Genomic DNA, 130997 nt, shown 5'->3' on the forward strand with positions numbered 1-130997 from the left:
ATTTTCTTGATCTTCTCCGTGAAATGTTCAAAGAAATGGCTTTTAAACATAAAACCAGATTTTATCTGAAAAAAATACAAAAACAATCAGGATTTTTTTTTCCTGGCTGCTCTCAGTCCAACAACTCAGTCACCTTCTGGATTGCTGCAATCTCTAACTCCACAGCAAGCAACTCCACGCTGACCCAGAGTGTAACAGCTATGGAGAAGATATGGAGCAGCTTTGCTCCCTACTGCCCAGCAGTTATCAGCTGAAATACCGCACAAAAGAAGCTGCAAATGAGTTAATAGATGCCTTTTGTTGCATTTTYCCCCTCTAACATGAATACAAGTGCATTGTCCTCCACCCTGATGCTTGGGACTGCCCACCACACATCCTTAAACATCCTTTAGGGATGAATTGGCATACGTTTTCAGAAAACAGAAGCTTCTGTGACTGCATGAGCTACCTCCTGTTCTTGCCCCTTTGCAACGGTGTTTATACTTCACGTCTTGTGTCTGAAACTCATCAGGGAGCTCAGCTTGGCACACAGTGTAACTGATACCGGATATGTCAGAATATTGGATGACGCTCATGTAAAGACGATAGACTAGCGTATTACTAAGAAGCCCTCAGGAGAAATAGTACAATTTCAGAAGTATTCAAAACCAAAGATGTTCCAAATTAAGCATAAATTCAGGAAAAAAAAACAAAGAAGAAAGCAACATGCGAGACATGTAATCAGAGAACACAGCTTGCTGAAGATGGTAGATTTTCACCTTCCCCACTCTGTGCAAGGCATTTTGCGACCTGTCTTTATTGCTCATCCAGAAATGACTCTGGCATTGAACATCTTGCTTTGCCACTGCATTAACCCTTGCTCTTCTCCTGAACAGTAAATGTCCTGTTTTTGTGTGATGGGCTTAGGAGTTGTATACACTCTGTCTAATTATGCCTGGATAATAGCTTACTACAAGGCATTTTGGGGCTATATTCCATGAAAACGTGAAAGGTTTCAGTATTTCCTACTCAGGGCCTGCCATTGAGTGTACTCTGTCTGATCAAAAAATATGAAGGAGGGATTTTGCTGGATTGCCCGTGACAGTGAAGAAGGCCAGAGATGACATATCAGACTGATTAAAAGGTTATTTTTCTCAGGGCATGACTAATGATGCAGAGCTAGAGTAGTTTGACTCTCATAATTATACTCACTATTGTTATTTGTTTGTACTATGGCAGAGCCTAGAGGTCCCGGTGGAGCCTGGAATCAAGTTGTGCTGGATGCTGCACAAACACGTATCAGATGCAATTTGAGAGGTAGTAACATAAATAGACAAGACAGCCAGAAAGTGGGAGGAGAAACAGAGGCACAGAGATAAGAGCTTCCTTTAGGTCATTCAGGATATCAGCCACGAGCTGAATCCATCTAGGTTTCCAGCTCTGCCTACCCAGGCAGGCAAATGGAGAACATTCCAGCTTTGAAAAAATTGTATTTCTCCTAATTATTTGGTTACAATTCTGTTAAGGCTTGAGGTTTCTTTCCTAATCATTTCTGGAAAACRTGAACATGTTTTATAGCTGTTCTACATCAAAATATCATCTTTATTGTCATGTTTTTATTTCATTGACCTTATACAGAATGGTTTATACCCTTCGCTGGAAGCAATAATGTAGTATACCATGAGGTTGCAAAGACAGCAGAAGACTAAAAACTTTGCAGAAAGCTGAGGAAAATTTTCCCATGCCCCATACCAAGAAGTGTCAAAAAAATTTATTTTTTCAATCATGATATAAAGCCAAACAATTGAGTTTTAGGAYGTCAGCTGTCTTCCAGAGATGATGGCCTGATTTTTAGAAAGGCAAATAGGCAGGAGCAGGCATAATCGTTTCAAATGATGACCATCTGGAGGGACAAAGAAGTTATTTGATTACCAGCCCAAGAGACAACGSCGAGTAAATTCAATACAATCTATTTAAAGTAACAGAGACCTGACACTCTGTGACAATGTGAGAAAGCTCTAACTGCTAGACAAATCTTGAGGTGGTCATACACAGGTCCTGACACGGGTTATGAAAATTTGCAACAAAAGAAGGAAGAAATAAAGGCATTAACGGGATGATAGATTCTGAGAAATCCTGGGGAGGGTGGAAACAAGCAAGGATGGATGTTATAGGATGGGATTGCATATTAGTAAAAAGTAGCGGGTAGGGAAATGAAATGTGGTGACACAGGCAAAASAGAGTGTTTCAGTGCAAATCACAACCAGGAGGGTTGGAAAGTTCAGAGAAAGACACCCTTGCTAGCTCGCTCTGTGTCTCCTGTCTCAAACCTAATAGTGATTACAGTCTCTGTACAATTATCAGACAAATAAGCAATGAAAGGATTTATGGGAGACTTCCCAGAAATAGATTGAAAGATAATTGCCGCTGAAGCTGGCCCAGATATTTTAGGTGATGGATTTCTTCACAAAACAGTGAATAAGACCATTCTAGACCTCGTTCCCATATGGCTTTACATCCAGTAAAATTTGAATGAAGTGTGATTATGAGATGACTTTTCTCACATTAAACTTCAAGATGGACAGAAGTAGGTCTAGAATGAACGTTTTGGAGCTTAGAAAGGCAAACTTTGAAATCTAAGGAAATGAATTATTGAGTTTGACTAAGCAGCTCTGGGATTTGAGTGCAGAGAAGGCGTAGTTACTTAAAATTCAAAATTTAAAAGGGAGAGAGCAGTGAGAGGAGGTATGTTTCAGAGGTTACACGCTGCAAATAGAATGTAAGAATGACTAAAAACCTGGCTGAGCCTGAGCTCACATATGAAATTAAAATGAATAAGAGCAAATGGTACTTAAAATACAGAACCAAGAGGAACAAAGAGAAAATCGGGACAGTTGCACATTTGCAGCAAAAATAGATAAAAGTTAGCTATRTATCCCATCCTGAAAGTACTTTTTTTCCCGCAGCTAACATTATAGATGATGTAGTATCAAGGGCAGTATACCCAGTGAAAATGACCTAGTAGGGTGGTAGATATGACAACAGTTCAGGAGGAATCGAAACCTAACCCAACTAATATGAAAAATATGAGAGAAAGCTATTTTCTACTTAGACGGGCAACAGAATTGGCATGCAGAACACAAGTCAAGTAGGGAAGTTTTATAACAAGCCAGTAAGTTAGGAATAGCTCCTAGAATGGGCTATATATAATGCCTTTGTCCAGGCAAGGGTAAAGAGTGAACCAGGCAAGTACAGGCCTGGTGGTTTGACATCAATACTGTGCAAAGTATTGGAACAACAGAGTAAATACGGYTGGGGMGATAGGTATAAATATGTAAATGACCAGGTCCAATCTSCTGCTCAGAGCAGGGCTAACATCAAAGTTAGAGCTCCTCAATATGTTTGTGGTGACCAAAGCTGAAAAGCTTGGTTATCAGCTTGGAGATTTGCAGGTGGGACAAAGCTGAGAAGTGCTGCCAAGTGTAGTGTAAGAATCTGATGAGCCTGTTGAGTGAAATGGTACAAAAAGAGGTGACATTTGATAGCAAAGAGTAGAATAATGTGCTTAGAAATTCTCAAAAAAGTTTTTTTTAAAATGTTTACTATGAAACAGGGGTTCAGGAGTTAAATAAAAAGAGAGGTGAGCTGCTAGCACAAGGAAGCTGTAAAAAGGTTTAGGTAGTTATAGACTGCATATGGATATGCATTTTTTCAGGTATGACTACACTGGACAAGTCAGCATTGACACTCATTTGGGATGTGATGTGCAGTTCTGCCACTTGTGTTCATGATTACACTAGGTGGAAGTGTTCATATGACAGAAGAAATGAACTGCCTATTTTATGGAAGGGAATTTAAGGAGATCATTCTGCCTAGTCAGATAAAATTTGAGAGGAGAATGTGATGTCTCTTTTTAAATACATTTCCAGTGTAAATATCAAGGAGAAACAAGAATTGTGTAAGTCGGAAATAGGTCTGAAACAATAGCTGCAGGTGGATCATGAGCAAGTTTGAAGTGGAARTTAGGAGCTTTCCTGTTGAAGAGTAAAGTACACCACTGGAGTCAAGCCAGCAGTTACCTAAAGACCTGCGGCCACRACCTCATCATATTCCACAGAGGCCAGCAGAGGACAGACCAAAACAGTGACCAAGATTTTGAGGTCCAGAGTCACAGGGAAGTGCCTAATTCTCCCAGCACTGCCAGCCATAGCCTACGCTGGTAGTAGCCCTCTTACTAGGCTGCATGCTGGTCTAGAAGGAGATGTGATGACCAAATGGCTGATGACTCTCTCCCAGAGGAAAGACAGGCCCGGACACTTCCACCTGCCACACACATGCAATAGGTATACTTATGGTAATAAATTATAKTATTTGTATTATTATAAATTCCATTAGCAGGATCTAAAACACACTCCTTTTYCTAGACAATCAAGCAAATTCTAAGAAAGATTTCTTCTAAAGCAAATAAAACAAATTTCAAAATACTCACTGTTTACTCATTTGCATTTGCTTACAGAAAACTGTGTCTACTGTAAAGAAAGCAAAGCCGTAATTATTTAAATGAGTTTGATAGATGTTTAGTRGTGCTTTGATTAAAATATCAATTTTAGATACCAGTAAGTTTGTCAAAAGCTGAGCGTTTAAATGGTAATGAATTTTTTTTTCAATAAAAAGTTTCATTTCTCATGAATCATTTTGAATAAARGGCCCTTTCCATATAAAAATTCCAAGCATCTTCTCAAACAATAGAGTCCATGCAGAACTGAGCTCAACATGGTGACCCAGATACATCATGATAAGATAGAAAAGGGGCACGCCTCTATCCGATGAAATAATGATGCGTCCACCACCACACCAGAATGTGTTTGTYGTATGGGTGATGCCCAAGTAGCTCCAACATGATTAGATAACTTTCCTGTAGAACCAACAAAACTTKGATCAGGAATGAAGCTGAAGATCATCAACAAAAGGTTATGTCAGCCTAACAAATCTGTGTGAACAACCAACCTCATAGCAAGCCCTGGAGTTCCTCAGTCCAAGGCAGCCTGCAAGCTAGCAAGCCRTCCTTAAATCATAGAAATAGATCTGGAGAGGAAAGCGTGGGATCACCTCGTCCACTCCTCTGTCCCAATACATGAGGAATTACACCTTTAGCGTGCTTGATAATCAAATTAAATTCAGCAGCTTCTACCTGATTTGTAGGGGAAGCCAATGTACAGCCAAATGCGAGCTGCAATAATCGCTGGGAACTGTCTGGAAAGTGTTCTATACCGCAAGTCATTTCCTCAGCTCTTTCATTACTCAGGAGTGAGTAATGTCCCGTCGTTTGATCTTCGGCAACCACTACATTCAGTGTTTCTTTCATTACACAACCAAAAGCAGACTAACTTGCAGTATGCAGTTTCCACCTAATAATAATATAATTGGAGGAAGGGGGGGGGCAACAGATGGATGCCAAAATGAAAATAATTCAGCAAATGCWGCAACAACAGAGGAATGATTCCTTAACAAAACTATTCACATTGCTTGCCACTAGGAACTAGAAATTTTTCCATCAGAGGGGCCTGGCCCAGCTGCTCGTATCTACACGGACGTAACTTCAGCAGTGCAAATTGTCAGTGCTATACTGTTAYGGCAAATGGCATCATGGAAAGTATTAAGGGAATAATCACTAATCGGTATCTTGGAGAACAATTGCCTCTGAGCTTTCCCTAGTGAACRCTGCATACCCTAAAAAGATTTGTGCATGTACTCATACGACTAAATACATTGCCTTTTTCATTTTAGCTGACGTTTGAAAGAAGTCACCAGGTTTTAATGGGCTCATTATAGCCGCTAAAGAGAGGGAAGAGAGTACGGCTGCTCACGTTGGAAAAGACAATATTTTTCATCTTGACCTTCAGCCTCCTTCACTGCTCCACCCTCTGTCCCCGGAAAATTCCCCACCCCACGGTGCCATGTTGTGAATCAGCACCTTTCTCTGGAGCTCTCCAATTAAGATTCAGCAGTGCTTGGAGAGCAGCAGTCGGCCCACACTGGACTAATTAATTTTTCCTGCCTGAGTAATTACAGTCCAGAGGTGACCATGAAAGCCAAGCAAATCAATTTGTGTTTTACTGAGATCCTCATCAGTCACGGAGCACTAACCAAGAAAAAAAAAATGACCAGAGACAGAGCTGGCCCCTGAACAACAAGCCACAAATGTTGCTTTGAAACTGTTAAACTTCCGTTTTGGATCCAGCAAATGCAGTTAGCAAAATCTTCCTTTTGCCCCATCAGCCACTCGCCACAGTCACCTTCCTGAAAATTTATATATTGTCCCCGACACTGGCACTCACATCCCAWGAAACCGATCCGTATCCCAGCCAGGAACACTTCAAAGCTCAGTTTACAAAGATGAGCACAATCATTTTGCAAATGTCTCAGCAAGCGCTGGGAGCGACTTTCCCACTTCCCAAACACAGGCAATCTGCTGCTCTGCTGAACCAGCGCGTTGCTGTCAGCAGCTCAACATATTTTTTAGGAGAAACTTTTCCAAATGTGCCAGGGATCCAAGCAGACAACTGTCTCCGCATACCCACTTGTTGATACATGACTACTCATATAATGTCTTCCTCAGCTCTTGACAGAGAATATCCCAGAGAAATACAGTTTTCTGAAATCCAGACTTTTCTTCCTTCTCCATCTAATATTTCTATGTTTTTCACTCAAAACTAGATAAAGAAACAAGTGGTTTTTGGCTGGTGGCATCATGGAGAAGATCAAGTTTCTCCTCAAGGTCAAAGAACTGGGACACCTGGTTCTCTCAGAAGTGAAAATGAGGGTTTGTGGACAGGAGCTGTGTCAGATAGAAAGGTGCAAGTGGGCTGGATCTCACTCCAGAAGTGCCATGGCRTTGTGCCTAGCTGGAAGTGATTTTCCTGCTCAAGTCAAACCAGGCRCAGTATCTTACCTGGTGTGCTTATGAACTAGCAGGAGCCAAGTCTTGGCCRCATGAGCCAGACCACGTTCATTTTGCTGTGACGTTAGCAACACTGAATGTTTGCACATATTACGACCTCGAAGTTCCTTTAAAAGTACAAAGTTAGAAATGTGTTATCTCTGAACAACCACACAGTCTATTCATACCCAGATAAGAACACTCACAGCAGGGAGAATGGATTAGACAACAACAAGCAAATTTGCCTTCCAAATCAGAACAGCTGTGACAGAAAGATGTGGATGACATTACAGACCGCTCAGTAGAAATCACTATTTAAGGTGCAACAGCAATGGCCAAGGCACATACCCTGGGTCTGGAGCATAGCACTAGCCACAGCCCTCGAAGAAGATCTTATTGGAAAAAAATGTCTGCAGAAGTAAAGAGATTAGAAAAACCACTAGGTCTGAGTAGATGATTAGGATWGTATCTGGTTAGTCAGAAAGAGGAGTGAAAATGGAAGAAGCGATGAACTAGTAAATAGGTATCTGGTACTACGGAATCTGCAGGAATAAAAGGATGGTCAACAGAATGGGCATGAAACCGTTAGAAGTGAGTGGCAGGACAAGGAGATGCTTTGTCACACCAAGGCTGACTATCCCTTTCCATGAGCTGCAAAATGAGGCTTTTTATGAGCAAACAAAGGCTTTGATTTTCACAGGGACGGTGTCACTGCCCACCTGCAGTGCTGTRAAATGAGCTGTCCCAGAGCTGCACCACCCTCTGGGTAAAAACCTTTTCCTAATGCCCAACCTGAACCTTCCAAGATGTGATTTTTATCTGTTGCCCCTTGTTTGTTGCCCCTTGTTACTGATGGTCCAAAAACACTGAGAATTTTGACTCTATCTACTTTATAACTGCCTTCAAGCATCTGCAGCTACTATYAGATCCTCCTTCAAGTCCCTCTTTCCCTGTATAGCCCAATCCAACACCCTCCACATCTCCTTGTAGSGGCCCTTTGTCCCAGGTCTGACCATCTTGGTCACTGTCTGCTGGCCCCACTCCACTTTCTCCATATCTCTCTTGAACTGATCCCAAAATTGGCCACAACACTTTTGAGGTGTCCTCACTAGCACTGACCAGAGAGGAAACTACTTTCCCTCTTTCTGCTTGYCACAGTCTTCCTAAGGTAAGACACAGTTTGTCTTATTTGCAGTGAGAGCAAACTGCTGGCACACATCTGGCCTCATATCCTCAATTACGTCCAGGATGACCTGTGAACTTTCAACACAGCTGAAAACATCTGATGATGTCAGACTAGGGATTAGGGCTGATTCAGCCTATGGCTATAGGATCTTCTGGTGCATGGGTTGGCCTGAACAACCATAGAACACCAGTCAAGTGCACCTCACTAAACCCTTCTCTTTAAAATATTTATGTATGCTTGTGAATACATGCATATTTATATGAATACGCATGAGCACGTGTGCATGTGTGTAGGATGACATGGGGACTCTGAAAGTTTCACTCCCAGCTCCTTGCTGCAGAGGCAGATACTTGTCTCTGCAAGTTAGTTCACGGCTTTGAGGTTCTTCAGAAGGATGSATTAGCCACATCTTCTATTTGAACAAGAAGCTGAGTGGCTGTGGAAATGTTGCACATACACTATGGTGTGGTTTTCGACAGGCGCTTCCCAAGATGCTCCTACCATGTATACAATCCTGCTGCCAGCCATTTCAGTCAGAAGTCATAAATAACCAAGGAAAGGGGCCCAAAGCTGGGATCAGCTAGGAGGAGGAGAAGACGGGGTGAGAAAAGCACTTCTGCCTGACTGTTGACCTCCATCTCCCCTTGGCGAGCAAGCTCTCTACCATGGAAAAGCATCTCCCTGACCAAATGGTGCCATCAGACAAAAACACAGTGCTATGCCCTGAACATGGACTGAATCATGGAGGAAATGCCCTTCTCCGTTGAGGAAAAAGGAGGTTTGTTTACCTTTTCACTTCTGCCGCTGAAATCCTGCAACCTTGCTAAGGAAAGTCTCGGGGTGCCCATCAGTGGTTCTTCGCCCTGTGCTTGAATGACTCARTGCTCCTTTTAGGCCCATAGCCTGCCACTCAGAGAAGCTATTTCCTCTAAAAGCTGTTCTCATTAACAACACCATAGGGTTCCCCTCCTGCTCCCATGCATGGAAGCTGGATAGGTTTTTCTTTGCTGTCTAAAATGATGGCCCTTTTCCAGAACGGACTTTTGTTGCCAGCACATTTATTTTTGGACTTAATTGCCTTTCAAACTCTTCTAGATGAGTGTGCGTTGAAGGCMGTTTGCATTTGGAAAGGCCCAAGCCATGACTTCAGCAAGAATTTGTGGAGAGAGCTGGATTTTTTTTCTTTCCTCTTTCTCCATGTTTCCTTCCCATCATTCCCACTGCTGTCAAATGAAAGACCTTGTCTTTTTGACTCTACCAACCTCAGCGAAGCGGAGATTGAAGGGACCCGGAGGCGCTATTACTGCGATGAATGGTGCGCCAAGAGCTTTTTGTCCTTCAAYGTAAGCAGCTTGCAGCATGGCAAACCCACTCCGTTGGGTCACAGAGGTTAATAAAAACACAACAAATAATTTACCAACATGGTGGTTTGAAAATTAGTGTTGGTGAGAATTATCAAATTTGCATCCTAGAGTAATTATCTTTCGCTCTAAGATAAAACCCTCCCCAAAAATTATTCCGCCCCTCATGCAATGGCGCCAAGAAGATGATTTCTCTTGACGCGCTGAACTTTTGAACCTGATGAAAAAAAAAATGTCTTTTTTTTTTAGTTATACAAGAGAGTCATCGAAAGTTCATTGCCCTTTCTCACATTTGCACCACCAAAGGGACATAAGGAAAAACATCAAGTGTAATATCCGTCAATGTTAGCGAGGCATTCAGAATACATCACCGATGCATAAATAACCCAAATGAAACTTCTGTGGCAGGAGGAGGTTCTGGAAGAACGGAGATACACAACAATATTTAATTATAAATTGCATCAAAATGATTGTCTTCACTCATCAAAGAGCTTCTCACAGTCAATTCTTTGGTTCAGATGTGAGCCTGAAATCCTGGGTACCCCCATCCAAAAGCTTGAGATTTTTCTTGGTTCACTGGTTACTTTTTCCTGCCAAAGCTCATAAAAATCCAGACACCAATTTACTTAACACATGAGGGGTGTGAAATTCCCACTTAGAGAAGGTGAAGTTAATTGGAAAAGAAAAAACATAAATCCAGGCCACTGAGCAGTTTCAACTGGCGAGCTCTTCTGTGACCTTGATTCATTGTTTTTTTTAATCCCCGAAATGTTTTTCCCRACTGAAGTTGGATGGAAAAATTTCTCTGCTGAAATCACTAAGCATTGTCTTTCCTATCCTCTAAATAGAGCAGCGGGTGTTTACATTTTGTGCAGGCAAACGCTGATGGAAAAATCCTTTGATAGGACTAGCAGAAGGAAGCAGGCATCTAGCTTGCTTGGGAAGTCCAGCTGACAGACTCACAGCTGTTGTGCGTTTGCCATTATCAATGCTTATGCAGATAAGCTTCTCTGGAGCACTTTTATTTTTACAAGTAGAAATTCAAATCAAGAATAATCAATGGCATTTGCTATGAGGAARATCAGGATACTGACTCCTAGAGGAAAATGCTGCAGTAGTATGGCCCATGACCATATGGACGTCCCAGCAAGGTGGACATCCCAGATAGCTGAAGCAATGACAGCAAGGCAGAAGAGAGCACAAGCGGATGTAGACCAGGAATGGGTCTCGCACCAGGAAAGAGATGGTCTTACCCTCAAGTCTCAAGTGAGTTTATCTACACAGAAAAGTAAATTTGGATTGTGGGAACTGTTAATCTGAAGCAAAATAGAAGTGTCCAAGATAGTAATGCCTGTAGAGGTTCTATTATTCCTTTCTAATGTATGCTATTGTTTATTTTCTATCCCATTAATTAACCAGAATAAGGCGCTGTCAAATGAAGCACAAAGAAAACTACAATTACTGCATCCGCTCCATTTGGTGCCACTACTTCTCCCTTCAATTACTTGGATGAGGGATCCCTTCACTACTTCTGCTTACTCACTAGCAATATTACCCACCAATAGATTCCACACTCCCCAGAGAAGAAGCACATTTCTTTTTGTGCATAAACTTTCTTCATGTTACCCTGTTTGCAGACGCAGGAGGGATGGAAAGAAACTGTCCCAGCTGGTGAAACCACCCTGTTCTCCCACTGGTGCTGACGTATGCCCTGTTGTCAGACCGAACTCTTAAGTGTTGTCAAAATCCAGCCAGTTGTCAGGGCGATAGGAAATCCATCATGACTGTGGAAATCTTACTCACAAGGTGTGAATCTTCCACTCTTTCTGGAGGCTTTTCAGTAAGGATGATTTTCAGTCTGGATGCTTTTCAACTATTATGGCTTTCAGCGGGGTAGTGTCTGTAAGGGGGACAGCTACAGGTGCTATTCCCTGCAGGAGCATCAGCATGTTAATATGAGAAGTGGCCTGCAATCAGAAATCATGCTGGATCATTAAGAGACTCTCTTTAACTTGAGTGTCRTGTCAGTAATGACAGACCAGGAAGCTAGTACCTATTACAATAATCTCCAGTAATGGAGATACGGAGTAATGGAGATAGGTCTCTTAAATCTGCTTGTGATACCCAGCAAACGTTCTGAGAATCATAATAAAGACAGATAATGATAAAGAGAGAATCAAGAGAGGATCCAAATATAGTAGAAAGAGAGCAGATGTTCAGTGTGGAAAATAGCAACTACTAGAATTATTTCRGAGAGATCTCCAACAAGCATGGGAACCGAGTGGAGATGTTAAAGAGTCCARGGGAGGGACATATGGCACATGACACAGGAGAGGGAAGGGACAGGACACTGATGACACCAAATATTGGCATGCTGTCCACAGAGCAAAGGTCCCAGCAGTCCTTAATGCATTAAATCTGACCGAACAGTGGCAAAGCAATTGAGTAGAAGGTTTCCACGCGAGGAAGCAGTTCTTTTCTGTGGGATATGGAATGAGACAGATTTAGTGCTYCAAGTTTTGAGAAGCTGCAGAGTGAAAGTGAGGAAACAAAAGTCAAAACAGTATCTCCACCACCCATCAGATCAGCAGGAAAGAGCAGGTGAAAATGAATACAAATAACGATTTTGTGTTTTCAGCTTTCTGAACATATTTTTGTTTATTGAAAACCAAGAGCAAATACAAAGTTACTTTCCATGAACTAGTGAAACAAATTAACAAAGGTCACGTCCTCCCAGCAAAGGTAACCAGTTGTCAATCAATCTTTCTTTTCTAGATATTTTTTTTTCCCTGATAAATATTGAAAAGAACCTGTATAAAAGGTTTTTTTCAGGCTTGGTTCATCATCCCACTTTCATTCCACTAGGCTGTGCTGTCCATATATATTTATGGTCATGGTACAGCTCACGGAGATTTACTACTTGTTAGCAATGCTTAGATGCTGAATGTTTTATCCGTAACATTGCACTGTAATTTTCCTAAAATATACCTGGCTTTATGGTATTATGTATTCTCTACAAGTTCACGCTGCTGTTTGCTAAGTGCAATTTTATYCTTTGTCTTCCTCCAATGGTTGCTCAAAATTGCTAACTCTTGGATTTACATTTATTGAGTGCTAATTGCTAGTGGATCTGAGCAAGTATATAAACACATACATATACACACGCTCAAATGCATACATATATATTGAAAAAAATATCAAGAAGAAAAAGCGTTCTGGAAGGACAGAAATAAATCAAAAATTGTGTCGTGTTTGGCAAATCCTTTCCAATCAGAAAGAAGAGGATTTTCTTGAAGACCAGACATTTCTCCTTAGAACTTTGCATAGATAGTCATCTTCAGGGGGAATCAGACTATTTACTTCTCAAATTTTTAAAATGAAACAATCTAACCTTTGGTTGAAAATAATCCCCTTTTATCAGTTATGTTTGTAAAATAAGAAGAAAAAAAGAGAAGACACTTGGTGAGTTTGTGCAACCCACAGAAAAGAAGAAAGTGACATTTTTTAGTCTGATTAAATTCCTATGCGCTTTTTGGTTCCGTTTTGTTTAATAATAAAAATTAAAACCCAAAGTAATCCTGTTTAGATTCGAGCGTACTCCCCCATTTTCTCGGTTTGGCAAATTAACAATTGTTTGTTCTGTTGTAGGAATACCAACACTGCATTTGTTTACTGCTCCTCAAATCTTCCTCCAGCAGCTCAGAGCTCCGTAACTTCCCAAGAGTAATGTCCTCACCAGCATAAATTTGACACTTTCATATATAAATGTCCTGATGTGACTAATCAAGACCCTCAACATCCTAAGATCAATGTCACCTTATCCTAGCTGCTCATATGTATTAGATTGACCCGAAGTAAACTTTTAATTGATTTTTATTAACAACTTCCAGATAGCCACACTTTTATGTTTACTGTGCTTGTAGTCAGCCTAGGTCTTTRCTTAAATAGTGTTGTATTTTGAACTATGCTGCATTTCTGAATCAAGATCATAACCAAGAWCCTTATGTGTATGTTAAAGTATTAAATGACATGTGGCATGAAGGAATTAGAGAGCAAAATGCAGAARCACACTATCTGAAGTCATATTAAAAAAGAAATCAATCAGTAATGTTTGAAAAACGGACTCAGACAGAAACAAAAATCCAGTTTTCGGAACAGACAAACAGCTTAGATATGGATTCCCAAAAAAAAGTCTCAATTCAGTGCTAAATGTCAGTGAAGGTCTGGACAGAAGAGAGTTAATAAAACATGGTAATCCTTCATTTGAGTCTCTAGAGAAAGATACACATTTTTTCCTGAAGATTTGTGGCAATAGCCACAAGTTGCAGCCTTGGCAGCTCCAGCTGGACATTAGGGACAGCTCTGGGACAGGTCACCAAGCTGATGGGGACCTCTGWTGGGGGGCTTCTTCAAGACTCATCTAGATGAAGGCATGGCAGCCCTGATCTAATGCTGAGGACAGTCCTGCTGCGAGCCGATGTCTTTAAATAACAGGATAACACGGTGGAGGAGCAAACATCCACCTCACTTGCCAGATGGCTTTCTGCTGGGCTTTGCTTCTGCTTATCACCCTGGGCAGCCTGGGGACTTGTGCACTGCAAGACACATTTTCTGGCATAATCTGGCCATTGCTGCATGCACAGAAAGCATCACTTCCAGGTCCTTTTTATTATTCYCTTGGAAACACGTTCCAGCAAACCATCTGGGTGGGCTGTGGCTTCTCTGAGCCCAGCACAACCTCAGTCCTTGCTTCCCATTCATGTTCATCACAGCAGTTCTCGTGATGCTGTGATGCTTAGAAACGTGTGGGTATCTGCATCCCAGAAGCACCTGAAAGTATCTAAAGTCCTGCTTCTAAAGGTGTGTCAGAAAGGAGGTGCTAAACCCTGAAGCTACTGCAGGATCTAAAACAGGAAATGATTTTATGTACTAGATCCCATCCCTGAGCACATGAACGCAGAGACATTGGAGAAATGAAAAGGGATGAGCGCTCAGTAACTGTCCCAACGGTGAGTTTGCACATGTTCTCCATCCTGACAACAGCTATCTGTCAGAGTACTATGCACCTTATCATTTGCTATCCAACAAATCATGTCATATACAGAAAGATTTTTTTCAAATGGCAAGAACAAGACCGTTAATAAATGGATAGTCTGACAAACGTTGTGCTACACTAACTGGAATGGGCAATTCATACTGTTACCAAATCTTAAAAGATGAACTGATCTGCATTTAATTAATAGTAAGAATAAAATGTAAAAAGCCTTGATGAGAGCACTCCAGGCCCACACTGACCAAAATGGGCAATTCACGCTGTTACCAAATCTCAAAAGATGAACTAATCTGCATTTAATTAATAGTAAGGATAAAGGATAAAAAAAAGCCTTGATGAGAACACTCCAGGCCCACACTTACTTCTCTAGGTGGCATAGGCATGAACAATGCTGGTGAGCCCCTGATAAACAAAGTGGAGTGGACCCGGAGGTAAGCAGAGAAAACCCAAATATCCGAGCCAAAAATGTATCAAGATCATGAAAAGCAATAGGAAAAGAGAGAGAAATATGCAAAGAGGGAACTGTGCAAACAATGAATAAAGCACCTTAAGAAAAATGCCTCAYGATGGGATTATATGTAATAACGATGAGAAGATAAACCATTATGTGAGGGTTTGCAGACCAGAAAAAGACAAGGAAAGAAAGCACCATAGCCTGGATACATGCAGTGGCTTAAAAAAAAATCAGATTTTACACTTTTATGACACTAACACATTCCAAAACAGCAGATTTTTTCCTTAAAGCTCTGACTAACACCAGATAAGGGAAAAACCTGGCAGAGGCACAAACAAACAGGAAATTGTATGGGAAGTACACATCAATGCGTCTCCGAATGAGCAAAACTACAAAGGCTTCCACTGCATCGTGCCGAGGGAGAAAGCAAAACTAGAACTAAGCAAAGAGAAATTAAAATTTCATGGGGGGGTCTAAGACAGTGTAAGACACGAGCATCCTACCAGAAAGGATATTTGCTGGCTGAACAACACAAGAATCRTTGCTTTCGGCACTAAATTAAAGGCATCCTGACATGAAATCGGAGAGAAATAATCCATACAAATCCACAGGAGTGAAACAGGCAAGCAAATAGAAAATATTTCAGAGCAGACAGTGTATGATGAGCATAAGAGCAAAGAATAAATCCTTTGTGGTAATCCAGCCTGAGGATTCCTGCTGACATATTGTTACAAACGTAGTGCTAGCAGTTTCAGTCTGTGCTTCAGACACAGCTGACCTCTTCCTCACTTTCTTTTGCACGGAGAAGACACAATCTTGAATGGGTCTATGAAGACCTTGACCTGACAGAAATCGATATCGGAGAAAGTATCAACCACATCAGTTTCAGCACAGGAGTAAGGAGAGCCTAAGAAGCCCAGAAAGTAAAATTTAACAGTCCATGTCTGCTGTCTTTTCAGGAAACGGAGCCTGAGAAAATCAGCAATATTAAGGTGTGCTAACGGTTCATTACTGAGATTRTAGTTGAAAGCAGATTGATCACAAAATCCAGATCTCTGGGAAGAGAAACTCACTTGGGAGTACACAGAAACCRCTATGACATTGAAGGTTGTCCTACAAGGTGAACTGAATTGGTCCCAAAAGGTAAAACTGACCTCCAGGAATGTGTTCCCAGCCGCTGCGCTTCATACTTGACTGAARCCAAGTCCCTCTTCCAGCTGAGGGGAGAAGGAAGCTGAAGCGATGAAGGAGGAATCCAAAGTGATGCCTCCTGTGAACCTGTCCCAGTCACAAAAATATGAAGATATTCAGCATGTGAGCAGGTGTGCACTGATACTGTCCCTGGATGCACACACACACAGAGGGCATGAACAGGTTTTGAGCTGTGATGCAGCTCCTATGCAGTCCAGCAAATCATTGAGATATCTGTGTCTCCTGCGGCAGAAGTGCTTAAATGATTGTGCAGCTGTTTTACAGATAATGATTCAGACCTTCAGGGCCTGATCTCACACCTGGGTCTCAGCTAAATGGCATCTGCCGGGACAGCTGTGAGGTACTGGTAGATCTTTCTCTAACTTCAGTCTTTAGGTCACTACTATTGGAAATTGTAGCATTAGACACACACGATAGAGTCTATTACACAACAGTTTCTCATTCATGTTCTTCTACTGATCCCAAATGGATTATGCCTGATTTACACCAATGTGATAGGAGAATAATCTAAACCACCCAGCAAATGATGATGTATTTCCATGGGGTGTAGCAGAGAAGCTTTTGGGGAGATTTTGGGCTGCTCTTTGCTCAAGGCRGAGAGGAACGTGAGAAGGTCTGTTGCACTGCTCATCTCCTGTCAGCTGGCCTTCAAAGCAGCAAGGAGATAGTTACTCTGGGGAAAAGATAGTAGAGGACAGAAATAGCATTATCTTGAAGAGTTCCCTTCTTGAGTCATGAAAGGAACAGCTTACAGCCAGGGGAGATCAAGGCTATACATAAGACCTATCTGACCGAGATTCCTTGGTAATAGTTTGCTCTGAAAGCATGGAAGCAGCCTGTGAGCAGTCCAGGTAAGACCAGTTCATATTTATGTTCATATTTGGATGGAATAGTTACTCCCCTCCCAACTGCTCCCCTGTATTGCCAAGACCCTCCTCTGTGTTTGATCTGCATGTGGAGTGAGAGCTAGTGTCTGGGTGAACTGAGGGTTGATGACTGGGTGGGCAAACATCACTTGCGCCCCATTCCACGTGACTCAAAACTACTTTGTTCTTCTCAGGGATCCCAAATTTCTCTGGTCTCCTTTTCCACATGCACTCAGCCTACRTTTTGTGCAGTCTGCTGTTCATCAGGGCCTGAGGAACAGCTTCACAGCAGAAAACAAGGTTCTGAATGAAAGCACCCTTAGGTGCTTTCCAGGGCCCTATTAAAAAGGGGCAACCTTGGGTCCTGTCTGGCTACTTAAAGATCAGTGGTGCCATGAGGAATGCTGCTATTAATACCTGAATGAGAGAATTTCTTGGTYCATTGGTTTCAGCCTGATGCTTCCCATCAGTATTTCTCGTTGACAAGACGCTTTAGAAGTGTTGTGTGTTGATCATGTGCAGAGACTGGAGTTAGCAGGCTCAGGCCTGGCTCCAAAAATCCAGAGGTGCATCCAGCTGCTGTTATCAACATGTCGCTCTGCAGAAGTGTTTTACGACTGCAGAATTTTTTACCTCAATGTTTTAAACAAGAAAACCTAAGGGTCTCTTGAAAAATACAAGCAGAAATGTCYTTTTCTGTTGTAAAAGAAATAGTAGGGTGATGGAATCAGATATTATAATCTGTGATTATTAATTCAATTATTGGCATTGTTATTATGAGTAAACTCTCTTTACTGCTGCTGAATTTTAAATTATGAGAATTAGCAGTCTGTGCAGTCCATTTGCTGTATTATTTGTATCAATCATCCAAATTACACCTTGTTTGTGTATTAGCTCTCCCAATGAGTGTGCCTTTAAGGGGTGAGAGTACTGCAGAGAAGAATTTGTGGGTGATAATTAAAACAGAAGTGATGAGTTCATTTCCACAGAACTTGATCCTTTCACTGATTTACAAGACCATTTATACATGTGAGTTCTTTTTTTCCCCCCACTGCCAGAGTTGTCACAGGAGCAGGAATCTCAGGATTCACTTTGAACATGGGGTACAAGTTGGAGGCGGTTGCTTAGACATTCAGTTGCTGCGATTTTTCCTCCTTCTGTTCCCATTGCATTGGTCAGCTGCAATGCCATTGAATTCAGATACTCCCTCTTGCTCCACAAATAGTGAAGATGAAGCAAAACCATCACCAAAGTCACTAGTTCAGGAGCAATCCAATGCAATCACATAAACACTTAGAAAGATCCACATATAAATTTGTGGCACCTTTTTAACTAAAGCACAAGTTAATGACAAACAAAGACAAAAGTGTTCTTGTGGATAATTTGCAAATGAAGCAAATGGCTACATTTGTCAATTAATTATTCAGACTAAATGGTTTGAGCAGGGCAACAGTGATATCTGTTTATCATGAAGCCATTTCCCAGTCAGTAAACAAGCTCTGGGCAGGTTTTGTGCTCTCTAAGGGATCAATATCCCTCATGTTTATCTAATGCAACATTTACAGCAAAGCAGGATTATTGGGAAGGGCAGAAGTTAGACAAAGCACCAAGAAAAGAAAGCCACAAGCAAATGCTTCAAACTTTACAATTCACATTTATTTTGAAAAAATGTTTTGTTAAAAATACTCCTACAAAGGCATTGGAGCAGCGGGTTTCTGTTTCCTTTATAAATACATCTGATTTATTTCTTTCTTTATTTTTCTCAGTAACATCGAAAGACGTCTGACGAAGCCAGGGGAAGCCCTGGTCTGAATGGAAGACACATCCCTGTGTAACAAGGACCTGCACACTATCTCCCCATTCACAATTAAAAAAATACAAATACTGTCATGAAAACTGTTATGTTGTCCACAGGGCCACGGCCAACATACAGGATGATGAAGAGCAGGAAACCAGGGTTGGGGATGCCCCTGGAGCCCAGCTGATGGATCCTTGGACTAGCGTTAGGATGATGATAAGATGTAGCATTGACTAGACACGCTTGTCTTTGGGCAGTTGAAGAGTACACATGAGGGTCCCTCATCCTTTACTGTTAGTTCCCYCTAAAACCCTGAGGAGATGTTCAGAGACCAGCAAAATCTCCTCTCCCTACAAGCCTTTCCTACAACATAGGTAGTTCCTCCACAATGCTTTCAACCTAGGTTGAGGGCTTCACACCTTATCRTGTTGGGTGAGTCGAATGTGCAACTGACCTTAATCCAAGGTCCTGGTAAGCAGCTGGAGATGTTGCCATTGTGGTCAACCACTCCCTCCCCTGCTACATGACTGCAACCTCTCTGTTTCACCTTTCAGACTGGCARGAAGCTTCCACCCAGGACCTTCTTGCTTTCCCCCTCGCACTACTGACCTGAACTCTGGTTGCTGAGCTGGGACAGATCTTCCTTGCAAGGACTCTTCTAAAATGGACAYATGGATAGCTACATTGACTGTCAGTTCTTTGAAAGTCCATTGATATATGATGTCTGGGGGTGCAGAGAGCGGTTTGACCATCTGTGTCCAGCATACCTTGAATGGAGGCCTTTGAGCTCCTGGTTACACTTCACCTGTGTCCTGCTCCCCGCCAAGTCCCAGAGCACAGCTTGACGAGGTGAGTGGGGCTACAGCTTTACTTGGGACAGTTCTTTGAAACCCTAGGCTCACTTCTCCAGCAGGAACTGTTACTGCTTGGCTTTGGCTTTAACCACTTGAAGACCTTGACAATACGTTTTTCCTTCCCTACCCTTCCCACTCCTGACCTTAATATGGAGCCTCTAAGCATGTCCTGGATGGCCTGACTTCACAGCCCATCCAAGGCACATGGCATGGCAGGGACTGACATAAAGCCCACATAGCACATCAAAAGCAGATTGAGAAATAGAAATTACATCCTTAGATTTTAGCAACTAACCCATCTGGTTTCCTTTAAACTCCCTTTCACTGTCTACAGGACACTGAGCACAATAAATCTGGAACACGTGATTGACATAAGTTTCTTTACTGAGTCGACTCTTGACAAGGAACCAGGAGAAAAACCAGTCTTACAGCTAAGGAGTATGGAGCTCAAAGCCAGTCTGACGGTTTCCTTTACCCTGGGATGAGGCACCATGTACTCACAGCCAGTGCTCTGCTATCAGACATGAGTGTCTCATGGGATGACAAGTTCATGAACATGGCCGTTCCTTGAAAGACTGATAGAGAAGTCTTAGGCTCAGATTGATGGGGGTGCTTATTTACCTATGGTAAGCAGCAGGGCTGGACCCCTTTCCCTGATCTACTCCATGGGAACATTGATCAAGGATCCTGATACACAGGTCCCAGTTTCATATAATCTTCCACTTCTTTCTCTGGAAATACCTGGGATCTGAGGTTGCCAATGTTTCCAGGGAACAAAGAGAGGAAGGCAGATAGGCAGAAGGAGAATTTTTTCTGTATGGGAAGAAATGTAGCTAAAAAGGGGGGTCACTGCAGAGAGGTGCTGAGCCAGCTCCAATGTTTGGAGATAGCCCAGACATAACCAAACCATCCAGCACTCCTAGGATGAGGAAGGGCCAGAAGGCAAGGAGATGATGTGGAGAAGTCATAGCTGATGATGAGGGACAACCAATGAAAAAAGGGGAAGGACTGTAAGGTTGCGGGCTGAAATACAGATGGAGATGACACTCAGCAGAGCCTCCCACAAACAGCACCACTGCATCCAGAGACCCAGAGGTCTGTGCTTGGGTCTAGGAGTTAGAGCACCCACAAACTGCAATTGTCTGAGAGCCCAAGTTCATGTTTAGACTCTCCAACTGCCTCATCCCCCAGGGAGTCTTTCCTTCTACTCTTGCTCAAGTCAGATTTTTCACTACCCAGATCTTCTCACTGCTTGATGTGACAGGAGTGATGGGACTTATCTACTCTGCTGTTCCTGGGTAGGCTGAGCCAGAGCACTCACTTCCTCTGTTAACCAGCTTGAGAGAAAAATGCAAAGCTTGAAGACAAGCTGGCCCATGTTTCTCCTGGCCTGAGAAAGCCTGCTGCCACCCAACTGAGGGTGCCCCTGAGCAAGTCCTYACTCCAGAAACACAAAGGTATTATTTAGGGAATTCTTGCAGTTTGAATTCAAATGTTCAAACAGGACTTGTACTTYGACTTCTTYGTGGCTGTCAATCTTTTATCTCTTYGTATCTCAGTCCTGGGGAGAGACCTGGCTTGCCTCTAGGACGTGCGCTGGACAGACTGTGAGGTGTTCAGCTATGGTGGCAACAGAGTGGTCAATAGAAGCAAGGCTTGCCAGCATGAAGCCTAGAGCCCTGAAACTTTTCCTTCTCAAATGAGGGTTATGCTATCCTGTTTATAGTAAGGGCTGCATTTTTCGTATGATCCCAGTGCTCTAGGAGCTGGGGCTTTTCAGAGAGAAAAAAAAAATCCACACCCTCAGAACGTTTATAAAATCACCAGCTACACTGATCTTCTCCTTTTGAGTCCCTACTGGATATTAGAGGCCAGAGGAGACCAAGTAAGACAGATMCAAAAGAAGTACAAGTACACCAAGCACTGCTTCCCTTCCCCAGTCTCTCACTGCCCAGGAAGGTCTGCAGGGGGCCAGGACCAGAGCTACATAACCAGGGAACCGTTTTGCTGAAGGCACATGCTTCTGCCATATTCCTAGGCTATTCTGYAAAGGGAAATGAATCACTGCCTGTTTTTAACAGCAGCTCAAGTGAAAAGTTTCCTTTAGATCCAGGTTGTCCTCAGGACATAGAGGACAAATTCAACTCCAGAGCTGGGCCAGTGCTCGCAACTGAATCTTGTACCTAATAACCTGCCTGTAGCTTCTCTGGAGCTCCCAATGTCTCATGCCTGCTCTAGGATCCTTGYGATTTCACTGCACACACCCAACCCAGCCCTAGAATCATTCTGTTGCATTGGGACTTTGTCCATTTTGGAACTTGTCCTGGGCTCCTGCCTTATATTTTGTTCCCTGAGGCAGCTCTCACAGGTCCATGTGGACCCCTGGTGAGATACTCAAGAACTAGCAGACTGCTCATGTAGACTGAGCCAGTCTCCAAAGTATGGACAACAATCTCACCATAAGAAAYCAAATTGCAACAGAGGAAGGAAGCGCAGCTCAGTGTCGTCTCAGCCCAGCAGCCCCTCTCTGCCCAACAGGTTCTCTGGATCATGAAAAAGAAGAGTTGAGGCAAGGACACTCCAGAAGAGAGCTTTCACATTCCTTATCACCCAGGCTGTGACATTTAATGAGTTTGGAGCACTACATTACACAGAAAATACGGTTAGAAGGGAGAGTGAAGGGTCATTTATCCCTCCTCTGCCCTACAACAGAATCAGATTATCTCAGGGGTGCAGGAAAGAAAATCATAGACTCCCTCTTCACTCCATCCCCTCAAGTTTTTTTGTGATTCTTTCTTCCAAAGGATGATTATGTGGAACAGAGCAGCTTTGGCATGMTGGCCTACCAAGAAAGCATCCCTTTGAGCTGTTACTGCTGTTTGAGGTACTGGTGACATGTCACATCTCTGAGTCCCAGGGATGCTTTGTGTTACACAGGGAATTGGGAGCAGGAAGCAAGTATTTTCTTCTGATGCTGGAAGCCCCCTGGCTCCACACAGAAAYAGTAAAAATGGAAAATCAATGGTGCTTGACAAGGTATTTGGGCTTTTAAGACACTTAAAATGTATGAGCCCCAGAATAGGCTGGTATAAAAGAAACGCTAGAAGGAATTTGAAAAGGGTGATACTGGTGCAGGCTGGAAGTCTAGCCTTTCATAGGTGTCTAGAGAAAAGACTCCAAGCAAAGGTGCAAACATGGAGAGATAAATGTCCTGTTATACACTCCATGCTTCCAGGCATTTGTGACTCAGACAAGCTGGAAGAGGTGTCTTCACTGATGAGACTTCRATGGATTTTTCTTCCACAAATTTGTCCCGTCATTTTTGAAGCCACTTAAGGCTTGCTGTCTTCCACATCCTGCAGTGATGAGCACCACCATTTAGTCATCAYGCTTTGTGCGAAAGAGCATTTCACTTCACCTGCCTTAATTCCTTTATTGTGAGAAACAGTGACTRGTTCTTACTCACCTTTCTCACACCTTTCATGATTTAATGGCATGAAATTTCTTATCACCATTGGTTGCCTCTGCCAGACCAAGAACCAAAATCTCATACTCTCTTCTCATACCTCCCAGAGCCTTTTGACTCTTTTTGTAGCCTTTTTCTCTCTMTATATATATTTTTAAATTCCAATGTATCCTTTTTGAGATGCAGAGAACAGAACTACTCCTGCTATTTAAGAAGTCAATGCATCACAGATTTGTAGACTAATAACAATGTTATCGTGCAAAGGCTACTGAATGCTAATATTTGTTAGCGGTCAGATACTGCACATTTTTTCTCAGCTAGCAAAGGCCAAGCAAGGGTGTGGATTTGCCACGCTATGTGTCTCAAGCTCCTGCCCACAACGCCTGAGATGATACACTGTTCAGATGGGATCCGACGCTTTTATCACCTTCCTCTTCCCAGACTCATGAACCAGCTGGCTCACCACAAACTGCAGTCAATGGTAAGCAGTGCAGAAGAAAGGAAATTTGGGGGAAGGAGATTTGACCGTTAGCTTAAACCACAGGCTAGAATAACATGATTCCCTCTCCTTATTCCCCTTGGAATTCTTTCCATCAGTTTTTGTTAACAGTTTCTGTTAACGTAGCTGTTTTGCTACCAAGAGCTCATTAAAGTTTTATTCTCCCATCCTAGACTCAGTAGGAATCACCAGAAGACGCAGTATGATATCTGTGCTGAAACTGAAGACTGACTCTAGACGTAGAAGTAGAAGCAGCAGTTGGGACAACTGAAATTTTCTTGAAATGAAGGAACTGGAAAAGCATTAAGCCAAAGCTTCATTTTTTATTATTATTTTTTTTTTTCATGAAGGCAAAGTGGAGTTTCTGAAGAAGATGAGGCATGCAAGGTCAGGTCACGTGGCTTGGCTGCAGGAATTGCAATCAGGGCACTATGAATGCTTAACAGCCCATGGCTGGAGGAAGAGTGAGTCGGTGAACAAACTGTGCTACAGAAATGGGATTAGTGCTGCACTCCCACAAAGAGCGGGGCTGCAGAGATACAATTTTCTTACAGAATTTGAAAGAAGAGAGAGAAACTCCCGAATCATTTATAAGACAGTTAAGTCAAATGGAGATTTGTGGAGACGGAGGACTTCTCACTCCAAGGTCTGCATTTCTACAGCAAGCATTCATCTGTGGAGCGGACAGGGAAAACACAGCAGAAGAGCAATACTTTCCCAGCCCTGGGAAAGCTTCTGCACAGTGCAGGGAGATTGCGAGGGCACTATGGAAGCTTGCACCATGCATAGCAAACACAGACTGAAGGGGCGTCACGTCTTCGGAAAGAGCTCCACAGCTGCAAGCAGCAAAGCCATCCTGGACAAGTCAAAAGACAAGGCAAGATGTGTCTGAAGAGAAACCAAATACATATGTTCTGCTTGGTGAGGAGGACTCCAGCAGCTCTTGGTAACGACAAGATGAAAGCAGCAATATAGAAATGTTTTGGTGGGACTCACTTGTGGGCCAGCCMGTGGCAGGGACACACTGAACTGTGAACACGGGGGAAGCAGTGTCACGAGCGGCTTGAACATACTGGAGCAGAGCACACGTCACGGACAGAGCTCCTGGACAGGACTTGGTTGTGTGGCCTGCAAGCAGGGACAGCTCAGATCACATAAAGGAAGATGACTGCAACTCTGAGGACATGTAATTTAGTTCAATTGATTTATGTAATGGACTATTGATCCTAGCTGAAAGCATGTCAAACACTGGCCTCACTGAGAGATTATGGAAGGAGGGGAGCACAGTGAAGCAGATAAATTTTAAGATGTCTTTAATGACATTGGACAATGGCCAGCAGAAGGTAAAAATGAAGTTTGTACTACATTAGTTGTTCCTAAAACTTAGAAGGGACAAATACTGAGTCCTATATGTGAAGAGTATGTAAGCATGGAAAAAAAAGATGAAGATGGAAGAGAACTACATGAAACTAGCCTCAAATTATACACGCAAAAAGGGAGATGAAACATATTAAAAAAAAATAGACTCTGATAGAACAAACCAGACAATAGTGGTGGTTGCAGACCCTCTGATTCATAAATCCACGGCCAAGCCAGCAGTAGCATTAGTAGAGGATACAACCAATGATGCAGCAGAGTTAAAGCCCTGGCTCTAGGTTTCACATAAGTCAGCCTGGAAAACATAACAAGAAGTTTTCTCAGCTTCTCAAACTCTTTTTCTCTACAAGCCACTGCTAATCTGTGTCTGTGATGATCACTATTAAAAAGAACCTTTATTTTAACACCGATTGAAACCAGTTCAAGGGGTGTGCGAAAGCATTCCTGGAATAGCCAGCACCAAATACTGATAAAACATCCTCTCTCCTTAGCTTGTGAAAWGCCAGAGGAGGAGGCAACTCTGCACCAGACAGTGCTTAAACAAGCAACGAGAAGAGCAGGATCCTGTTATCGTAGCTGGCCAGTGATCCCTTTTATGGAAGATATTCCAAGCCAGAGCTGCAGGAAAGACATGAGCAACGCTTTCCCCTTAGCCTTGCATAGGATGCTATGTTATTTGTGACCCTGCACATCACTTTCTTCCTTCTAAAACCAGTGCAAGCTGGTCCAAAGATGCTAAAAAGTTACCTCTGCTATATCACGACTGCAGCGGAGTGGTAGGGCAAACTGCATTTGCTTTATAATAGTGAAATACTGCTGCACAAACCGTTAAGTCCTGTGACTGCAACATCTACCCAGCTCACACGGAAGCACCATGTGTGGCTTCCCGGCACTGAAAGCTGCTGCTCGGTAGTGAGGATAATTCGGTGAGGAGACGCTTACAGCAAGCAGATCCTCAGTTGCTGTGAACCACAAATCACCATTAAGTTTATAGGATATTTCTGAGGCTTTTAAGAGGGAAAAAGAAAAAAAAAAGGATAATATGAGAAGGGGGAATGCAATCACCGTGCCCTGTGTTTGTGTCCCCACAGCTGGTGCGGGCAAGTGAGTCTTCACGGCAGCGTTGTATTTTACATGTTTGCTTTTCCTTTTGCCTGTATTAACTCTTTGCTGCTAAGTCCAGCCAAAGGACTAGAGGCAACAGCTGAAAATGACCCACTAAATTCGGTACCATGGAGATTCTTTCCCCTTTATACTATCCGTATATGCTTTGCTTTCTCCATTCTGCCCCGTGATGCTCTGCACAGTACGAACGTATGGGCCAACTGACTCAATAGCATGTTCAGCCAAGTGTCCTGCTCAGCTCTCCTGCTGGTTGCCATCACCAAACGTGGGTGACCCTCCACAGTGAAAACAGCAGAGGAGAAGAGTAGGTCTGGGAGGTAGCCTGGAAGGTGGAAGGGAAATGCAAAAATTGCAATAAGCTGCCTGAAAATCTCATTGTGTGTGGTTTTTTTAAGTATTCTCACATGCACACATGCACACGCACAACAGTATTTCACAGTGTCAGTGTTACCGAGTGACTTTTCCCTTTGTTACTTGTTCTCCCCATGAAGCTGGATTTTGTCATGAGACTCCTATTTCATAGCGGTACATCTGATATCCATGAAATAAAAATACTGAAGTCACTTCAGTGACTCTGCCCTCCCCTGGCACATGCTCCAGAAGCATTTGCTGCTAGAGGACTTCACAAGAACTTTGTTCCTCTTGCTCCCAGGAGAACTGGCGGGATGCAGAAAATAAGTGCTTTATGGATYGTTTCTATTTTAAGTCTTAGTTCTCCATTAGTCCTTTACAGTCAAATACAGACAGATGTCACAGTGATGCCTGGTATAAGCGGATGGGAATATGTTACTTTTAGTACTGACACCGCRTGATTTTTGGTCAGAGGAAGAAACATGGGATGTGCTTTCTCTGTCCTGCAGACAGCTGCCACGGCACTAGCGAGCGGTGGTGCTGAGCTCTGTATGGTCCCATCCTTCACAGTGGGTTGGGTCTGGCAGGTAGATGTGTATAATGCTAGTCAGTGAGGAGATTCAGTGCAAYGAGACAAAACGTCTCCAAACGTAGAAGACCTGAAGAGCCCTTCCAAGACCTGTCTGCCGGTGACTGGCTCTGAACRGACACTGCCTGGACCTTGCTTCTCCTTGGTGTATGCAAGGATGTAACGGATGGCAGAGGCCAGTCAAGAATTGTCTGGGAAAGACCCTCAAAGGGCMTCACATGCTCCTTCCAAATGCCTGCCCCCCAGGAATTTGCTGGTGGGTTTTCTAGATGGACAGYTCTCCTTGTACTGCAAAGCTTCCCTTGTACGTTAAGCAGCCAGTTGGTCATGGTCAGACAACTTGGCACAATGCCATACTTCCCTCACCTTGGACTGCCACCAAACAGCTTCAGATATGCCTTTCGGAGAGACAGACAACTGTTCCTCATTAAAACACAGCAGCCATAATGTGAGACGGAGATGCACCACGTGAGCAGTTCTCACCCCTGCTTTGTATTTCCTTGGGACCGAGAGGGCATGGAGAAGCCTCCTGTTTCTCAGCACGCCCTCTGCAAGTTCTTGCTGTGGTACAACTGACATCGTCAATTTTTCACATTTAAAATCGAGTCCATTCCCTGATCAAGAGCAAGGCTTTTTAAATGCAAGGATGTCAAAAGCATGCTTTAGCTAGACACACAGGCCAGATGTAGGACAGGCAGCTGATAYGTCCAGGTGCCATCTACAAACAACACACTTCTTATAGTCCACTCACCCCTAATTGTCTCTAGACCAAATTCTGTCAGGAATGAGCTCTAGGGCAAAGGCATTAATTTCAGAGGACATGCATTAAGGTCACTGAGAGCAGAATATGCTCCAGAGTCCACACAAACCTGCTGCAGATGTTTACACGACTACAGATGTACTTTGGGGCTGTGCAGGAATGGAGAAGTACTATATAAGGAAGAAAATGCAGTCCAGCTCTAGAAATTTCCGATGAACAGTGGCTAGACACAAAATTCCTTCATTTAAGGCTCCTGCTGCTGAAACTGTGCATCAAACATTTGGMCAGTACAAGAGCTAAGCAGAGAAGTATCTCACACTTGTAGGGAATGGTCTGCTGCCACTCATGTGTGCTTCATCACTGGATCTGATCCAAGTGGAAAACGCTAAATACTTTATACAGGGCCTTCTATTTTACAACAGTCTAGGGAGACCTTGTCTGGCCACACAGGGCTAGACAGATTGGGACTTTCATCCACAGCAGCCACAGGACTGAGCTCCTGTAAAATACAGCACACCCAGCTCCCAATGCACAKGCCTCCAAACACCCCATGCCTCTGCAAAGGAGTGGAGAACCCCATGGATGACATGGTAACGGCAGACAGGGCCTTGGGAATGCAAGACATGCTGGACAGGGCCACGAGATGCACGGAAATATTCCACGCATGGCCAGAGGAAGGTGGGTGCCAGCAGCCACACTTGAAAGGGTATGAGGTGGCGCTTAACTGGGAGAGTAAGCCCAATTATTTTCATTTGCATTCCCCCTGTACTTTGTTGGTGGCATTTACACATACCAAAGACCTGTTCAGTAACTATTTATTTCAATTATTTATAAATCCACTGACCGACCACTCAGCTTCAGTCACTGCATTTTGCCTACAGAGATCTGGGCTACTTGATCAGAGTTTCCGCCTTTGCTGTTCCAGACTCTCCTAGAGGCCACCGGCTGAGCCTGAAGCTGCCTCCGAGTCTCCAGTGCATCATCTAAAGAAGGGACTGCACGTCCAAAGGGCACCGAGCATGTCCACGCAGAGTTTGGTTACTGAAGCGGACCATCCGCAACCTGGCTGCTAGCACAGTCCAGACTCTGAGAAACCACGCACACACCGCAAGCTCCTCTTAGAGGACCGGAGCGCTTACCCTGCCTTTCTGCACTACGTGCACCAAGCCTCCTCTGACCTTTCTAAGCGGTTACACGTTTCCAAGGGGCTCTGACAGCCAGCCGTGGAGTCATCGTTCCCTCCCTGCAACCCATCSGCCCTCCCCTGCTTTTCCCTCCCCCCCCCCCCGGAAAAAAAAAAAAAACCCAAAACAAATCAAAACAAAAAAAAAAACACCCTCTGTGATGCTGCTCACCCCTGCATTAGCAGCCCTGAATCGAGCAGGTGGTCATTTCATCTTGGCAAACACTCGGAAGCCCAACAGTTAGAAACATCTGTCAGGCCATGACAAATTGCAGAACAACAAACAAGCAAACAGGAGGAAATGTGCATATAAAAAATTTTTCTCCTGGCATATTGTCAATAAGCTGCAATATCTCCTTCCACAAGGAAAGGATTTAAGTTCTTGAATGATATGATGGTTGGAAATGTCATTTCTTTTTCATTAAAAAAAAAAAGAAAAACAACCAACCAAAAAATTCCAACCCCAAACTTGCAAATTGATGTTAACAAAACAAGGTAAAAGGACAAATCTCCAAACAACAACAACTGAAAAATAAAGGTACACGTCAGCATTTGTAATCAAAAACTACTACATACTGTACTTGGGAAGTCTTCTGGGAAAAGATCATTGGCATCTAGTGAGGACATCACTAAAAGTCTTGTGCATATGATATGTATGAGACAATGATGCCATTGGAGGGTGGATGGACGGACCCTTAGGAAACTGTCACTCTCAAAACTGTTCCATGACAAGAGAAAATAAGAGATGTAAAAAGGATTGGTTTTCCCCATCCCCACCCCTCCCCCGAGTGTTACAGATTCCTTCTTATTTGTCAGAAACAGCCTCTTCTAGTCTCAGTTTATTTGTTAAAAAAAAAATCTTCAGCTTTTGAAGAAGTCCATCAATTTCTGAGATGCACTTGGTTCCACAGCACCGAAGAGCTTCGGCTCTCTCCCCTTTGATCTGCTAACAAGGGCTTTCGGGAAGGATGGCTGGCTGTGGGACTTTCCCAGAGTTGCCATCCTACATGAGAAAGAGAAGTGCTTCCCATGACTTTTCTTTGTGTTCATCTTCTTGAAAAAGTCTCATTGCTCCAGAGATGTCTGGGCCCAGCTGCAGCAGCCTTGTGCAAGAGGAAGCAGATGAAGCTGCTTTTTTCTCTTCCTTTGGAGACTCCCACTGATTTTGGAGCCCTTTTCAAGAATGCAATTGCTTTATTATTATTATTTAAAAATATTTCATAGGTTTTTTTTTTTCAAAATAGTTGTCTTTTTGTTCCCTTTTTCCATTGCTTAAATTCTAGAAGCTCTTGGCGACTTCTCATTATTGATGATAGGACATTTCTTCCTGTTGCCATGATCCTCAGAGCAGCTGCCTGTCTCTGGTCCATGCAGAACACTCAAGAACTGGAGCTTGGACATACAGGGGCAAAGGGGAGCAGGGCCTTGAGGAAGAGGAGTATGAGGACGTGTAGCTATCAAACCTCCACAGATTGGATTTGGTTCATCTGTGCTCTCATCACCTGGATACTGTTCAGAATTTTCTTCTGGTGTCCTGCTAAAGTGACCCCAACTCGCAGAATGTCCCTTGGGGAGGGAAAAAAACAAAAATCAAATAAATATCAAAAGAAACTTTGTAATGCCTGAACCAGCCTGTTTCATGAGCCCAATCTTTCCACTCTTGGAGACACGTGGGAAGGATGTGCTTGCTACACCTTCAGTGATGTGAATGCCATTCCCTTTTTGCGGATGACGGCCGTTCTTACTACTCTTACACTGTTCTGATGAGACCATGAAGTGATAACCTTTTGCAACTTATCTTCTCTGCTAAAGCATGGCAAGTTAGTGACATTTTTTGCACTGCTTCTGTTTTTTGATGCGTGTTAGGCATCTGGGAGAAATGAAGCTCAGGTCGAGAGCGTGGGTTTGACTCTGCATTGGTCCTATCTGTGATTACTCTGGCTGGGTTTGCAACTCATCTGCCCAGTGGCAAATAAATCTCAGTCACGAACTCTTTCTGCTATGGAATAGATAACATTCGTGAGATTTGACCCATACTTGATACTGTAACTATATGGATTTTCCGTTGCCTTTTCTCCTCCCCTGAGTGTTAGGAATGGACTTTTTAAAAGAAGTGTGGCAAAATCATTGCACGTTTTTTGCGTCAGAGTCATTGGGCAAGGAATGGAAGCCCAAGGAAAGGTGGGAGAAATCCTCCAGCGYAACAGTGACACATGACAGCGTGCTTCAGACCTCGTCTCTCTTTGGTCAAAAAAAGAAAAAGGAGCATAAAGAAGGAAAGCTGGGCAGGTGACTGTGCCACAGGATTGCATGTTCTGGCTGGTGTCAACCGACTGGAGACTACTGTGAGCTAGAGCAGCCTTCAGCCCACGCTCTCTGAGATCAACCTGCCAGTGGACATCCAAGCCACAGCCTTGCTGCCATTCAGACTCTCGCTCAGCAAAGCAACWGGAAACCCGCTAGTGCATCATGCGACCGGCACCAGGGACGGTGTCCTTCACAGTGACTGCTTGTCTTGCTGAAAAGGTTTTCCGTTCCCCCCACCCCCTACTGTGCAGACATCTTCCTTGGGGAACTTTGCTACCTTAAGTTTTGTTTTTGTTCTGATTAGGAACAAAGCTCAAACTTTTCCCTAATGTCTGTTAATTGGAACGAGACTGTGGCCCTGCATGGCCCTGTCCTTCCTAAGCTCTCTGCCCCAGAGACAGACCTTAGGTGTCCTAGCTGTCCCAGTCTGCAGAAAAACCAGCAGGAACCCTTACTAATGGGTCAGTGTTGAAATCTGCTGGATTTGGTGAACTGAAGCAGCCTTCAGTAAACATTTAAACTTCACAATGTCTCTCACATTTAAACAGTGTCTTATGGCAATTCAACTCCATTTACATGATTACTTCCTTCTGCAAAGCCCAGCAAGGATTAGAAGGTGGTCTCAAGTAAGGTTTTAGCATGATTTCCAAACAAAAAGGAAATTCTCTTGGCCTGCCAAAATTGATGGGGACACGGGAATGAGCTGACACTACTCTTGTTACTCGGGTGAAGGCAAATGAAGAGGAGTTGGAAGATAGTGTGATGGACATGACTAGGAATCAGAAGAAGCATCATTTAAGGCACACTGAACAAGTCCATGAAGAAAACAGGCTTCATTATTCGGACTGTCGGCAGAAGCATGTGCTTTTAGATAGACTGCAAACAGCAAGCATCAAACTGGGYAGAGTTGGGCTGTGGCATGGGTATGAAGTGTTAGTTTGGTATCAGTTTTCCTCCTCTGTCTCTCAGACTACTTGGGCCCTCTCGCTGYAGTATGAACAGAGCCTAAAGTGTGCCAAAGTCATCTCCAGGGCCCTGGGGTGGTACCAAGGTTACACTGAAACATTCAAAACCACCACGTGAATTTCCTGGCTGGAAATAACAATAAAAAAAGCCAAAAGAGATCAGGTTGGCTGYTTTGTGAATAAATTGTGATTGAGTGGTAGTTTTAAACTGTGAAATTAGGCACCTAATCCAGGCATAAACCTTCCTAGTTTACTGGGCGCAGAGACATTGTGGCACTTGCAGATGGCTTTAATGCTTAGTGCTTTTTAAGGCAGAGTTTCTACAGCTAACTGCAACCAGCCACAAATCTTTCACAGGCATGAAAGCCTCAGCTAGCCTCAAGAGATTTCAGACTGCACCACAAATGGATTTCAGCTGCCTGCTTTCTCTGAAGAACTTGCTAAAATTTTGCCACTGAAGAAAGTTTTTAGTGGCTACAGGACAATTCAGAATAAACTTGAAACCATCCGAGCCCTYAGAGGCCTTTCTTAAGCAGAATTTGCTTGCAACATGCTTGTTTCAATCAGCAATAAGTCGCACATCCAAAAGAGGACTGCCAAGTCCAAAAGTGCTCTCCAGTCACTGGAAAACTGCCTGATGCTGCCTGAAATCTCCATTGTTCTGCTTTGTTCCATGGGGGCAGTTTGGAGGTCCTAGGGGGGACTTTCATTTTCACAGTAGGGATATGCAATCTGATACCCAGTCTGGAGATGAGTCAGAGTGAACAGAACAGAGAGGTTCTGCACCAACTGAATAGACCAAAAGTGGTTCCACAAGCTAGCAGTTCTAACATTCTGTAAAAGTAAAACTATGTCATATAAAAAATAAAAATAGTTTAATAATGGTCAATTGTTAAACTGTKGAGGCTTCTTCTACTACTTCGGGACTAGAAGTCTAGGCACTTACTCTACAGTCATCTGAGATACTACATCAAAGGTGGTGAAGCCAGCACTGGCAAAGCTCTCCTTGTACTGGCTCATTTTGATGGCATCCAGCCATTCATCCACAGTGTTGAAGCTGGTATAATCTGGGATTGTGCGGTCAAGTAGAGGAAGGTTGATCCTGAAACACAGAAATGGAGAATGAGCAGAACAAGCAGCAGCAAGCGCATATATTTCTGCACCCTCCATCAGCAGGGGGGACCTGGATGAGCATGACTCAAACTGCCAGCACTGCAGTGAGTTATGGCAGTGCCACCCAGAAAGCACTAGCTGAGGGAGGGATTGTGCAGAGCACCAGGGAAGAATGCTGGTAAATCTGTTTCTGGATCAGTTCACCCAGGAGAGGTAGGAACAATCAAAGAGAAGATGATGGGGTGCAGCCCTGAAATTCTGGACGAACAGAGTAGCCAGTGCATTACCAGAGTTGGACCAGTGCTTTCCACAAGTTGCTGCATCCCTCCAGTTCAGGGAAAGCTCAAACYGCCTGACAAAACCTTCTTTGCCTCCAATGCATGGGACTGGGTTACCAAAGCAACCATACCCATCCAGCAATCRTGTGCATAAAATCATGCTGCTCCTCTAACTGCGTAGAGGACACACTCTCCAACTCAAGGAGCCTTCTGTATTCTTCCTAACCAATGCTGGCCAAGGAGAGGAACCAGAATGACTATTTCTAACTTCCCCTCCTATAAAGWACCAAGCAACACAGACCAAGCAGCCTCTACAATAGCTAGAGAAATGCAAAGATGGTGTCTACGAGGCCGTGCAGGAGAGCAGATCTACAAGTGGAAACCAAAGGACATGWAAAAGACAGAGATGCATACCCAGAGGAGAGAGGTGCCATGGCTTTCAGGCTATTGGGGTTTCGGATCATTTTATCTAAGGTGTTGACAATTTGCCCAAATTTGGGTCTATGATTTCGGTCTTTCTGCCAACAGTCAAGCATTAGCTGGTGCAGGGCATTTGGACAATCCATAGGAGGTGGCAGTCGATAGTCCTGCTCAATAGCATTTATCACCTGTGAGAAAAGACAAAGAGGTCAGTGCAATGGGATTAGTGCCTTCATCCCRGAAAGGAGGAGGTGGCCAAAGAGGAACGCATTTAAATCACCATGTTCTTTTTCCTCACCTCCTGAAGGTGACTGGCATGGCCAACCATAGTCCAACAAAGCTGCTCTCTCTCCACTTACTGCTGCCCATCTCGGCCACCTCTTCTTGTAGCAATGCCCTACCCTCCACTCTCTCTAAATCCCAGCCCTCTGCCTTCTGCAGTGTCCTCTGAAGTGACACTGAAGTGACATCAGACAAGTCCTCTGGCCTTGATCAGCCAACAGCAAGCACTTGTGATGAGCCATGTCTATCAGTCTCCTRATCTGGGGAAAGAGGCCATCTCCATTACCTTTCCAAGAATGWGTGATCCTGCAGCTGCAAGCATGAGAAAGTTAGTCAAGAGTCCATGCTCTTGGTGGGTGGCTGCACCGTTATTGTGTCGATACCAGGGTACACAGCACACCAAAACATCTCACTGGAAAGAGAACACCCCCATAGAAGGAAGGGTCTGCTCTTGGGTGAGCTGTAGGCAGGGRAGTTGTCCCTGTTTTCCTCCCCCAGTAGTCCTTTCTCTCCCACACCCTGGCCGACATTTAGCCCTTCCAGGCAGCACTGTCATATCATGGGACTGGGCTGGGTGTGCTGCGCCAGCAGTGAGAGCTGAATTTCTCCACAGCCCTGCGTACATGCAAACCAGAGCACTGCTTCATCCACACAGAAGGGCAGGACAGAGATCTCGGTCAGCAGAGCCGCATGCAGGAGAACTTTACTAAAGCATGCAGAGAAGGGTTGGAGCACACATCATCTAAGCCAATCGGCAGCTTTGTGGGCCAGTGCAAGAAGGTCTGGACTGGCACCTGTTTGATCTCTCCTTGCTGCACCACAGAAGCTGCAAAAACATTCAGCCTTGCCATGTACAAGGGAAATRGCACACATATGGGACTAGGGGATCTTCTTCAAAGGAACCTCCAGCTCTGCACTTGCAGTCTACCACCCTTTCCTGGATAATCAAAGAGGATGGAGCTCTAGCATTTCTTCCCAGGGCACATGCTCCTCTGACAGGAGAGCAGAAGGAGCCYTGGACACTAGAAACAGGCTTGTGTGTGGCAACAAAAAGCGAAAGCATTGCAGTGACTGAACTCAGGGACCATCCTTTGAAATGAGAAGCTCCCCACAGAAATGATAAAAAAGGAGAAAGGGAGATAGAGAAAACCGTGCCGTGGTGGGGCTGGTGGAAGGGACCTTGGTGTCGCTTGTTCAATCTCCCACTCACAGAACGATTACCCTCTACACTTATCAGAGTTGCCACGGCTTTGTCCAGCATACTCTTAAGGATGGAGAACCCCTCACTTATCTGGTGAGCTATCTCAGGGCTGTACCAGCCTCCTGGGGAAGGATTAGCCATGTCTGGACCACTTCTAGGWGAGTACACTGCTGAGCAGAATTGTTGCATAGAGAAAATAAGAGATACTGCAGTTGGGACTGGGAGAGCAGCAGGGAAGGGGTGCCAGAGAGGTGACACTGGAGGTGCTGTGGGAGTAGAAAGCTGCCACTCCAAGTGAGCGTGGGTGGCAGATCCAGGACAAGCAATCCAGGGTGTGAGGTGAGGTATCTGGTAGGATTTAAGATTGGTTGTGACTCCAGGGAAGTGAGAGGAGGAGGRTGCTGCAGATATTAATGTGCTTGGGCAAGGTGCTGGGCAGGCTGATCCGAGACAGATGGGGGCTTGCACCGCTGCTGCCAAAATGTGCCAGATGGAAAAAGTCCTCCCACCCATCCCTTCCTCCGTGAGGCAGCTCTGGCCAAGCAAGAAGGTGCCCCCACCGGGCCTGTAAAGGCCTAACCTGAGGAATCGCTAGTGGGCTTTGTGCAGCTCTTGGCTCCTGTTCAGGGACTCTCCTGAGAGATGCAAACTGTCCCCTCTCCCAGCTCTCTCTCTGGATGGCGGATCTATCCGAGACAGAAAGGAGGGGAGCGGACACACAGGGGGAGCGGGGCTGGGGAGAATCATCACACAGGCATCAGGCTCTTGGCTCTGGCATTGACCAAACAATTCCCCAATAAACCACCCGCCTTGCTGCCAGCAGGCACATCCCGCGAGGGGGCACAGGTTACACTTGCTGCCTCCTCTCCTCTCCCCAGCTTCCCCGGGTGTTCACACCCGAGGGTCAGGAGGCTAATCTGCAGTGAATATCCGGCACGTGCTAATTCGCAGGAAGGACCAGTAGCAATTAAGTGGTGACAGCTTCTGGGGTGCGATGTCCTGCGGCAGGAGAAGGGGGAGAAGAGGCTGGAGGAGGCGGGGGGAGCAGATGCCACGCAGCAGGCTGTGCTGACAAGAAGGGCACAAGCTCCACCATCGCCGCCGGCTCAGTCAGCGCTGCTAGAGCACAGAGGACTCGCAGCAAGAGAAGGGATCCACAGGAGAACGAAGGGTGGAGGGACAAGGGATGAGGAAAGCAGAGGGCTAAGCTCATAGAAGGATGCTGGGGCAGGGAGAAGGGCAGTGACACCTGGCTAGAGGAGATGTGTAAGGCTGCAGGGGATGACAAAGCCCTGATGTGAATGAGAAGGGAATTAGCCCTTGAAAAGGGCATACCCTTAACTCCCTTCGTTGTGGGTCAAAGAATTATGAAAATACTTCTGTGGTGTGCCAGGGCCTGGGCAAGGACTGGGGCAAGACCATGAGTAGTCAGCGGTGCTAAGGTATCATCTATTTGTTTCAGGCCTTAGGGGCTCACTTGAACAAATTCTCCACCGGGCATTGGGAAGGAAATCGCCATGTTCTGGAGAAACCTGAAAACAGCATGAATGGAATTATACTGATTTGAAAATGCTATGATTTGGTGCTTTGGGTAGGGAGCGGGAGTCAGACAGGAGCTTGGGCCTCTGTCTCCCTCCCTGCAGTAGAGCACTTCTTCAGGAGCCCATAGGCTGATGGAGATGGAGGTGGCAAATGAAAAGGTCCCAGCACGCTGCCCAGGAGCAGTTCMAAACGAAGCCTGAGGCTGTAACGCGCAGATTTGCAAGACCAGGACTTGCAGCAGAGTGGACAAGCAGGAGGACAAACTTTCTGTACACTGGAGAGTCTACCCAGGACACTGTTTTTATATGCTGATGGTGTACAAGGCCTAGACCTTGTGAAGAAGGGCAATGTATCAGAGAGAGAATATTACTGGAGTTTTGGGAGCCTTCACACCAAAGGGTGCTTCTGGACACACATGTGCAGGCCTTAGCATGCTGCACAGCTGGACAGCTGGTGTTTGACCAGCCAGGTTATGAAGCCAAGAGAAATGGAGAGAGAGTGGTATTTTTATGATGAAGGTGTGGACTGCAGCCATAAGTTCCCCTCGCATGGAGGCAAGAGCTCCGAGAAATTCTTGGCACCCGGGAGCAAGGAGTGCTYGTGACAGACCGCTATTTCACCAATGCCTGTGGTCTCCATGAATGGAGACCTGCCTGCTCCTGCAGTAGCCAGGCACGGCTCCTGGACAGTGTAGGTGAGTTGGGAATGTTTTGCATGGGAGGCYTGGAGCAGGGCATGAGGAGAAGAGTTGCAGACATGATGCCAAAGAGCCCATGGTGCTTCTTCTACCCCAGCCTGACGAACAGCAGCCTGGTGAAGTTGGCTTTGTACTATCCTGGTGCTCTTCAAAATTTTCACAGAAGCTGCTTTAATCAGTGACCATTTCCATTAGACTTTTTGGATCTCCACTGCTCTTGGGACAGTGGGAACACTTCTTTTTCTGTCTGCTCCCTATATTCCCTGGTATCTGTCAACTACAGCTGAGGTTGCTCACATCAACCTTATCCTATCTCTGTGGGTCTTGTACAGTCTCTAACCTCTGCCACAGCAGCACAATTGGACCAGAACAAAGGCAGAAGTTATCTCCATTTTTTCTTCTGAAAGGGTTGACTTTGGACACATCTCCCACATTTGGAGAAGGCTTCAGCCACGCTACAGGCTGAGACTAGCTGTAACCATGCAAGGAGCTCTGGCCTAGCAGTCTGCTCCTGATTTCAGTGTTTCTGCGCCTGGGTCCTCAATAACTTACATCTTGATTGGTCATATCCCAGTAAGGCCGCTCGCCATATGACATCACCTCCCACATGACTATTCCATAGCTCCACACATCACTGGCTGATGTGAATTTTCGATATTGAATTGCCTCAGGCGCCGTCCACCGTATTGGGATCTTCCCGCCCTGCAGGAAGAAACAAAACAAAACAGAGAGGATGGTGAAAGAAAGATTGAGAAAAACTGAAAAAGAATGGTGTCCAGGATATTTGTACCCCTTAAACTGGAAAAATCCTAGAAGTATTACTGGAAGGGATCTCTGTAGTCTCTGGTCCAAGCTCCTGCTCACAGCAGGGCTATGCCTAGCACCAGATCAGGACAGCTATGGCTTTGTCTAGCCAAGTCTTGGAAACTTTCCAGGATGGAGAATCTCCCACTTGTCTGGCAACTTGTCTCAGGGCTGTACTTGGGCACTACCTTCTTGGAGAAAAAGCTTTTCCTAATACTCAGCATGAACATCTCAAGGCTATTGCCCCTTATTAAATCATCTGGCACCCTTGGGAAGAGTTTGGCTCCATTTTCTTTGCAACTGCCCTTCAAGTACTGCAGGCCACTAATACATCTCCCCTCAGCYTCCTCTTCATCTTATTAAGCAAGCTCAGCTCCCTCCTCCTGACCTCCCAGGTCATCAAGCCATAAATCTGGAGTGTAATTACAGGTATCTCACAGTTCCCTCAGCAGAGTTGTCCCAGTATAATGTGCACCCTACAAGACCACACAGAACTGTCTTTCTTTGCAAAACCAGCCAACGKCTACTGTTTGGAACAGCCAGGCTACTGGGCAGAATTCACTTGCCCCCTTCTACGTTGCAGAGAAAAATCAGAAAGGGCCGATGAACAATTTARTTTGTCAGTCCTGACTACCTACTGCTATAGTAATCTCTGGCATGCCAAAAYGCCCATTACATTCGTAGAGCCTTTTGTGGAAAAATGAATGGCTAAGAATTTTAAAAAATCCAAACTGATCCCCTTTAAATCTCCCTCCATCCTTTTGTTGTTAACTAGCTATTTCAGGAGCACARCAAAAGGAATTAAAATAGCATCCTCTTCAATCGTTCTCCATCTGTGGGCCCTTAAAAGTCAGTGATATACCATCCTCCTCAGCTCCACACGTGTGGGTCTTTTTGCTGATACATGTATAATCTRGCAGTCTTAGATCCTGCTTGTTTCTGGAGACGGAGGTGGAGTGAACATCTTCAGCATGGCATGCTTGGGTACTGAACGAGAGATGGGAGGAACTGGGTTTGCAGTGATCCTGCTGGGCAACAGCAGCTCTGCAGAAATCAGAAGGACTATTCTCTCCTCCCAGAGAGGCGTTACGCACATCAGTGCACAACACTGCACATACACAGCATGTGGCCACGGGCTTTGCAATGTTCTGCTTAAGCCCTTGCAGCCTCCTCATTTCCCACGAGCATCTTTGGACTTCCCCTGTGCTGGAAAATAAACAATTTTATCCAAAGTTTGTGGCTGTGAGAAGATTAAGACTATATTTTGTCACTGGGTAACTATCATATCTTATTAGGGGTCTTCTAGGAATTAAAAGGACTCAGATCCTACATATGCTAAAATAATGAAAAAATATAGTGTTCCTTTAACTTTTTACAGCCACAAACCTCAGATGAAATAACTTGTTTTCTTACACTGGGGAAGACCAAGCTCTCCACACAAAGGCAATGTTCACTCCATCTCCGTCTTCACAGACAGGCATGCTCTYTACAGAGATCCTCACAAGCAGTGGATTTAAAAATTGTAAAAAATAAGTCTTAAAATGGGAATTACAGAATGTAGGTATTTGGAGGAGCCTCWTGGGAGCTCATTTCAGTGAGATGAGTGAAATCTCCCACCCCCTATTGTACCTACCTACAAGTACAATAATAGGAATAAAAAACACAGAAGCTCCCGTGTGTTTAGCTTAACAAAGAGAAAGTTAATAGGCATAAGGATCATGATGTGCAAATACTTCCAGGAGAAATAAATTTTGCTAATGTTCCTAAAACCTGTAGGATGACTGTATTATTATAAAAGCCAGTGGTTGATGTGCGAAGCTACGCAGGTTCAGAAGTGAAGGTAAGTGCACATTTTTAGGTGCTGGGTAATCGATCACCACTGCAATTCACTAAGAGCCATGGCAGATATCATTGGCAGCTCCAAAAAATCCAGGAGACGTAATTTCTTACAGATCATGCCCCAGGTCTACCACGGCTGGTTCCAAAAATCCTGTCACAGGCGTTATGCTGAATGACAGCAGTGATGCTGTCTGTCCTTATGAACAATGACGTCTATGAAAACTMCTGGCTGCAGCCTTACTGAACACTAACAGTCATAAAATTAGCCTTTAGCCCTGGTGTAGATTATGCAGTTGTGACAGGCAATGAGTCCTCAGTGATGSTTACGTCACTGATACTGCAGCATCCCTGGGAGGGAGTTACAGGCCATTGCCGAGAATGTTTCTTTCTCTGTTTAATTCAGCAAGTATCTGGAATATGCTTTGCCAAGCATGGATTCACATACATAATTTCTGGGGCTGAGTCCATGACAAGACACACAGAAGGATCACTGCCTTCTAGACAGTCAGACAGCAGAGTTGGACAGTGGCAGGATAAAACTAACCCTTGCTGCCCTGGTGACACATTTGTCAGGCTGGCATCTTGGAGGACCCCAGCACTGGATGGATGCAATGCATCAATCCCAGCTAAGGGCTTTATCAGGGACACGGGTGCAAACATGGCTGGAAAAATGCTCAGTTATTCATAGGAATGACTATAGGGCCCTTCCCTGTCAGTGGATATTGGAATGACAGTTGGGCAGGACCTTGCAAGAGAAAAATCTTTCTTGATTCATTTCATGGGTCTTTCCCCATCTGACACATTCTTTCCCTTCTTAGTACCCTAACAAAAGCAATCCCAACCTGTCAGCAGGGACTCCTCCCATCTCCCTCTCTTTGCTTGAACACCCATTCTTCCCTCTTTGGAAGAGCAGTTTTACCAGTGCACTGGTGTAGGTGGGATCGGAGGTGTCATCCTCTAGAAAACGGGAGAGGCCAAAGTCAGACACTTTGCAGACCAGGTTGCTGTTCACCAGGATGTTGCGGGCGGCCAGGTCCCGGTGCACGTAGTTCATATCRGCCAGGTACTTCATGCCTGCCGCGATGCCCCGCAACATGCCCACCAGTTGGATCACGGTGAATTGCCCGTCATTTTGCTTGGGGAAGAGAGGAAGAGTCCACATGAAAGGAACATATTCATAGCTTACCATGGCATGAGGTCAGAGAAACAGCAAGTAGCCTCTGTCTATACAGCATGTCAAGACGTAGTCATGCCACAAGAACTGTAAGCTCCCTCTCAAAGCATGACGGTGGAGAGTGGAGAGCCCACAGGGGCTAGAAGTCACCCTCCCACCCCCTACGGACATCACTACCGATGGGTGCTGTCATGCAAGAGCAATAGCTCTAGCATACCTTGCACGGGAGGATTGAGGACGGCTAATCTATTCCTATTAAGCAGGTTATCTCCCTTCAACACAATGAATTATTCATCTCAGATTGAGACCTATAAATATTTAGGCAGAGTAGCTGAAGATGAGGTTCTGCAGCGATAAAGTTAATAGCAGAATGTCCCTTCATGTTCACAGAAGCAGAGTTTGTAAGTGTATCGGTGGGCAGGTACACATGTAGGCACARCTTAAGGGTACAGCTGAATATGTGCATGTACACATCTGCCACTATGCCGTCCCAGTTGCAGGGGACACTGGGCAGTGAAGAATGGTGTTATACTGTCACAGGACCACAGGCACAGGGACCCTCCCCCCTTCAAACCCTTCTCCGGCCCAGCACATCTCTGGGGCAGTACGCTCTTAGAACCTCATACCCGTAGGAAGGAGTCCAGTGAGCCGTTCTCCATGAACTCAGTGATGATCATGACTGGAGAACTCTTGGTCACCACTCCCTCCAAGTGGATGACGTTGGGGTGGTCGAATTGCCCCATGATGCTTGCTTCACTCAGGAAGTCTCTTCTCTGCTTCTCCGTGTAACCAGACTTCAGGGTCTTGATGGCCACAAAGATCTCTCTCTTGCCAGGAAGCTTAAGATGCCCACTGCACACCTCACCGAACTCCCCTGTTAGCAAAGAGAGAAACAGGTATGGTGTGTTGGCCTCCCAGACCTCTGCCTTCCTCACTGAGGGACTCTTCTATAGGGTTCCAGTTGTGCACAGCCCTGAGCCATTCACATGCGACACGTTTTGTGCTTCTTCCCGCTTCTATACCAAAAGCCTCCCTCTAGGTGAATGCATTTTCTTGGTGAGGAGCACTGGACACTACTCTGTACCTAAACATGGGAGAAGTCCTTGTCTCCAGCGCTGGACCTGCTTCCAAGACCACCTTGTTCTTGCTAGTTGAGGCAGGTTGGGGCTAAGTGTAAGACCTTACTGAAACTCTCTTATGGTGAATTCGTTCTCTAGTCTTSCCAGTACACACACATCCTCACCAGGACCTGAGGCACGACGGAGAGCGTACTGCTGAGGGCCAGACAGACATTCACAGTTTACCTACCTGCCCCGATCACCTGCTCGATTTTGACACAAGAGATATCGATTTCTTTTGCAAATTCCCTGACAGCCTCATTTGGATCTTCGTAGGTGAAGGGGTCAATATAAATCTTCATCCCTGGGGTCACTGCATAAAGGTGAGGAAGAGAGTCAGACAGACAGATGCAAATGAAATGGCTGATAGTTACATTGTGAAAAAATATAACCTACATGTGCATGTGTGCATGGGGTTGTGTGTGCACAAGCGTGTGTGTAGGGACGTGTGCATATGCCTGTGTGTATGAGCATGTGCAGGCACATCTGTGCGTGTGCGCATCTGGGTGCACATGTCTGCGTAAGGGGGGYGTGCGCACTGATGCATGTGTATGAGAGACAGAAATGCTGTCAACGGTGAACACCTTTTTTGGCCTCAGTAAGTCACATAATCAAGGGCATGAAACAGACAGCAAAGCAATTTGAGAAAGAGCATATGCAGAGCCAAGCTTGCACAGGCTGCCTTCTGGTGAACATTGGGCCCATAAGCCATGGTTGGGGCAGCATGGGGCTTGATCTTGAGCTAGGACCGCAAACTGTGATCATGAAGAAGCATGAATCCTTTGCAGCAGGATTTGGCTTAAACAGATCCAGAGGAAGGGCAAGAGAATCATTTGCTCTTGGGAGATGGTGCTTAGGCAGACCAATATCACAGCACGTCCACCATGCAGTGCAGCATTGCAAGAGGATTATTGCAGAGATCAGGTTGGCTTCCCTGAGCCTCAAACTCAAGATATTTGAAATATTGCTTTTCTTAGGCTGTAATGAGATCCCACTTATTAGCAGTGAGCACTTCTTCAAAAAAGAGGTGTTAGGTATCCTGGGAGCATCTGATATGATGTGGTGATTCCTGCACACTGAGCTGCCCCTGAAGAGGGCTTAACCTGGTGCGCCTGAGCCACACTGACACTGGGCACCTCTGTGTTGTGCCKGCCTAAGGTTAATATTGCAGCAGGTTAGGACATAGCAGGAAGCTGCTCAGCCCCTTCTCCAGCCTTCTTTGCATGTGGCTTCCTCCTTAATACTCCATCWTATCACAGATAGGGGAATGTACAAGAGGGGATGCAGGACTCAAGCCTGAAGATGATGAAGATGTGCCTTGGGACATAAACTGAGGCACATGCTGCCCCTTTGCCCACACATAGACCCACAGGCTCCCCAAGCCATAGCAATTTGYTAATCAAACACTATAGCCTCTCCATGGGTATCAGTGGTGAGAAACTGAGCCTTGGATCAGTCTCTTGAGTGACGATGTGGCTAAAAAGCCCCCCCAAGCCTGTTATCACTTCATTTGGATCCTGTGGCATCTAGCCTATTTCAACAGTCGTGAAGGCACAGCTATTAATGCCGTCCCAGCCTGAAGCTGTCATGTTATGCACCAGACCCTAAGAGAAAGTGTGAATGTATGTTTACACATGCAGTAAGGACTGGTAAACAACTGAGAGTTGCATTTACATAATTTTTCTTTAAGATAGTCATTTTTACTGGTAAGTTTTAGCAACACCAGCCAGCACACTGCTATTCTGGCTCAGAGGTGCAATTCAGCTGTCCATCTCTTGGGAGATGTTTTTGGGTGTAACTGCAGAAGGTGGTGTTCTCCAGGTACAACCATTTTTGGATAAGCCCCAGGTCCGTACAGGAACAGGTGTAAAAAGGCCAGAAATCCTGAAGCTGCAAGTATAACATGAGGTAAGTAACAACTGAGATTTAAACATAGCAGAATTACAGCGACAGGTCTCTAGGGAGGGGGGAAAAAGGAATTCTAGAGGACGTGCAGCCAGGGAAGAATGAGGAGGCACTGGGATGAGACAGGGTCTAGCTGGTACTTGATGGAGTAAGAGTTCAATCTTGAAGAGAGTCAGAAAGTGAAGACTGCTTTACAGAAYGTTCCATCAAGTGCACAGTGAGGTTGAAAATAGGAAATTTAGATATGAACAAGTGCCTTGCAATGCACAGGTATGTTGGAAGAGATACATTGCAGGGAGGGACGGGATTCCGGGAGCACTGGGACGGGCTCTAGCAAAGGCACCAAGATGCATGTCGGTTCTCGCAGGGAGGACAGCACTCCACAGGATGCAAGTGAGTCAGGGTAAGGGTCTTGCTGCTGCCTACGAGCTAGGCAAAGCTCTGGAATCCGAATTGCAAGAAAAGGTGGGGTCATAGGGGCTGCACAGCAGGAGAGCGTAAGGCTTCAGAAGCACATGGAGGGGTGTGGATTGGATGTTTGTAGAACATGCACGGATGAACCACAGCAGGGTTAGCCCCCAACAGGATGTGTGTCCAGAGAGCATGGACTCTACCAGGCAGGGCAGGGATCTAGATTACACAGGGCATTGGAGGTGGGAGAGGGAGGTGACATGAGTGGGTGACCTAGACCATGCTTGCCAGCCTGAGTTGTGATTACAGGAGATGCAACGTGCAGGCTCAGGAGTGTGAATCGTGGGCTACAGTAGGAGTCTAGGAAGGTGAAGTGGAGGTAGGATTCAGCAGATGCATGCTGACATGGTGGGGCAAMTGGACACAAGCCAAAGGCATATAACAGTTCAAACCCCTCCAACAGCTCCTTGGAAGAGCTCCACCTTTTTAGTCCTAAGGGCAGAAAGTTTCTCAGGGCAGGGATCAGAATGCATCTGAGCGCTATTTCTGAAAGCCCTGGCCAGCAACAGAGCTCTTTCTTTCTCAACATGCACACGAGAGCCTGGCTAGGTGGGCCTGAACCCTTCCCGCACGACACAAGGAATGAGTGAACAAGAACACAAACCGAAGAGAGAGCGGACCCCCAAGCCTGACGGGCYGCGGTACGTACTGTGGCCACTGGTATAGTGCTGCAGCTTGTCAGTGTACTCAGAGTCCGCACGCTCAAAGCCCCGTCTTCTGGAAAGAAAGGGAGTCCTGAGTGCTGGGCACGAGTCAGGCCACGGCTGAAATACAGACTGCGAGAGCATGCCTTTTTTCCCCTTAATCTATCTCTCTCCATCCCCCACTCTTGCACCTCTGCCTCCCTCTCTCTCTCCTCGCTGCCCTTTCACACAGCCTGCTGGTGCCCTGTCTGGAGAYTCATGCAAGCGCAGGTCAGGCTCTCAGGTTGACCTACCTGTTGCACACAATCGCAATGACGACCACAGCAATGAGGAACACCAGTCCTGCCGCGGAGGAGCCAATGATGAGCGGCAGCTTCTCCTGGACACTGGTCTGGTATTCAGCTGATACACAAGGTGGAGGGAACAGGTTATTGCAGCGCAGGCTGGGTCTACGCTCATAAGTACATCAAGGCTAGAACAKGGGCCCGTGCACTGGCCTGCCTTTTCTGGGCACTGCTAACATGCTTCCTGGCATGGTTTTGGCTCGGGCCAGCTACCGTTGTTCTAGGCATTGCTCAGGGTCACCTGTGACAGGGACTGTTCCCCAAGAGCAAGGTTCAATGGAGCTATCCTTTTGGRGTGGGAAAGCTTAGGCTTGTGGATGCAAGCTCTACCTTAATATCTGGCTTCAGGGCCAGAAAACAGGCTTGGTCTGTTTTATTTAACAGTACAAATTTAGTAAATAAAGACACTAGCTCTGTATTTGTCACTGACAGCTATACAGACAAGAAGCATGAAATTTTGTTTCCTCTAAATCCAAACGAGTGAACAGGTCTCTGTGCCAACAGAGCTTGGGCAGAAATTGGCCTAGTCTGCGTGATTCCCTGCACGGACCACCAAGTGCCCATGCTTTTCTCCAGGTCCTGTATCAGGTAAATGCATCTGACTTGTCAATGATGAGACTACCAGCTAGGGGACCAGCACTGCTGCCAGTGCATCTCCTTCTCACGCAAGTCTCYCTGCAACCTTGGGTCCTACATCACCATTACACAGCAGCAGCTGAAGACTCACCTTCGGTCATGGTCTGGAAATACATCTTGCCGCTGTACCGGCCATAACCAGCTACGGTACGTGCCCGCACCTGGAAGACGTAGATGGTGCCAGCTTTGAGGTTCTGCACTGTCACAGTGTTGGTGGGGCTCTTCACTGTTGTTGAATTTAATTCACTCAGATCCTGTCAAGAAAATACAGATCTATCATCAGAAAACAAGAGTCCAAGCACCTGGTCCTGCTCCAGAATCAGGTGTTATATGTCTAGAAGGAAACACAGAAGAAAAGAGCAATGTAAATGGCGTAGGTTCAGTGAATAGGGAGACCATGGGGCTGAACAAAAAGGCCACTTTCCTGACTCTTCCCCCAGGCAAGGAGCCACTGAAGAATGTATATGACTAACTGCATCACTGGGATAGCACATGGCTAGAAATGCCCTGAGGAAGGTGTTAGCTACAAACTTGAGTTAGCTTCTCCAAACCTTGAACTCAGTGAGTAGGGGAACTGCTTCTATCTTCTGCATCCACTTTCTCTTAGCATTGTCCTCCTCCCTCATACTCTCCTTCTGTGTCTGATCCAACCTCAGACCCTTTCCATTTGCTCTTCCTCATCTCCCTTTGCTTGCGCAGTAACTAGAACCCAGCTGAACACAGATTTCTGGAATCTGGGTAGACAAGTCCTGCTACTATCCCTCTGCCCTGTTCCTGCTTTGCCATGGCTAGCTTTTAAAAAATGAGGAACCCACACTCATATTCAAAAGTGGCAATGAGASTCCTTTCAAAGTTTTGTCTTGCTCCTTGTGTGTAGTTATTTGTCCAGTTTGACAGCTCTGGCTTGAGCAGTCAATAGCAGTACAGATGGAATTATACCAGTGTGGGTAGTAGAACCATCACTGCCTCTAGGATTTGCATAGCTGTGCATACAGAAGCACCAGCGGATGGTCCAGGGTCTCACTGTGCTAACCAGAACTGCAGAGGGATGCAGAAACACGCCAACGGAAGACGATGAAAGAAGCCAATGAATGGGGTGCTTCTTAAGAGCAGTGGAAAGTGTCCCGGTGTCCGACAACTACAAAACTCCTGAAAATCWGTGCAAAAAGAGCAATGTGTGCAAACAGAATGATCTTCCTGGAAAAAAAAATTTCTTAGGAAAGCCAAGCTGTGAGTGCAGGTGACCATGAAAGGAGGCAAATTTCTGAATGTAATTTCTGCAGCTACATTGAAAGCGTTCATCCTTTCCTGTAATATCTCCGGTCTGGCAGGTCAGGCTGCTTGGCTGGATCACTGATTGGAACAGGTCAGCAACTGGCAGTTCAAAATCTGATTTGGCAAGTTTACCCGAGAGTTCGGGAAAACTACTAACTTCAAGCTATTGCAAAGGGCTTATTAAACTCAGGAACTCCCACTCTGCAAATATTCACCAGCCCAATGACACAATCTCATCTCTCATGTGAACTAGGCAGGGACTGGTAGAAAAAACACATCATCCCACTGGCAACCTGTTCTTTCACTTTAAATACTTTTGCCCTTTTACCCCTCTGAACCTCTCCTGCAGACCCTGGCATTCCAGGTGGCTTAAARATAAAGTCCCTTTGCCATCTCTCCAGCCCACCTAGCCTTGTCTTCTGCAGCATTTTTTTCTTCCTTTTTTTCCTGTTGTGGTTTGAGTTTGGAAATACTAATTCAGAATAACACACTTTTTACTTCCTGAGAGGTTTGATTCTGAGTCCTCATCTGATTCCCTTACCTCGAGCCAAATTTGAGCTAAAACTCAAGTCTGATCAACAGTGAAAAGGGTTTCTTGAAAAATGGATAGTCTTTGGAAAATGCCTGAAGGACTTGCAAAAACTGTTTTCCAAAAAGTCATGTTTTATCAGCCAAAAAAAAAAAGCCAAAGAAAAATGTCAACCAACTTCATTTGGCAGACAGCTCTTCTGTGAGTCTGCATGGCAACAATCTGCTGCAGTTYCTGGAGCAAACAGAGCCACATGTACAAAGCTAGTCCAAGGCTGGGTGCCAAATCACAGCACACATCTGATCTTGTGGGATCAGGTGYGTTAGAAGAGCTGCTCAGGTCTGGTAGCAGGGTGTCGCTGGCCACTCTGGGGATGGGTCCTGGGCACATGCTGGGAACTCACGGGTAACATGAAGGTTACACCYAGCTCTATTCTTACCTGTACCAACCAGCTGTCAGCTACTGCAGTTGCCCTTTCCCTTACCCTTCAGCCACACCACAACCTGTTAGCCAGCATTGCTTCCACATAGTAAAGGGCTCCTGCATCTCCTAACACGTTTGRGCTGAACGTCTTCAAATAATTGCAAAATCGGCAGCTTGCTGCATATGCTAAGCCCAACTGTTTCACCTAATGAGGAATGCTAATTAATCTTCGCAGTGTTTGAAACTGCACAAGCAATGCAGTCAGTCCCTGCCGTGAGGCAGGASAAGTTAGGAAACCCTGCTAGGAAATCCTGCTGATCTGCTCTTCAAAGGGGACCAGGCCTTCACGCAAGTTGCCACCACGGACTGAATGCACCTTGCAGAGCTTCAGAAAGCGGCCTTTGCATAGAAACGCTTGCCGCTTCTGCAGGCCGGGTGGGTGCTCAGATGTGTCCCTTGGTGAGGACGTGCAGAACTAGACCCATTTGCAAATTTTGCAAATCCATTCAAGAGACTTATTGTCCTTTGTGCATTCTCATGGAAACCATTTTCATCCTGCACATCATAATGATGCCTCTGTACAGGCATTTTAAATAATTTTAAATAATYGTTATTACAAGAATGTTGTTTATAATACAACAAAATATACTTTTGTTTCAGGTAATGCGAACACTCYCTTTGTTAACGCCAATGAACTTATTCTAACTTTTAAATTCATTTTATGTCTCTATACAGAAGAGAATCAATTCAAAAGGAAGAGCCAAAACACTTTTTATCTAAGATGCATATGYTACTATACTTACATTTGAACTGTTTTCATGCTAATAAAATATAATTTTCTAACAGGAAAAATTTTCCACTAGAAATAATTCAACCAAGTCCAGAGATATTTTCTGAACATTCAGAAGCACATGGGACAGTTTACAATAAAACACTTTGGAAGAAAATCACATCTGTACAGACTGGCAATGGAGTGAGAGCACACCTGGGATGTGTCACACACCGCATCCAGACTGAGATTCCAATTGCAATATTGATGAGAAACAGGGGAAGACCACAGCAAATCCAAAGCTATGCATTTTGGGATTGTTTCCAGGGATCAAGTCAATGGCTCTGAATTTTCAAAACTCAGCACTGCAATGGCTAGATTAATGTGAGATTCAATTCTGCCAACTAGACAGAAAAGGGAATAACATCACTATRTTGCTGAAAATGCAAAAATGGAGACGCCTGGAGGGACAACTCCGTGGAAATCCCTACTCAAAAGGGCAAATCAGAAGTCAGGATGCCTAAAGAACAGGATGGAGGAGACAGCGGAGCAGATTGTAGTACCACTGTCTGAGCAACTAGGAGGTGCTGACCAGCTCCGCTATGAGTCACGCCTTCTCCAGATGACACTGTAAAACTAGCGCCTGGGCATTAGAAGAGTGGTGGTGGTAGTTGCAAGTGAGATGCTCCCTTAATATGTAGATAAACTGGCACAGTAAATGAGGAGAGACAGTAAATTCAGAACTGGCTGAAGGGAAGCATCCCGCATCCAAAGCGCTCGACTCACYATCTGAAGTATGAGAAAATACAAGCTATTGGCAATTGCTGAGAGATCAGACTATGTGTGTATGACTGGGACTTCAGAGCTATGAGAGTAAAGGCTAACAAACACAGAGGCATTTTGGAAAAGAGACAAACCCACTGCCATTGGCCAGGTACTGACCTCTAGTTCCTGTTTATACTTTTTTTTTCTTTTTTCTTATTTCTTTTCTTTTTCTTTTTCTTTTTCTTTTTTTTTTTTTGCATACTTCTAAATCCTCTGACATTTGTTTGCTGCTGGACTGGATACATCTAAACTTTGAGCCAACAATTCCCTTCCAAGAACGACATTCATCCTGCTTGCAGGAGATAAAGACTGACCTTTCTTCTTCCACCAAAGCACTAGCAAGAAATGGACCAAGACATTCAGATATCRGGACAGCAAGAGCCTCAGCACCGGCACGTGGCACTGCCCCTCTTCAGCAAGCTGAGGGACCAAGCCTGGAACAGCCTCTCTGGCAGGGCTTGTGCTCTACTCGCAATCTTGCTCCCACGTAAGCCATTGCTTGAGTGCAGCTCGGGCCACTTATCCCTACAGCGAGTGACACGCTGTCCCCCTAATCTCCAAGAAGGGTGGCAAATAGCTGCTCATCCTGTGGTTGGCCACTAAACCAGGCCATGAACAGCAGCTTCCCCTTTAGACAAAAATTCTTTCTTTAGAGTTTCTCCCAGAAAACAGAGGAGAGAGGGAGGAAAGATAGAGGGAGAGAGAGTAAGAGAAAGTAAGAGGAGGAAAATGACCTCCCTGAGATCTTCTTTCTCTACTCAGAGTGTCCCAGGGGAAAGGACCCCTCTTGCTTTCCAGATCTGTCTTGTTACCTTCTCATCCATCTTGCTACGTATTCTGGGATCATTTCCAAGGGTCAAATAAATGGCTGTGATTTATGCAATATAGGTCAGGACCTATTTAACAGCTTACAAAGAAACTCCCCCCTCCCTGTTCTCCCTCTGGCTCTTGGTGATGAGAAAATAGGTCACAGGCATGCAGTGGGGGGGATTAATCATTTCTTCCAGCAACTGCTGGGAAAATATTTTCAATCCCATTTAATCATAAAGCTTTTTAATTAGTTTGCAATTTTTAATGTATAGTTTATAAGCTCTAGTGCAGGGAGGCAGATTCCTGGAAGGAGAAATCTGTTCCTCGCTCCCCATCTCCCCTGAGTAGCACGGGTGCAGTCTGCAGCCACAGAGAGCTTGGCAGGTCCTGGGAGTGCATACCAACATCAACATGGTCTTCAGGTCCCTCAGCAGCCATGCACTTTCTGTCCCTTGATTTCCTCACATCCCATAAGATGCATACCCTGCCACAACCCTGGCTTGCTGCTCTCTCTGCCCTCTTGGGCAGGTAGGAGGTGGAAGGGGCACTCTGGTGCAACAGGTACTCACCACAGGAGTCCAGCCCAGCTTCTCTTCGGCACAACACACAGCTACAGCGGTTCAGACTGCCACACACAAGTACCGAACTCACCTTTAGTGTAAATGCACTGACTGACAGCATGCCACCAAACCTCAAAGACTAGCCAGTTAGCTCGTGTGGTCCACCTTGGCACAACATGTGCTCTGTGGCATCCCTACCTTTCCCATTCCCCACTAATGGCCCAAAGGTGAAGGRAAAATTTAGGCCCTGGATCTGGACCCTGATTACCTAGCTCCCCCCACGACTKGTCCACCTGCTGCAAGTACTGGACAAGTGAAGGAAGAAGGTCCTCCAGGAGGACCAAGAGACTTCCATTCTCTTTCACACATACTTGCRATACCTAAGCAGCCAACATCGTCATCACACCCATTGCTGGGCTCTGAAGGGATAACAGGCACTGCCACCCACAGGGACAACTGCAACAAGAAAAGCAACGTCTTCATGCAAAGCTTTGCACCACCTTCTCCCTTATGGGCCCCTTACGGACTCTGCTGAGGTCCTGTAGTACCTTCTCATAGTATTGCAGCTCGTAATCCAGGATGACGCCGTTGGGTTGGTCCGGCTGAGACCATGAGAGGGTAATGCTGTCCACGGTGCGACTGACCTGATGCATGATGGAAACAGCAGAAGGAGCTGGAAGAGAGAGASAGARAGAGASAGAGWGGTCTCAGTCAGATGCTTGCACAGGCAGGACCTGCATCCTGTGGCTGGGGACAGGAGGGTGGATATTACTGCTACATGGCGCTACTGAATTCACTTCCAGCACTGGCAAAGCCGTCCGGGGGTTAGGAGATTCTGCTTTTTGCTGTTTGGAGAAAGCAGTTAGGGGATAACAAAACATTTCTACTGTTCACCAAGGGTTTGTAATTAGGAACAATGWAGGGCAACATCTCTGGCAGGAAAGCTGAAAAGAGATCATTCCTCTCCCAGGCGAAATGAGCCCAGGGTTGGAGCAAACGCAGCCTTGTTGCTCTGGAAAAGTGCTACCGGCCTAGCAATACACAGTCCTCCCTGCTCGCCATAGGGAAGTAGGAGGTTTGGTACTCCAGCGTTTGCATAAAGAAGCCGTGTAAGGCACAGACAGATAGGAAGCAAGCAGCTCCTCCGCCTTGGTGTGCTGGGTCTGCAAGTTGTGCATGCCAATCAAGGGAGGTGCATTCAGCAGCCTGAGCAGGCAACATAAACCTGACCTGACATGCTGACAATGGTGAGTCCTCCGCCTTGTCGGTGTCCCCTGGAAGTAAYGTATCCCCCCAGATGCCACTTGTTCCACCAAGCACAATGGGACCTTCCAGCAGCTCCTCAGACAACCCTGCCAGCTGCCCACCCCCTGCACTGCCCTGGGTTATCCACAGGCTTGACACGCGGCCAGGTAGGAACACGGCAGCCCTAGCTGGTGCTACGCTGCGGGAAAGCTGTCCTCCAGGGACCTGTGCCAACAAGCAGATGGGGCAGGGGGCTCACAGCACGGAGCTGCCACCTCTCTAAGAAACCCTGAGCGAGCCTGATTCTGCTTGCTCTGGACCTGGCGAAGCTGCATGAGCACCCTGGTCTAGTTTTAATCTTGTCAGCTCAGGTGTTGATAGCAAAGATGCCACAGCAATGCAGGCGTTCACCTCAAGCCCTCCACCCTTGCACGAGGGGCTGACACACACACACGCCCCTGCTGCCTCCTCCTCGCTGGGGCTGAGACTGGCAAGATGAGCGTGCCTCCTTGCCTACCCCACACCCAGGCAGCTGACGGCACTGCTGACACGGCCTCCACTAATGTCAGTCTGGAGGCCACCTCAAATCTCAGTCGGTGTCAGTCTGGCCTTGGTGACCTCAACCTGTTTCAATTCAGCGTGGGAGAGGCTAACCCCAGCATAGAGTTAGCCCAGGAGAGCCTGCCAGAACCGACTCACTGCATCGGCAGCTTCAGGGCGGAGGGGAACCCTCAGGAGGTGGGAGAGAGGTGGAGAGCAGCAGTGAGAAAGCTTCCCCATCACTCTCATCACGGGCCTGGTTACAGATGGATGCAGAAAGGCTTACACTCAGAAGAGCTTTTACCAGGTCCAATCCTTTCAATATTTCATGGAAGAACAACTCATTTGACAGCTCTGAGAAGCAGTTTGGAGGAGCGGCACACAAAGTAAAGCACCTCTCACCCATCACCAGTCCAGTTCCCCTTGGCATCATGAACAGTGGCAGAAACCATACCAGCTGAGGACTTGCCACAGGGCATTTCTCAGATTGCACTGCTTCAACCAACTTGGCTGTAGCATGTCCAGCACAGCACTGTAAAGAATTACAGCTGAGCAACCCTTGTCAAAACATACCACCAGASTACATTTTCCTGATCCACTGACTTTATCTCTTCACTTATTTACCAATTTGCTGGATTCAGTCAACCAGACCAGTGTAGCTCCTCGGAGGTGTACTACCTGTGGGTCAAGGGGATTAGGGGCCAGGTGTGGGAACAGCAAGGGCACCACAAAAACCTGCCATCATGCTGCTGCACCATTTCATTTCACCCGCCCCGGTTTCCCCAGTCATGAAGCAAGGTAAAATATGTGTCAGTCTCAGCAAGGTAATGGAGATCACTGGGTATGACCAGCCTTTCTTAAAACTGAACGAGGGCAAAGAACAGATACCATGCCGAGGTCTTCATGCACTGTTACTCAAGCATCCYCTCATCCCAAACTCAAATCCTCCCATCTATTTCCAGTCAAGCCAAGTCTTTTGAGACACAGTCTTGTTGCTCACCGTCTGAAACTCTGTATCATCTTGGATCTTCCCTAGCTCTACGGCATACAGTAAAGCTTCCTTCTCTCCTCATTGCCCCAATCCTATAGCCCCAGAGTCCATATTCGCAAACTTCTGGGATGAGTTTCTCATGCTGATGTTAAGACAAAACACTGTTAACTTTTCTAGTTCTTGTCAGTTGTTGTCAGAGATGTTTCCTCATAGAATTGTAGAACCATAGAATCAGTAAGGTTGGAAGGGACCTCTGGAGATCATCARCACAGACTTCACAGGACACCTGTAACTCCCAACAAAAACATTTCTCCCTCTGTGGAAAAAAGCCTGGGAATGAAGATGAGACCAAGCTCCAGACTGCCCTACAGCAGAGAAGCATGAGAAAAAGGTTGGGACTGGCCCRAGATAGGTACAGAGTCTGTGGGTTCTCTGGCACAGCTGAACTGTATGTATCCTGGGAACTGATCCTACAGTCATCTAGACTATGCACATCTAGATCTGTCCCATGACACAGCTGGGATGTGGCCCCATCCCATGATTTAAATACAGGCTCAGTGGCTGACCTTGCAATTGCTCACCGAAAGCCCTGGAGAAGCTCCTTGGCTGCAGGTCCCTCTGGGGAAGAGTGAGGTTCCTGGGAAGTTCCTCTCTTACTCATGTGCTCTGCATGCCAACCTGAGAGTGTGTGGCTTCTGCAATGTCTCTCCTGCTTCTCCAGGCCACATCAAGCAAGTTCAAAAAGATAACAGCTACRGCCCTTTAAGTGTGAGTCATTTGTGAGCAGCCACGACCAAGGCTGCTTTGGTGAGCCTGCCCTCGTACAGCTCAAGTACAGCTCTTACTAATAGCGCCCAGTACACCGGAACACTAYAAAACATGGTCTTCATCACAGGTCAGTGAAATAGTTTGCAGAGAAAGAGGAATTAGGAGATATGCTAGAACTGAGTATCTGATTTTTAAGGCAATTTAGTGGAGTTAGCCAGACCTCAGAGTGACTTTCTAAAGTCTAGTCACTGSGAAAAGCTTTTGGCCAGATAATTGTACGAATGCTCAGACAGATGGTATCCGGCAGCTTTCATCCCCTGGAACAGAGTGGTTTCTTCAGAGTCAGCTGGAAAGTTGCATGATGAATTGTGAGTTTCTGACTCTTCACTGCTTCCAAGTTGCGAAGGCCCTGATTGCGATTCTCTGCTCTGCCGCTCAGTCCATGCATAAATACACATTATCCCTCTGCACTGCCACTTTCTACCTGGAAAATGAGGATAGCCATCATGTCTGGTTTTCACTCCCTGCCTGTCTTATCTAATTTAACTGAGAACTTTCAGGGATGGAGACTGTGCTTAGGAGCTTGGTCCCTCAGCAGTATTTAATGCATGTAATACAATAGTTATAAAGGAAGGAGATGAAAACAGAAGTTAATTCAGTTAAGGGGAACATAAAGAACATCCAAACTGGGTTAGTGGTACCTGGTGACACGCTTATCGCAAGGTCTGCTCCAGCTCTGACAAAAGCATCAGCGACCTTTGTGCACCAGTTTAAACTGTGATGTAGAAAGAGCTTTTCTGCCATGGGACACCGTGGAGTGACAAACACAACAGGAAAAAAAAAACTGCAAGAGATTTACACCTTGTGACACATGATGAACTCAGCTGAGCAAAGACTTCCTGATGGCAGAAATCTCAAAATATTTAAGCTCRCTTCCCTGAACTGTTGTTTCTGAATAAACTATACGCAGGGTTCCCTCCACTGGGTTTCTAAGTATTTCAAAGCAAAGACACAACAAACTGGAAAAAAGGAGCAAAAAAAGAGTCTCTGTTCTGTCAGGCTGCTTTGAGCCAAGATCTTTGCAGCACCTCCCGGAGCACAGCCTGGCTGCTAAAACCCAAAGGTTCCCTGGCAGCATTTAACCCAGCCCTGTGGGATCGGTCACCTTGTTCCACAAACAGTGACTCCTCTTTGTTCCCTTGCGACAAAAGAAAGAGATTTAGTGATCGCTTCCAGGTGCAGGCTTTGCCCAGCACCAAYGACACTCCCTTAGCGGCTGTTTTGCTTGGTTCCCCCTTCTTCAGTGAGGGTGTTTTGAGTTACTACGCATGGGGAAAAGGGATCTTGGAGAAGGGACCTGCGCCATGGCRCACAAAGCGGGTCGGATTTGGAGCATCCCAGCCCTCAGTGCTGCTACTGCTTTTGATGTCACCCACGTGAATGCATACACAGATGGTGTCCTGATGGCATCTCCAGGTGTGCGCATGTAGGATTCAAAAACTGAACAGCGCTTCATTTCCACAGCGGAGGGAAATTTCCTTTCCTTGACTGAAACCCTTGAACCTCACATCACTTGGAGGTAAAATGAATCATTCCAGTCCTTGAAAGGCCCAGATTTTTTCAAATCCTCTTGTCCATCTGGTACTGCCTCAGATTCTTTGGATAACTCTTAGTGGAGTCCTGTGGCTTCTCCAAATTGCTGGAGGCATAAACCAAGCCAAAACCACTGCTGGAGTGTAAAATACGCTTAATGAAAATCCACTGGCATAAAAAGGTAGGTGACCTGTCCCCTGCTGAAACAAAACCTTCATAATGCAGGCAGGAATGATGATGACYGTCTGCCACATTACAGCCTCTCTGGGGCAGAAGCCTGGGTGAAATGCTAGGAATACTTCCACAGGTTTGACGCCAACAAGCACAGCCAGCCCCCGTCTTGGCTGGGGCTTAGGGCTTCTGCAGTTTACCTTAATCCAACAGGCTGAAAACTGGAGCTGAGCAGACTTCACTGGCTTGGGAGCAGCTCTGTCAAAGACGGTGGATAAATCTCCAAAGGTGTGGTGTTGACATCTTTTCTTGCCCAGCTTTTCCRTGGCCTACAAAGCCCCTCACAGAGAGCGCGGACCTGTCTCAGCCGACAACTGGAAACATGTGAGAAGGATGGGGCTCAAGATGTACCCCATTCTCAAGCCTCGATGGAGCAAAGCAGTGCACCCATAACCTCTCCAAAGAGGAGAGAAGTAGAACTGCTGGGCTTTGCCAAAACCGTAACTACAGCTAAAACACCAGTGTCCTCAGAAACTACAYCGCCTCCATGCTACAAGGTCGCCATGCCCAGAGCATTGAAAAAATCCTCTTGCTATCCCAYGGTGAAGGCTCTCTCAGAGCTGAGACATCTAAACTATCTTTTCTTCACTGCTTTGTGCCTCTCTTCTCCTAGACCCCTGGCTGGATATCTCAGGGACTGAGGTGAAGTTCTTGGTTTTGGTAAAAGGACCTGAMCCAGCTTCATTGTCACCAGCAGGCAGAACTGCAGCCTGAAGAGCAGCCCAAAGAGCTCTCAAACGCTGCTGCACAGCAGACAAGCGTGGCTGCACCGGTGTAACATCCAGTGGGGCCGGAGCTGAAAGCCACACCTTGATTTGACAAGAGAAATACCAGAGCTGCAAGGTTGTTCAGCCTGCTGAGTATTTAACCACCGCATATACGGAGGGCGATGATTCACTCACACACACAAGTTTAAAGTCTTGCCAGCATCAAGGTGGGTCTGAAAGACATCCTGAATGAGTGCTCTGATCTAACCAAAGAATAACAGGAAAGGAGAGGCCTCTACTTTTGTTCTGTCTGTGTTTTGTACTATAGTCATGCTGCTGACGAAGCCTGCCAGTGAGACAGACCTGAATTAGGCATCATGATGCTTCGGTCTGTCTCAGGACAGTGCTTCTGGCCTAAGCTAATCAGCTTAGTCTAGGTGCCTAATTTATGCTGAAGCTCCAGGAACCTTAAACTGGGGAAACAGATGAACGTAGAGGCTTGAGAGCCTCCACACTTAGTACAGAGTGGAGCTGTGGAGGCTGAAATGTGAGACACAACATCTGTTTGTAGATSGAGCCCTTTGCTTTCTCTATGCTTTTCAACTCCTCTCAGTTCCCAGTAGCACTGCAGCTCAGCAGCACTGGTGGGATGAGACCACCGAAGTCTCCAGTCCAAACTGCTCAGAGCAAGATTATCTCCAACACCAGACCAGGCAGCTTTRGCTTTGTTTAGGCAGGTCTTTGAAATGTGCCAGGATGGGGTTTCCCTGGCTAAGAGTCTCTCTACATCGGTATCTGTTAGTCTTCATTGACTGGTCCCATTCCCATTCCAGAAATAAAAAAGAAGAATTTTTGCTTATAAAAAAACAATCCTGCTCTGTCACATTACTGTAAAACAGCTCCTTCCTTGTCCTGTCTCCCAATGACTCTAGTCAAGGTGCATTCAACTTCTTAAAAAACATTAAAATACTAAATACTACTCCAAAAATGTCGGTCTGGTCCCTGACTATGGAACTCAGGTTCTTCCAATGTTTGCTTATGATCCGCAACAGAGATGCACTACCCTCAGGCACCACAGCAAAGCCTCCCCGTTCTGCAGTCCTGCATCTGGAGTCCATAACAGTGCTGGGCAGAGGAAGCTGAGATGAGGACTTGGCTCTGTTTCCAGACCTGGAATTACTGCTGAAGGATGTGTGAACTGAAAAAAACATTTCCGTGTCAGTCCCCTGAGGATGCRTGAATGGGGTAGAGCCTGCTTGGTACCAGGTATTTCCAGATAACTAAGAAATGATGGTTTGCTGAGGAAAGGGATTCTTGTTTAATGTATAATATTATAATGTCCCTCCACAAGAGATTTTCGGTACTTTAATTAAGAATTTACTTAACCTGAGGTATGCACAAAGTTCTATGTTGGTACCATTGCTCAGTCTTCAGCTTGCTATGGCTGGTATTTGACTTTCGTATCTAATAGTTACTTCTTTTTGGTCTACCAGCTGTAAATGACAAAAACACTAAGAAAAAGGGAAGAAAACAAAAAAGGAAAGAAATCTGAGTTTTCTGAGAAATAGGTACATGTTAAGTAAGTGTAGCAATATCCCCCAAAGGTCATGCTGACTGCAAAACCCAAGGCAACTTGATGAGAGACAGCTCAAGAACATGTTGATTTTGCAGCAAATTGCAAAAAAATACCGTAACACCCAGGTCTGAACATCTGCACAAGGCTGGCCCCAGAACTGCCAGATGCAATCTGTCCCCCCATTTTGCAGCTAGCTCCCTACCTCCTTCACGTGCCAGGCCTGCAGGACTCAGCCTTTCACTCCTTGCCTGTCAGTGGGTCAGGGCTGTTGAGGTCCCGGTATAATCAAAGGGTCTCCATTCCTTTTCTGGCTTAGCTGGAAGAGTCAGGTTACAGGCAGCAAAACCCCTATCTCTGATCACTTTAATACCACTAACCCATGTCATGTCAGACAGAGTCAACATTTGCTCTGGAAAACAGTCATGACAAAGACAGAGCAAAGCCAACCCAGCCCATGGCCTCTCCTCAGGAACATTTTGAAATTATCCAGGGGGAAGAAAAAAAAAAAAAAAAAAAAAAGAGGTGAACAGCTGGGAGTTTTCCAGCATCTCCTCAGAGCCTTTCTGACAGATCTTGGTCCCTGGAGTGTCAGGTTACCGGGCTGGGAACTGCTTTTATTATAAGAGGGTCAGCAGGGAATTCTGGCATTTTCAATTACCCACATGCAGAAGCGGCTGTGATCTGGGGTCAGGATTAACTGCATGACCTCCGGCTGAAGACAGAGCGGCAGGGAAATGCACCGTGATGCTGCAAGGCACCAGCRAGTCCAGAGGCCAAGGGACAGGGCAGCAAGTGGGTAGACACTGGGGAGACGGTTACTGATGGAGCGTGGGGCAGTGGATGTCTGAGCTCCTGCAACCTCATTGCAAAACTAGCAGAAAGAGATCCATGGAAAACCTCTGCGCGAGGTGGGCCAGCAATGTGGCCCCCTGTCCCCCAGTGTATTTCTCCAGGCATTCAGCTTTACTGGGTGATCCATGTAGCTCCAACAAAGCTGATAAACCTACACACGCGGGGATGGGTTCCCCATCAGCATCAGAGCAGTACATTCCTCAGCACAGCACCCCAAAGATCTGGGAGCACTATTTATGTTTCAAGCCCTGGATGACATGAGAAACTTATTCTGCTGAGACTAAAGGGTGATTTTTGTGCAATGGTGAGGCAGGTGCTGTAGTCAGATTTGGCTCAAAGGCTTCCCAGACCCTGAAATCACAGGGCCTGGTGACATCTAGGCTGGGATCCAGGCTCTGGCAGTGTCCCAAAACCAGTGATTCAAATGACCGAAGCACACAATGTCTCTGTGCAAGGCTGCACACAGGTAAAATACTCGTGCCTGCAGGGCTTGGGTGAAGTCYGAAGGATAATCTGTCAGGGATCAGCGTAAAAGCCAGCCCCAGTCTCTGTCCTTCTGGGGTGTATGGCTGAAATACCCAGAAGGTATTTCCTTCTGGGTACCCAGAAGCAGACCTAGGTCAGATTTCCTTTGCTTCTTCTAATTCTGCTCCCTTCTGAAAGTTTCAAGGACCCCTGTTTCTTAGACATAGGAGTGAAAAGCCGGGACAAATCACTCTGCTCCATTCCCAAGTGCCTTGCCCCAGTGCTCACTCCAGGGACCTCTAATCCAAATAGATCCTAATCGCTTGCCCTGAGATGCTCCAGACCCACAAGGCTCCCAGCAGGTGACTGGTTTCTTACAGTCACTATGCTATGGTCCAGCCATCCCCTGCTCAGGTCCCATTGCTGATCTCAAGGCCCCAGTGCTTCATGCTCCCAGACTCCAAATACATGCAGGTGTCCAGTTTAAAACTAACCTCTTTGGTTTAAAACCTTCTCCATGTTCCTCTTCTCCAGGTAAAGCCACAAACTTTCAGCGGTTTTACCAGCTCAGGTTTCCACGTTGCCTTTTCTGGGTGCCCCCTTGAGCCCTCCTGCTTAGCACATGGATTTTATTGTTTGAGGATCCACTTTCCCTTCATTGTGTCCTAAATTTCTCAGGCTGGACTTCCTGGAGGCCGTGCCACAGACCTCCAGAGTGCCACTCTCTAGAGATCCACATTAAAATGTCCTGTGTAGCTATTACTGCTACTGGGTGCTTGCCRGCATCTGACAACATCAACACTACTGGCTTCAAAGCAGCTCCAAGAGAGGAGAGAGAAGATAACATGCTTCAGGATGCTCCAAAGGGCAGGGAAATTTTGCCYGAAATTCCCGCTCCAAAGAAAATAGAATAGATTTCAATTTGGGATGCTTTCCTCCAAGATGAGCACTGAAAGCACCATGATGAAGAATACTTTGATGAGGAAGGGAAGCTTTTTCTGATCTGGCATTGGTGACAGTCTGGCTGTGTGTGAGGTTGGACTAGAGACCTCCAGAGGCCTGTCCCCCAGCMCTTCTGCGTTTGCGATTCTCTGCTGTTGAAAGTGCTCAGTATTGCATGGACTATTAAAACGTTCATCCACTCCACCTCTGTGCCACTCTCCCTCCCCTGTGATGGCACATTCAGGAGCTATGTACTTTTGAAATCAATTATCTCCAGCAGAAGTTGGGGAAAGTGATGAAAAGTCACAGAGATGACAGCACTAGAGCTATTTAACAAACAACGTTCACCTTGGAGCATGAAAAGCCACAGGGCTGGGAAATTCACGGGAATTGCCAGAGCTCTAAARGGCTGGCATTTTACAGCTTGTGAGATTTTTATTTCATAGACTCCTGGCCTATGGCTGGCAAGGTAGCACCATGAGACTTAYACCTGTGTTGTTTGTGTGTGTTGAGTGTCTGGAAAAATTCCCATTAGGTTCTCCAGCCTCTCAAGTTTGTAATTACAAATGCTGTAAAATCTTAAAAATGCACTAGTGAAGTCCAAAGCTGGGTCCTGGCTCTGGCCTCATTTGAATCAACGAAGCCTTTGGTGTAGATTACAGCCTTTAAAGCAGCTCCTAATGCCACAAGCCCCGTAACTTGGCTCAGGCAGATGAAAGCTTTTGGCTGTCTTTAGGCTCTTTGTTTAACCGTGTTTGCAACCTTCGTTTGCACGCTGCCATCCTGCCCATGGAGGAGGGCAGGACTTTGTTCTCAGCACTGAGAGGAGATGCGCCACTGGCACTCCAGAGGATCCCGGCATCCAGCGATGCAGCCTGCTGGAGCGAGTATGGGGTCATTCAGCGCCAAGGTCATCCCCACCTCCTGGCCCACTCTCCGAATCGAAATCCTGTCTGCTCCAAACCAAGGCAATGGCATCAGCACAGAGCTGGCAGAAAGCAGGAAAGCTGGCAGGAGCCAGCCCTCTGCCCCTGCAACTTGCCCCCAGATTTTTGATTAAATGATATTTCCCCAGAAAATGCCAGTTAACTGCAAACAAAACTGTTCTTAGGAACATACCGATTTTGAAATTTTGAACTGGGACCAGAGAAATATTTCCTGATAAAAGCTTAGAAGAATGATGTCTGCTGTGGGACACCCACTTGGACCCACTGAGCCTTGCTAATTTGAGACTGAGCTTGTTCCCTTGCTGTCTTTCATGGCAAACTCTGCCAGGCTGGCTTCCCTCTGTGTGCAGGGAAATTTTGGAAATTTCAGCTCTTTTCTTCTGGAAAGAACATTTCCTGCCCAGCCCTACCAATGTAGCAGCCTCCTGCACGCTTACCAGTGGCAATGATGAACATGGGCTGAGCTGGGACAGCAGTGTGGATCTTCCTATCTGAACTGAGTCAGCCAGAGACTTATTTTACAGAGAGATCTAGGGGACTACTACACCATGGGGACTCTGAGATGGACCAAGGGACAACCAGCCAGCCAGCAGCACTAACATGATTTGATACAGCCATGCATTATGGTCTACATAAAAGCACCACTAATCAGCATCACCCCCCAAGCGTATGTTCAGCTATTTGAGCACTGTGACCCTGAAATACTTGCGAGCAGCACGTCTCCCTGCGTCTAGCCTCCTAGGTGTCTGGAGCCTCACATATCTGCCTCTGGCATTTCCACCTGCCCGAGTGCTGGCACTCGGAGACTTGTGCACAGGCAAGCCAATTAGCAGCGTAGACTGTGTTTGCTAAATACAACAGGAAAGATAAATCACCTCTTCCAAACATGCAAGCAAAAGGTGAGCTCCTGAGCCACTCTGTCAGCTCCCAGGACTCAGACACAGAGCGGGTGGCAGCACGTTGCTGGGAGAGGGGAGGCACTGATTCACCAGAGGGGACTTTCCACCCCATCCATCACRGACAAGCTTTTGTTTTCTGCCCAAAGTCATCTGCAGATGCTTTGGAGCAGGTTTCTGAAGCCCCAGGCAGGTGTAGGAAAAATGATCCTTGAACTCATGGAGTAATTTATGCAACTGGGAAGCCTGGGAGGTAGCAGGCAGAGCAGCCCGCAGAGCTGGTAGCGGGAGGAGAARAGCATCTGCTAGGAAAGCTTTAGCAATGCAGTTCATACCCTGCTTTGCCAACATCCCCCCCAACTGCCTGCTGCAGAAGCAGAAAGAGGAGCCCTGAAGAGCCAGCAGCTGGCCAGCTCCTACCATCTGGGGGCCCTGGCTCCAGAACGACTCTTGTGGGCAGAGAAGAAGGTACACCAGCAGGGCAGGGTCCCTCCCAGGTGTTCACTGCAGGCCACCGCAAATCTCTGCAGCCGGTTGGGAAGATACCGTGAGGGTGACAGACTGGGTCATAAAGTAAGAGGAGGGCAACAAATGTCAAGCAGCAGTAGACTTTAGTGGCAATGGCCCTGGGCATGATATCCACTACGAAGCAGAAGTTCACACCCTTGTGACATCTGGCTATCCTTGGCAGGGACCCATGGCAAAGATAGGTGCTGCTCATCTCCCCAGGCAAAGGACCCACACTGAAAGATACTGTCGTAGACCACTCGGAACAAAATGTAGGTGAATCAGAACAGGTTATTTGGATGCACAGAGAGAAAGATATACCACTAAACTTCGCTTCTGTGGATGCTGCTTCTGGTCGGTTTATCAGGAATGTGTATCTGGTGACACATTAACTGGCAGCCATACTGTGCTGGCTTCCCCGGAGTCCGTTTATAGCTCTTTCAGACTCTGTTTGCAGCCAAGAGCCTCTGACGTTGGACTTAATCCTTCCTTCTTTTCCTGTGTGACATACGAGTCCCTAACAAAAGGGATGCATTCCAAAAAAGCTAGATGTTTTAATTCTCCTGATCACCGGGAGGCCTTGAATTTGTCTCCGCATACTTTGGAGCTCAGAGTTTTCCAGTAAGCAGAATCTAGAGTCTGCTATCTAGAGCTGCCCTTCCGATGTGCTACTGGAGACATACCTCACGATGGAGTCTTTCACTTGCAAGCTTCCCAGGACATTCAACCTGCCCACAATGCAGATGAAGATGCTGCACCRCTCACAGTGGCAAGTTGCTCTGACTGCTTGCCAACGAACGGCCCCAAATTAGCAAACAGTGGCTACATGTTGTCACCAGCAAGGGGACTGACACATGGCACGGCTCTCAATTACTCAAGTGTCATTATTCCAAGCATCAGGCCATGCTCAGCATCTTGACCCTTGATTTCATCATGGCTCGTTCCCTCATAGGATGCTGGCATGACTCTCAACTTCCCTCTCAGCCACCCTCTTGGCACAGATCTTTTGTTCTGGCACGGCTGAGAAAACGCTTTTGGTGGCATCCAGTGTCTGTATGATGTGTTTGTTTTCTGCTGCWTGTCACAGTTCTTTAAGATGGGAGTGACTGCACAGGATGGAAAGGCCTGGAGCTCCCTCCTCGGTGAGCTGCTGAGCCTTGGGTGAGAGACACCATTGGCCTCCAGGGTGTAATGGACAGGAAACAACAGGGTGAGAAACCTTTGAGAGAAATGCAGCAGGGAGCTGAAAGCTGTGGGTCAAGGAGAAGACTTCTGAGACGAGCAGAGATCAAGCACAGCCAGGCCTCAGTGGCGAAAGAAGGTATTTCCTAGAAATGTAGTGAGGATCAGACAGCGTCTGCTGCAACTGGGAAAGCTGCTGAGTTGGTTGAAGTCAGACCTGGGAGCAAGGACATAGTGGGAAGGAAGCACTCTTTTTTTTTATAAGTTGTTTTAATTAATATTCTGCTGGTCCTTTGAAATTTTCTGTACTTTAAAATGTAAACTGTTATACTTTCTGTTCTAATAAAACCTACCCTTCTGAAGTTTAAACACCTTTGCTCCTTTTACAACACTGCAAAAGAAAGGYCCAGGAAACCACCTCAAAGCACAGTCTGACTCAGGCCCTCTCACATGTTCTCTTTAGATCAGYCTTCTAAGAGAGGTTGCCTGTCCTGAGGGGACTCGCCTCTACACTGTGGTGATACGCAAAGGGTAAAGTTGGGCAGTCGAAGGTCAGCTATCACGACGACAACACCGGTCGATGCAGGACTCAAGGCCATCAGTCCAGGAGGAACCAGTCCAGTTCACTCCACCTCTCCTTCTAAGCCTCATTAGCCTGCTAATGAGGATGCTAAGGAGGAATTTAATATCACCTATAACTACTTGGAGAACAGTTAACAGTGGGTGAAAACTAACTATTCTCAGCCATGGTAGATGGCTTATCAAGGTGTAGCAGCTGCAGATACAGGTTGGAAATGAGGAAAAGCATCTTCCCCAGGGAGGTGATGCAGTCCTAGGATAGGTTATCGAAGAGGTGAGGGATCTCTGTCCCTGGGGATTTCCAAGAACTGGCTGCACAAAGCCACGGCTGCCCTGATCAACTGCTGGTGACCGTCCTGCTGTAAGTGGGAGGCTGAATGAGACCCCCCAGTGGTCCATTCCACCAGCCCCGCTGAGATCATGTGGCCCAAATCATGCATAGCAGCAGGACTTTGCAGCTCCTGTCAAACTGTCCAGATTTTTTTTCATGAACTCAGGAATTAAGCCAATTGCACAGATTTAAGTCAGTGTGAAACACTCTGTTCAGCATCAGTATTATCTGTAATATGTGAATTTAGCTTTAAACAAGGCTGTTTTAAGAAGAGTGGCACTAAACAGAGACTCATACCGTATCCAGCAGAATGCAGGTAGCACATGCCCTTGACTCAGTGCCTCTTGTTATAATTATCAGAGATCTGGAAAAAGATGTAAAATCATCGCTGCTGAAATGTTCATAAAAAGTCCAGAATGGCAGCGTTGGGAACCATAACAGCTCTACACAGCAATGAGCACAGCTTGATGGCTAAGCCCATGAAAACAATTCTCAGGTTATGTTTGGGTCTGGAAACCAAAATGTAGGTCTTACTTGATGAATGGGAGACAGCATCTAGCAAAGCAGTGTCTGAAGGGACCAAGACGTTGCCATAGAAACCACGAGGGTATGAGCTCCCCGCACGGCTAAGCAAGGTAGCACAATCTTTGGATGTATAAAAGGGAACAGTGACTAGAGAAAGAAAAGTAGTTTGTTTGCAGTGAAACTGCTGCCGATTATAGCATATAATTAAACAAAATGATGATGAAGATATGAAAATGTCTGAAAAGAGCTACAGAAAGAGCCACATTCTGGAAAGCCACCTAATACCAAGCAAGGGTGATACCTAATTACCTCTTATTTTTCTATTTGCAGTCTATATCTACACGAGAAAAAATGTCCCGCTGTCATAAGGCAACAGCAAAATAAGTTCTAATGATATAAAGTGAATTTGTTAGTAAAACAGAGACCAGGAGCAAGCTGCACATTTTAAATGACAGCAGTAATTAATCATTGGAGAGCGACACAACAGCAATGATTGTAGTTGTCTTTGGAAGAACAGGAAGGTGAACTGTAGGTCACTCTCCTTGCCCTAACGCTTCTCTTTTGGGACCACTGTCACCATACCACCATGTCCACCTGCAAGTGCCATTCCTCTGGTCACACTCAGTACCTGCCCTTTGGTTGCTCTGCAGGGATGTTTTCCCCACTCTCACAACAGCATTTTCCTGAAATGCTGAAGAATTCAGGATATCTGAAGGCTAAAGATGTTACTGGTGACATAATATCTCTCCTCACTCTAGAAAGCACCCAACACAGGAGTTACACCCATGCCCTAAGTGATCACTTTCTCCCTGGGTGAACCAAGGCAAATTTGCCTTGCTTTCTAACACTGGCTTTCAGTGCACGACCTTCTCATTCATGTGCAGATGCCAGATTGCCATTTGCTGTCTGTGCACGCCCCTCTACTCCATCTTTTACAGCTTCCCGTCTCCTTCAAGTCTTACATCAGCTGGTGCCTCCGTGGAGACAGCACTTCTTTATGTGCCTGCCCCAGCCTGACATGCGCTGAGCACCACCCGCCTGCTCAGCTTCCAGCCTTGAGCTACCGCTGCGCGGATGCAAAAGGCGCAGGAGTCCAGTCCCAGCTCTCCAGCAGCTCTTTCCACCTACTGGGCTGGGAGAACCCCCAAGGTCCAGCAGAACGAGTGGTTCCACCAACAAGAAGCAAAGACAAGCCCTTCCTCTGTGGTGGGCCAACATACAGTCCTCTGCTCTGCCTGAGACTGAGCTAGAGGCCTGACCCAAAGCCTTCCCTTGCAAAACCAGACTGGCCAAGCACGGTCCTGCCGAGAGAGGCTGTAACCATCGATCTACTCCCACGGGGCTCATTGCCTCCCATCCCCCAGGCCACTCTTCTTTTACTAAAACACCCTCTATTCTCCTCGTCCCAGCTCTATCTTTGTATCTGCAGCTTCTGTTACCAACTGCTAATGATCTACATCAAGGCTGCCAGGCGGTGCGGAGTGTAAGCAGAAGAATTCAGAGCCTCTAATTACAGAGGAATTAGCAAGCAGACAGTTACTGTTTAGTGCTAATGAATAGATACATTAAGAGAGACATCACACAGGCTGAGAAGTGTGAGCCCTGATAATAAAGGAGTGTCAAAGAAGGAAAACACAAGGAGGAGGATCCAGGGGACTGAAAAAAAAAAAATCCATCTGCAACTTCAGCTCTTCCCTTGCCACCGAGGTGGAAGCAGTCACAAGCAGCGCATTAAAGTATCGACTACRCTACAGAACTGCCAAGTGTGAGATCCAGAGGGTAAATAACTCATCCATAGTGTGGAAACAACGCTGGGGGAGTACGGAGACACCTGCTAGGCAGTTAGCGCCCCAGCGCACTGTCTCCACTGGCCACCGGCAGTTTTTTTAAAGGAAGCTGCAACAACCCACCCTTCCAGACCAGTTTCCCTCTCAGTGTCATGTGTGGACATGCTCCTCTTCCTAATCAAACTACAGTTCAACACTATGCTAAACCTGCCTTTAGGGTTCTTAATACCATATTAAAAACACCATAGCCCCACGACTGCTGACTTAAGATCAACGGCCACCTTACCAGCTCCTGCGTCACCAAAACATCTTTTGGAGGTTACATCTATCTTGGCACTCTCCATGCCCAACCAGGTATTGCCCGCCTGTATTCTGTCACTTTACATTAGAGCAAGTGCCATCTGTCCTCTTGCAGCCAGCCCAAACCACATCTCATGCACTCCCAAGCAATCCTATGGAAGTGCAGTAGTCTACTCCTGCTCAGCATAGTCCTGAAGATCACGTAGTGTCTGGGGCAGCCTGCAGAACGTTCGCACTTACCACACACAGATTGCACACGTTCAGGCAGAGTGCAGAAACCCACCTGTTTCCACACAAGCTTGCACCATAATGATCTGCTTCCACTATGCTATCAGACTAAGCAAAGACTCAGCCCAAATATACATTTCAGCTCCAGATGGCTCCAAGCTGGACCCAGGGGAACCAGGATGGACCTTTCCCCGATCAGCACGTTTTCAGGGCATCCTGCCACCACCACAGCTGCTAGCTGGTGGCTGCTCGTGAATCTCCTAGGATGCTGTACTGCTAGCAACCCTGACGTGATCCATGTGGTCGCAGATACGTTTCTTACCAGCTTGGTTGGTGGTGATGTTAACAGAGGCGAACTGCGGGGAGAAGGGGCTCTGGTCGGTGACCCCGTTCACAGCCTGGATCTCGAAGGTGTACTGCGTGTGGGCGAGCAGGTCGCTTATGTAGATGCGAGGCTCCGTCAGGCCCAGCTGGCGCGGGGCGAACTGCACGTTGTCCCCGCAGCGCGTGCAAGCTCCGCGGCCGGAGCCACAGCTCTTGCAGATGATGTTGTACACCAGATCCTCCCGGCCCCCGGAGTCCCGCGGCGGGGTCCACTCCAGCATCAGGGAGGTCTCGTTCACGCTGGAGATCACAGCCTGGGGGGCAGATGGGATGGCTACAAAAGGAAGAGAGAGCAAGAGGTATTAGCTTGAGACCTGTCCATCACAGATCTGCGGTTACCAGTGCCTCCAGTTTTAGATGGGAAAAGAGAGACTGGTGTCTGGTATGGCTACTCCATGGTGTACCACTTTTGTCTATGCTGCAGCAGGGCACAGGAAATGTGGGATGTGAAGCCTGTTACCCTGCAGTAGCTCTTTTAGGTCAGCACCAGCTCTCAGGCAGGGATGGTGTTGGATGGGACCCAGTTATCTGTCCTGCGCCGCCTCCTTTTCCCATGCCCCAGGCAAGACTCGGCTCCTCAGCGCAGCCTGCAGTCCCACCGCAGGACGCACACGCTGAGCCYGAGGGCTTGGTGTCAAGGACATGTGGAGCAAGCTGAACAGGTCAGATGCAAGAGTGGGAATAAACCCTCGTCTTCCTTACCCAGGCCAGCCCCTGCTAATTTGATCACACGTCACCCCCCCGACAAAGTTCACTGCTATTTTTACAGTGTTTCTGATTCCTGCTCTTTGCACTAACCCTCTGGGTGCAGAGGTGGCATCCAGGCGCAGCCCCAGGGTGAAGTCACCCCAGGGCCCGGAAAAGCACAAAAGACACCAAATTTCTGTCCTTTTGCACGGGCAGCGTTTGCAAACACAGACTAGCCAAGGATAAGGAGGAGCCTGCGCCTGCTAGACCACTCTGGAAGAGACGTTCTTAGCCCCCTGGCTAGGGACATCCTCCGAAACCCCTCYGAGATAGAGGGGATGGTTTGGAGGGGCATCCCACAGTGCTTTGACTGACTTGTGTCTCCTCTGCCAGTCATGCATGCCCCCTCCCCAGTTGCTCAGAGCCCACATACTGGTGCACGGCATGTCGACAGGATCAGCATCTGCCCGGTAATATCCGTTTCGGCACACGCAGTTAGTGGCCCCTTCCGAAGTCGTCCGGCTGTTAATYGGGCAGTGAACGCATCCTTCGTCCCCTTGGCTGGCCTTGAACGTCCCTGATGGGCAGCCTGGAAGGGAACCAAAAGCGGCAGTGAGAGGAGAGCCCCAGCCCGCGCGGCGAGGAAAGAGTGCAGTGGGGGAAGGAGGGCTGCCGGGGGCYGCCTGGCGTCTCACGGAGCCGCCGGAAAGCACCATTTGGGGCTTTGCAACATCCAAAGCCAAAATCTGACAATTTGAAATAAACAGAGTGGAGAAAGAGCAGCTGGTTTGAAGGCCCCCACGAAGGCGGGCGCTGCTGCTCGCTCTGGCTGCTGAGACAGGGTTCCCACGCAGACGCCTTTCCCCCCAAACCCTCACACAGAACAGCTTCCAGTTAATAAGTTTTAGGATTTTAAAGAGCATTTTTAGCCATGACTGCCTAAGAAGATCCAAGTGGCTTTACTGAGTCTGCTCAAAGTCCACAATCACCAAAATCCTCCCTCCAACAGCAGCAGCCCAAGTATCAGTCTACGAACGAGGTGCACAAATTTCCCAAAATACTTCCCCAGCCTCCAACAATCTGTAGTTCAGGAACTTTCCAAGAAGGCAGCATATAGCTGCTGCTTTTCCATAATCAGTAACATACAAATTCTTTCCAAACCAATGCTGAACTAGCAGGACCACCTACCATAGCCCCAAGGTCTCACTCTTGAGAGAAGGYGATCAGTTCACAGCCTGTCACTCTGTGTGTGTGTGTGTGTGCTTGTGGAATTTGGGTTGTTTCCCTCCCCTCCCATTTACATCACTTTGTTTTTGTTTGTATATATTGAATTYTAATTGCTTTGTCATTCCCTGGCCACTCAGACTCATGAGGTCCTTTTGCCATTCTCCACTGTGGGATTTGGGCTGCTTGCTTTCTTCTAAAGCCTTTGGTGAGGGACCTGTCCTCCTGCTGGAGGCAGGACTGACTTTTGCAAAGCACTGTTGACTCTTCCTAAGTATATCACATTCATACAGGTGTCCACCCAATCTCCTCTTTATTTTAAGTTCCTTTTGCTGSTGCCGTTGCACATCACGATACTTAGATACCACCGCAAAGCTCTAAACGTTGGAAAGCCCTTTCTAAGGCAAAGTATYGCCAGCGTAAAAAATGCAAGCATTCATCTGTAGGGCTCTCTGCACTTACTCTCGGTTGCAACTTTTAGTTCCTTGTGCAGCATGTAAAGCCTCGGGGGTGGCAGGTGGTTTCTGCACTGAAATGAGTTAAACAAACTTCTGCTTCGGTTCTCTGCCAAGGCTTTGGGGAATGAGGCAGTTCAGTAGAACAGCCCAGGAAAAAACATACGCTCCGAGTTGCCRTAAGCAAGTGCTATTACAAGGAAGTAGGGCTTTTTTAATTGAAAAAAAAACTTGAGTTCTTTTTATTTTTTGTTTCAGTTTTCATCTCCCTTCCCTCAAAATTATACTGAGCTCCCAATGAGAGATCAGGCCTCCAGAGAAAGACTGTCAGCTGTCGTGCTTRCAAAGTCCCTTCTGTCTCCTAATGTAATGGGATCTGCTGAAAAAAAACAGCTTTTCCCTTCTTTTACGTTCCTGCATCTTTCCATCCTTGCTGTCCCTTATCCTCCAGGCTTTTTACTCCTTTTCTGACCCCATTCCCAGCATGTCTTTCGGTACAAACCCATCACAGAGTGTTAAGCTGTTGGGAGAGGTGACAGCTAAGTAGAGGAGTGATWGTGGCTCTGTAGTTAAAATGATAACAGGGTTCCTGTGCTAATACCGATTTTTTGAACATGCTAAGAACAAAACACATAATTGCTCTAGTCTGACATTCAAGGTGAAATATAGGGTTATTTGATCCAAGATGTTTTGAGACACAGGCCTCCTCCACCTTCCCAAAGTTTAAAAATAACAGCTTTCCTAYGAGGCTTCTTTTGCATCAAGATTTAGATACCTCAAAAAGATACTTACGCTGCAGAGATTTGGTGGCTGGTCCCAAGAGGAAAAAAAAAAAAAAAAAAAGGCATTCCTCGAGTTCTGCTTGGCACAGAGAGAAGAGCAGGGCTTATTCTTCACAGACTGACACCAAACTAGGTTGCTAAAATTCTCTGCGAGCACCTTCGGGACAGGGCGAACAGTTTTGGCAATTTTCTTCTTCCACAGGTGGTCCTGGAAATTTGGAATCTGCTTGATTTCTTCTTTTCAAAGCAAACAGCAAATCCAAATCGCCACCTCCATACWGGAGCTAAACCCCTGTCTATTAGGAGAGAGCCTAATGGATGGCAAGGTAGCACCACCTGCTCCAGGGCAGCCTGGAGGAAAAAAGCATCCAGTGGCTCAAATCCATTGGACAAACAAGTAGGACAGGCCTCATTTCCTCCTTACAGTTCCTCATTTGCAGCCATGAGGTCCGGGCTGCTTCTCTTGGGAGTGGGATTGACCCTGGCAGTGCACTGTGTTAAGTGAGGGGTTGTTCACACCAAAGCCGCTGCGCAAAGGATGCTTCTGCTACCTGATGTCCCAGCTTGAGGGGTTGGCCAGCCCTTGATTTGGTGGTTGGAGCTAGCTTCATTCCTGGTCTGCAGCATGGTCTGTCCCCCAGGAAAGGTGGCCAGCGGCTGTCCCCTGTGCTCATCCAGCAGGCTCTGCCACCCTGTCCCCCAGCCATCACCTTGCCATGAAGCCCCAGSACACACGGACTGGAAGTGCCATGAGGAACTCATCCCGCTGCCTCTCTCTAGCTTCCTTTCTAATTAACACAGCACGAGCTGAGCAGCAACACTGGCTCCAAACAGGCTCCTGTGCACTGAGAACTGCCCCGGCCTTCGGAGCACCCCCASCCCACTTCTGCAAACAACTTGGAGCAAACAGCTCCCTCTTGCAATAAAAGTCTCCAAATACGGCACCTTAAATCTATGATAATGGCTCTGATGAAGGGTCCTCGTCAGCTCTGTTTGCCTGGCTTTGTTTCTCCTGGCAGCCCTGTTCCACTCAAGCCAGGCTTTTTTAATGGCTGATGGAAAACAGGCAGCCCCGGCTTTGTCAATTAGGACCYGCGGAGAGCCTTAAATCCCAGGTCTTATCTCCCAGCTGCCTTCCTTCTCTTTCTAGGGCCTGATGCAGGGGACAGGCAGGCATGCTCTGAAGCCTGACCTTGTCAGCAGCTCCTGCAGTACGGGGCCCTGAAGGGATGATGTGCCCAGTGCATGGAGACCAGGAACTGGCTGCTTCCATCATGTCCTGCATCCTGCTGTCCTGTGTACTGCACAGTAATTTTTTGCACTCTCTCCCGGTGCGTTCCCAGTTCTCCATCCACTGAAGGCTGACCCTGAGGGTGGGGGTGGGAGGGAAAGGTGGCCCGAACCTGCTGCAAGCTCTGTTCCTCACTTCTGCAAAGCCCCAATTCAAACATGCCCCACTGAGTCCTGATACACTTCTGGAGCTGCATCAGAGCAGCTTTCGGAGGAGCTGCGAGTGTAAAGCCCATTAGTCAGCGCCCAGCAGCAGATTCCTCTCTGTCCTCAAATTTCTTTCACTTCATTAGCATCTGCTCTTTTAACACTGATATCCTAATTATCCAAGAAATCCTAAGCAAGTGTCGGGTTTCTGAGCCCGCAAACCATGGGACTGTCCTCCCCGACTCTGCAGGCAAGAGGCTGAATGGACACTAAGGGTTTGCTCTCATTGAGAATTAGCACAGCCATCATATCAAGGGAGGTCATCTTCCCTCTGCTAGGCACTGAGGATGCTGCCACTGGGATACTGTGGGTCTCCCAGTTCAAGAGGGGGATGGAGAAACCGGACAGAATCCAGTRAAAGGTCACCAAGGTGGTCAGGCCTGGGGCAGAGGGCATACAAGAAAAGGTGCAAGGATCTGGGCTGGGTTAGCCAGGGGGATCTAATTTCAGCTGCAGCTACTGTGGGGCTCTCACAAGGGAGACAAACATAGGGATGCTAGACAACATAGTAAGGGCCAACGACCAGAAGTTCAGGTTGGATGTTAAGAAAAAGCTACTTTCCTGAACAGTGGGGCAGCCCTGGGATATGTCACAGTGAATCTCCTTCCTTGGGGGTCTGCAAGACTGAGCTAAAAATCGTGACTGCCTTGACCTAATGTTGGTGATGGCCCCRCTGAAAATAGGAGGTTGGACAAGAGGCCCAGAATGCCCCTTCCACTAGCACTTCCAGGTTTCTGCTAATCCTGGGGGAAGGGAGGGATATACATGAAGTTGTCCCAGGCAGAAGAATATTAACTCCAACCAGCTCTGAATTTAACCCTTTTTTCCTTTCATTAACTGTGCTGTCCTTCTTGTATTAAAAGATGAGGGGAGTAAAATGTCTCAACTTCCCCAGGCTCCTCACCATTTTACCCATCTCGGCCCTTTCTTCTATTTCCTTTCACACGCAACTTTTCTGCGACCCTCGCCATCTGTGAGGTGCTTCATTCTAGCCTCCTGCCTGCCCATGTACAGGACTCGTACGGAAAGATCCCCAGGTATCAACAATGTCACATTTTCCCATATCCRTCTCCTTTCTGTTCCCTGACTCATATTTTCAGCTCTGCATCTGAATGCTTTTCTCTGGAGCTGCCTACTGTGACACCAAGGTTCCTCAGACCAGTGTGGTGTGAGTGAAGGTCTCATGGTTCCCCTCAGATGTATGTTAGCTCTGAATTTTACATGTTACAGTCTGCACATTCCCATAGCCCAGCCTGYACAGCTTCCTTGTGACCACACTAGACAAAGACACTTGGTGCCACCTGCAAACATTRCCCATGTCTCTGTTACTTTCCACACACCCTCGTACCTTGAAGTCTTGTCTCTTTAGCAAAAGGCACTGCCAGAGGCCTCTGGACAATCCAAAAGTGCAATGCTGCCTGTGCTCCTTAGATCCATGTACATGTCTGACACAGGTCTCTCCAGCTTGGCCAGCACGCTGCTATACAGGAAAGGATTCAATCCTGCWCTGGAGAGCTACAGATGGGAGGCAGTTGGTAACACTCAGGCCACTTGGACTTGGCATTAGAGTTGGCTACTGAAASAGATAGGACCTTGGGCTGCTAGGTGCCAGCTCTCTGCACCCTGTCCTTCCTAGGACAACCTTCCTCCGCACAGAGCACACTTCCTGCAATTTCCTTCCTGATAAATCTAATCAGCAACCTACACTGCTACCTCATACTTGAGATAAGCAATTAATCCCATTGCCAGGTGCTGTCACTGCCAACAACACTGATGGTATTTGGAAAGCAGAGGATATAAATACAGAAGGGAAAATAGGGTTAAATGAGATTAGCTGAGGCGGAACATGGAGCTCAGCTGACTTCTGTGATGTGGATTAAAGAGTTGTCAATAAAGGAAGAAGTTACAATGCAAAGGTACCTGTTTAACCCAGTGATTCTCAACAACGCCAAAATAAAAGCTGACAGCACAGGCCTGTGAAAGCATCCTCCTGCTGCTAACAGGTTTCAGATAGTTCCCCATGCTGCTCATTGCAAAGCATGCTGCACCTCATTGGCACTTTGAGTATACCCAGCTGAGTCACATCAGCTCCCCAGCACATGGGTACAACTGCTTCCACCTCACAGTCTGAGGTACTAAGAACTCAAAACCCACATCCTCTGCTCTACTGCTCCCTAAAAATGTCCTTGAATCACCCCATCTTCCTCTGAGCTTCAACCCAGGGTGCCTTCAGACACAGCTCCCTTCGCAGTGTCTTCCTCAAGGGCCTTCTGTGCTGTACCATGCTTGGCAAGGGGACAGAACAGGGTTGCAGTGTGGGTGCTGAGGGACAGGACCTGGTCTGTTTGCAGGTGCAGAGAGGCAACACGAAGTCAGTGTGGGGCTATGAAGGGACCCCAGCACTGGGGTGTCATACAGATACAGACAAGCCTTGGTAGGACAGGATGACATCCTGATCGGGGGCTCCCTCAAAAAGCACAACAAAAAACCCTGCAAAAGAGAAACAGTCCCTGATCTTCTAGCCAGGCTGTCTCTCAGGCCAGCCCAGAATGGGCCCCAAAGACCAGGAAACCTGGATGGTCCAGGAACTCAGCCTGTTGGACACAGGGATAAATTGATGCTGATCAGCACACACCAAGTCTGCAGGAGAGCCTGGGACAAAGCCAGAGCGTTTGCAGTCAGCCGCTTTCCTGTGRGAGCGTGCCCATCACCTGCCTGTGTGCTACACAGGAGAACCTTCAGGCAGGGATTCCCCCAGTCTGAACCCTCTCAGCTCCTCTCCGGCCCCCGTGCACCAGCAGCACGGCAGGCTTCACGCCAGCAGACCAGAATCCCTCCCGTGGCCCGAGTCCTTGGCCTCGGCAGCGTTCACAAGGTCATCTCCCTGCTAGCGAGGCTCAGAAGTTCAAGCATCTGGCCGGACCGCAGCACCTGTGGGCACGAACACCTGCAAACCCCCTTGCTGACCTGCTCTCGGCTGCTCATCCATCAGCGATGATGGGATTCGCCTGTCACTGAGAAACACGCTTGGAATTTCTTACCTGCTCAGTGAGCCCAGTTAAGCCCACAGGCAGCCTCCCTGACCTTCTGTAGAAACTTTTAAGAAATGAAAAGCCTTAGCGCAGAGGGATGGGGGTGCTCCCAGCATCCTCAGGTTATACAAGACAAGGACTGAGGAATAAGCCTTCTCCTGCTAGAGCGGTTCAGTTAAYGCCCAAGGACCAATCTGCAAGACTGAGCCCAGCATCCAGTGGGGTTCTCCTGGCATAAAGCCACCATGCTGGAGATGTTGGGCACTGCTGGTCTAGAAGCATTCCCCATCCCAGCTCACTGGGAAATTCAGAATACTGCCAGCACCTGCACAATTTTTACCCCTAAACCTTGTCTCAACACCTTGGAATGCACATAAAGACCCAGAACTTCAGGTGCTGGAAAATGGCACTGCCCCATGGAGCCCTTGGGCAATTTTCATGGAGCAAAGCCAGCCTACACCAGATGAGGTGCCGAACCATGAAGTTATTTTTGTACAGTTATGTGCTAGTAGATACATCAAATGTCACGTACTACTTATTCAGCCTCTCACTTTCTTCTAGTGCAGAGGATGGACTGATGTGTTTTCCAGCCTCTGACTACAGAACTGTAGGTGTTTTTAATGTTTTGCTTTTGCTTCCTTAAAATACAGTAATTTGTTTTATTTTAATATTTAAAAAATGTTTTCAGGGCAAAACACATGCCCATTTTAAAACAGATATAAACACTGCAGTGTTACATTCTTAAAGGGTGCTTGTTTAGATGGTAAGCCATCTTTCTCCAACTGGTCTCCAGAAGAATTTAGGACTTTCACATTTTGTTACTTTGTTTGGTCTTGTTTAAATGTTGTTCCAAAGCTTCTGCCTGGGAGAGCTCTGTCTCCTGAGGGTGGTATGTTAACCATTATGGGAAAAGGCTCCCAACCTTTTAACGTAGGGAAGGAGCAAAGTGAGCAAGCAAGTGGTGATATCAAAGTTGCACTGATGGAAAACCCCTAATCCTATAAACCCTTCTTGCTTTAATTGGTGTTAAAACAAAGATAATCTTATCTCAGCCCTATAAAAGAAGGGATAGGGTGGACTCTCTAAAAGCCTCTCTAAAAGCCCTCATAAACTTGACAAACATTCCATGTTTAGAGCCCGAGGAGAATGGCTTTAATCCTAAAGGAAACATAAAAGTAAAAAGGGAGCTTTCCTGGACGAGAGCCCTTCCAAGTGTCTGGTCCTCCCAGCCGTTCTCAGTCCTTGGGAAGACAGCTTGACCCACGGGAAAGCAGGAGGTGAGAGTGACTGACAGAGGCACCGGGGAAACAGAGCCCAGCAGACCTGCTCTGCTTCACTCCGGCAATTTTCACAAGACACTTCCTTAAACAATCAGCTCTTCCGGAGGACGGGAGTGAGAAGGTCTGTGGGTCAAGCTCTGCTCCCACAGGCTGGTGCAAATCTGGAGTTGCAAAGCTGGAGATGGACAGATAAGTGCATCCACAAATAGCAAATACAGGGAGGGGAAAGAGCGATCCAGGGGAGCAGAAAAGCCAGGGCTCACCCAGACTCTGCACATCTCCAGACATGAGCAAAACCAGGACACGGCCCCCACATGGAGGCGTGCCTGCAGCTCCAGTGCCTCCAAGTGTATCCCATCCCTGGAGCTGCGTTAGGCAGCACTACGGCTTTCTCAAGCCTACCTGAGCAGGGGAGGTGAAACACAGTGGGAGCTGCTCCTTGTCATGGCAAAAAGYGCTGGGTCTCCAAGCCCAGGAGACCCAGCGCTGCCGTAGGTGTTATGGTGGAGCCCACTGCTCCAGAGATGGCTAAGATCYCTGTCCACAGCTGCCTGCTTTGCTACCAGCGATGCTTGAACTTGCCTTCAATCCACTTCAGTTATTCCAGGTGCTGGAGAAGCAGGCAAGTGTGGAAAGGGGAGTGGTGTCAGGGATGGGGACAAAGCTTGAGACTTGCTAAAACAGAGTTTCTGAAGCGCACTTCTGCCTGACTGTGAGGCTTTCTCCCTCTAAAACCAACAGGTAGGAGTTTTGATGGCATTATTTCCCAGTTGCTTTCTCTTGACTTTTCATAGCATGAGGAGAGGACGTAGAGCAGTGCCYTCCCACCCTGAAGGGCTACGCTCCATCTCCAACAGGCACCGTACAGACCTCCCTTAGTGCCATTCCCAAAAGCACCTTTTCAGGGCRCAATAAGCTTTACCTGGTGGAGAAGAGAGTGGGCTGGAGAAGTTAGAGTGAGCATATTTAATCATTACATTTTAACACTGCTTAGCACCCAGTTTAGACAAGTTTAAAACATGCCAGCTGGTGAGATGCCAGCAGCCGCTTTCCAGATGACAACATTGTTCTTTGCCGGCACTAGGTGCTGAGTGGAGCTGGCATAAGGGCTGATTAAAAATGGTTAGTTATCATGGTTTAAATCTCTTGGGGTGTAGTTACACAGTAACTTTTCTTCTCAGCCTGCAGTGAGCAGAGAAGCTGTAGGCAGGCAATATCGCCTTGGAGCAGAGGTCACACATTGCCAAGGGTGGCTGCACACCGTGCACCTCCACTTCCAAAAAATTCCTCCAGTCTTGTAACATATTTACGAATGACAAAACCCGATGAGAACCAGCCTTCCTCCAAAACAGGCTCCGAAGAGCTGAAGCTGCCCTAGGACCCCTGTGCTTTCACTGTGCAACCCRCCATGGCCTGGAAACTCATCAGGGACTTGAGCAGGGTAGGAGTGCCCTTCTGGAGAACTCGCATGTGTCAAGTTTTAAAGTGGGTGAGAGAGACAGAGGACATGAGATTAGACTCGGGATCCCAAGATGCCTCTCCTCACCTCCTCGTCCTTCCCCTGGAACAGCCTCTCTGAATCCAAAGCTCTTCTGTATCTCAGCTGCTAAACCCTGCTCTGTGCCAAACCTCTAATGAAGCAATATGAGCTCAATGTCAGCAGCAGCCTCTGAATGATGCAATGGACTCCTCATTTTGGCATGGTGAGACTTTCTTGGAGCACTGTGTCCAGTTTGGGGATCTCCAGTACAGCCAAGATATTGKCACACCAGAATGAGTCCAGTGAAGGCCACCAAGATGGCTAGGGCTAGAGGATGTCATGGATGARGAGAGGCTGAATGTCAGGCTTGTTTAGATTGCAAAGAGAAGGCAAAGGAGAGACCTTATTGCTGTCTACAATGACCCAATGAGAGGGTGAAGGGAAGATGGAGCCAGTCTCTTGGAAGTGCATGAGGGTAGGATGAGAGGCAATGGACACAAGCTGGAACATGGCAAATTCCACCTCGATATAAGGAGAATGTTTCTCACCAAGAGAGACGTCAAATATTGGAACAGGGATCAGGGAGGTGGGGGAAATCTCTATCCTTGGAGATATCCAATGCTCTACTGYGCAAAGCCCAGAGCAATTTTTCTAGACCAACCCTGCTTTGAGCAAGGGGCTCAAGAAGGGACACTCAGAGGTACTGCTCAACCTGCACAAGTCTGTATTTCAAAACATCAAACCGCCCAACCATGCTGGCAAGGCTCAAGACAGTTCCACCACCATCTTTATGCACTCTTTCCCAAGGGACCGACAGATGTTCTCCTGTCATTCCAGCTGCCCATCAGTTGCCCGAACTTCCACTTCCCAAGCTTTTAAATATGCAGCCTGCTCCCTGCTCGACAGACTATTGCCGCTTGATTGTACAGATACATGCACGGCAAATGGTGTTATGCAAACATACTGCTGGCCTGAATGCACGAAGAGCTGCTTATATCCGGAACGCAAAGGTCAAACAGTTGTTTGTACGAACAGCCCAGGGAACAAACTTGCTTTTTCACTTTGCTTAAATTCACTGGCTTCACTAAATCAGTCACACTCGAAGATGACAGTCCCTTTCTGCAAAGCAGAGTCCCTTGGAGCTGTCACCGCGGATACCTCATAGGCCACGGTGCCAATCTGCAACTTTAATTCCATTTCAGAAGTCCATCTGTCCCTGCCACCTTTGATTCACTCACTTCCGAACCGGCACATTTCTGGCCCTCAAGTGTCTTTAAAGCTTCCCAAACGACCTGAGCTCCAGCAGCCTCAGCTGGCAACAAGCCACTGTGGAAATGCACAGCGTGAGTCCGGGGGCTCTTTGTGTCACCTTGCATGCAGACGGCAGAGAGGCAGGGAAGGAGGGCCACATGGGGACCCCTGCAGGGATAAGGTCCACCAGCTGCCTCAGAAGGACAACCCCAAACGGACCTGCACAACCCGCAGTCCCGAACAGGAACCAAGCAGTCCAACAGGTTGGCCCCTCTCTSCAGTGCAACGGGTGCCTGCAGGCTTTCAAACCTATGGGTTTCGAGCTTGCAAAAGGAACTGCAAAAAACAAACAAAACAAAACAAAAAATGAAACTGCTGTGCTTCCAGCCACCTAATCTGTRTCGGCAGAAAAGCCCATCATTAAGCAAGGTTGGAAAAGGAGAGATGGGAAAGCAAGGCAGACCATGAGCGATGGCCCCTCTTTCTAGAGAGGGCATAGCTAGAATTCCAGCGTCCGTCATTACACAGATCCTCATTTATATGGTCTGTCTGTCTGTCTGCGGCGTTATTTAAGAGCAGTCAGCCTGGTATCTCAGCACTGCAGATGAAATAAARCATGAAAAGTATTCCAATCAGAAAGATTCATGGTGGGGAAGATTTTTTTTTAAAAGCTTGCCAGCTTGAGTGCTAAAAAGTTCAAAAATGGCAGAATTAAAGCTATTTGAGCAGCCCCTTCCCTCGCCCCTCAAGCTCTCGTCTGCGTGCATCATTGCATAGACGTTTCTTTTTCTCTGCATGTGCACAGGATGGACAGGACATGAAAATACACTGGGTTTAGCAGTAAATGGGTAGTCGCGTGTATACGGGCTATTGCTGAGTGACCCGTTGGTGGGTAAAGCYCAAGAGAGGGAAGCAGGAAAAGAGAGAACCACCGGGCAAACGAAACCTGTCCAGAGAGCTATTCTCACCCTGCCTTTTCTTGACTTCCTGCAAAATGAGGACGGCTGCACGGTCCAGCTCTCCTCCGCGCCTGGGAAATGCCGAGACTTGATTTTCTTGTGCAGACTTCTGAGCATGCCTAACCGTGGCTGAGGTCAGCCTCTCTTGTGGCATCATTAAACTGAGAATTCAGGGGACACTAAAAGTTCAAGCTGACTCTGCTTCGAGCACTCTTAAAGCTTTTTTTTTTTTCTTTCAGCCTCGTTTTCTCCTCCTGTAAAATGAAGACAACAGAGCCGGCTCTGGGGCATCAGTTGCTGCGGTCTGCTGCATGTTTAGGAAAAGAGCACGGAGAAAAAAATCGGCAGCAGAAGTGGGCCCCAGCCAGTGAGACTCCCCGAGCTACTGGAGACTTGCTCTAAGTATGGTCTCCAGCTCTGTGACTCAAAACTCTTCTCCTCTGACACCAGGCAGGAATATACAGTTACTAATACACGTGAGTCGCTTGGATGCCGGACTGAGAGCACCAAATCCAAAGAAGGAATTAACAGTTCTGTAATCAAAGTATGCCTATTCTTTCTTTTTTTTTTTTTTATTTTTTTTTTCAGAAAACAGAAGATAATGCACACGACCACACAATGAATGATGAGGGTACAGAGAACTACCAGAAACCTCATCTTTTTTCCAAACAGCTGGTCTGACCATCCTGCACACTAAAAGAAGCGTGATGCTGAGAAAAAGCAGCGGGTGGCCACGCAAAGAGCACAATAGACCATGAGTGTGCCCACGAAGAGTAAAAGCAGTCAAATAACCTCAGTTCCAGCATTACCCTGGGATGCTTCCTTTCATGAAGTGCAAAACAGATCTCTCTGTAGGGTTTTTATATATTATTTTCCRGGTAATGTCTTCTAAAATGTCCCATTTTGCCCTACTTGTGGACCCTGTGGCTGAATGAACACCCAAGAGCCATCTCTGCCATTGGCATTCCYTCTACCCTCAATGTGTCAATTTAGTAGGAGGTTTTTGTGCAATAGCAAGGGCTGTGAGGGATCAGCAGCAGCCAGCAGAAGGAGAAAGTTGAACTTGAGGGCCTCTTGTTCTCATTTCACCAGTAACTTCCTCCAAAAGGATTCTCCGATGAGAGAAAAGCAGCAGCAAATAATTACCTGTCTATACCCATCAGGAACAGCATTGTATGGCAGAACCTGAGGGCCAAATATAGTGACTGCTCAGAGTTTGGGGAGGAAAATGTTGTCAGAAAACACAGATGGGAAAAAGCAATTTTCAACAGCTCGTAATTTCCCTTAGTTGGGATGGTTTTGCCTATATCCATCAAAATGCACCTTCTGCACCTGAAAGACCTCCTCTGCCAGATTTCAAACTCTCACTGCAAAACAGAGAGGTCTTGGAAAGAAGTTGCAAGCAACCTGAGATGGAAAACCAGGCGGTTGCTCAAATGCAAGGTTTGGAGAACGATGGCTGCTTCCGGTTGCATGAAAGCTGAACTCAGTTCCTGCCTCTGCGCATTTAAAAGTAACTCTCAATAAATTATGTGTCTTGCCCAACACTTGGTATGGATCTACAGCATCCTCCCCTTGCTCCCTGACATTCCTCATAGTATATCCTGGAGGGACTCCCTTCCTAGGAAGGATGAGGACAGAACACRGAGCAGAGAGGGGAAAGAAGCCTACAAGATATGAAGCAAAAAGAGAAAAGATAAATAAAAAGAAAGAAAGGGAAGCGGGAAGCAGGAGGGCTCCTTGAAGGCAGTGCAAAGTGTTGACAGTTATTGGGGTCAGGGTTAAGAAAAGGAGGCCACAAACGCTGCGCAGACCCCAGCAACGTGTGCTGAAGCTGTTTTGCAGAAATCAGACCCTACGAGCAAATGCAGGTGTGACGTCTGGGAGAGCTCTTCAGCACTTTGCACTGCCTCGCACCTGCCCGGCAATAGAGTATCTGCTGTATCTGCTAACCATGGGTGGCAATCACTTGCCTCCCTCCAAAACGCTCTGGCCACCAGGCTCTTGCCCATGTGGGAGAACCGGGGCTCTCCCATTGCACTCGAGAGCTTGCCCACGAGGTGTGCTGCCAGCGCCAGGCACGCTCGGAGCATCGAATGGGTTCCCGAAGCCGAAAGCCRCTGCCAGCGAAGCTGATAAGGCCAGAAAACAAAAAACAAAACGCCATGAACAACAGCTGAGATTGCCTCGGAAAAGCTGTTGTTGCCCCCAAGTAAAAGCAATTCCCCGGATTCGTTGGTTGGAAACAACCCTGGGCAAGAAATGACAGTGAGGGAGTAAAAATACATGTTTAAAACGCACTGAGTGACAGCAGTGACTTTAAATTTAAACACATAGGAAGTACAAGCGGTTGATAAGAAAAGCTAAATTGGGCAGTGGAAAATCGAGGGCCTGTAAGATTAACAGCATCAGGGCGGAAACCAAGGCTGCAGGAAAAACGAAGCCACAGTACAGATACGTGCCACCCCAAGATATGGTGAAACTGCCTACTGCGACGTAGAAAAAGCGGGCTGTATAATAAACATTAACGCGCCTGCAGAATGAAGTAGGAGCATTTCATAGTTGACACTTCCTTAAAACTTTCCATTCCCACTATAAATAGGAAGACTATCRGAGATGATAGCTCCCAAAGCCAGGCACGATGAGATAATCCAGCCAGAGAGGACCAGACAAATCAGTCATATTGCAGCATATGGTTTTGAAGGGTGAGAGATGCTTAGCTCAACWCTGACCTTGGCCAAAATGATGGCACACTGATAGGGTCAGAATCAGCAGAGAAAATCAAAAAAATATTGAAATATTTTCTTTATGTGGTAGGTTTTCATACGAAAGGAGYTCGGATTTTATTAAGTGTTCTGCAAGAAGTGGTCCCCAATAGCACGTGCTATAGTGCTATAGGTTGCTGCAGAGAAGGGGCTCGATGTGATAACCCCGTATGAAGCTGCAGCTGAAAGCTCAGCGAGATCCTCAGATGAAGGAGCCAGAAAGCGTCCCGCACTTTGGGTCAGACTCGGATGTAATGTGAGAACTGTGCACGGGCAGCGTGGTAAACCCACCCATTTCTGATCCCTCAGCAACTGTATAAAAATATAGGTGGAACTGGGCTGCTCAACCTACGGAGGCTCTGGTGTCCGAGCCCAGCCCTCGTCCGGCTGCAACGGGTCCTTGAGGTCCTTCTTAGTGACCTGCACTGCATTTTCCCAAATATTATCAGTTCCCAAAGCCCACGATTTATGGCTGCGGTTATGGCCGAGACGAGGATTTTCTCCAACTGCAACAGGGGAGAGGGGAAGCAACCGCGTTTGCCTAGGTGGGAAGCAGCTGGGTTATTCGGAGCAGGGGCCGCGTTCGGAGAAGGGTTTTCTTCAAAGCACGAAGTGTCTGGAGCAATTCCAGACAGGCCTGTGAGCAGGACAGATGGCAGAGCCCTGCTAATCCACACGGGCAAATCAAGCCCAGGAGTGCGGAGCTCTTTGGGATGCTGCCAAACATGAGCTCCCACTTTAAAGGCCTTCTTCGCTCTTACAGATTAACACAGCCCCGGAGAACGTCCCGCGGGGAGACGCCAGCATTTGAGAAGATTCATGCCCCGTGTGACAAGGATGCTGTACGGGAGCGGAGATGGGAAAGCTGGAGCACGTTGGGGCATGGGGGTGCGTTTCCCAGCCCACCCCTGCTGCGAGCCTCACTAACGAAGTGTAAAACCCCAGACTTCCTACCCTGACACATCTGCATCCTTCATCCTAGCAGGGTACATGTTGCAGCTTAGAAATGTCGACGGGGAACTGCTTTATTAGGGGCTTTCGTGTCCTTCCAGGTCGGACCTCCACCTTCTCCTCTCCCACCCCTTTCAGCTCCACCTGCAATACGCAGCTCGGATTCCCACGGAAAGCAGGGGGGACGTCTGGGGCAGGAGCACACGTGCGGTCTGCGGTCAGCTTGCAAGATGGAGCTCTGCTAGGCAGTGAAAGGCCCAGCTGTCCCTCCTTGTGCAAACGGCAATTTTCTTGGGATTAAATAGAAGCTCCTCGCGGCATCTTTAGGCTGCTCAGACACTCTCTTCCCCCGCCTGGTGCCTTTGGGATATCTCTCCCCACAGCTTTTGTTCCTGTGATATCATCTGCTCTCMTTGGGGACCATCATAAACGTCTCCACTTTGTTCTCTCCACTCCCCAAAGGCCTATCCTCCCACACAAGGAGCTGAACAACCTTCAGACTCACCACAGCAGGACGTGGAGCTCCCTCTCCTCCCGTATTGGCCTCCAGCTCTCTCCTGCTGACCCTGCTGCCCAGCTCTTGGGTCTCTGGCTGGCCTAAGATGGGGTGAAGGAGATGTCTCCTCTGGGGAGGATGTCCAAAAAGCACTCACTGGCTGCTCTGCCCAGGGAGCTCCTGGTGCAAACGCAGAACAAGTCTGAAGCCCTATGAAAATGTACCACATATCATGAGGGCCACAGGCCCTTCAAATGTGTCCTCCAAGTGAGAAGGTGGGTGCAGGCAAAACAGCAGGGAGCTTCGGTTGGGCAGCACCCATGCTGATCCTGATGCTGTGGCCCTACTGCAGGGCACGTGGTACAAAAGGGTGCCAGAGGCCGCTCCTGATGTGACTCCTTGCACAGAAAACACACCGTGTCTCGGAGGTGGAGACATGCCTGGGGACTGCGAAGGCTGGGACAGAGCGGTGACGGTGGCTCATCACTAGCAAAGCACAAGCAGACTGGGCACAGCAGTCTTGCTTCTTGCCTGTTTGGGGGTTTCAAGTTGGCCATCCCAGTGGAACTGTGCTGCCAGTATGCTCCAGTGCAGGTAGTGCCATTGTACTGGGACCTGAATGCTCACAGGGCTGCTGTCTCTGGTCTAGAGCTGAAAATTAAATTAAAACCGCGAACAGGGACAGTTAATTAAAGTAGATTAGTGCGAGACTAATTAGGGACGCTGACACTGCAACCATCAAGCCCTGCGATGTTAATTAGCTGTTCATTAATGTCAGCTCCCTGTTCAGTACAGAAATATGAACTGCCTATCTCCTGGGCTTCACTCCACAGCAGTGCACGCAGCACTGCTACGGTCGCCTCCTCCCAGGAGCACGCCCGGCATCCCCATCACTTCCCAGCAGACACACTGTCACCACCAACAGCGAGACACCATCACTACCAACACTGAGACACCCACGATGCAGCAGAGAGACGCTGCCGCCACTGAGAGCAACATACTGTCACCAACCAGCACCACCACTAGCAAGACACCATAGTCATGAACAGGTAGATGCCCCAGTGTAACATGTCTAGCAGCAATTTACCCGTTAACATCTGTCCTGACTCTCCCCAGTGCCACCGTTTAGGAGCCTCATCATGGCCTAGAACCCTGCCACGATACATGATACTTCCTAAAACTGGCATCCACGGTCTCYTACATCAGCGATGCTCCAGGGGACAGGCAAGTCTATCCCCGTTTTCATTCACCCTTGGCACTTCAAAGGCATTACTGAAGGAATAGTGCTGTCCCATCCTGCTGCTGTGCCCATGGTTGGGACAAAGGAGCTGGGCTCCAGGACTCTAGGGTGCCACCGGCAAGTTGAAGGCAAACCAGCAAGCGGCTTGCAGGAGGGCCTCTGTCCTGCCAGGTTGGGGCTGGGCAGAGCAGCAGGAGTGAAAAGAGCTGCCCAATGAGCTCAGAAAGCATGCACTGGGTCATCCAGCAAGGATGTTGGGGTCTGCTCTCATCCGGGCATGGCATGAGCTGCTAAGTACCATGCAGCAGGTGCTACCTGGAGCCTTATGCAMTGCGTGCACCCCACCGCACCCCACAGCTCTTGCCAGCCGCCACACTGCAGCACTCATTCAGCTGCAAGCCCTAGCAATCGTCTCAGCACAGTCCAGCTACAGGACCTAGACATCCCTTCCAAAGGGAAGCTTTTGTGCCTCAACTCCTGCATTTGGTGACTATCTCAGCAGTRGTGTTAGAAGGAAGCACTGAGCAAGCACCCAGAGGATCGGCTCCTGCAAGAGGTGTTACTCGCTGACACTGCAGCAGGGTTTGGCTGGAGGCACCTGGCAAAATGCAGCTTCATGCCTCAACCTCCTTCATTCCCTAGCTCATCAGTGTGATCCCAGATGGCTTCTTGTAGCCAGGAGGGAAAACTCCCATGTTAGCAGAGCACCAGTCTTTGCAAAGAGTCTCTCAAATGCATCACAGCTGCCAGGTTGAAACAGCTCTTAAAAGCATGCAGTCATCTGGCTCAGGCTCCTCAAACATAGCCACCCTTTCCACCATGCAAGCCCTCAGTGATTCCTTCCACAACCAAGCAGACTTTCACATGAAGAAATCCCTGCTCCAGAAAACCAGYGAGGATGCTCACACCTTCTCCAGTAACCTGCATCCTGTTCCAGCAAAAGCACCTTTCTATGCCAGCTCTGGAGAAAAAGTCTCATGTGTCTGGTGCAAACTGCTGGTGGGGTAGGAGCTAAGCGAAGACGTCCTAATGGGAAGAGATCAGACTCCACCACTTCTCCTCCCCCAGAGCGTATTTCAAGCTTTCAGAAGGAAACAAAACTTGTTTATCTTAACGCTAATCAATTTATAGCAATCAAAATAAAGCCCATTAGGAGCCATTCTCCATTTGAGTTTCAAAGAGACTTCTGACCCCAGGAGGCTCTGAGCTGATTGATTAGAAATTTCTGACACTAATGTGTGTCTTCGAAGGGTCCAGTGTGGCTTTAATTCTTCCCTCCTGAGACACCGATCGTGCGTTAACATCTGTCAGTCCCTTCCTGCACTTAGGGGAGGGGAAATTCATGAGCGTACTGAGTTGCACGGCACAGCTGGGGAGAAGGCACAATTTGCCGGCTTAAACAGCTTCCACAAATCYCTTGGGGCAAATCATTTGCATGATCCTTTTCTCCTTGGGCAAAAAGCTGGAGTGCACCAAGAAATAAAAGGCACCGATGCGGAATGGAGACAGCAGGTGGGGTGGGGAGAGCTCAAGGCTGGGATTTAGGTTTCGGAATCCCAACTTTGCCACTGACTCCTTACGTCCTTGGGYGAGCCAGGTCCCTTCTGTGTTCTGCTCGACCATCTGAAAACAGGGAGAAGAGCAGCAYGTAGGAGGCAAAGAAACATACAGGAAAGGTGATTTTGTGTGTGATTTGCTCAAAGGCAGATGGCAGGGACAGAGTTAAAGCACAGAAACCACAACTCCTGGCATGGAGTCCTGCATGGCTGGGGGACAGGAGCTGCATGTGCATGCACAGCCTATACACTGCAGGATAGGCTGCTCTGAGGGCATCTCCCTGGGGGACCTCAGACACATTCACTGGAGCTGGACAAATGCAGCTTGGCAAGAAAGTGCATTTTTTCAGCAAGGAGGTTGGAAGAATTGACCCAGTGCAGGAGGGATTGTCCATCACTTGGTCTGTTTATATCAGGACTGGACATTTCTCCCACTGCTCTGGCTCAGTGAGGAGCCCTGGGCTGGACGCAGCAGTCACGGGGTGGGGGGAGGTTTCCTGGCCTGCGCAGCAGGACACAGTGGGTGGTCACCGAGAGATCAGGGAAACTGAGAGAGACAGGCTGTTGCGGAGCCGGCGTGCAGGAATCAYGATGCCTGACAGATCCTAGAGCTGTGAGGTTGGAGATGGACGCTGGAAATTTCATAATGCTACAGAAGGGTCATTGCACTGCTGGTGCGGGGCAGGAGGCCAGGCTGAATTAAGGCTCATTCCCATAGCCTCCTTTTCAGCACGGCAACCCCCTTTGCTGCTACATTTCTTTGTCAGGGCTGAAAAGCCGGGGGTGGCTGTAGGCGTATGCAAATGCTTTTAGGCTAAGGATATATGCATGGTCACATACATCTGCAACAGGGCAATCGATTAGGGGGACAACACAGCAACAGCGTAATCCCTTGCACTCTCTCCCATCTGTACAAAGAAAGGAGGTGGAGAAAGCGAGGGGGAGGTACAGGGATCTCTGCACTACCCATATAAAGGACACACAGGATGGGCAGCAAAGACGAGCAGAAATCGGTCCTCTGTGACCAGCTGGCTCCCCGCTGGCTCCATCCCATTACTGCAACCAGAAGGACRGAAAAGGGGCTGCAGCAATGAGGTGATGCTGGCTGCGGTGGCATCAGAAATGTGGAGGCAGCTTCCCTGGAGSAGCCCAGCCTATGGCCACACGGACTGAGCCTGACACGAGCCCTTCCCAGGAGAGGAGGTCCCCCGGCAATGCCTGGTAAACCTGTGGGGGTACCACCAGCTCCGGGGCTGCGAGGAAGCTGTTGGCATTGCTGGCTCTTCCTCCTCCAGTGACGAACTGGGGCAGCCCTGCCACACTGGGTCCTTGCCACTAGCTGACATCCTCAGAGATCACCAGTGATGTCCAGCAGGCATTCACATTTGGACAAATACAGATTTTTTTTTTCTGAGGCGAGGAAATTCTTCCTCTAAGCATCCTTCTGCATGGCTCCCACATAGCCAGACTTATGCTTCTGGCTTGATACTGGATTTCAGTGCTGGCTGAAGTGGGAGAGGTTTCCAGCCAGCTCGTAGCACCGCAGGGCTCTGAGCGGGGAAGAATCACCCGTTGCAAAGGAAATCTCAGCTGGTCTGTTCAGCTCTGTCCTGAAAATCCCATTCCACACTCACAACGGCAATGTTTCCTGGGCAGCCCGAGCCCTGAGCCAGAGCCTGCTGCAGGGACTGGCTGAATCTTCATGCTATTAGTCATGCTTGGACCTGCGGCGGCTTGTTGGTGACCGCGGCGGAGAGGGAGACAACGTGTCCAAAAGATGCTGCCCTTGAGATCTGTCATCTCGTGATCACTGGAGTCTAAGGCAGCAGCTGTTCTGATTTTAAGGGTCTGTAGCCTTCATCTTGGAAACCCAGGCTGTGCCAGGCCCTGCTATCATACCAAGGCTGGTTGCTTGACCCACAAGGAAGAGGAAGAGGAGTTTCCTCGCTGCACACACCAGAAGGAGTTGGTACTACCTGATGCCTTGCCAAGCAGCTGGATTCAAACATGGCACTGATTTCACATCAGCTTCCATGGCTTTGCATAGATTCAGGGGCTTTGGCTCTTCAAGGCTATTAGCTGAGCTAGGCTAGGCTCCTGGGTTTCGTCCAGTTGTCCTTTGCCGGGCCCAGTAGCTTTTCTTGGGTGAAAGCTGAGCGCTCAGAAATGAACCATCTTGTTTTACATACTCCAAAACATAGAGAAGTCCCTCTTTTCTCATTAGCTTGCTCTAGTGCTTAATCACTTAGAAACACATGCCTAATTTTTTAATTTGTCTAGCGTCAATTTAACCCAACCGGTTCTTGTTATACCCTTCTCTGTTAGATTAAAAAGCCCTTTAGAGTCTGGTATTTCCWCTTGGTAATCATCTCACCTCTTAATCTTATTTTTGATAAGCTAAACAGATTGAGCTCTTCCAGTCTTTCACGGAAGGGCATTTTCTGTGGCCCTCAAGCCTGTGTTTGCCTTTCTGCAGCACTCTCCAGGTTTATTTCTCAATATCCCTCTTGAAAGGTGGAGAGCAGAACCGGCTGTCACAGTCCACAAAGGCAATCGCTGAGGCATACAGTGCAGAAATCATCTCCCTGCACTTCTGCACCTCTGCCTCACCAGCCAAATGCGAATCATTTCGGCCCTTCCTATGATGGCACGACGCTGTGATTACTCTGCAGGTTGGTTGTCCGCCACAGTGCCAGACTCCAGACAGGGTGTCACTGAGGTAGGATACCATCCTTCTTTTCTAGGTCTGGTCATATGGGGGAAATTTTCTGGTATTAACCTCCAGGGTTTTCAAATTTTGCATTTAACTTCTTCATGCAACGTGCAGGCACGTGCACAGGTGCAGGTGCAGCAGCTCAGTACAACTTCCCAGGCCTCCTCCTCACTCACTGCTTGGCTTTTGCTTTGCTGAGTGTCTGGTCCTTTTTTGGCATGGGACAGTCTAAGGAAGTGCATATCCTTCAGTGCCTCCTCATGACTCCTGTGCAGCATTTCCTTGCCACGTACCTAAAATCACTTGGAAAACACCAAGGACAGAGATGCCCCACTACTCTGGAGGCCTGTCGCGGCTTTTTCCAATGTCCAACCTGAGACTTTAAGGCTGCAGCCTGTAGCTGTTGACCCTTGTTATATTGTCCAGGGAAGGTTTTGGCTCCATTCTCTTTGTAACCACCCCTCAAAGCTGCAATTAGACCACAATAAAATAGATCTCCTAGTCTAACAGTGGGTAGAGAAACCACACTGAGATCTACCTCAGCGATCTGGAATSAGGTTCAGCATGTCCAAACATCAAGTAAACACCATCCAGCCAGAAAATCCTGGCAACGTGCGATGCATATCCTATGGTACCCAGAGTTCAACTCCATCAAGGGTGACTAGGTCCTGCATAATACATGAACAATGTCCCCTTTAACACGCATATTCATCATATCAAGTGGGAACTGAGATGCTGAGGATGTGTCACTCACACCCATCTACAGTCTGAAGTGGGGGGCAAAGAGTGAAATGACAAAGTCTCTTGATGTTCCCAAATTAGTCAGGTTTGCCAGAACTAGAGCTACTTGYAAAGAGTGACAGAAACATCTCAGGGTGCTGAGTGATTGGGCCATAATACGGCAAATGAAATTTGATGGTGACAAAAGGAAACTCATGCACTTGGGTAAAAAGAGCCCTAATTATACAAACACAATGATGGGCACTAAATTAGCTATTAACATGCAGGGAGGAGATCTCAGCAGCACTAGAGATAATTCTCTGAAAACATCAGTTCAAAGCTCATCCATCATCAGAAAAAATGAGAAAATGCTAGGAATTACTAAGAAAGTAACMAAGGACGAAACAGGAATGTTATTAAACAACTGCACGAAGCCACATTTTGAACAGTATATGCAGTGGTGGTCACTCTTAGACAAGGTCATGAAGTGGATGATAAAAATGATCAGAGAAATAGAGTAGCTTCTAGATGGAGAGTACATCAGCAAAGGACCTTCCATTTAAAAAGAGACAACTCAGGGAAGTCTAAAAACCCATCAGTAATACAGGAGAAATGAATGGGAAAAGATTGCTCACAATTCCTTACAGAATAACAATGCAACAGCCAAACCTCTCCCAAAAGACTCCTTGTGCACAAAGCAAAGAAGGTACTTTTTAACTTGGTGYATGATTAAGTCACGTAACTTACTGCCACAAGACCCTGTGGACACCAAAAATATGAACAAGTTAATGTGCAGTTAGACAAATTCAAGGGGACGATGCATCCAYCAGAAATGCTCAGGCACTGCACCATGCCAAAAGATGGAAGAAAACTGCTCTTTCCATGCCCTATTTCTCTTATTCTTTGTCTGACCCAGATATTTGCAACCTATTAAACACCACGGAAAGGTTTCCAAAAAGGTCCCYTTTTCTGTCATCCACACATTTGAACACTCAGTGCATGAGAAACGTCATCTCAGATGTCTCCTGGATGTGTTTAGGGGTCTGCCCCAGCCCAGCTGGTCAGCACCAAAGACCCTCCAGCAACCAAGGTCTGCTGCAGCCCATTTTCCAGGGGACACAGTCTGTAGAATTTCCATTTCAAGGGGTCAAGCAGCTTCTAAAACACCCTCCAGCACGGTCTTCTGCTCTCTTATCTGCAAATTACACATCTTTTGGTGAATCAACCTGTAACAATGCCAACAGCTGGAACAAATATTGGAGGAGCTGCCAAACCAAAGGTACTTTATTCTGCTGAGCTGTTTGTCAGCACAGTGCCCTCAGCTAAGGGCTAAGGGCAGTCACGATCTCCCACGTAGTTGGAGGATCTGCAGCGTGATGCATCACTAAGGACCATGGATCATGTCCCCGGAGCCCCAGCACTCCAYAGAAGTAAACACCGCAGCCACGGGAGAGCAAGCAACTTCAGCCTGGCTCCAAGCAAGCTCCTTGTGGCTGCAATGGGCTTTCAGCCCTGTACCTCTGCTGCCCGTGGTAAATCTGACCGTGCATTTAGATTTGTTCTAGGAGGCTGCTTTAACGCTGCAACACCATTTCTCCTGCTGGCCTTCAAGACCCTTCTGTGGAATAAGAAACTGCCTCAGAGCAGATCAAAGATGTCCGCAGACAGGCTGCTGAAGAGGAAATCGCTTCTGGGCTTCCCATTTGTGGGGTATGTTTCCCTTCATGCTCAGCCCAGTGATTAGTGCTCACCAGGGAATCCGAGCTGCAAAATGAATTTGAGAAGACAGAGCAGTGTCAGGCTGTTAGTAGCTCGAAAAGGATTTGGCTCCCCTGAGCCTGAACACTGAGCGTTTACCACTCAGGCCCCTGCAATAGATTTAACTACCAAATGCTTCAAAGAAAGACGTGCGGTGGCCTGCCTGCTAGGAAYGGCCGCTCCGATTCCTCCCGGAGGAAACCATTAGCGCCTGAAAACGGAGAAGCCACGGCCTTGGCCGCAGCATCTGGGGTTGGACGCTTCACTGCAGAGCAAGGCTAGATCCGTACGAGCGTCAGGGCTACGAGACGCTTTCAGGAGCAGCCACTGTGCTTAGGCTCGTATTTTTGGAAACAGGATCCCAGAGGGCTGCAATGGACGCCGCTTGCTCTCGCGCCAGCCCTGACTGTTTTGGAAAGTTTGGTTAAGTTCCATTTGGCTGCTTCCAAGTTATTCGAGCAGAGAAACAGGGGTTGTTGGTTAGAGGAGGTCTCAGATTTTTCTGAACGCAGTTGGGTCGAGAAAGCGCGCATGTGGCCTGCCTGCTGCAGTTCCCGCAGCGAGGCAAAGCAGCCTCTTCGCACCAGCACGCAAAGTCACGGCTAACTTAACAGCGTTATTTGAAAGGACGTATTCGGAGCTCATTGCCTGCGTCTGCTGGGTCCCGTCCCTGCAACCGGGGCAAGAGCTGCCTTATCTGCAGCCTAGATGCTTCAGCTTACCATTCGCCTCCTCTTCATCTCTTTTCACACTGCTGGCAAAAGCCACTTTTCCCGAGAGTCCTACCAGCGCCTGCTGCTTTCCCCTGGCCACAGTTTTGCACGGACAGGCAGGGTTGCTCCAGACTGCCCGGCAGAGTCAGCGCCAGCTTTTCCGCGTGCGCCTCAAAATGCCCTCGCCAGCCGGGAGCCCGGGGCGCCCCTCCTTCTCCTGAGCCGCTCCGCTCGCCGTAACGCTGATGGTAAAGAAACCTCGGTGCGTCTCCAGGGAAGCGGGACTTGGAGAGGGGCACAAAGACTCCCGCAGCTGTGTGTTTGCAAACAACCCAGCTGAGCTGTGAAGAGGGGCTGAAAGCAGTAATTGTCTTTAATTAAAGGAGGTTGGAGGCATCCCGAGCTTTGACAAAAGACACTTCCCAGTCTGCTAGCAGCTCCAGCGCTCATCGCGGCTGCAGCCGCAACTAGACCTTTCTCCWGCAGGCCCCTAGGTTCGAAGGCTGAGTGTGGCAGCAAGGATGCAGCCATGGATCAGGTCCCCAGAGCCGATGCCAGGGCACAGCCGGGGCAACGCCAGGTCCTCGCAAGGCACAAAAGCTGGGGGCACAGCTGCACTCGGAGGAGAAGCTGAGAAGACAGCTTACGGCAGGCTAAAACCCCTGGGATGTCCGCAAGTAGGGCCTCTTCCAGCACGTCTGAGGCAGAGGGGCCCAACTCGGACAAAACAGCTGCACAGAGGTGTTTTGCTCTCAAGATTTCTGCCTTCTTGCTTCTCTTTCATGCTCGGGGGCTCTGCTTTGGTGCCTACGGTGCAATCCCCCGGGAGGTCACATTATCCATGAGATGCTGCTTCCTCCCGCCTACTCCCGTTTGCTTTTGGCCTTCCAGCACGGCAGCGTGCAGGAAATCACGGCTCTCGTTTCCATAGAAACCCCATCTCGCCCCCCTCAACCCCAAACGTATGCAACATGCTTGGGCTGACGCTGCTGTGGGTCCTGCTAACTCATCCTTGGCTCGTTAACGAAGGGAGTCTCGTCTGCTTTTGCATTAGGGTTTCTCTAACCCAGCCCCTTCTCAGGACAGCCCCGACGTCAGGCACTCGTTYGGGCGTCACGACTCCTGCCGCCAAAGATATATGCCGTGCTAACGTTACAGCAAAACAACACTTGCTTTCAGTCTGAGCCCTGATCTCAGCTTTGCGCACTAGGTTTTTATTGCTTTCCCATAGAGGCCCCCTCTTCCCATGCACCCAGCCACTCTGCTGGAGCAAGAGCTGCCTTATAAGCAGAAGGTCCAGAAAAAACAACCCTTGTGCACAGGCAAACTCATGTCGTTGCCTCTATAAAGGTCCCCTGCAGAGCACATGCCTGGGACAAGCACCACTGATGGTGCATATGCTCTAGTGCCCATCCGCAGAGAGCCACGTGAATCCAAAAATGGTCGAAATTACCGAGCACGCAGGGGCCGCGTGTGAACTGCATGTGTGCTGGGCCTGGCGTGCCCTAGCCAAAGCACTGCGCGTGTTCGGCAGGTCCCTGTGCGCGTATTTGTGCCTGGGAAATCCTGGGAAGAACAGCCGTGAGCTAATTCGAGAGAAACAAAAACAAACTGGGATTGGTTCCATCTGAATCGGGCAGAGAAAAACCTTTCCAGAAGCAAAAAAAGGACCAGTTCTAATTATAGGGTACCCTGAAGATACATACACTTAGATTTGTCATTCTRTTTGCAAGTTAACTGTATTCACAGTGGCAACACGATTAAGTAGCGGGCATGACAAAGTTCCCCTTCCAGCCTCCTAAACTTTCCTTAGAAATCCAAACAACCAGAAAAAGCGATAACCGGGGGCAACCCGGTGCACCCTGCTACTTCCAGTTCTGCAGACCTTTTGCAAGTCCTAAGGCTAAAATTTGCACAGCCACAGCTGGAACCCTGATCTATTTGGGAAAATCYGGAGACTTTCTTCTTACTACGGCCACTGTGTCTCTTATTCTCCAGTCTGTGCCACAGGTCCACCCCCAGGGTGTAAAATGAGAGTAAAACACTMACATTATTGCTTCGATCAATGCTCGAGCTGATGTGGGTGAAGGTAATTGCATAACCACTGTGCTTGTGAAGGTGACTGAAAATGACGGCGAGGGCATCCGACGCGCAGGACCGAGTCCGTCTTCTTCAAACGAGGGGAAGAGCGGGAGGCACGAGGCACCGCGCAGCACACCAGCCTACTGCAAATAGTAGCAGAGCAGCGATACCTAGCGTTTTTCAATCCGTAACATTCTGTTCTACCTCAACCTGTAAAGAGGCCKCATCTTCTCCTYGAAGATGAGCAGGAACCTCCCATAYCTGTGAGTTCAGTTGCGTGACTGCCTTTTTCCGTATTAGTTACATCATGCTTTGAAATTGGTAATTTCCAGTTTCCCAAAGAGGCAAAGAATCTTCTCCGTAAACCAGAACGGAGGGAAAACAGCACATGGCAGCGGTGCCGGGACGTGGAGGATACCGACCAGACCCGTTGTACAAAGCCACCCGCTCTCCACAGACCAAACCCTTCCCTGTGAGCCCAAGCTGCAGGTTTTCCCGTGACGTCTACAGCCGCATGGTCTGCCCAGCACGTTTTAAACCAGCTGCTCAGACGTACTGAAAGCAACACAGACACGTTAGCAAGCTGAGCTGGCTGGTGACAGTGTGGCCAAGTTTTGGTGTCTCAGAAGACCACTCTGTGTGTTGCCAGGAATAGCCTGCAGAAGTAGCATTTTCACTATGGTAAACCTTCCTAAGCTTCATATCTTCAGTTACATGAATCCTCGAGGTGAGGAGAGTGTACTACTACGTGCAAACCCAATACCGTGCTGTAGGTGTCTGAGCCACCTRTAAGACACTGGCTATAAGCACCGGGATGAATCAGGAGCAGCTTATCTGCCCATATATGGTTTAGCACGGTTACAACGATCTGCATGTCTGGAAAATCACCCACTGATACATGAGATTGGGGGGATAAAGGAAAATGGGAGGGGAAGGAAAGGGACAGAGGTGCAGTCACTCTGTGACGGTGCCCAAAGAGGTTGGTTTCCACAGAGACTGCCTAAAGACAGTGATCTGCACCTACCAAGACCATCAAAATCCCTGGTTAAGAGCATAATGCCCAATGACATCTTGCATCCATCCTGTCCCTTGATATTTAACCCACTTAGGTACTCTACGCTGTCCTGCTGGGCACCAACCTGAATCCTTATATTCTGCATATCCCATGAAGATACGTGTAATACGTTCAGCAACAGTTCTCATGAAAAACAGGGAGAAAGGTGGAACAGCATGGTGGAAATTACTGGCAGATGTCTGAAACCAAACATCCTCGCTACGCTACGCAGATAGTCCCCATGTCTCTGCAGATTGCCTCCTGGAGAGCTGCTGCCATAAAAAGGTAGATATCACGCATTTAATGGAGTGTGTTGTTTGCTGTTTGACAAATATTATCTCTTACTACAACTTCTTCAAAAGTTACTGCAACTTCTTCAAAAGCCATCCAGACTGGGAGAACAGACATTTGGAGCAAAACATGCACATTAATCTACTTTTATCAGCTTTACTTCAGACTGCACTTTCATTCTTAATAATCTTGAGGGCTTAGGCATTTTGATAGTTTAGGATGAATAAAGCTTTTTTTGCACAACTCAGAATCACATGTCTATTCTACCATTTATCATTCACTCTATTCCAGTCCTCTATGACAGCTGCAGGTGATAACGCTTTGGAAGGAAATTGCTAACTTTGGTTTCAGAGTTAAAAATTGTCTTCYTGAGCAGAGAATCTCCTTGAGCTCTAAGTGTGACAACAGTCTCAAACTGCAGCAAGACTTCTCAAGCGTGAGCTCATCTTTGAAAAACCATCGACATCCAGCTATCGAAGAGGCAGATATTCCTTCAAAAGGTTATTTTGAATTTGCCTCTTTACTTATAGGAGTTTTTTTCTAGCTGTCTCCCACCAAACTTGTGGGGACCTACCTGGAGTCCCTGCATCTGTGACTCAAGCACGTGCTTTCTGGGCCCCTCAACCCTTGCTGGTCCCTGGCTGTGAGTGCAAAATGGCACTGTTGCATCCACAGGCTACCTTGGAGGGGTGAGCACTCCTCAGAGCACCCTCCTACAGACAGGTCAAGCCAGGCACAGTTTAATCTCTCATCAGCGATCTGTCTCTGAGCATGGGATGCGTTGCACCACACCCTGCATTCCTCTCCAGTCCTGTGCCCCTGGGACCTAGGCTAAGCACTGTATTTATTTGAAAATTTATTTCAGCCGTCACAGAAAATGAGATCTGCTCGAATGCAGCCTCGTACGTTTGCGAGCGGGAAATAAAGCCCTTGCCATTTGCGGCCGGCAGCGCCCAAGTTTATTGTGAGTTCAGCCCGGCAAAATCATCGGTCATCATTTGCAGCCCAGCACAGAAGCCTCAAATGCAGACCAGGTCTCTGCTAGCAATGTAGCACGGCGTTATCTATGACTTGCCGTTTTGGCTGTATTTTAACACAATGTGATGCCGTTCTGGTTGCATTCACTTAACACAAAGGCAACTTTAGGGGCATCTGCTGTTCTGCAAATGCTGCAAGTTTCCCAGTCCCTCTGGCAGGCTGAAATCCCGAGAGTGGGTTCTTGGAAAAGTCTTTCAAGTTTACAACAGAAGGAGCAAAACTAATATTCCCAGTTTAACTCCAAGGGCTCCAGGAGCACCCTTGGCACGTGCTAATTTAACCCACTGAAGCAAGGAGGAGTCTTTTCCCAGGCCTTGCTTCAGAGACCTGGAAAGGTTTCACAGGAGTCGTCTATCTACAGAGTGCAATCTGTTCACGCAGGTCCCTGTTTTGGGTGCGTTCCTGCAAATAAAAGCTCCCTGGATGCGGGAAGAGTGATGCACTGAGCTGGTACCTTCTGCTCTCAGTATGATTTTCTCTGTCTCTTAACAGGATGCTTTCCAAGACCTGCTCACACTTGATGCTGTTTCCTTTTTTCCTGCCTGCAAGACCAGCTCTTCCGCAAGTTATTAGTTTCCCAGACGCTAAGAAACAGTCTCCCCATTTCTAGGCAGACGCGAGAGCCCTCACGGCCCCCATACAACCAGCACAGCTAACAGCAGGACGGCAGAAAACCTGAAAAACGGTGCAAGAAAAAGCGATTTCCGCTGCTTAACGCAGCACAGCGCCCCGAACGCGAATCCCTCGAGAGCGACGTCAGGGCCGCCGGGGCCGAAGAGCGCGCAAAGACGGGTGAAGCTTCCTGGGAGGGAAGAACGACTGCCGTGCCGGTCCAGAGCCTCTTCCGGCTGCGAAAGCATTTCCGACGGAGTCATAAGCCGTCCCAAGCACGGCACGCGCGCGCCGGAGCCCTGCCTTSAAATACCTGGTGGCCAGCTCCCAAAAGTTCGCTGAGCTGCGCTCCTTCTTTCTTATTTTAACACCTTTTCAAGCTTTTTAGCTTTTTTCTTTTTTTGGTTCTTTTCTCAGAAACTAGTTCCCCAAATGCCTAGGAAAATAAAACAGAACAGCAGAGGGGATGCCTTAGGCTAACTGTGCTGCTTTCATTGCATTTCTGCTGGCTTTTACCGTGATGTTTGCGGAGCTCCTTCCTAACGGTGTTTAAATTGTAATTCCTGCTCGCATGAGGAATGGGAAGTGCCGATCACTGTCGTGGAACTTACGGTCTCCTTTGAAAATCACAGCACATGAAAGTGTTGTGTATTTTGCTTGGCTTGACCTAATTTCATATTGTTTGAAGTTTGGTGTGCATAAACACAGCCATCATGCTAGCTATGAAACATTTTGATTCCATTTCCTAACCTTTATGGGGATTTTTATTCATACTTTCCAGCAATATACTATGTTTCTAAGGCATATGGGGAACAATATAAAGTTTCCCCAGAGCTAATTAAGCTAATCATGACTTCGAGATTAAATAGTCTGTATGATTTTTACCTTGTATTGCCAAAATAAAACAAAATACTGAACTCTTGCAGGGTGATCATCTGACATCAAACTAGCTTCAAACCGGCAGCTTTCCTTGCAGAGAACATCTGAGGATATTTCCCAAAATTAAATGTTCATAATCATCTCTTGGTTTTGGCCTGACTCACAGAACAGCTTCAAATGGAAAACACCATCGTCAAGAGCAGCATTTGGTCCAGTTTTCCTTCAGTTATGTATGATGAAGAATATGTTCCTTCTGCCCCATAAAAATCCAGCCCCATGCTAAACCCAGGGAGAAACCCTCATCCCCTCCCAGATCTTTGAATGCCTTGATTCCAACAAAAAGCTAAGGGCTATCGGTAGAAAACATGTTCACTTCATTTTATAGTCATAATGAGTTAAAATCCTGGAAGCCTGGGCCTGGATGCCAGCTATTCATTAAAAAAAAATAAAGAAAAAAAGAAAAAAAGAAGAAAAAAAAGAAAAAAAAAAGAAGAAAAAAGAAGAGGAGGTCTAAGAAGGTAAGCAAGAAAAAACAGAGAAACCCTGCTCTCCCACCAGTGTAAGCGTGGGGTGCTTCCAGAGAAGTCAACTGAACTATTCACATGGGTGTAGCAAGGAGAGGAATGTGATTTTTGATCCAAAATGTTTCCTGTGTAAAAATAAGACAGAGAGAGATTTTCTTATCTGYGCAGAACGTGAGCTCTGTTAAAACACTCACATTACAGCAGCGCCCCGGTCCCTGCACCCAAGTTTGCAGCCCATGAGGGACACTCAGTGCATGCAAACGGGTCAGACGGGATGTTGTTTTTATTCCGATGGAGAAGCAATGACAYTTGGCCCTGCCTGGGTCTGCTCCCACCCATCTCCTCACATCGGCCCACTGCTCCTGACATCATGCTGTGCCTGGGGAGCAAGGAGTGGCCAAGCAAACTGCTGCAAATTAGGAAGGGGAAAAAAGACCTTCCCTACATCTCTGCTGGAGGAAGAGCTTGTGCAGCGAGAAGAACCAGCTCGTGCAAAAGGACTGCGGGAAGCACCAGCTGCGGTAGGTAGGTGGGTGCAAGGCAAAACTCCACTGCATCTCCTTGAGAAACCCTGGGATGACCATACTGGTGATCATTTCCAYCAGGGTACTGAGCAGTTTTGCTGGACCTGAGATACCCCCCTTTTTTCCCGACACTCCCTTTACGCAGAGGGCAATGAGACATGCCTTGTGACCTGCCCATGCGAACAAATCAGAATATGCTTTTCCCCTCCCCGCTTCCAGTGGAGTGCTCTCAGGGTTATCTTCTGTATCCTCCTCAGGTCTCTCCTATGCCTTCTCAGCAGGGCTAGGAGCACTCTAAAGCACTCCTGCTGTTCAGGAATCACACCTTGGCGACACGTGTTCTGGAAAATCTATTTTGATCCCTTTCTCCAAAGAGAAAAGGCCTTTGTGGAATGTCTCAGCCCATGCTATGTCTTGAAAACAAAGCAGTTCCTTCTAATCTCCTTTGCCTGCTTGCAGCCATGAAAGTCTAGTCCCTCAGAACCGGGATTTCTCATTGTGAGATGAGTTGTCCACCTCCCATCGTCTGCAGCAGAAGTCTTGCCGCATTCCTGGACTATCTGTGCCCCTCTTTGCTAGGTCACCATCCCTTGGGGCTTTGGATCTCCACAAAGAAAATGGCTCACAGTCCCACCTGTCTGACACTCGCTCGGCTCTCCCAAGCTTCCCTGGTCCTATTCTGATCTGCAGAAGCCTAATGCCATCCAGAAACGCAAAGGGAACAGGCTGCCATCCCCTCTGACTCTGCAAGGCACCAAACAGGCTCGGAGCAGTTAATACCGAGCAGCTGCAAAACCTGCCAAAGCCCTAATTGGATTCACAACATGGAGGGGTCAGCAAGAAGCAGGAGGGAGAAGAATCAAAGTGATGGAAAGAAAGACGCTGTATTCTCGCTTCCCAGACGGAGAGGGAGGAGAGGGAGAAGCCCAAAAAGCAGCATCCACAATGACACCAAGCCATCGCCGGCTGGGAGCATTCAAATTGTCAACAGCCCTGTAGAAAAGGCAGACAAATTCCTGTTTTGTACTTGGGAAGAAGCCAGGTGATGTAATCATCTTATAGGATGATGGTGAAATACTTTCCATTCCAGCAGTAACTCAAGATGTTGAATAGCAGCTACTAAAGTTAAACACTGTTAAATCAGTATGTCAGGATAGTGTCTACCTAAGAGTTTTTAGAGAGTTGGCTGATGAACCAGTGGACAGTTAACGTTCACTTTCCACATGCCGCGAAGTAGTGGGATGTTCCAGAGATGTAGGAAAAAGCTATTTGTTAAATGAGGCAGTCTTGACTATTTTAGGACTGCCACTCCAGCATCTGTACCAGGCAAATAAAGATGTGCCAGCTATGGGACTCAGTCAGTAAAGAATTAAAGGAAGGTAGCAGCAGACGTGAAAATCTATGTACATTTATGGAAAACAGATTAAGGCAAATTAGCCTCGTATGTTTTTTGATGCAATTACAAGTTGGGTTGGGAGAGGTAACAGCGTTAATGCAATGCACCCAGACTTCTGTAGAGCATTTCCCTTGGTAACACATGATATTTTATTCAGAAATTAGAGGGTCCACAGACATTGTGGGACATATTCAATGCATTAAAACTTGGCTAGCCAATACTGCTTTGCTCTGCAATCTCAGCAGAGAATTTGCAGTGAGCAGGTCTGTTTCTACTAGAGCCAACAGATTTGGTTCATGCCTCTGGGCTATTAAACATTTTTATCAATGACCCGGAGAAAGACCAAAATATTCCTAATAAAGTTAGCTGATGACACGGAAGTTGTAGTATGGTAAGTGCTGAAGAAGATGGGCAATCTGGATGCCTTGGTAAGCCATGCACAAGCAAGCAATACTCATTTCGGTACAAATACATGTCAAATCACACCTCCGGGGAAAGGATAGAGGCCATACGCGTGGCCTGCGTGCAGTCATGGCAGGAAGACTGTGGGTCACGGCAGGCAATCAGCTGAGCAAAAGCACCCCATGGCCAAAACGGCTAAAGCAAATATGGGGCATATAAACAAGGACATCTCAAGGAGGGAAGTCCACTCCAGCACTAAACTGATTGCTGTGAGAATCATGTTTACATCTGCAGTATGGTGGCTCCACCACTAAAAAAGCCAAAGGACTGGCAAGGGTGGGGAAGAGCTAATAAGGCTTGCTGGATATTTTACCCAAGAGAGAGCCAAAGGCTCACAGATTACTCTTAAATAGCCACACGGAAAGCAGCAATGTGATGATGAAGGACTTACTGGACAACGTTTGCCAAGGTCCAAATGTCTGGCATAGTCAGGTAGTGAGAAGGCTTATGCTTTTCACAGAGGATGAGAAGTCACTGGAAGAATTTAACAGATAATTCTCCTTCTCTGGAAACATTTACATCACAATTGGCTGTATCTGCTCTAGTTCAACCAGGAATGTTTTCTATAAGAATTTAATTACCCCTAGGGCCTTATAATTTATTAGCTGGGTCCAGCATTATCAGTGGAGGCCCAGAACCAAAACAGGCATGGAGCCATAAATAGCCCCTTATCTTCAAAACATCAGTACATATGGAACATGATTACAAGACAGCTAGAACATATCTTTCCCCAGCGCATCAGAAAGACCCCTCCACACATTCCCTTGCGTGCAGCCAGCCTATGTCCTGCCCTCAAATCCAAACACAAACAMAACACAGCTAGAACAGATTCGTATTTTTTTCACACAGCTCTGACATAGAGGAATAGCTCTGAGTCCTGGATATGCATCCGTACACGCATCACTACCTCTGTGCACCCTCTCCATACCCACAGCACACAGCCAGCGGGGTGCACAGCAGATCTACAGCCTCTCCACCGCCATCACAAGGCACGGCCTGCGCTCTCTGTTGAAACCACGGAGACCAGTTGTAAGTCTGGGCAACTGCGTAACACGGTCACAACCACACTGGACCTTAAGTATCATGCAAATATGTGTAGGGAAGCCCAGCAGGGAGCCTACCTGCCTGTAACATCCCTACCCAAACCTAGCAAGATAGTCTTGTACAACCTCAAATAGTGATTCCCCATGTATTAGTCTGCTATGACAACGATCTCAAAGGACATGCTTCTCTCTTTAGAGTTGGACTTGGGCTGGCTCGGTGTTGGAGTTGAGCCRGGCTGGTGGACTTGAGCTGAGTATTTGGTTGAGTCAGTGGTGAAGCCRGGCTGGGTCAGTGTTGGAGATAGATAGATCAGTTTTGGAGCTGAGCAGGGTTGTTGGTTGAGCTAGTCAGCTGGGTCAATATTGGGCTAGATGAGTGCTGGAGTTAGAGCTGGAGCTGGCTCAGCACCTCCATGCTCTCCATCTTGGCTCTCTCCCCAGGAGAAGGAAAGAGTAGGAGTATGGTGAAGAAGGTTCCCTTCCTGCCTCCCTTTTATGGTGTGACTTACTGTTGAACMCTCAGGCCCTTGACAGCAGTGGTCTGGATTCACCTTGAGCTGGAGAAGAAAAGGGGTGGCCAGCTGCATCCTCTACAGACCACCTTGGTGACCAGCCTCCTCCTCTTCCCAGCACACTACCGATCTCCCCACCCCACCATTGCTCCAAGTTCTCCCCTCCCCAGCAATGCTGGTGCCCCGAAGGAATGAAATAGTAGTAGGAAGGAACTGTCACACGGTCCCTTGTTATCACAGCATGACCAGGACTCCCTGTGCTCAGTGCTGTACAAATCCAACAAAGAAAAGGATGTCTGCTGTGAATGCAAGCGCCGCAGCTACTACAGTGATTAGATGTGTGGCCAGAAGTCCCCAGAAGCCGGAGGGAAGGTGGAAATGGGGGCATGGCTCAACACGTAGCGTCGGCAGGCAGTGACTGCTGTCTCCAAGCAGGCAGAGACCATCGCAGGCAGCGTTCGATTACAGTCCAGTCTAAGTAGAGAGCAAGGAGCACAATAGCTCTGCCTCCTCCGTCGCAGAGCAGAGCCAATGAATATGAGCGGCAGAGAGCGAAACGTGCTTAATATGCTGCATGGGAGGGACGGGCGGGGGGGGAAAGGGAGGAGGCAGCCCAGACAAAGAACGGGGAGATGGAGAAAAAAAAAGGCGAAGGCAGAGAGCAGGAGAAGGTGAAGCCAGGAAGCTGGGAGAGCAGAGGCTGGGCGTATGGAGACGGGAAGGGAAGCAGCGCAGGGAGGAGCGTGCTCCGAGCCCCTCGCCAGCATAACGGAAAGAAACAGGCCTAGCAAAATGAAAATCTCTTAACCACACAGAATTGTTAACTGCTCCCAAATCCTTTTGTGCTGGGGCTGCAAGCTTAGAAGAGCTTAAGCTGTTAGATGCATGAACTTCCTCCATAAATATCCCTTGTGTACACTGCTTTGAGCAGGCTCATACTGTATTAGCCAGATGAAAAGCCCAGCAGAGAAAATGAGCAGCTCTTCTCAGGGCCTTGCATCGGCATTGCGGGGCCAGCCGTCGCTTGGGATGCCCTTTTCCACTGAGATTTGTTAGCAGGGCAGCACAGGTGAGCGGCGTCCCCCACACTCCTTGCCATGTCCCATGCTGGCACGTGAGAGTATTTCACACCGAAAGCCAGCCCGGATTTGCTTTTGTTTTGCTTTTGGAAAGGGGCCCAGATTTCCTCCCACCCTTTGAAACACACACAAAAAAAAACCCTGCCAGCCACATGTACGAGCAAGTTCTCCACAGCAGACGGCTCATACGTTGCCTCTGCTGGGACCAGCAAAGACATGATGGGAGCAGCACAAGGATGAAGAATTGCACCCCCAGGTCCTTCCGGAGGTGAGCTGGGGAGGAGAGCCCTTTCATTGCCTTACTCAGCTGAGGTGAACAGCCCCTTTCCTGGGACCCCCTGGGATGCTGAGAAAGGATGGAGATGCTAAGACTCTCCCACCGTCTCTGCGGGGGACTGTGCAGCTCCAGTCACAGAGCCCCGTGCAGGAACGGCTCCWCTCGGCTGCAGTGCAGCCCCGGAGCCAGCTGCCCCAAGGAGACGGTGGACTGCAGGCCACTGCATGATTAATGACGGCAGGGAGCACAGAGCCGCACACACATAAGCACCGGCTGGAGAAACAGCTGCTGAGGTACCGGACCTCCCAAAATCCTGCTGCTGCGCAAACAAAGAGAAGACCCAGCCTCACTCCTGCTTGTTTGCTCCATCTCGAGCCCCCTCTCCTGCCCACTTTGCTTTCCCTGCTGGCCCCAGTAAGGCAGGCTGCAGAACTGGGGCTCTCTGAGGGAGGTCCTGGGTACCCAGAGCATGCCAGGCCCCACGGCGCACAGGGACTGTTCCCTGCACAGGGGGATCAGGGAGCCCATTTGAATGAGCTGCACCCCATGAGAAACCATAGCTGCATCAAAGCCAAGTGTTGCATTTTCATATTTTGTTACAGCAGTACTTTTAGCCCCAGGTCCTCTGAGAGGAAAGATGCTAGAGCAGAGAGATCCTGTTTGTCTCTCTCTCCATCCTAGACTTTCACGTCTGGTAGGGAGCTAAACCCATATCCTCTGCCTTCAGAGAAGCAGTTGTTCCCATCACCTAGAGCTCCATTCCCGATACATCCTGCGGCTGTTTGCTATTCCTGTGAGCAGCTACAGCTGCAGATGCGTGAACGTTCCTAGCTCAGTGGCAAAAGACATTCATTGGCCCAGTAGGGTCAAAGGAAGACTATGAGCAGGCCGGCCACCAGCAGGACGTGATGCCCTCTTCCAGGAGCAGGTGCATAGCACAACAGAGGTCTCCATCAAGAGCTTTACTTTGAGGCCTTTGGCCTCAACAGGTAACTATTTACCCACTTTCAAATTTTCAAATTTCCCTACGTTCTCCTCAGATTCTACTTTTAAATGTCTCCAGTAACTCTCATCCCTGTCCTAGACTCTAAGGATGAGCGCTCTAGGAGAAAGGACATCATAATCAGGTTTTAGCATCACTGCAGGTGCCTCTGGTCCATCCCTTGACACTAGGGCATCCTCTTGAGCCTAAAACATCTGTATAGGAAGGGGAATGTCCCAARCCCTGAGCCTCCCAGTCACTGCAGCACTGTACTCTGGTCTGGCCTTCCAAGGGAAGCCCAGGATCAGCTCTGCCTGCTCAGAGAAGTATGCTGGGCCACTTTGGCCATGAGGGCCCCTCTGTAGGCTGTGAGATACCAGAGAGACCATCATGACTATCCCACCTGCAGCCCCAACCAAATATGGCCACAGATTCTCCCACCTTCAGTGTGTTCATCTCTTCACAATCAGCATCCTCCTGATGCTTGCTTGATGCTACCAAGCCACCCCCTCCCGCAGCAAGGAGAGAGGAGACACGGCTCCTTCCTAGCGCACCATCCAAGGCTGAGCCTTGCCTCTACAATGCTCACTGCTGTATCTATAATTGATCTCAGAGAAATTCCAGCACCGCTCAGATTGTGCTGATGCTATCAAAACTGTAATGTGATTTTCATGCTCAATCAGGATGAGGAGGAAAGAGTTTGTTCACCAAATGCCATGATTTGCTCTTGCATGGTACAGCCACCGGTGCCCAGAGCACACGCAGCCTTTGGTCCTGTTCTGCAGCTCTTCCATTTCCCTAACYTTCCCATCAGCCCAGCAGCTCCTCTCTATCTCTCCTCAAGCTCACAWTGTGTTTCCTTCCCTTATACTGTCTGTGAGATTGAGGAAGAGAAAGAGATTGGTTTGGGAGCAGTCATTTCTGGGAAGGTGGCACAGGCAAGTTTGGARCACCACACACATTGCCAAACAAATCAGTATCCTGCCTTTCTTCTCACCCATCCCTGGAGTGTGTGACCCAATTTCCAAGAAAAGCAAGGCTCTCTGCCTTGGAAAGGCATGGTGAGTGTCCCAGGGCTTTAGCCAGGAGGTCAACCTGGGCTCAGTCTGGGCAATGTTGCACCAACCTCTATCCACACAGAGGTAATGGCAGAGACTRGGGATAAACTATGCTCTTTCTGTAGGACAGTATTGGCATCACGGCAGTCAGTCCAGTCATACTGAAGAAACAGGCACTTCCAGAGATGCTACTTTAAACATTTACCTTAGGACAGGAGACCTGTGGCTACAGAGGGAGCTCAGAGGCTCACCAGGATTCTTGTCATCCTGGCTCCTGGACCAGTTGGGTCTCACCAGACAATGCTGCAGCCAACTTGTTCTCTTGCACTGCTGCAAGATCTCTGGGTGTCAGGAGTCCTGCCCGCCTCACTCCCTAYAAAATTCAGCCTCATGCTGAGCTGCAGGGCATAAACAAAAGCAGAACCAGTTCCTACCGYGGTTCCCCATCCCTGTTTCTGTGCAACTAAACAGGGACCTCCATCTCTTTTCCAGATTCAAAGCAATTTCTCCTGGTTCCTTTGCCATCCCAGCCAACACTGGCATAGTCTTTGTTCAGTGTTCTGGGAGATGATCGCAGATCAGAAGCGCAACTCTGTGGCATAAACCACAGTACACGGCTGCACGTGTCCCTCCATGGCCTGGAGAGCATGAAAGTTACCACCGAAGGGCCTGCACCCTTGGACTCAGACACAGTGGTTCAGAGGACCCAAAGGTAATAAAGAGCCTCTGCAATGAATGGACAGGCCTGGCCACAACCTCCTGAGGCAGGAAAGAGGTGCAGAGGAAGGTCACAGAGGAAGCGAGTATCTGCACGCACACCGGAGCTGCGTACGGCTCTGCCCATCCGTTCATCCCATGTGCTCCCAGCGCTTTGTCCAGGACTGCTCTCCCTCTTGCTCCATCCCTGCCTCAGGAGGTCACTCCTAGGTTGATCATGCAGATTAAAGCTACAAATCCTAATTATCCACATGGAGCAGAGCCCACAGAGCCCAGGCCCTGGTCCAACTTGCCTCTCATGTCAGGAAGCAGGGCTGTAGCCTCTTCCTCCAAACTCCGGTCCCCGAGAGCTGGTGAAGGCACTGCTGCCTCCCGGGCAGGTGCTGGGAATCGCTGAGGCAGCGATGGCACAGGAAGCTGGCCCAGGGAGCAGCCAAAGGWTACAGGCTGTCCTGTCACCCCAGGGGCAGGGCACAGCCACTAGGCAGGTCAGGGCCCCTAAATGTGACAAAGAGCTCCTCAGCACCCTGGCCAGAAGATCCTCCAAGCCCTAATACACGACAATCTGCCACAGCAATGAGACAAGCCCATAAAGCAAAAAGGAAGATAAATAGTTACCTCTGCAGACGGTCCCATTCTCCACTGATTCATAACCTGCCCTGCACATGCAGCGGCCAATGGGCACCAGCCACTCGCCATCCCCGTTGCAGTACAGCTTGATGGGCACGTCCACCTCCTCCGCGTTGGTGATGCATGTTCCCCGGGCTGCCACCAGCGAGGTGCTCTCTGCTCCTGAGAGGGTCTCTTGGAAAACAGCCCCGTTCTGGATCACGCGGGGACACTTGCGGTAGAAGACACGGACTGCAATCAAGGACATGCAGCCTCCATAGTCCTGGAAGGCTAGGTAGAAACCATTCTTGGAGACAGGCCCAAAGCTGCGCACCTCAGTGTTAATCTTCATCACCCGGCCACCTAGGTCCACCTGTGAGAAACTCTCATCGGCAGCAATTGTGTCTACCTTCATCCACGGGTTTTCCATCCAATTGGGAAAAGTCTTGGTGGCCGAGTCAAAGTCTGATTCATAGTAGTAGAGATTAAAAGTCTCCTTACATGAGCCTGGAACATTAGGGATACTGCTGCAGTCCCGAACAGAAAATTTCATCTCTACATGGATGCGGTGGGCACCCCGCCTCCGGATGTACTTGGTCCGGAGCCAGTTGTTCTGGCTGGATTCAAAGACGTTGCACACCTGGTAGGTGCGGATTGTGTTCATGTTCTCGTCATATCCACTCACTTCTTCCCACTGCAGATGGGACACAAAAAGTCACTGGGCGGCATTGAAATGACATTCACAGGACTAAGTGTGAGCTATGYCCCCATCTGCTCCGCTGCTTCCCAACCCTGTTGTGTGTCATATGGGCAAGCTGCACTAGTACATACTGTGCCACACCACATCCACACTAGCAAAACAGTATGGATTCAGCCCCACCAGCACTCAACAAGTTGCCCAGGCACTCCAACACTGCACACCCTGCCAAATGCCCCATACTTATGAGGTTCCATCCCGATCCTGCATGGTTTGACCCAAATTGCATGCAAGACCTGCTCAGCCCAGTAAGGCCAGTGCAACTCAGGTCCTAGGCAGACCTCAGGACTGCCTCGTTGTCAGCGGTTTTCTATCTACCACCATACTTGCTGCCCAAAAGGATGGTAAAACCAGTGCCAGAGCACAGCCCCCTCTGCGCGTGGCACTGGTGGGGCAGGGCACGGCACGGCCACGCATTTCATCTGCAAGCAGTAATGTCTTTCGCAGGGGCTCTCACCAGTAGGCTATACCGTACTGCAAAGGCCTCTTAACTGCACAGCCTCGTAGTAAAGTAACACGATGCCTTTAGCAGATCTATTCCCACCGGGGCCACTACGGTTACAAATGTGGCAGACAGAACCTGCTTTCTCAGGAGTTCATAACGCGACTGTAAAACCTCCTTCGAGGCTGGAGCTTGAATATTAGTGCAAGGTGCAGACTAACGGCGTGCCAGCAAAACCACTCTCCAGACTGTGACAGGGCAGTGCCTTGCAGCAAGAGAGCCAGCAGGAGAGGGCAGCTGAAGAGCTGGAGCTCGCTGGACCTCCATCCTGCCCCATTAGCTGGCAAAGTGAAGCAGAGCCCAGGTGAGGGGGCAATCTGTGCAGGGAGGACCTCTGCCATCCACTGAGAACCCACCTGCACGTTTCACAGCAGCCACGGGACCGACTGATGGGCACTGCACGTTCGCTGCTTTTGTAACACGTGAACACAAAAATGTGGCCACCAAGTAGCTCTGGCTCACTTCCCTCCCATAACCCAATGAAACACCTCAGCCCTAGAGCACTTCTCGTTGCCCTTCCCTTTCCAAAATCAACCCCATCCACTAACCCAGCAGGTCTTACACCTCTGCCCTGGAGCTATTTCATGCCAGTTGTGACCCTGACCACTGTGTACTCATAGTTCAGAGACTTTAAATGCAGTGCTGCTGGCAAAACTGCACTAAGACCTGCAAGACAAGCCAACCGTGGCCTTTCCTCAAAGCCAGGAAGGCAGGTTTATGGGAGTCAGGTGCTCCTATTGAATACCAAATTCCCAAACAAGCAATGCTGGGCTAGATCCATCTAGTAGCCCTCGTCCCTGCTCCTACATGGGCCAACTCATTTTGGGTTCCCTCCTGCAGGTGTGCTACACGACAAGGCCTCAGGTACAGGCAAGTCCCTTGGCAGGAGTGACAGCCATTTTAAAGTGCACCTTGGGGATGTCCTATGAGCTGTGGCACCATGGTAAATTCCTTCTGACCAGGTAGCTCAGAGCTGGAGTATTTCCCAGGCCAACAACCCTGATTTCCCCATAACTGTTCGCTCTCCAGACTGGTCCTGCTCAGCTCCCTGCCCGTTCTTCAGCCTTATTTCCCAAACCTTTCAGTGCTTGTTGCTGCCTTCATCTTTTCATTCCTTTGCAGAACRGGGGAATTTCAGGGCTGATACCCATAGGGCTCTAGCAAGTTTCCTGTGGTTGAGGATCACTCACCAAATAGCGTGGCCGGACCTCCTGGGGCAGCTTGCACCACAGAGAGGTCTTCCAGGGAAGGGTGAGGGAGAAGGATTCTCTCTCTGTGTCTCAGGCTTGGTAAAGCATTGCCTTGGAGAGATGTATCAAGGGCCCTAATGATCCSAGGGCGTGAGGAGAGCAAATACACAGGATTCCCCTGCCACCCAGCCCTTTGCCCCCTCCTCCATCCCCAGTTCCTGCAGTTTGGAGGTGGRGACAGAAGCAAGGAGGAGAAACCTGTGAAAGCTTAAGGAAATCTCCCTTGGAAGGAACTGCCAGGCCATATGGCAAAGAAATCATAGTACAGCAGGACAAGCAGGTTACGCACCAGGCAAGGGCAGGGCTGGAGCCTGTAGCCCAGCCACCAGCGTCATTCATCTGTGGCAAGCACAGATGGGAAAGGGCACTTACTGGGAAGAGAGTGTTTCATCTWCCTCAGCCTTTGCAGGAAAGCAGAGCATCTCCCTGCGCTGACCTCTCTCCACCCGCACCACCCCATGGGCAAGGCAGGAAACGGGGCTCCCGAGCAGCAGGCACCAGCAGTGAGGCTTTACAGAGGTGCCCAAGAACCAGCTGCCCATGAAGAGCCGGGCAGAGGACTGACCCCCTTGTGACACCGATGAGAGACACGTTCCGCTTTGCTTGGTGTGAATGGAAGGGATTTGGGGCCAGTTAACATGTGACACGATCCCAGCCAGCTGGAATGGCTTTTTTTATGAACTTGTTCACAAACCTGCTCAAGTGGAAGTCAAGCTGTTTCCCATGGACGTGAAATCTGATGTGCAGAGCAGAACCCTGCCCTGGAAGCGGGACTGCAATACCCAGGACAGGACAGAGGACCGGAGCAAGAGCCAACATCAACATCGGAGCCAGCACCAATCCCAGGACCGAGGTCTTTTAGTGAAAACCTTGTGCAAGCAGAGCCTTCGCTGCATCCCCAGCCCTTGGGCCTGGGGGCGGCCTCACAAGGGCCTTCGGCCCCGCAGAGGGAGGCTCGCGAGATGAGAGACAGATTGTTCTTTGCGCATCGAGGCTAACAACCGAGCAGAAGGCTGTCAGGGAAGATCCCYAAACAGCTCCAACCGTTTCTGACCGGCAGTGGCCGCAAATCTGCTACCGTTGCTGGGGAAAGGAGGACAATATCCTTYGAAAACGCAGCAGGAGAGCGGGGGAGTGTTTGCTTTATCCTGCAGAAAGAAATCTGGCGGTGGTGGAAAATTGCAGGAGGATCTCCCAGGTTTTGGGACACAGGTTGGGAGTACATGGGATAATCCAGGACAGAACAGAGGCAAACAGTTGGTCTCCTTGCCCTGCCTCCAGTGTGKTTTTTCCTTGCCTGTACTGCTCCTGACACCAGCAGCCTCCCCAGCTGCAACAGTGTGCCAGCCACCAAGATCCAGGGATGCCCACTACCTGCCTGTCCCCCATGCACTCCTGCATGGCTCTGGTGGGAAGGACTCAAGACACAAGTCTGATGTGCTCAGCCCCGGCCAGGCAGGAAGATCACGTGGTGGAAGGAGAGCCTCCAGCACGACGCAGGGTAGGAGCACGGTGTACGTGATGTCCCCCATCACAGGTACAGGATGCAGGAGCATCTTCCGCTGACCRCAGGGCTGGGAAGGTGCAGTGCAAGAGCGATACTGCTCCTGTGCTGGGCTTTCCAGCCAAGCTCTTCCCTGCATTGCTGCTTCAGAGCTGCTGGCACCGCTGGCTGAGCTAATCCCTTCAATGCCCCACTCCAAAGCTCCCTTTTCTCAGCTGGGAGAGAAAGTCACCCCCGTGCCTCAGCCCCTGCGCTTCCTCGGCGCTTAATTAGAAGCCTCTCCCTTTCTCCTCGCTCTCTAATTAACATGCCGGGAACTCAAAAGAAGAAGGCAGCACAATAATACGGAGAGACGGCTTCCAGCAGGCCCAGGCCTCATTACCGCGGGGCTGGGGGAGCCGGGAGCAAGGCTGGCTTTACATATGGAAAACCCGCAAACAAGAAAGGCTGGGCGAGGAGAGAAAAAGACTTGACCTCTGCTCTCGCCTATTGTGCGCCCATCATTTCCCTTTGGCAGGCCGGTCCCCGGGACCTGGCGGAGCGGCTGGCCCTCTGCGAGCTCCCATGCTAATAGGCGAGCGCGAGCCTTTATCATGATGATGGGGGACCGGTGCCGGGAGCTTCGGCGCTCGGGCACCGGCAGGTCAGCTGGCCCGGCGCGGGGCTGGCCGGGGCGCGGAGGGGAAACCTCTCCAGCAGGGTTTAATCTCCTTGACGGAGGCTTTTCTCTATGTTTTTTTTTTTTTTTTTTTTGCACTTCTGCCAACCCAGCTCACGAGGCTGCGTCTGGAGCACGCCGGCGAGGGGCCTGTCAGTCCCGCGGTGCGAAAGGCAAAGCTACGTCTTCATCTGGCGCCCACCGAGGGCGGGCGGCAGGTCCAGGGTGATGTAGCGGTGCGGGAAGCCTGACCACGGGGAGGTTTTCATGCGTTGGGGGCGCAGGGCAAAGCAGGGCATGGGCAGGACTCAACCCTCCTGCCATACCAGACTGGCCAGTCCTTCCGGACCCATTGCAGACCTGGACCTGCTGGACCTGGCCCAGGAATGCAAAAAAATAAAAAAATAAAGAAAGAAATCCACGGTGATATGGGCTGCCTGCACTGGCAGGGTGCAAGGACACAGAAGAGGAAAGGAGAAGCTGCAGGCAGGGTGGTGGGCTGAGCCATCTGGTCCATGCATGAAGAAGGGAAACATCTCTGAGCCGGACTTTGGCCTGGCTCACTAAGGCCCCGTGGGCTAGAGGGCAAGCACAACGCTGAGCTATGCTTACGYAGCTTGGGTTGGGGCATTGCAGAGGCATCTCTTCAACTCCACCCCTGCCACCCAGAAAATCAGTGCTGGCCAACGCCCTGAGCCAGTGGCAGAGARGGACCATGTCTGGAAGGGATGCCCAGGATGGTGGCTCTGAGTTGCTTCCCTCTGCTGCGCTCTGAAAATGCTCCGAACCACCTAGATGCTCCACACTTAACCAAGTGGCTGCTGYTTCTGCAACCTTGAGGACCAGCTTTCTGACCCTTTTCTGAAATACTGATGGGCACTGGGATAACAAGTGAGACTCTGGGGATAAACAACATCGGTCTTTGCATTGCATTCCTCMCTCTCCTTGATTTTAAAGTGACTGTGGGCCAGTTTTAAAGACAATCATGTTGCCCTGATGCTGTCAGGCGAGGATTATAGTGCTCCAACACTGGGGTATTTTTTAGACATGTCACCGCCTAGAAAATTACTGGAAACCTCAACTGTCCTATTTTTGTGTGCTCTTCTCACCATCTCTTTTCACATAGCCAAAGCATTTTGGATGAATTTTGTTGAACAATCAACACGTTCGCTTGTTCAGAGACCCCGTGGCTGCCGATCTGGCTCCCGGCTCCCATAAAGTCATAGGATAACTTACCCCTGAGGGAGGATGTACCGTCCAGCCCAGCTCTGCCGTTGCCGTTGTGGAGTCCATCAAGGTCTCTGCAAGAAGAAAGCAAAACAAGGAGTCAAGGTGGCAATCTGAGCAACGGCCTCTGTTAGGTTTTGCCTAACAACAAAGTCTACAAGGGTGCAGCACGCCAGCCACAACTAGCCCAGATGTTGCCTGCTCAGTGCTCAAATAGATGCAGTGAGTGAGAGGCCAGGAGGAACTGGAGCAGCTTTTCTCCTCCCCCTGCCCCTGCTGGGACGCAGGCACAGCTAGCTCAGGAGCACCGAATCAGTCCCCACCAGACACAGGCTGTTGTCAGACTCGGTGATGCCTTGGAGCCCATGCTCAGCCAGGGAGGAGCCTGGCGTCCGTCCCTCTGCCACATTTGCTTCCTTCACGTTCTCTGTTTAGTGGGAACTGGCCCCCTCGTTTCCTGCAGTACATGGAGTGGAACGTGCTCTTCTGAGCACCAGCTCAGCTGGAGTTTCCTCTTTAAAAACCAAAATCAGGATATCACAGCCTGGGAGAAGTTCTGGAATCGTAGATGAGCAGCCCCAGCCTGGACAGGGTGTCTCCTTTAYCCTCCAGTTACAGACCTGCCAACATTTGTAGGACATTTTTTTTCAGTGCTTTGTATGGTAGGCAAATCCTCAGCAATGCTGTAGCACACAGGAAGGAACAGAAGTTTAAGGACTGGCAGTACTTAAAAATTAAACTAGCATTAAGCTGATTTTCTTGGCAATTTGGGATGATATAGGTCAGATGCTGCTACGGCCAGCGAGCATGAAGAAGAGAAAAAGGTTTCTTAGATCATGCAGRCAGTGATGCCTTTGGAGAGCGCTTTTTGTCCTTCCTACAGCTACTCACACTTCCAGGATTTAGGCTCTTTTTTAGCTATTAGTTTGCGTAATCACACCGGCTGACAGCAGTAGATGGGCCACTCATTCAGGTTCTGGTCTGTTAATACTCCAGCTAGCGCATTTAGGTGTTCCCCAGCCAAGGCTGGTGAGGGCCATCTGGCCTTATCAGAAATGCATTCGACAAACACTTCCACGAACGGCCAAGGCATGGTGGCTCAGACATGGCAAGGAGATACAAAAATCCAGCCATTGCCAAGTCACGAGTGTCCCAAAATGTCACCCCTCCAACATGAAAGACGGAGCAGTCGGAGTAATTCTGTTTTCCGTAGTCAGAAAACTTAACTTCAGGTCTGTACTGGAGTATTGCATGCTGATACAGCACTGTGATTTTCTGCCTGGGTCTGATGTTTTGATAAAATTGGACAAAACTACATATTCCAATGTTTAGAAAATGTGGGTTAGAAAGCCTAAAGGCTTCTCCACACTGAGYCTAGGCTTGGGAAAAGTGTTAAGCTTGCAGGAAAGACAGTGCTAGGGGCAGCCTTCGTGAAGCGATGCTGTAGCTCAGGCTGAGATGATGTGTGCAGGAGAAATTATAACCCTCTGCTCAGCAGGAGCAATGTGAATCAGCACCAGATTTAGAGTGCATGTGCAAGGATACTGGAAAACATCCATTGCATGCAAAAGCAAGACACAGACACAAATTCCAGCTTGCATCTTCCCTTTTCCTGACCTCCTGGTTAATGTGCAATGGACAGGGGGACATGAGGAGTACAGTTTTAGGGCTCTACTGCTCTCAATACAAAGCATTTTCTGTACAACCTCGAAATGATATCTCTTCCTTCAGGCTTTGCTAGGACAGGGCCTGATTCCAACTCCATCAGTCTTATGCTGAAAATAAAATGTTAGTAATGCTGCATGTGCTACCCAGGCTTGTCATGGGACCTGGCCAGAGACGAGGGCTCAGGGCATGTAGACACTCCTCTGTAAGGAGTCACTGTGAGATGACGATGTATATAGCAGCAGCATCTACCCCTGCCATTACCCTCAACTGCGGTACCAGGGAAATCACATATTTCCTTCAAAGGAAACATTGCTGCGCTCAAAGCCTGGGGCAACAAGATCACCATGTTGCAGGAGGTAACACAGAAAATGGAAAGGGACTGCTCAGCAGTTTGGCCAAAGCCCTAAATGCTGACCTTTGGCTCCGCTTGAGTTATGCTGATAAAAATCCCTACTTTTGCGGAATATCGAAAGGCTTCTTTCATCCCTGGCAGACAAAAAATGCTCCAGTAGCATCTTGTCTCACCTCTGATCTTTGCAGAGATGGAAGACAAAGGGGGATGTGCAGGGAGGGCAGGAAATTAAAAGTACATGCAGCTAGTCAGAAGGATCCTGCCCTTCAGCCACTGYCCCTGCTACAGTCATATGGCTACAACCTCACTACAGCTCTAACAAAGTCATTGCCAGGCCTAGGGCTGCTGAACACAGAAGAGTCCTGGATGTACACACACATCCATCCATCATCATCTTGCTCACTGCAAGCTCGACCAGGAGAGCCCCTATATAGACCAGATCTTCAGCCACCGTGCTGTGGACCCAACAAACAGGGCTAGATCCCATGGTTGAAGCACGGATGGAGAGTAACTGGCTGCGACTGGAAGGATGCCATCTCCTATTGCTGCTCCTGACCACCAAAAAAACCAAGCATCCTGCCACGAATCCCAGAAAGCATCTCTACCTTCTCCACTTGCACTGTAAAAGGGAAGGAAGAAAGGATCTACGTGAGCAAATCCATAACTTTCAGAGTCAAGGCTGAATGTCCAAACGGAGAAATGGTTGTTGTTCAACCTGCTGAATAGCACGTGAGGCACGTGAACTCTGTTTTCCCATTAGCAAGCCAAGAAGTGCCTCTGCATAGATATGCTACTTGCACCTACTTCTAGCAGTAAATCATTTTCAGACTGTTGGTTGTTCATTACTCCTGGTTAGAGCCAGAGGTTTCCAGTTCACAGGAAACCAGCATTTCAAAATTTGGTTTTATTCCAAAAACAAAAAGCAAAAATAGTTCTTCTCAAATTTTCCCACTAAGGAGAGTTCTGGAAAACAGCTAGCCCAGAAGTGTTGTAATTTCAGATTTATGAAATTTCTTTATAAAGTGAATATTTTCTTCCACAGTTCAATGATAGTGTTTATTTTTCTGTCTTTTTCATTAAAATCCCTGAGACACTTTGATCTAAAAAGAAAATAAGATTTTTCACGCATTTCAAGCTAGAAGCTGCATTTAATTTCTTTTAAAAAACCTTGAACTTGTTACTTCATCTTAATTATTAGTGACAGTGGTGTGTAGTGACTATATTAATAGCAGTGACCATTGTGTAAAAGAAGAAATTCTCTAAAATAATATAAATAATTCTCCCAATAAAAATAATATTTGAAGCATTTTGAAAAACTTGWTATTCAATTCAACAAAAACTTGGGGCAACAGAATTTTGCGCTCAGCACGCTCCTGCAGAGCCTGTTCCCCATAGCCCTTTCCACTGATCCTCCACCCCAAGAACGGCACACCTCCTTGGAGCTGGTGTTTCTACCTGTACCAGTCTGATGCCATCTACCTTTCACATAAGATATCAAGGGGTAGAAATCTACTTGTTTCAAGTAGGTTTCTCCAAAGGTCAATTGTCCTCTCATAAAGATCTTCAATTCCTTTTAGTCTGAATTCAYGCTTTTCAGCTGCCAGCTATTAGATTTCACGTTAGTTTTATGAAGACTCTGCTATCTAAACCCTCCTTCCCTTGTTGGTGTTTTAGGCTTGCAAATGAATCATCTCTCAGCCCTTCACCAAGACAACAAAGCAAACTGAATTTCCTTTTTATTTCACCCTGAAACAGGTCCCTTTCTCCCATTTATTAACCTTCTTTTTGTAGGGTAGATCCCAAGACTGCTCTCCTCAGTGCCCACAGCTGTAACATCCCTTTTTGTCTATCTTGCACACTTTTCTAGCAAATTGTTGCCCTGGCTAAAATCCAGGAAACATCTGGAGATCAGTTGACATGCTAGCGCTTAGCAGCAGTTGCCTGAAATCCAGAAAATTATGGATAACTGGTGCCCAGGAGTTAGAGTAAATCTGGTTAGCTGCCCTGACTGCAGAAATGCTCTTGAAGCCCGGCTAGTTTTTGATGGTGGTGGTGGGTTTGCTTCCTCATATGATGGCTGATCTCAAAACACACTAGGATGCCTTATTGCCTAAATAACGGTCTGCTTGTAGACATGGCCAAGAGCATCTCATCCCCTTCACCTGAGCTCAGAGAGGCCATGTGACACCCCCGCCTCTCCAGAAAACTTGCTGGCTCACTCCTGAGAAGCTATTTATTTCCAGAAAAAGTAAGCRTATCAATTCACACATTTCTTCAGAAAACATAATCAGGAGTGATATCCAGCGAATAAAYGTATTTCTTGGCTGCAGGGAAGCCTCCTTCCACAGGTTCAGAACTGCTCAGGTCTCTACAGCAACAGGCTGTGGCAGGCAGGCAGCGTTAGGAAGAAGAACATCCCATCCCGCAAATACTAGCTCTGAGTCCAAACTAGCGACCAATAGAACCAAAATGTTTAATAAAGTCAGACAAGGCCTCACCTCCCAGCTCAGCTGCAGAAAAGAAAGGCTGAGATTCCCCCAGAGTCTATTTTTCCTTCAATTGGATGGGGTTTTATTGCTGCAGGAGCATTGAGGAAGTTCATCAGAGAGGACTTTGAAAGGTGATTGATTGTGGTCTGTAAGGMTCTACACTGGAAGAAAGCAGCAGCAAACAGAGAGCTCCTTAGCCCATAAGGGAAATTGTAGCTACATGCTTTGCCTGGAAGCTAAACCCAGCAACTGAAAATAAGATACTATTTCTAACAGAGAAAATAATCACCCCTGAAGAGCAATTGCCAAGAGATGCAGATCTTATACCATTCATATCCTTTCCCATTCTGTGTAAGCCAGGAGCTAGATAAGCACATGCTGCAGGACACGTGCTGGGCAGGAGGTCACCCTGGCACCTTCTGGCCCATGAAGGTGTGATAATCCAGGAGGCATGCATGTTCACATCACTGACCTCTCTAGGCAGATGGGTGACTCTCCTCTGGTCCCCAAGAAGTCAGTCATACAAAGACTTGATACAGGCCCACATCAGATGTGATGAGCCCCAAAGAAGGAGAAACTACCATCCTCAAGAGACAGCCCCTTCACCTGCAGTGGTCCCAGAGGAGCTCTCCCCACCATCACCAGCCCCTTGCAACTGCTGCACTAGCAATAATGCAGGGTGGGCTGCCAGGCCCAGATCTCACCAAGGAGGTTTCCAATCCTACCTGCAGACTGTCCCTGTGTTCATACCCTGCTGCAGACACCCAACAGGATGAGCTCCTTCACCTGCAGACCACGATGATAGCCCAACTTCTGCATCAGCAGCACCAAGCCTGACTGTTAGCACCCGAAAAAACGGTGGGGGGGGGGGTTGCTGCCTGCTGCAGCCAGCATTTCTCTATGCAAACTCATCATCTTGGCTCACTGTCACCAGCTGATGCTGCCACCCTGCCAGTTTGGCAGCTCTGATGCCATCCGAATCCCAGGGTGGGTGCTGGTTATCGGGAGATGTCTTGGCAGGTCTGGATGCATGTGGGGCTCATAAGGACACCCGTGGCATCCCGGACAGAGCAACCCTCTGGCACTGACAGCGATGAGCACGGCGCAAAGCCCTGGGGGAGTGGCAGCAACGGGTGTCTGGCCACCAGCCCATCTCTGGTGGCTGGCGATAGCTGCAGCTCAGTGAAATGCTCTCGCCGGAGCAGCATTTTCTCAATATTGTTGTTTGCGTTACTCCCTCCCGCGTGTTTATCTGCAGATTCACATGCTACCCACGGCATTATAAATAAATCCGCAGCTGCTCAAAACTAGCAGACACAACTCTGGCCTCCTTCCCACTAGAAACCGCACTGGTCCCCACGGGACAGTTAGGAGATAAGTGCCTGTCCTTTTCACTTTGAAGATGCTTTCAATAAGCAACTTCTGGGGCCTGTCGCTGGCACGATCGGCCGGGGGAGGCACTGCTGCTCGCTCTAAGAGTGTGCTGGGGTCCCCAGCGCTTTTGCCACATGCTCAGCTCCAGCTCAGAGCACTTGGCATCAAAACGCAGGTCACCGTCACGAGGCTACACCCTCCAGATGCTCACGGTTATGTTGAAACCTGCATCAAGCTGATGATCTGCAGCGCCAATAAGGTGGGAGAGGGGCTCCTACGTTGCTGCATGAGCTTCTTACTACTCAGCCACAACTGAAATGAGTCTAGSGATCTTAGCAGCAGCAATTTTTCCCATGTGGCTAGGTCAGGACAGAGATTAGTGGATAGGCAAGTTTGGGACCACACCAGGTGCTTGCAGTGACCTGGGACACGAGCATGGGACACCAAGGGCTGGGCATGGAGAGTGACAGGAGCAAGGGACAAAGGCGAAGGGACGAGAAGGGCAAAGGATTAATAGAGGATCTGTGCGCAGTGCAGACACACTTCTCTGTGTCCATAAAAATAACTTCCATGGCGTTTTGCCAATTCAGACCTACTGAGCATCTGGCCCTGAGCTTCTCAGAAGTCCTGGCAAATCCTTCACATTCACAGGCTCCAAATTCAGCCAGATAAAGAAACAGCTGGACAAATAAATAGCCCCACAGATAGCTAGATCCTCCACCCTCATTTCTCCACCCACAACTTTTTCCTTTCTCCTTCCACTTCTCACACCAGGTCCTCCCTCAGGGTAGGAAACTTGCCAGTATTTAATCCTGGTACAATATTATTAACTCAGAGAATGAGCTTCTAGGCTGACCCAGGGTCATATTAGCTGTGGTCAGTGCCGGATGAGCGAAGCAGGCAAGAAGTTGCCCAGGTTTCTCCAAGGGTTCTTGGAGCAAGGCCATCCCAAGCCAAACACATGCAGGTACATACAGGGGAGACTTTAATGCATCGTCCCCTCCCAGAATTGGACTTGGAAAGCCAGCTAATGCACCCGATCAAATTAAGCCATGCCAGAGTGATACTGAAAGAGCAGGGCACGTCCCTCGCGACAGATGCCACTTGGCACCAGAGCCAAGCAGAGTGCCCAGATGGAGCAAGAAGATCAGGAGCTGCCACGTGCCCACGCTGCTGGGGTTCCTCCAGCTTGGGACAAACTCGTCTGCACAAGCGCACGTGCTCATGAAACAGCATTTCCAGCCTGGCCTGAGGCACAGCCACCATCTCCCCGTGCAGGAGGGGCAGCTAATGAGAAATCCGTCTGTCCCCCGCCCCAAGGAGCCTTTGCTGCAGATCTATTTATCCTTCCAGCAGTTGAAAGGCCCCTCTCTGCCTCCTGTGCTTTACTGGAGCCTTATTACGATATTTTTGCCAGCGAGCGCGAAGAGGGGCTAAGCAAACCCACTGGCCTTTTGCCGCAGCCCCGAGCTTTGCTTTGCCTGGCCGATGGCCAGCGGAACAAACTGAAACCCAATCCCCCCCCGGCCGACCCGCTGGCGCGGTAACAGCACGCTGCATTGTGAACCGGCGGCTACAGGATATTTTGGATACTTCACTCAGGGATCCACTTAAACTCCAAGAGGGAGAGTGATTGATAGGGAGCGAGAAGAGGCAATGACCGATCAGGGATGGGAACCGCTCATATCCTGCCCTGCACCCATGGCTCCAAAAGCCACCCCATGCGTTGCGCTGGTAGCGCCGGTGGTCCTGGTGCTGTAAGGTACCCAGGAGCAAGCAAGTACCTGGTCTTTCAATGCCTTTCTCGGCAAAGTTAGGTCCAGCCAGTCTAAGAGTGGAGAGAAAGGGTGATGTCCAGCACCAGCACCATCCAGAGGAAGACAGGAGCCAGCCCCAAAGTCACCAGGGGAGCATGGGGACAGGAGCCTGGCAGGCTCTAGGCAYGCACCAGGATGCTGCACTGGGCACCTTGGCTCCCGGCCATTGCTAGACTGTCATGCTGGAGATGTCTGGAGACAGAGGCCCAGGGACTGCGTGCAACTCCCCATCCCCAGGCATCAGCCTCCTTCAAGGATAAGGAAAGCAGGGCTTGGAGAAGAGACTGGTTTTGGGACATGCCATCTCTGTTATTACTCTACCCAAGACACTCCCAGGCCTCTCAGTTAGTGTCTTTCTGGCCACCACCATTAGAAGAGGTGGGTCTGTAGTCTGAGACCCTCCGGCGCTGGGAGCAAAGGCAGAAATTCCAGCTCTAATTGAGAAATTGGAGCTCGAACCTCAGGAATCCGATGCCGTGGCTGACTTCTACCCAGTGGGAAAGTAACACACAATTTATCTGACTTACAGAGCACTCCAGGACTTCCCTGCTTTTCCTGCACTGTCCTTCCAGCTCATGTAGGAAATCATTGCAGGGAGGAGAGGGGAGGAGACGGGATGGGAGGAAGGTGCTGGAGACGGGAACTCTGCCTCCCGCCCTGCTCATCGAGCATCTCTGCTCCCTTCCCTGCATCGAAGCCCAGATACATCCAACAGCTGCTCCTCAGCTCATTGCAAGGGGCAGAAAAGCAGTAGCTTCTGCCTGGCCTGCCTGGGACAGGTTCCTCCAGCGACTGCTTTAGCAGAGGCATGCTGGCCACTTACACCCCTTCCTCCTCTTCGTCCCCTGGAGTTGTTTTGAAAGTGCTGAGCAGTGCAGGCGTTGCCATGCACTGTGCTACCTTCTCCATTGCTGAAAAGCTTAAAACCAAGTGGGACGGTTCCCTCAAGCAGAAGCTCAGATGCAAAAGAGGGGTCGCACCCAACTCTACAGCCCGAGGGGCCTCGCAAGTCATCTAAGGGCATGGCCTGGTTTCTAAGCATCCAACTGACCAGCAGCACATCTGGACGCTGTCACTAACGCTGCCATGCAGACAWGGGCTCTCTGGAGAGCTAAGGATTGCCTGTCTCATCTGCCTGCTCAGGAGGGATACGGCCCTGCTCCAGCTTTCTGGGAGAACTGATAGAGGCTGGAGCTCTAGGGAATTTCACACTTGGTTATTTTTCAGTCTGTTAAAGGGGCAGATAAGGCTGATGTGAGGAGGACTGTGCTTAGTCCACCTGCCATGACCTTGCCCAAGTCGTTGCTGCACAGGCATCCTATTTTGCCTCAGTTGCCCAGCTCTACCTGCTCTGGAGGTCATTAGAAATCTGATAAACCCCATCAGAAACCCCATAAAGCGGCTCTGGCAGCACTGGGGACCCACAGACCTTGCTGGRGGCATCCTCCCCGAAAGGAGCTGGGATTTGTAGGTGGTCCAAGTTCAGCTGAGTGCAGGCTGTTGAGAAGAGACAATGCAGATGCTAAATGCCAGTGAGCAGGGGCCCTCCTGCTGCTCCCGGGAATGCAGTAGCCACACAGAGAAGACACAGATGCAACCGTTTAACAGCCGTTGCTACTGTCAGCACGACTGACACCAACCCTCTGCAGTTGCATCAACCTCTTTTGTCTCCAAACCACCTTGCGGAAAGGAGTTCCAAGGGTTAAGTAAGTGTTGGCCTCCTCCGCATCCAACCTCAGCCGCCCCTTCAAGAGAGGCCCAACAAAGACTGGAAGCACTGCTGAGCTGTTTTCCCAGAAAGCCAGAGGTGGGCCGTATCCCTCCTGATACGACCTCCAGGTTTGTCGCTCCTGGGCTCCAGAGAGATGTTCCAGGAGGCCAGAAAACTTGTCTCCCCTGTGCTTGCGAGCTCTTTCTGCAATGCAGCTGTAAACTCCGCGTATGACACCTCCCATCTCCCTGCCAGCAAGCGCGCCTGCTCGAGACGCTGCATTACAGCAAYGCTGCAGGGTCCCATCAAACGCAGAGGTGCAGGCGCCCGCCGAGCACGAGGCCAGGGACACCGGGTCCCACGGAGGCTCGGCAGGCATTGCAAGGGACTTGGGGAGAAAGGGGGGAAAAAAAGGAACGGCAAAAGCAATTGCTTGTGGCGAAGTCCTCCCCACGCATGCCCCTTCCCAGAGTCGGCAAAGCTGAAGAGATGGAGCTGCAAGCCCAAGCAGCTCCACMGCTCCAGGCAGGGCTGAGGAGGGAGCCCAGGCGTCCTGGTCTCACCCAGTCCTGTCTGAACAACGAGCCTGGCTCTCCCGGAGCATGCAGGTGTTGCAGCCCCAAAGGAGCTGGCAGTTTCCACAACAGGCTGTCCCGGTCGGGCCCTTAACGTGGTGCCTCGGACGCAGGTTGCCCCTTCCACRGGGCTGCGCCCGCGGCCAGGTGGCCGATGCACCCGGAGCAGGGCGCCGGGCGCAGCTCAGGTGCGTGCAGCGAGCCAGCGTCCCGCTTCCCAGCGCTGCTGGTGCTAAATGAGGTTTTGTCACCCCGCGTGGTGGCGCGGGCTGGAAGCAACTTGTTCCCAGCAGGCTCCGGAGCCCCGCTCAGCATCCCAATTGAGCTATCCTTAATGGGCTTCAATTTTAATTTACTTTTATTGGAAAACGCAGATGGTGACGCCCCCTCCCCCCCGAACATACACGGGGTAATAACGTTTACAGGGGAAAGATATTATCTGCAAATACAGCCAAATCTCCAGCAAAACCCCCCTGCCCGTGCAGCGACGCGCAGCTGCAGCACACGGCTCTGCGCCTGGCTTGTAAAGGCAGGGCCACACAGAGCACAGGCATGCCGGGGTCGAGGGGAGCTGGGAAGCAGGACCAGGGCTCACCGAAAGAGCGYTGAGGACCAAGGCTGCCTAGCAGCACCAGGGGATGACGCCAGCTAACTTTTTTCGTGACCTTGCAGAGCACCATGATCTTGCAAAGCACTGTCCAGAGCTGCCCAGAGCGGAGGCATCCCTTCTCGCAGAAGATATGTGGGTTATCAGCGGAGATGCTGCGCAATGCTGCAGGTCCCCCATACCACCCTTCCCTGCGCTGCACCGTGGGAACCCCAGGGCACCCACGGAGCTCGGGGAGGCTCCCAGCAACTTGCAAGAACAAGCAAAAYCATCAAGCAGCCCTTGACTCGTATCTGCCCTATCTGCCTCGGCACTCAGATGCCAGCGCCTGCAGATGCTCCCACTCCTTAGGCACCGCCGGCCCTTCTGCAAAAACGGGGCACATTTCCGCGAGAGAAGCAAGCTTTCACGTGCCCTCTGCCGAAAGCATGCGGCTGGAGCTGGGATGACAGATCCCCCCCTGTTCTCCAACATTTGCATTTGGCTCTGTGCGTTTACCTGACAGCCAAGTATTCCTGCTTTTCACTGTTTTTACTGACAGGCTGTAAATTTGCTTCTGGTTGGCAGCTCCAAGCGGGAACGACTTCTGAGGAACTGCAAAGCCAGCTGCAGGCTCGCCTTTGCAGAAACTAACTTTTTTCCATGTGGAGAGGTACTCTGTGCCCCACGGCTGGCCTTGGCCAGACTTGGGACTTGTCTTGGCCTCTGGRCTAGACATAGGAAGACACTCCCTGGGACCGATGCTGGAAATCTCAAAGTGCCCAAGGAGGTGCTCACACAGTACTGCAAGCTCTCCCACATACGCTTCAAGACCAGCATCCTTTATGCGATCTGTTTGGTGTCTTCAGGGGTTAGCACGTGGCCACGCTAGAAACGYGAACCCCGCGCGTCTTTGCTGGCCCCGCTACTGGAGATGGAGCTACGGTGGAGATGGCAGCTGTTAGCGATGGGTATTTTTAGCGAGCTGCAAATGTTTCCTCCCTTGGGAAAACTCCATCTCCAATACCTCGCCATCGAGAAGGCTTCCTCTTTCACGCACGGGTAATTCATTACACACTAATACAACCTCCCTTGTCAGCAGGTTGAACCAAGAGGCCGTGTGGACAGCACAAGGCTCTCACTCTATCATCGGCTCCGTCACGGCATTGCTGGCCTGGCAGAGCTACAAGGAGCAGTGGGAAACACAGGATATGGGTCCCGCAGGAGCACCCATCAGGCCCTTTCCACCCTGTGGGGACACGAGCCCAGGCCATCTGGTCTCAGGGCTAGGAGCGTACTTGAAGGAGGTCAACCAAAGCTGCAGGCAGTCACTGGGGCATGGGAGATGTCTAACAACRTGCTCCCAGGAACCTCAGTAAGATCGTGCAAGGGGGCAGGCACTTTGGACGTTGCTCCTGGGACACAGGTCTGCTTGGAGCGTTCCTGCGAGCCACCCTCGAGACACTAAAGAAAAGGTCCCGCTCTTCCCACGCCAGCTGCTGAGCTGGGAAACAGCGCTCCCGCTCCAAGCGGGTGCTGCACAGTGGCCCTGGGCTCCAGCAGCACATCAGGCGCGCGAACGGGACACCCCAGCACCAGGAGAAGCCCTGAGCAGCTCCAAGGACACCGGCAATGCTGGGAGGCGGCAGCAAAGTGGGGTTCCACCACGGCACCTGCCACACACATTCCCAAGGTCCAGCACTTCCCCATGGCAGGACATTGCCAGATACACGTAGGATAAAGAACCACAGCGGAGCTGCTACCACCCACAAGGGCTGGAGTGAGGATCTTGGGGRCCGGGGACCAGCACGCAAGTGAGAAAAGCCCACACTGAGACATTTCTGCTTGGCTGCAAACCACAGAATCACAGAAGGGGTTGAGGTTGGAAGGGATCTCTGGAGATCATCTGCTCCAATCCGCCTGTTCAAGCAGGGTCACCTAGAGCATGTTTCCAAGGATTTTGTCCAGACCAGCTGGAGAAGAAATGAAAAACCTAGAGGCCACCTCTGCCTGATATAAGCAAGGACCCTCAGCAGGGAGACAGCAGAAGACACACACCAGAGTCTCAAGCTGCCCCTGGAAAATATTCTTAGAGATCCTAATACTYGTGGAGACTCGCTTCTAACGTAAAAATATTACAATCAATGTGGGTAATCACAGAGCAGACCTCTTTTTGACAGCTGAAGATGAACAGATCAATGAACCAAAGACGAGCAGTTGTCTAGGTACAAACAAACATAATCTGATTACACATATGGGGAAACAGATTTTAGCACCCACCAATAAGAAACACACTCAGAGGTGCAAAGGCRGCAATTTCCAAAAGTTGAGAGGGATTATTAGCAAAAATTGATTAGGGGAAAAATGTAAACAAAAACAATGAAAAGTAATTAGAGCTAGCTTAAGAGGGCTTTGCCAAAATCTCATAAATCTGCAATCATAAAAGAAGGCATCTTCAGTTAAAAATTGTCTTGGCTTTGCCTAAAAGGAAAAAAATCACAGCAAAAATAAACATATTGTATAAATTAAAAAAGGGGGAAGCTGGCAGCAATAAATTAGCGGTTATAAAATGCAGACAGTTGCTAAAGGAAGTTAATGTATCAATGAAAAATCTACTGCCAGCAAACGTAAAAGAGGAAAAGGGGGAATTTTTAACTAGATCAAAAGCAAACAAAATCAAAGCYGCGGAAGGGCTAGTTCACAGGGATGCTCAGGTGTAAAAAGCCACGCAAGAAAGGCAGAAGTTTCACAACGCATCTTACAGTCTGTACTTAGAAAGACATTAGAAGAGGTATCGCCGCCCCAGAGACTGCAGGATTTCTCCCGTCTTACAGCAGCCTGTCCGACCTCGACGGCTCGCGCTGAACACCGAGGCCTTTGCGATCAGCCCAGCCGCTGCAGCAAGGTGCAACCCTGCCAGTAGGCAGGTAATTACGTCTGAAAATAACTTTTCTCCCAAACGGTTTAAAGAGAATCAGCCCAGAGGCTTTCCAAGCCACTCCAACTTCTTTATCCAAACAGCGGCCAACTCCACCGTCTCACCCGGCTTCTTGTTTGAAGTGGGATTATTCTGATGCTGCACGGAAGCAGAAAGCCGGGAGCAAAGAATCGGTGCTTATAGGATGGGACTCGGCCGTATACCGGGACCAGCAACGTCCGAGGACTCCTGAGGGCCACTGATGGCAGTGAGATGATGTCCACCACCCTGGGCACCTGCACGAGCCAGCTTATGGGGTCTCATCCAGGAGAGATGGATGAACATCTGCATTTGGGGAGGTTTTTTTGCTAGTGTGATGCACAGGGCAGGTATTCGCTATCAAGCACAGTTCCTTAGTGGAGTCCCTGCAGGGAGAGGACAGCACCCAAGGCTGACAGCTCTCCTCTCCCTTTCGGATGATTCATGCTATAGAAAAACTGGGTGATAAGGCAGGGAGGCTGCAGTATCACGATCTAGAAAGGTTTCACAGCGGCCCAGTGTAAAGGAGCTCCAGGGTCTCCAGCCCAACATCRTCCCCCACGCTAGACCGAGGCTTTGCCTAGCTGAGCCTGGCAGACCTCCAAGGATGGAGATGCCCCAGCTCTCCGGGGACCCGTTGCAAAGCGATACGGAGATTTCTAGCTGCTCGGCAGCTGCTACGYGCCCTCCCCAGGCTGGGAAGAAGCGGAAAGTGCACGGTCCTTGGCTCCCTGGGCACGGACTGATCCTCAAACCCCGGGAAAAGAAGCAAATCCTCAGCTCCGCAGAAGCCGTGGCAGTCACCGCGGTGACTAAGCCAACGTCTTGGCATGAGACAAGTCAAATTGGACCAGCCAAGCAGCAGCATACCAGTGAGCTGCCCAGGGCATTAGCTGAGCAGCCAGGGAGTAGGACAATACGGCCAACGTCTGGGGAGGGCGAATCCAGCGGCGAAGAGCGTTGCAGGCCAAAAATAAGGCCCTGGGCGGTTCAACCCTCTCTCCCCGCTGTCACTCCCTCGCTCTGCTCCTCCGTTTTGTCGGCCAAGCGGGTGCAGCAACAGCACCCTCCCTTTTTTTAAACACGCTTTATGGATAAGAGAGGCCAAGCTCTTAGTGCAGATATTGGCCAAAATTAAGTAGGAGTCAAATCCAGCCAGGTAAACTGAGGCATGAAGCCCTCCCGGCCACCCACACGAGGAGGCACCCAGAAGGCAGCCGCTTCGGCGCTGATCGGCGAGCATAAAGCGCCTTGCGCCCGGCAGTGCAGGCACCCCTGGAGAAGTGGATGCCAGGAGGCTTTGGAAAAGGTGG

At 48.3% G+C, this 130997-nt stretch overlaps 1 protein-coding gene across 4 annotated transcripts; it reads right to left on the reverse strand.

Annotated features, from left to right (window-relative positions):
• Window positions 1-29357: 29357 nt before the first annotated feature.
• Window positions 29358-116231, reverse strand: EPHB2 (EPH receptor B2). Of its 4 annotated transcripts, none has more exons than XM_085305173.1 (15): window positions 116166-116231; window positions 110268-110952; window positions 70681-70836; window positions 69499-69834; window positions 52533-52657; window positions 46885-47047; window positions 46107-46215; window positions 45819-45883; window positions 42984-43106; window positions 42302-42549; window positions 41421-41636; window positions 38411-38560; window positions 34131-34324; window positions 33272-33427; window positions 29358-30619 (listed from the first exon to the last, which is right to left on the reverse strand). In XM_085305173.1, exons 1-15 carry the CDS (start codon window positions 116220-116222, stop codon window positions 30511-30513), a joined length of 2892 nt encoding a protein of 963 aa, XP_085161299.1. In that variant the 5' UTR covers window positions 116223-116231; the 3' UTR covers window positions 29358-30510. The 4 variants fall into 4 exon arrangements, with proteins under 4 accessions (XP_085161299.1, XP_085161297.1, XP_085161298.1 ...); XM_085305171.1 differs by having other exon boundaries at window positions 45774-45883; XM_085305172.1 differs by having other exon boundaries at window positions 45819-45886.
• Between the last annotated feature and the right edge of the window lie 14766 nt (window positions 116232-130997).

The sequence above is a fragment of the Rhea americana genome, unplaced genomic scaffold, assembly GCF_003343005.1.
Source record: "Rhea americana isolate MKP2758 unplaced genomic scaffold, rheAme1 scaffold_217, whole genome shotgun sequence".
NCBI lineage: Eukaryota > Metazoa > Chordata > Aves > Rheiformes > Rheidae > Rhea > Rhea americana.